Raw genomic sequence first — 144,179 nt, forward strand, 5'->3', positions numbered from 1 at the left:
CATGGTCAAATGTTTGACAAAGGCTGGCTTATAACTGATCTGAAACAAATATAACTAACCAACGATGGAAGAATAGTTAAGTAAACTACGTCTCCATTAATGCAATCATAAAAAACTATGTTTACAAAGAGTTCATAATGGCATGTTAAAATGCTTTTTAACAGTACCTACAAATGGGGTAGAAAATGTATTGTACAATAATTGTACACAATTATACAATTTAAATATCTTAAATCTACTAATAAAGAAAACGAGCCATGGGGAGAAAACATCCAACAAAATGCTCCAAAAACTTCCATGGTTTTTCTTCTATTTTTAGATATTTTCTAAATTGTATCCAATTTACATTACATACATTACCTCTATAAAGGAGAAAAATATTACTTTATACCAGAGAGAAGAAGCAGGGACAGAGAACAAGCCTGGGTTGGAATGGGGGAGGGGGTTGCATAAAACTAAAGTATGCATAAGTCTTACTCAAGGGCCCAAGTTTGTTGATAAAGACGATGACATTCAATATTCCCTGCCAAGTATTATTCTCAAGTGGAATTACTACTTGTCCTTTGAGCTCACTCTGAACTTTGTACTGAGAACTAGTAGGGATGTGACAAATAAAAAGGAGGTGGTTTCCCATTGCTTCAACTCTATTCCGCATAATCCAGGCCTTCTAATGTCTGTCGCTTGTGCAAACTGGAATTTGGAAGTGGTTCCATGACATTTCTTTATGGCTCATTGCTTAGAGTAGCTAGAAAATGCAGGAATATAGAAGCAAGTAATAACAAAGGCATTTCCATGTGCAATTCTTGACATTTCATAAGCCCTTTTTTATACCAAGCCTCAGAAATGATCTTCTGAGACAGACTTTACTGTTTGTATTTTGCAGTTAATGTAATAGGCTCATAGACAGGAAGAAATTTGCCTTAAGTGATAAAGGGGCAGGAGTATAACTTAGTTCTCCTAACACCCACTTAAATGAATATCCTATTTGCAAACTATTATGTCCCTATTGAAGTCAGATTTTCCCCCCTTACAGATAATTAAAATAAACTTTATTTCTGAGTAGGTGGCTTTCTTGGAGGTTTACCAAATATCCCCTCCAAAGAAGGCAAATGCTGTTGCTCTTACTGACTCAAGTGTCCCCAGACCACAGGTTACCACCACCTGGAGCCTGATCTTGAGCCAGTAGACAGAGAGGAGCCAAACAATTCAGATGGGATCATCCTCAGGCCCTAGGAAACAGCAGTACTACTCTGCTTACGAAGGAGCACTTTGTCAGGGGCTAAAGAAACAGTCAGTGGCTAGAGAACAGCTTGCCCTTGCATCTAGGGGTAAACAAAAAAGTAAAGTACCATTTAGGGTTCTTTGTCAGCCACAGAATCCAAATAGGCCTGACTAAATCAAACCAAAATTAATGGGAATCCTTTGAGCCTTCTACAGAAGGAAAAAGTAACCATGCTTCCAGAAGAAAAAGAACCATGGAGGTGCTGAGTTCTCCATCAGGGCCTCACGGGCAGTCCCTTTTGGGTACTGCTGATATGATGTGACTATGTCCCCACCAAAGTCTCATCTTGAATTGTAACTCCCATAATTACCAAGTATTGTGGGAGGGGCCTGGTGGGAGGTATTTTAATCATGGAGGCAGTTTCCCCCATACTGTTCGAATGGTAGTGAATAAGTCTTACAAGATCTGATGGTTTTATAAGTGGTTTCCCTTTTTGCTTGGCTATGATTTTTCTCTCTTGCCTGCTGCCATGTAAGATATGCCTTTTGCCTTCCCTCATGATTGTGAGGCCACCTCAGCCATGTGAACAGTGAGTCCATTAAACCTCTTTCCTTTATAATTACCCAGTCTTGGATATGTCTTTATCAGCAGCGTGAAAACAGACTAATAAACTGCCATCTGAATAGCTCAGCTGCCACCATGCCCACTCTTGAGTCATTCCACTCAGGATTAAAATTCCACAGGAGAAAAGTAAAAGGACTATCTTAGATCATGTGTTGACCCCTTTGGCCAGAAGAAAAGGGATATCCTGATCAATAGTCCCACCATGATCTCAGGCAATAGATAGGAGTCATTCTCCAAAGGAAGGTGAATACATGTTAGAGTGTTGCCCTGGACAGTTCCAGTTTATAACTGTTTTAGGAGTAACTATAAATAGCATCACTTTTCACCTGCACAAAACTGTTTTGTCCAAGTTTGGATCATAAATTGCATGATCAATTTACACAAAGGAAATTTGGGGCATTGTTACCAAGGTAGCAATGCTGAGCAGAGACAAATAGCTACCATTACAATGAGGCTATTAGGAGGGGTCAAAACAGAGTATTTTGCTCCCAGTCTCTCAGAACCAAAAGATGAGAACCAGAGTCAAAAGTCCCTATTGGTCTTTAGGTTTTGACTCCAGCATGAAAATAACATTCCTATACTCAAGTGTTGAATTATTACGACTTCGACCCAATAATTCTGGTCCCTTGTCTTTGTATGTCCTTGCAGCTAAACCACTAAATGTTAAGGTGTTCTCCTTCACTGCTGCTTTTTTAGCTTAATTGGCCCTCCTGCTTTTCAAAATAGAATGCTAACACCCATTCACCCAGTTGGAGGGTCAGGGTGATACCAGATCCAATATTCCCCAAAGTCTGCGTAGGCTGGTTGCTGTATCCCTGACTACTGATTAATAATAAAGGAGTCAAATAGCACCTTTTGGTTCTGATTTCCTCTGAGAGGCTGTTCTACAAGCATGGGGTCAACTTAAAGGAAGCGGGGTTTTGTTTAATATTTTCTCCTTTCATTAGTGCACTTAAATTACTTTCTTGTAAACTCTGCTTGTTACCTAAATGTACTAGCACTTTTGTTACCTAATTAAGTTTCTTATCAGAATTCCAACCAAAAATAACAAGAAATGTAATAATGATAAGATATCGTGCTCCCTCAAAACAGATTTCCTTTTGTGCTTTATCTCTTGGTACTGTTCTGGCTTGTTTAATTAAAGTATCAGAAATTATTAGACTCAAATTATTTCTTGATCTAGTGCTCAAATTCTCCTGAAAAACTGCTTCTTCTGCCTCAATATTTAAACCTTTATCAGTATGAGGCAGATGAGTTTCCACATGTTTGCAACTGGATTCATGTAATTCAATATAATTTTGGAGGACGATCCTAATTTAGCCGCTAAGTAATTAAGCAAACAAATCAGATTTGGCTACACTGAGCTACCGTGAACGTTTAAATACTCATGTCTCCTCTCCTGTGCTCTTGGATCATCAAAATGAAAAACGTTCATGTGCAAAAAACAAACCCTATGAAATTCTAGCACGGAGATGTGAAATTCAAAGCAACCTTCTTATTTTTTCATCAGAGGGATAGGGCTCAAAATATCACGAAGTTCAAACCACTAACATAAGTTGTGTTCAAGGAGCGTAGTCATGTCTGTTACAGACTTTACCATAACTGATGAGAACGTACGCTTGCATCACAGCATTGAGAAGGAGAAAACTGTAAGACATATTGGCGATTTCTGTTCCTCATACTCTGTGAAAAAAATTCAGGTTGGAATCTGCTTGCTTCTGGTGGAGCTGTGTGAGAGGTTCACGTTCTTTGAGGTCGTCTGCAACATGATCCCCTTTTGCACTATCAAGCTTGGCTATCACAATTGCCAGGCAGCCATCTTAAACTTGTGTTTTATTGGAACTTCAGTACTTACCCCTGTGTTTGTTGGATGGCTCACTGATGTCTATTTAGGAAGAAACAAACTGGTGTATATTTGCTTGTTTCTACATTTTCTAGGTGAGTGTCCTCTGCTGACTGGAATGTTTTGTGACTTAATTGAGTAGATTTTTGTTAGAATTTTTAGTTTATATTATTTTCACTCTGCTCTTAGCACAAAATGTGATAAATGAAGTAAGAATGTAGTTTCAATGTATTTCATTCTCTGTACTATTTGAAGAATGCTAGTAAGTCTGTGTGTGTGTGTGTGTGTTAGAGAATGCTTTGATGCCTATATCATTGCACTTATATTTTACAATAATTACTCCTTTACATATATATCCAACTCCTTAGAATGCCCTCCTTTCCCAAAACCTTTTTACCTCAAGTCCAAATTCATGACAAATTCCCTCAGAAATATGAAATTTATTTGCTTCACAACCAAGATGAAATGTGCTAAAAAAAGGTTTTTGAAGTTCATGTAAAATAATTGAGAAATGTTTTTATCCAAAGGTGGTCTTTTAATTAGTCATATACTAATTAAGATTGCATATGATGGTACGATTTCTATATTATTAATTATGATTATATGCTTTAAAAATGAGTAAATTAGACACCATAGTGTGCATCTTTACATATATATTAATATGTATCTGCAAAGGTTTGGGACCGATTGCGAGAAATGCTGGGAAAATATCAAGTTAGTTTAATAAGGAATAGAGAGCAATTTGAAGAACAGACTAGAATTTTAGACTGAAAAGTTCAAGTTATTCTTCTTAAACAACAAGAAGTCTCTGAAAGTATCATGAAAACAACATTTGAGAAATGCTATTCTGCAATACAGGATGGTCAACCACAGTAAGAGATTAAATAGATAGAGATCAGAAAATCTCAGGATGATGGTTTAAGCAATAAAGTGCCAATTCAGGAGAGAACAAGTGAAAAGCTATAAAAACTTGGCAACTAAATAAAGGTACAAATGTGTTGGGGGTCAAAAATTAGCTCCAAGTTTCTGATCTGAGCAACTTGGGAATATAGCATGCTGTTCACCAATAACGAGAGGTGCAGCCGAAATGAGTGTTGGTAGGAAGACGGATGAGAAAGAGATGGATAGATATCAGGTACTCAACATATCACACAATCTCAGGCAGGTGGTAAATTACCATTCAGAGAATCCACTGGAATGTAAGTCAAACCTGGAAAGTCCGCAGCTGAAGTTCTGTGGAATAAAAACTAAGGCACTGCATGACAAATAATCACTCAACATTCAACAAATATTTCTTATTGACTACTCTGTACCAGACATTATTGCAGGTCTGGAAATGCAATAGAGAAGAAAGTCATCTGTTCCTGCTAAAGTTGACTTTTTGGTGCAGGGAGAGAGAAAATAAATGAGGAAATAGATGTGATGTCATGTGGCAATGAGTTAGGATGAAAAATAAAGCTGGGTATGGAGACAGGATGGAATGGGTAGTGATGAGGCTGCTACTTGGTACCAAGAAAAAGTTTTCTGATAAGAAGACATTTAAGCAAATCCAAGACTAATTTACTCTGCTTACCTTGGTAACAGGCCACACCAGTAGCATTTGCTGACTTCTTGTTTAACATGGTAATTTCTATCAGTCTAGATTCTGAGGTCAGTCATCAGACAGGATGGAAATCCCAACTTTGGAATTTGGCAAACAAAAGACTTAAGTCAACTCTACATCCATTCATTTTTTTACTAAAAGTTATTTCCTTGTTGCCCTCTGCTTACAGCCGCCATCAAATTCCAACCAGTCACTAAATATTAGAGGTTATATAAAAATAGTCTCTCCTGTCTGAATTGCTACAACCCTGGCTGAAAAAAATGCAGCTTCCTTCTTTTTGACCATTCCAATGGCCTACTTACTCGGCTGCCAGTTGTCAATCAGTCTCCAGTTCATACTCCATACTACCAACAACACTGACTTCCTGAACAAATAAATCTATATATTGGCTCTATTATCTAAAAAATCAAATCCAAATTTATTAATGTAGCATACAAGAATCTTAACAAGTTCACCTCTCTAGATTTCTCATTCAACATGCAACCCCAACCTTGCTAATTTCTCCTGGCCTCCTTCCCTAGTTTTCTAATCTTATACATGCTCTTCTCTCTTCCTGAAATTGTCACCTTCCCTTATCTTTCCATCCCTTATCCATGATTGGAAAACTCCTGCTATTGTTTCAAGAATCAGACAGTGTTTGTTGCTAGCTTCTCTGTGTTCAACCACACCCATATAATACTTATACGATTGCATCCATCACTTTATAACATAATAGTCCACCTGCATGGCTGACTTCTCTGATGGACTCAGCAGTTCCTGGAGAGAAGAGCCAGTGGACCCCAACCACCTAGCAGGGGGTATGACACATCATGGTGCTTCCACAGAGCTACTAAATGTGGGCATACTGATGATGAGATACACAATTGCACACATCACAGAGGAGACTTTTCTTCATATATGTCATAGATTTTTCTTTTAGTTGCATCATTGTACAACAGATAGAGATAAAGTTTTGATTTAATACAATCAGCCTATTATGACATTTTCTCAAAAGACGGAAGGAAAGTGCCTTTCTAAATTACACAAATATACCATTCAAACTAAAAGGGCCTTGTTCCTAAGTAAATAGTTGCTGCATGAAATAGTTGCCCTGTCCGTCCTCTTTGGACATCCCTTTGTCTAGCCAGGCCTCTCGTCACACCTACAGAAGAGAAGACTGAGGGGTAGAAAGCGAGAAGTTAGCTTCATATCTGGCTAACCTTAAAAGGGAACATTTCAAACTCAGTAATTTAAAGGGCTCACCTCATGGTAAATGAATCTGTTGCCAAATAGCTCTTCAGTGCATATATTCTTTACATTGTGAAAGCCTCTGTAGGGGAGATGGAAGCATTAGACCAAATTTTTATCTATAAGGAATTTATAATCTAATTGAGAAAACTAACCACACGAAATAACTCTATAAAAATTTATACCAAATAACGTTAATGCCAAATTGATAAAATGAAGAGCAAAACGAACACGGAGGAGTCATTTTTCACTAATCGAATCATCAAAAAAATTAACGATGCTAACTACCATGAATGAAGGTCTTCGCATACAATGATGGTAGGAGACTAACTTGTTGCATTGTTAAAGAACATTTGCCAGTGGTATTAAGAAGCAATAAAAACAGGAATGCCTTTGACTGAGAACTTAGGCTAATAAAGATGTGCACAAAATTTATATGTCAGGGTATTTTATGGTATTCATTTAAAATAACTGAAAAGGTCTTTTAAAATACATTATGATTAGAATATCACATCATTACTAGAAATCATGTTGGAAAAGTATAAAGGTATTTAAAAATTGTTCATATTATTTGGTTACATTAAAAAATCAACAGTGTAACCTCAATTTGTTTAAGTAAAATATATTTATAAAATATATTTATATATATTTAAGTAAAATATTTTTAAGTAAAATATAAATATTTATAAAATATTTATAATGAAATCATGAGATTATGTGCCTTTCGTATTATTCTGAGTGCTTTCCTCTATTTTTCAAGTTTTCTGAAATAAGAACGTATTACTTTTGTAATCTGATGAGGGGGAAATGCTATTTCCAAAAAAAAAAAGTATTTGACTACTTGATGGTAGGACCTCTACTTGATGGTAGGAGGTCCAAGAAGAGGGAGATTACAACTGGGTTACTTTATAACATTGGGCAAGTCACTTAACCTCACTGAACCTGTTTCTTTAAAAAAATAAATAAATAACAAAATCTATCCACTCACATCACAAAGTTTTTCCAAGATGAAACATATAGTTCATGAGCATGCTTTGCAAAATATAAAGAGCTTAGCAAAAGCATGGAATTGTATTGTAATTTTTATTAGACAAGGAAAGACACCAAATGTGGTCCCCACAAGGTGGAAGAGAGAAGGATACTCAACCTTCTTTTGTCACTTTATGTCCCCTCTTCTTCCAGCTCACACTCCTCTGTCCCCAGCCTTCTCACCCCGTGTGTGGCAAAGAAGGCTCCATCCAGCTGTGTGAGAAATAAGATAAATAAGAAAGACATTACACGGAGAAAGAGAAGTAGGAAAGAAAAAAAAAAAGACTGTATTCTCTAACGATCATAATGTTCTTCTTAAAAGCTTTTATGTAATAGGCTTCCGAGATGTCTGAGATCATGGTGTTTCTGTCACTCGATTGATTAAGAACAAATAACCTTTATTAACAGTGGTTTTCTCTGGGGATGGGAATACTAACAGCTTCATTTGGTATCCAATGCTTTTCTGAGTTATCTTAATTTTGGCAAAATAAATATGATTTGCTTATACATTCTGGGAGAAAACACAGTTCAAGCTTGAGGAAGAAAAAAACCTAAAACTCTGGATTAGTTAAGACACATATTGAAGGAATTTTTACAATTAGAAAACATCAGGCTATCCCTGAAACTGCAATGACTACCATAAATGTTTGGATAAGACAATCACAAAATGATGCCACTGTCAGAGGAAAAACCCTGTTTATTATGTGATTTGGTGATCCAATTGTTCCATGTTACATTTATTCTTTTTTTCCTCCACTTACAGGCACTGCTTTGTTATCTGTGGTGGCTTTTCCCTTGGAAGATTTCTATCTGGGCACTTACCATGCAGTTAACAACATACCAAAACCAGAGCAGCACAGGCTGTTTTACGTAGCACTGTTGGCCATTTGCCTTGGCATTGGAGGCGTAAGAGCCATCGTCTGTCCACTGGGTGCTTTTGGCCTTCAGGAGTATGGATCACAAAAAACAATGTCTTTTTTTAACTGGTAAGTAGCACTGGCTAGGAGAGAAAAGAGGCTTATGGCCGTCCTCGCTGTTTACTTTCTGATTCCATTTGGGTAGTAGTTGTTCAGTCTTTGTGATGAATTGGGCTAAGTGACGATGGAATGAATCTGTGATGATAATTCAGTCAGTAATCACAGGAGCTTCTAAGTCTCATGCAGACCAGTACAGCTTATCAGCACCTTCCCAACACACGCGGATACATTCATCCTCCAGGTAAAAAGATTTGAAGTGCCTTGTCCTGCAGAATAGAAGGTGGCTTTGGAACCAAAGAGAACTGGGTGGAAGTCTGGACTCTGCTTAACACAAGCTGACTGACCTTGACCTAGTCATGTATTCTCTACTTCAGTTTATTCATTTCTGAAGGGGGATAATACCTCTTCTCCAGTTTTATTAGAGGTAACGCCATGTGCATTGCTGGCAAAGAACTTGGCACACAGTAAGTGATCAAAAAAAGGTAGCTGTTAGTATGTCTGTATTGTAGTAGACTAATTTGGGAGAAATTATAAATTTCTAGGCCAATGCAGAGAGAAGATGCAAAGATGAAAGAAGTATTTAACAATTTGTTAAAACACCACCCAGCATCTCTCTTTCTCACCCAGTTTGCTCCCAACACCTAAAAGAGTTTATATTCCATGAAAATCAAACAGCCTTCCTGTGAATCTTTGCCTCTCCCAATGAGTTCCTATGGAGTTCGTCTGTTTTTGTGTTTTTTAAGGAAACAATTTATATTACCAGATACAAATTCAAGAAAAAAAATAATATGTGGATCTTAAGGGAGGGTAGTTAAGCATTTAGTAAAAAACTTCTTTGTTATTGTTGTTATCTATCAGTGGATGTCAAACAGATGTGAGCTACATTGTCCATTTTTAGAGTAAATAGTGTCTATATGTATATGTATAGGTATATGTAGCTCTCCGAGGCAGTTCCTCTTTTCTCTTTCTTTTTCTTTCTCTTGCTCCCCTTTTTTCTTTCTCCAATTATATTAATATTACAAAGCACTCAGCCCTATTTTGGATTAAGTCCTAATGTCAGAGAACAATGCAGTCTTACCAAAGGTAGAAGGGACTCTTTACTTCCTTGCAGCAAATTCTGCCTCCTTGACCTGCCCAAAGGAGAAAAAAAAATCCTTCTTTTTTATTCTATTCGGAGGTTTTAATCCTTAATTAGCAACATCATTTTGATTAAATAAGACTCTGGAGGATTAAGACTGGAGAGCAATCAGTTGTTCTGAAAGATAGCTCTGGAGAATTTATTGTACTGTGGTCTTAGTCATTCAGAGTTGTGTTTAATCAAAGTGACATTTCTCAGTGTTGATTACAAAGGAGACATTATATGAATGAAATATTTCCTTTGGGAAACAGAGGGGACTCCCACTGGGTCTGTGCTTTAGGGCTTCAGGAAGGGGGATGGGGAATGGGGAGAAAATGAATTTCTGCAGCTGTAAGGAACCAGGCCAAATTTAGGATGAGCACATTTAGATTTTTAAAAATTATTTTCTGATTTCACTAAATAGCTCAGTATTTTAAAAATGTAAAGTTAAAGCATCTAGAAATGTGTATAAAGAATCGGGGTGTTATTCTTTAATGTGATACAAGAACTGGATGATAAGCTCCTTGAAGCCTGAATCTGGTTGTTTTACCTTTTTTATTTTTCCAGTTTAACTACTAAACTACAGGCCAACTTTTATGAATGTTCACTTACCTTACTGTAGTTTATAGCAACGAATGCTGATTACATTCCTGTACACAGTGCAGGGGTTCGTGACAAGATATACAGAGACTCCACTGGGCAACCAGACAGCTGGCAGAATCCTGGCTTTATCACTTAGGAGTTTTGTGGTCTCTGGCAAGGTCCTTAATTCCTCAGAGCCCCAGGTTCCTCATCCACCAAGTGGGAATATCGTGGAGAGCTATTGTATCACTTATACATAAAGTATCCTAGCATATTATAGGTATTCAAATTATGATAGCTATTGTTATGATTATTGCTAAATCATGGATAAGCCATCAGCTGAAACCATTGTCTAAATGCTGGGAAAGAGGGGACCCATTTAGGAGGAGGTCATCTTGGAAAGGAGCAGTTTATTAATGCATAATCTAAGTCTTCCAGTCAATGCCTCTAGAAATTACAAGCCTGGTAAATATAATGAATTTCAGCCGTGCCTTTAGAAAACAACATACCCCTTGAATCTGTAAACACTTGAAGGCTGCATTCAGTTCTATTTGCAGCACAGATGTCAGATGTTCATAGTTACAGGACCTTTAATGAGATGTGTCATTGCTTCTGTACCACCTAAAGCTTCCCAGTGAGCATGTTAAGTAGCATAGACTGGAAGTCTCAAGCACTGAAAACACCACTTCCGAGTAAAGCTGCCAAATGTAGGTGAGAAAACCACTCCTAGCCAACATTACCATCTGGTACTGGATCTTCCTCAACTAATGCACCTCACTACAAAAATAAAGCTAAACTCCCTGAAATCAAGAGACATAATAACCTGCCAACATCCTTGTGCCATTATCCAGATCAGAACCTGGCTTTCTACATATTCCAAAAGCTGAGATGGCCAATTAAGAATCTCCATACTGGAGATCACCTAGGTAAATACACCTGTGCAGATTCTTTTCTGGAAGCAAAAAGAAGGAGAATAATGAAGTCTGTTCCTGGCCACAATTTTAAATTCTACCACAATTAACCTCAAATCTTGCTTCTGCATTTCTCTACTTTCTTCACCTAATAATTTGCATCCTATCTGCATATCACAGTCTGTTGCTAAGGGGTTACTAGGGTGAATTATATACATGATTAAAAGCCCAAGTAGAATATTGGTAAAGTTCTTGAAAAAAGTCTAGAGACTGACTTATTTCACCCCAGAAATGTTGACTATCTGGTACTCAAATTGACTCTACGTGGTATCTGTCTCAAACTGAAATATTCTGATTTTAACACTTCCTCAAATTAAATCTATTTTATCTTAGAGAAGCACTAGAGGTAAAAATATATTATCCCACAGCATTTTTCCAGAATCTATTTTAATATTCACAAGAACACTGAGAACAATGATTGTTAATCCTAGGTGCACATTAAAGCCACCTGAGGATTCTTTTTTAAAAAGTACAAATGCCTGGGTCCTGCCACCGAATATTCTGACTACATTGGTTAGAGGTAGGATTTTTTTTAAGGGACCAGGATTTTTTTTTTAAGCTGCCCAAGTAGAGTTGAGAACCACTGTTCTAACGCAATGTTGCTGATTTTAATTATCACTTGAGAGCCTTGTTGAAAATGTTTCCCAGGTCCCACCTCGAACCTCCTGGATCAGAATTTCCTGGGAGGACAGGCGGGAAATGCGTATTTTAAACAAGTACTGTCTTAGTCTATTCAGGCTGCAATAACAAATCAGCATAGATTGGCTGGCTCATAAACAATAGAAATTTATTTTTCACAGCTCTGGAGGCCAGAACTCTGAGATCAGGGTTCTGGTGGGTGTTCTCTTCCTGGCTGGAAGACTGCTGGCTTCTTACTGTGTCTTCACATAGTGGAAGCGGCAAAGGAGCTCTAGCAGGTCTCCTTTACAAGGGAACTAATCCCATTCAGAAGGGCTCCGCCTCTATGATCAAAAGCCCCACCTCCCAAATACACCGCTCCCTAATACCACTGTTACAGGAGGTATATAACACCTAATACCAAGTTAAGATTTCAACATATGAAATTTGAGGGGACACAAATATTCCTACCATATCAAGTACTTCAGGTGATTCAGAAGATCAATCAAAGTTTGAAAACAATTCCAGAGCCATAAGGAAAGTCTAGTGATGCCTTTGAAAAGAAATGAAACTAACCATTGATTGAAGCCACTACTGTGTTTCAGACTGCGTTGGAACTTTTTGACAATTTTATAGCAATTAACATCACATTTAGAAATCTACCTGATTGAGAAATTCAACATAATTCTGAAGAGAGGAAAAAATATAAATTTACATATATTCTTCAATCGTAAAATCATAATTTATAAGGTACATTCAGCGAACAAACTCAAAGCAGTTCATGAAATAATCTTATTAATACTCCAAATGTCCTTTGAGTTGCATGCTGAGGAGTAGTAGCTTGTAAATAGCTTTGAAAAAAATCACCAGACTTTCCCAAATTCTATTTGCACTGGCTCTAGCCAAGTTTAACAAATGCTACCCTCTCACCCTAATAACAACAAGCACTTCCTTCTTTTCCTTTGTGATCTGAGCTCACTGCAACCTCCATCTCCCGGGTTCAAGCAATTCTCCTGCCTCAGCTTTCCAAGTAGCTGGGACTACAGGCGCATACCACCACGCCCGGCTAGTTTTTTGTATTTTAGTAGAGATGGGGTTTCACCATGTTGCCCAGGCTGTTCTCGAATCCCTGAGCTCAGGCAATCTGCCTGCCTTGGCCTCCAAAGTGCCGGGATTACAGGCGTGAGCCATTGTGCCCGGCGCATGTTCTCTTTTAAGCTTGAAATATACATGAGTCAGGACAACTGTTAAAATTAGGGTGTTGGCCAGGCACACACCTGAATCCCGAGGCCTAGGAAGGAGGATCACTCAAGGCCAGGGGTTCGAGACAAGCCTGAGTAACCCCATCTCTACCAAAAAAAATTTTTTTTTAATTAGCCAGGCATGGTGGGGTGAGCCTGTAGTTGCATGTGCTTGAGAGACTGAGACTCAGACAGTGAGGAGCTTGAGCTCAGGAGGCTGAGATCACATGAGCTATGAACACCCTGCACCAGTCCAGCCTGGGTGACAGAGTGAGACCCTATCTCAAAAAAATAAAAATAAAAAGATAGGGGGTGGGTAGGAGTTGTTGGCAAAAGAATGAGGGAATGGGAAAGGAGGGAAAGGGAATGAAACAGGTTAAAGAGTAAGAGAGGTAGGGAGAGCTTGGGAGAGAGAGTAAAGCAGTCCCCCAAATTTTTAAATTAAAAACTCAACTTCTTCAATCCTAATGTCTAGTTACCAAAATCAATATTTTATTGTCTTTAATAGCTCTGCTGGAAAAAAAATATGTATTCACAGATAAAAAGGAACTCTAAAGTTTCTGTTTTCCTCTTCTTTCTCCAAATATTTGACTACCAAAATATTCTGTGAAGTACCTCAGTGGCCAATGGTTATGCTAAAAGAAGCAATGATTGACAACAGCCATCCACCATGAAATCGGTGCCCAAGTATTTTATTTCACTGACTCCTCTAAACTGTTCAGTTTTATCCCATTGAAGAGTCACAAATCCCCTGGAAAATTATCTGAATATTGATCAATGTAGAATAAAATACTTTCTCTGGAATATTTAAATGGTCCACTAATGCTATGAAGACCTGAAAATTACAGAAAATTTGCCTCCCTTCTTTGATACTGCCTCAGGTTAGGAAAGACCATTTTGAATAATTTCTCTTCAAATCACCAAAAGTAAACACGAAGCACATCAGAACTGGCCAGTCTAAGAAATGACACAATATTTGAGTAATTTAAATTTATTACTAAATTAATTAAGTGAATGTTTAAAATAATCTCATAAGGATTGCTGAGTTTTGCAGCAACAATTTTTCTCATTTGTATTCAATACCATACAATCATGAAGACAAAAAGATTACCACTTATATATACTCTCAATTATTTGCAGTTCCCAGTCTGTATTTAAAAGCAGACTAAAGAAACATATTTTTACTGCTGCTTTCAATTTTCCTTAATCACTGGTATTTGTTTTGCTTTAGTGCTTTGCTCTCTGACTTTTTGTGTGAGAGGTGCTTTATAAATTCAATTTGCTAGTGAGCTATGAGATGAAAGGAGTCTTAATGGTAAGTTTGAAGACTGTGGGTTTTTATTTCTTTTTTTTTTTTGTAGATGATACATATACAATTTCACCCTTAATTATCTGTAGCTTGTCCTGTCCATGGATCAACAAAGATATATACAAAACATGCCTGGACTAGGTAATTCTTTCAGAAAATTACACAATCAAATATGTTGGGTGACATCTGTTAAAATACATTTAGTACTTCACGTAAAATCTCTTCCTAGACATAGATATTCAGCACTATAATTTTTTGGTTTCTAACTACTTTTCACAAGATTTAAGTCTTGGAATAATTGTAATTTTCCTTGACCCTCTTTAGAGCAATGCAGTTTACATCACCATGTGGTACACTGAAGAGTCACACAGTGTTCTCTTAGATTTTCTCAACAATGCTTAACATTTTAAAAAGAGTTTCCTAAAGACTGAAAGCATTGTAACAGTGCTTTTGGCTCCAGATTCTCTGTGTTGCTACAGCCACAAGTCAAGTGTACGGCTTGCAGCAGCATGAAAGGATAACCTGTGGCTGAGCCTAGGGACTCCATTCAGTTCTCCTAGAAAATTATAACTTTTTGTACCTCACCTATCTTGTGATAAATACATTTCCGTTAGTGGATCACAGTAAATCAGTTTGCTCAATGTGGTCATGTTTGATGTTCTATTACTTTTCTAGGCCAATTATTGAGAGGTTTTAGTTTTTTTTGTATATATTGTGTTTGCTTGATTAATTGATTTTTATGAGATGCTGTATTATTAATCTGTTATTTAATCTCCATTTATTTTCAATCTAGTACTGTGCTAGGTCTCATGGAGATAAAGAAATGAAGAATAAAATCTTACCATCAGGGAGCTTCACAATCTATACATGAAAAGCAAAACTGACAAAAATGAAATAATTGAATAATGAGTATTTGCTTTAGAAGTTCAGAAAAGAAGCTGGGTGTAGTGGCTCATGTTTCTAGTCCCAGCACTTTGGGAGGCCAAGGCAAGTGGACTGCTTGAGCTCAGGAGTTCAAGACCAGCCTGGGCAAAATGGCAAAACCCCATCTCTACAAAAAATACAAAAACATTAGCTAGGCATGGTGGTGTGCACCTGTGGTCCCAGATACTTGGCAGGCTGACGCAACAGGATGACTTGAGCCCAAGAGATCAAGGCTGCAGTGAGTCAAGGTCATGCTACTGCACTCCATCTTGGTCAACAGAATGAGATAATGTCTCAAAAAAATTTTACAGAAGAGAAGAAGCAGAATATTCAAGAAAGTATTTAATGAAAGAAAAGAGACTGAATATAGGACTTTGAAAGTGAGACAGGGCAAGCCCAGAAATAGGACAAGTTAAGGAGACAAACATGAGTAGGTCTGTTTCTCAGACAGTGAGGAGACTAGCTCAACTTGACACATCTTTCCAAACACATATCACATATCTATCCACTTCTATCTCTTTCCTTTGCTACCACCATGGCCCAGTTTGCTCTTAGCTCTCATCCAGACTTATAATAGCTGTGATTTTCTCCCTACCTTGCGCCATCTGCAATTCATGGAACTGACACAATAATCTTTCCACTGAAAACAAGATCATATGAGCCCCCTGCTCAATTCCCTTCAGATGGCTTCCCAATGCACTGAAAATAAAATCCAAACTTCTTGCCATGAACTTCAAGGCCCTAAATGACCTGGACCACACTTCCTGCTTTATCTTTTCTTCTAATATTTTATTCCTTAATCACTGTATTAGTCCATTTTCATGCTGCTGATAAAGACATACCCAACACTGGGAAATTTACAAAAGAAAGAGGTTTAATTTGACTTGCAGTTCCATGTGGCTGGAGAAGCCTCATAATAATGGTGGAAGGCAAGGAGGAGCAAGTCATGTCTTACATAGATGGCAGCAAGCAAAGAGAGAGCTTGTGCAGAGAAACAACCATTTTTAAAACCATCAGATCTTGGCCGGGCGCGGTGGCTCAAGCCTGTAATCCCAGCACTTTGGGAGGCCGAGACGGGTGGATCACGAGGTCAGGAGATCGAGACCATCCTGGCTAACACGGTGAAACCCCGTCTCTACTAAAAATACAAAAAACTAGCTGGGCGAGGTGGCGGGCGCCTGTAGTCCCAGCTGCTCGGGAGGCTGAGGCAGGAGAATGGCGTGAACCCAGGAGGCGGAGCTTGCAGTGAGCTGAGATCCGGCCACTGCACTCCAGTCCGGGCGACAGAGCGAGACACCGCCTCAAAAAAAAAAAAAAAAAAAAAAGCCATCAGATCTTGTAAGACCTATTCACTATCATGAGAATGGCGTGAGAAAGACCTGCCCCCATGATTCTATCATCTCCCACCTGGTCCCTCCCACAACATGTGGCAAATATGGGAGCTACAAGATGAAATTTGGGTGGGGACACAAAGCCAAACCATACCATTCTGCCCCTGGCCCCTCACAAATCTCATATCTTCATATTTCAAAACCAATCATGCCTTTCCAACAGTCCCCCAAAGTATCAACTCATTTCAGCATTAACTCAAAGGTCCACAGTCCAAAGTCTCATCTAAGACAAAGCAAGTCTCTTCCACCTATGAGCCTGTAAAATCAAAAGTAAGTTAGTTACTTCCTAGATACAATGGGGGTACAGGTATTGGGTAGATACAGCCATTCCAAATGGGAGAAATTAGCCAAAACAAAGGGGCTACAGGCCCAATGGAAGTCCAAAATCCAGCAAGGCAGTCAAATCTCAAACCTCCAAAATGATCTCCTTTGACTCCATGTCTCATATTTAGGTCATGCTAATGCAAGAGGTGGGTTCCCATGGTCTTCAGCAGCTCTGCCCCTGTGGCTTTGCAGGGTGCAGCTCCCCTCCTAGCTGCCTTCATGGGCTGGCATTGAGTGTCTGTGACTTTTCCAGGCACACGGTGCAAGCTGTCAGTGGATCTATCATTCTGGGATCTGGAGGACAGTGGTTCTCTTCTCACAGCTCCACTAGGCATTGCCCCAGTAGGAACTCTGTGTGGGGGCTCTGACCCCACATTTCTGTTCCACACTGCCCCAGCAGAGGTTGTCCACAAGGGCCCTGCCCCTGCAGCAAAATTCTGCATCCAAGTGTTTCCATATATCTTCTGAAATCTAGGTGGAGGTTCCCCAACCCCAGTTCTTGACCTCTGTGCTTCCACATGCTCAACACCACGTGGAAGCTGCCAAGACTTGGGGTTTCCACCCTCTGAAACAGCAGTCCAAGCTGCATCTTGGCCCCTTTTAGTTATGGCTGGAGCAGCTGGGACACAGGGCACCAAGTCCCTAAACTACACACAGCACAGGGACCCTGGACCTGGCCCACAAAACCATTTTTGCCTCTTAGGACTCTGGGCCTGTGATGGGAGAGGCTGCCAGGAAGACTTCCGACATGCCCTGGAGACATTTTCCCCATTGTCTTGGGGATTAACATTTGGTTTCTTGTTACTTATGCAAATTTCTGCAGCAGGCTTGAATTTCTCCTTGGAAAATGGGATTTTCTTTTCTATTGCATTGTCAAGCTGCAAATTTTCCAAACTTTTATGCTCTGCTTCCCTTATAAAACTGAATGCCTTTAACAGCACCCAAGTCACCGCTTGAAAGCTTTGCTGCTTACAAGTTTTTTCTGCCAGATGCCCTAAATCTTCTCTCTCAGGTTCAAAGTTCCACAAATCTCTAGGGCAGGGGCAAAATGCTGCCAGTCCCTGTTAAAACATAACAAGAGTCACCTTTGCTCCAGTTCCAAAGTTTCTCATCTCCATCTGAGACCACCTCAACCTGGATTTCAGTGTCCATGTCATTGTCAGCATTTTGGTCAAAGCCATTCAACAAGTCTCCAGGGCATTCCAGACTTTCCCACATTTTCCTGTCTTCTGAGCCCTCCAAACTGTTCCAACCTCTGCCTGTTACCCAGTTCCAAAGTCACTTCCACATTTGCAGGTATCTTTTCAGCAGTGCCCTACTCTACTGGTACCGATTTACTGTATTAGTCTGCTTTCACACTACTGATAAAGAAGACATACCTGAGACTGAGCAACTTACAAAAGAAAGAGGTTTAACTGGACTTACAGTTACACATGGCTGGAGAGGCCTCACAATCATGGGGGAAGGCAAGGAGGAGCAAATCACATCTTACATAGATGACAGCAGGCAAAGAGGGAGCTGTGCAGAGAAATTCCCATTTTTTAAAACCATCATATCTTGTTAGGCCAATTTGCTATCATGAGAGCATCACAGGAAAGACCCGCCCCCATGATTCAATCATCTCCAGTTGGGTCCCTCCCACAACATGTGGGAATTATGGGAGCTACAAGCTGAGATTTGGATGGGGACACAGAGCCAAACCATACCATTCACTATGCTCCAACTTCACTGCTTTTTTTGTTCCTGAAATCAGGATTGGAGAAAAACGAACATTTGATATGACGACATTTGCTTAGCACCATGTAGTTATAATCCATGTTCTTCATTTAATGTTCTTCATTAAAATTCTTACCAAAAAACCTTGTTTAGAGGGTGTGATTCCAATTTTTTAAATTCCAGAAAGTAGAAGATCACAGACCATGTGATTTTCAGATTTTGTGACGCTAACTCATGTCTTTGGACTACCATTCTGAAGAGGAAGGACAACATTTATAGTTAATGATTGATATATAAAATGTGATGAGAGGAATGAGAGGAATGAAAGGTAATTTCAATTGTTAAAGGCTAGATTAACAAGAAAATTAAAGTGTCATGAGATTGATAACTGCAAAGATGCAGAAAGAAGTATTAACAGGATATTTAGCCCGATTAGCCCTATACCAGGATGATGACTTCTGCTCATGGCTCTACAAGCAACACAGCTGTGTGAATGTGATGAGTCATTTCAGTTTTCCAAGTTCAGATTTCTTCTCTGAAAGAGCGGGAGACAAGTTTCTGACCTCAGTTAGGCAATGGTTTCTTAGAAACAATTCTAAAAGGACGATCCATGGAAAAAAATTAGAATAGGACTTCATCACAATTAAGAATTTCTGCTTTTCAAAAGACACTTTTTATAGAATGAAAAGACAAGCCACAGACTGGGAAAAATACTTACAAATCACATAATTGAGAAAGGACTTACAGCCAGAATACATAAGGACAGAAACTTCACCAAAGAAGATGTGCAGATGATCAATAAGCTCATGAAAAGATGCTCAATATCATTAGTCATTAGGGAAATGCAAAATAAAACCACCATCATATATCAGTACACATGTACTATACCAAGTTTTGGCAGGGATATGAAGAGATGAGAACTCTCATACACATGTGGTGATAATGTAAAATGTTACAACTACTTAAAAAATATTTGAAATTTTCTTAAAATATTAAATATACATCTATCATATATCACCCAGCCATTACACTCCTAGGTTTTACCCAAGAGAAATTAATGTCTATGTCTGTTCAAAGGCTTGTACATGAATGTTCTTAACAGCATTATTTGCAATAGCAATAAGCTGAAAAATGTCTATTAACAGATAAATGCATAAACAAACACTGGTACATTTACATAATGGAATTGTACTTGGCAATAAAGAGGAATGGATACAGATAAATACACTAACATGGATGAATCTCAAAATAATTATGCTAAGTGAAAGAAGCCAGATTTGAAAATACAGATAATTTAATATTTTAAAAAAATCTATGAATTGCAAACTAATTTATAGTGGCAGAAAAAAGATCGGTGGTTGCCTAGAGACGAGGAAGGGGAAATGAGAAGGGGCAGGGTTCGGAAGGATGACAAGGGGACATGACGGAGCTTTAGAGGCAATGGATATGTTTGTTATCTTGAATGTGATAATTATTTTGCGTGTGCATATATATTCAAACCTTATAAAATTACACACTTCAAATATATGCAGTTTATTGCATCTCAATTATATCTCAATAAAGCTCTTTTAAAAAAAAGCAGGAGAAAAGAAGCCAACAGTAACCAAGACACTATGGTATTGGCATAAGGATAGATTAGTGGAACAGAACTGAGAGTCAGAAAATACACCTACATTTGTACGGTCAATTGATTTTCAACAAAAGTGTCAAAAAATCATTGAGGAAAGATCATGTTCTCAATAAATTATACTGTAATAACTGAATATCCATATATGAAATAATTACCCCATGACACCCTACTGAAAAATTAATTCAAATTAGATTAACTTTATATGAGATCAAAACCCATAAGAGTGATTTTTTTGAAAAAACACAGGGGAAAATACTTGTGACTAAGGCTTAGAAAGTATTCTTTACATAGGATACAAAAAGTATGAACCAATAAAGATAAAAAATGATAGAATGAAATTTACTAAACTTTTAAACTTTTGCTTATCAAAAGACATCATTGAGAAAAGGAAAAGGAAAACCCCATATTATAAGAAAACATTTGTAGAACATGTATCTGACAGATGACCTGCATCCAAAATATATGAAGATCTTTGACAAATCAATGATAGGAAGAGAAACTATCCAATTAAAAAAAATAGAGGATCTCCAATATTAGCCAATATGAGAAGAGCCCTATTTCTCCCAGGTACTTCCTCTTACATCAAAAAAACCCAAACCTAACACAACAAATGGACATAGGGAGATTCCAAAAGGTAGAAAGAAGACAGTCTCTTCCTAGGGGCCTTGGAACTTGAGGAAAGACTACAATGAGATTCCTGGGTTTTCTTTTTGTTATCGGTGGGGCTATAGAGAAACCTAGAACCTGGAACCAGGTACAGATGGGTGAGAGCCAAGGTGTGGCAAGGAATGGGGAGCTCCAAATGACAACATCTGTCCTTCTCTAGCCAAACACTATTAAAAACACTGCCTCCTCTGCATACTGCTGGTCCAATAGTTTCAGCAGACATGAGCAAGAATCTAATATTTTACATAAACACTCGGAGATTCAGACAGGAACACTCTGATTCCCAAGATGGGTGGTGTTGCTGAGGCCAAGTGAGGAGCTTGTCTTTCATCTCCTGCCCAGCAGAAACTGGAAGTGCTCTAATTTACCCTCCTGGGCAGTGTCAGCTGGGTACAGCAGAGAGCTGAGCCTCCACTCCCAACCAGAAAGTATGCAGCAAGGCTAGTCTCCAATTAATTGGCAGTAATATTCCATGTCTTCAATTATTCTTTCCTCCCCCTCCCCCCAGCTTACTTTGTCATAGTCTCCTGTGTGATGGAGGAAATAATCTTAGTTAAAATTCAACTCTCCACATATTCCATTATTGTACTCACACAGCAACAAGCCTGGAGAAAAATGCAAAATTATACTATGTCCACATTAAGTTCATGACCACCAAACTGGTTCCTTATCACTGCCTAGCAAGTATATGATGTCCAGTCAATTTCTCTCCTTCTCCTTTAAAGTACTATTTCTAAACATTTTCTTTCTTCTCAAACCTTCAATATTCCCTTTCCATAGCCAGTTTTACCTGTTGTCTTTACTTCTTTTACGTAGAAGAAATAGAGGGAAATAAGGGAAGGAAGGACGGAGGAAGGCGGGAAGGGAGGGAGGGAGGAAGGCAGGGAGGGACGGAGGGAGGAAAGAAAGAAGGAGGAAGGAAGAAAGGAAGGAAGGAAAGGAAGGAAGGGAGGGAGGGAAGGAGGGAGGGAAAGAATGAAGGAAACGAAAAAGGAAATGAGAGGGGAGCGGAGGCCAGGCGAGGTGGGGCGGGGCGGGGCGAGGTGGGGCGGGGCGGGGCGAGGCGGGGTGGGGCGGGGCGGGGCGGGGCGGGGCGGGCCGGGGCGGGGCGAGGAATCAGTTAGAAGATGTGCAGCCTGGGCAACACGGTGAGACCTCATCTCTACTAAAAATAAATTAGCAGGTATGGTAGTGCGTGCTTGTGGTCCCAGGTACTAGACAGAAGTTGAGGCAGTAGGATTGCTTTAGCCTGGGAGGTCAAAGCTGCAGTGAGCCATGATTGCATCACTGCATTCCAGCCTGGGTGACAGAGTAAGACCCTGTGGGAAAAAAAAGAAGAGAGGGGGAGAGAGAGAGAGGGCGGGGAGACAGAGAGAGAGGGAGGAAGGGGGGAGGGGGGAGGGGGGAGGGGGGATAGGGGGGAGGGGGGAGGGGGGAGAGGGGTGGAGAGAGATGGGGGGACGAGGGGAGGGAGAGAGAGAGAGAGAGAGAAAGAGAAAGAGATATCGTGGGAAGGGAAAACACAAAGAAGATGTGGTGGACATGCCCCAGGATGACCCCCCAGTGGACCACACTCTTGTTTGGACCCATCCCCCTGAGTGTGGGCAGAACGTGTAACCTGATTCTAAACAGTAGAATATCGGAAAGATTTTGGAATATCACTCCCCTAATTATGTTATGTGGCAAAGGTGAAAGGATTTTGCAGAGATAATTGAGGTTTCTCATCAGCTGATTTCAGTTGATCAGAACCCAGATTATACTGGGTGGGTCTCATCTAATCACATAAACCCTTTAAATTTTAATGATAGTGTAAGTGTACTAAGATTTATCTGATGGTGCTTGCACAACTGAAACACTTAAAAAAACTAATATGTATATAAGTTATATATGTAAATGAGTAAATTTTATTGTATTTAATTTTACCTCAATCTTTAAAGTAAAAGTTAAGACCCCTTCTTTGCAATGGGATTCTAATGGCAAGATTTAGACCCAGTGAAAGGTTGAGAGGTAGAGATGATTTTCCCAAAACTTGCAAACCGGACTACTAGGGTAGGTACCTCTCTGTGATACTAATCATTGGGAAGAAAAATGGAAAGTTTTATTCAAATGTCACTCATTTCTTCAGTTACATGCCTATTCTAAGTATAACCCAGATATTCCTGAGTATTCTGTTTTCCTATACTTTGAAAACTGGAATATACAGGAAGAATTAACTTTTGAATCTTTCCAGTTTCATTAGGGGTATTTGAATGATTAAGTGTTGCCTATAGCTTCTTTAGTACCACAATGCTACAGAGACTGTATGGCCTGCAAAGCCTAAAATATTTACTGTCTATCCAGCCCTTTATAGAAAAACTTTGCCAACCTCTGATTTAGACGAAAGAGAGCACCTTCTTTCTATGCCGATTCTAAACAAGGATAAAACAAAGATAATGAAACTGGTTAAGTCAGGGCTGATGTTTACACACTTGTTAAGAAATCTGATAAACAATATTTGCAAAATTGGGTTCAGTTAACATGTCATTGTTTCGTAGTTTACATTTGAATAGAAGCATTAAAATTAGCAATAGTTGTCTAAAGCGATTCAATGGTATTTTTATTTTTGTCTGTCTGTATACCCCAGGTTTTACTGGCTCATGAACCTAAATGCAACCATTGTGTTTCTGGGAATATCTTACATCCAGCACTCACAGGCCTGGGCCCTTGCTTTACTTATTCCTTTTATGTCTACACTTATGGCTCTGATAACTCTTCATATGATATACTACAACCTCATTTATCAGTCAGAAAAACGTAAGTAAATTATACTTTACATTAATTTCTGGGTTTATATTGTTTTCTTGAAAGATCTTCTTTCTCTTTGATTCTTTATAACATCTCTTTCAACTCAGAATTTGAAAATTGTGTCTGTCATTACCCTTGATAAAGCAATGGTCTCCAAAAATATTTTTAAGTAAATGTTAAGACTGCTTCTTTGCAATGGGATTCTAATGGCAAGATTTAGATCCAATGAAAAGTTGAGAGGTAGAGATTCCTCTTCTCCCCATCTTCCTTTCTTTCCATGGTTGAAGCAGTTTTAATAATGGAGTATCTTAAGCATAAACAAAAGTAGATAAAGAACCTCACTTGGGTAGCTCTGAGCTTCAGCAATTATCAATTGCTGAAGCAATTATCAATTATCATCTTCACTCATTTTTTCTTCTTCTTACCTGGGTAATTTTCAAGCAAAAACTAAATATTATAGCATTCTTATTTGTGTATTTTGTTTTATTTATTTATATGTAATATATTATGTAAGTGTATACATGAAAGTTAAATTCCGTTTGAAAAACATAACCACAATGTCATTATCCATCTCTGTCTCTGTCACGCACACCCACATATGTGTTTGTGGAGGAACAAGATTTCTTAACACCATCGAATATCTGCTCACTGTTAAAATCTCCCTGATTGTTTCCTTTTTGAAATTTGTTTTTTTTTTATTTTATAGTTTGTTCAAATCAAATGCAAAAAAGGTTTAAACATTCCAAATGCCAGATATGCCCCATAAACTATACATTATATATATATATTCCCCATGCATCTGTACCTCTATTTATTATTATTATTATTAATTATTATTATTATTTTTTGAGATGGAGTCATGCTCTGTCACCCATGGAGTGCAGTGGCGCGATCTCGGCTCACTGCAGCTCTGCCTCCCAGGTTCACACCATTCTCTTGCCTCAGCCTCCTGAGTAGCTGGACCACAGGTGCCACCACCACACCCAGCTAATTTCTTGTATTTTTAGTAGAGACGGGGTTTCACTGTGTTAGCCACGATGGTCTCAATCTCCTGACCTCCTGATCCCCTGACCTGTGATCCACCCACCTCGGCCTCCAAAGTGCTGGGATTACAGGCATGAGCCACCATGCCTGGCCCCTAATTTATCAGTTTTAAAAAGAAATCGTAACATTTCTTAGAGCATTTCCCATAGTCTGGATTTTGTGAATTACATCTGCACAGAGCTTTCCCTCTGTATTTCCTGTAAATTTTTTTTTATTATTATACTTTAAATTCTAGGGTACATGTGCACAATGTGCAGGTTTGTTATATATGTATACATGTGCCATGTTGGTGTGCTGCACCCATTAACTCATCAGTTACATTAGGTATATCTCCTAATGCTATCCCTCCCCGCTCCCCCTACCCACAACAGGCCCCGGTGTGTCATGTTCCCCTTCCTGTGTCCAAATGTTCTCACTGATCAATGCCCATCTATGAGTGAGAACATGCGGTGTTTGGTTTTTTGTCCTTGCGATAGATTGCTGAGAATGATGGTTTCCAGCTGCATCCGTGTCCCTACAAAGGACATGAACTCATCCTTTTTTATGGCTGCATAGTATTCCATGGTGTATATGTGCCACATTTTCTTAATCCAGTCTATCATTGATGGACATTTGGGTTGGTCCCAAGTCTTTATTATTGGGAATAGTGCCGCAATAAACATACATGTGCATGTGTCTTTATAGCAGCATGATTTATAATCCTTTGGGTATATACCCAGTAATGGGATGGCTGGGTCAAATGGTATTTCTAGTTCTACATCCTGGAGGAATCACAACACTGTCTTCCACAATGCTTGAACTAGTTTACAGTCCCACCAACAGTGTAAAAGTGTTCCTATTTCTCCACATCCTCTCCAGCACCTGTTGTTTCCTGACTTTTTAATGATTGCCATTCTAACTGGTGTGAGATGGTATCTCATTGTGGTTTTGATTTGCGTTTCTCTGATGGCCAGTGATGATGAGCATTTTTTCATGTGTCTGTTAGCTGCACAAATGTCTTCTTTTGAGAAGTGTCTGCTCATATCCTTCACTCACTTTTTGAGGGGGTGTTTTTTCTTGTAAATTTGTTTGAGTTCTTTGTAGATTCTGGATATTAGCCCTTTGTCAGATAAGCAGATTGCAAAAATTTTCTCCCATTCTGTAGGTTGCCTGTTCACTCAGATGGTAGTTTCTTTCGCTGTGCAGAAGCTCTTTAGTTTAATTAGATCCCATTTGTCAATTTTGGCTTTTGTTGCCGTTGCTTTTGGTGTTTTAGTCATGAAGTCCTTGCCCATGCCTATGTCCTGAATGGTATTGCCTAGGTTTTCTTCTAGGGTTGTTTATGGTTTTAGGTCTAACATTTATGTCTTTAATCCATCTTGAATTAATTTTTGTATAAGGTGTAAGTAAGGAATCAAGTTTCAGGTTTCTGCATATGGCTAGCCAGTTTTCCCAGCACCATTTATTAAATAAGGAATCTTTTCCCCATTTCTTGTTTTTGTCACGTTTGTCAAATATCAGATGGTTGTAGACATGTGTTATTATTTCTGAGGGTTCTGTTCTGTTCCATTGGTCTATATCTCTGTTTTGGTACGAGTACCATGCTGTTTTGGTTACTATAGCCTTGCAGTATAGTTTGAACTCAGGTAGCATGATGCCTCCAGCTCTGTTCTTTTAGCTTAGGATTGTCTTGGCAATGCAGGCTCTTTTTTGGTTCCATATTAACTTTAAAGTGTTTTTTTCCAGTTCTGTGAAGAAAGTCATTGGTAGCTTGATGGGGGTGGCATTGAATCTATAAATTACCTTGGGCAGTATGGCCATTTTCACGATATTGATTCTCTCTATCCATGAGCATGGAATGTTTTTCCATTTGTTTGTGTCCTCTTTTATTTCATTGAGCAGTGGTTTGTAGTTCTCCTTGAAGAGGTCCTTCATATCCCTTGTATGTTGGATTCCTAGGTATTTTATTCTCTTTGAAGCAATTGTGAATGGGAATTCACTTTGGCTGTTAGTCTGTTATTGGTGTATAAGAATGCTTGTGATTTTTGCACATTGATTTTGTATTCTGAGACTTTGCTGAAGTTACTTATCAGCTTAAGGAGATTTTGGGCTGAGACGATGGGGTTTTCTAAATATACAATCATGTCAACTGCAAACAGGGACAATTTGACTTCCTCTTTTCCTAATTGAATACCAGTTATTTATTTCTCCTGCCTGATTGCCCTGGCCAGAGCTTCCAACACTATGTTGAATAGGAGTGTTGAGAGAGGGCATCCTTGTCTTGTGCCAGTTTTCAAAGGGAATGCTTCCAGTTTTTGCCCATTCAGTATGATATTGGTGTTGGTTTGTCATAAATAGCTCTTATTATTTTGAGATACGTTCCATCAATACCGAATTTATTGAGAGTTTTTAGCACGAAGGGCTGTTGAATTTTGTCAAAGGCCTTTTCTGCATCTATTGAGATAATCCTGTGGTTTTTGTCTTTGGCTCTGTTTACATGGTGGATTATGTTTATTGATTTGTGTATGTTGAACCAGCCTTGCATCCCAGGGCTGAAGCCCACTTGATCATGGCGGATAAGCTTTTTGATGTGCTGCCGGATTCAGTTTGCCAGTATTTTATTGAGGATTTTTGCATTAATGTTCGTCAGGGATACTGGTCTAAAATTCTCTTTTTTGTTGTTGTTGTGTCTCTGCCAGACTTTGGTTTCAGGATGATGCTGGCCTCATAAAATGAGTTAGGGAGCATTCCCTCTTTTTCTATTGATTGGAATAATTTCAGAAGAAGTAGTACCAGCTCCTCCTTGTACCTCTGGTAGAATTTGCCTGTGAATCCATCTGGTCCTGGACTTTTTTTGGTTGGTAGGCTATTAATTATTGCCTCAATTTCACAGCCTGCTATTAGTCTATTCAGGGATTCAACTTCTTCCTGGTTTAGTCTTGGGAGAGTTTATGTGTCCAGGAATTTATCCATTTCTTCTAGGTTTTCTAGTTTATTTGCGTAGAGGTGTTTATAGTATTCTCTGATGGTAGTTTGTATTTCTGTGTGATCGGTGGTGATATCCCCTTTATCATTTTTTATTGCGTCTATTTGATTCTTCTCTCTTTTTTTCTTTATTAGTCTTGCTAGCGGTCTATCAATTTTGTTGATCTTTTCAAAAAACCAGCTCCTGGACTCATTGATTTTTTGAAGGGTTTTTTGTGTCTCTGTCTCCTTCAGTTCTGCTCTGATCTTCGTTATTTCTTGCCTTCGGCTAGCTTTTGAATGTGTTTGCTCTTGCTTCTCTAGTTCTTTTAATTGTGATGTTAGCATGTCAATTTTAGATCTTTCCTGCTTTCTCTTGTGTGCATTTAGTGTTATAAATTTGCCTCTACACACTGCTTTAAATCTGTCCCAGAGATTCTGGTATGTTGTGTATTTGTTCTTATTGGTTTCAAACCCCAATGAAAGACAAAACAAACACATGGAAAAACTTGTGCATAAAAAATAACACAAGAAGCAAGTTAAAAATATGTATGATAAATAGGAAATAATATTTGCAACTTTTATCATAGATAAAATGTTAATACTCCCAAAATATAAAAATGCTCTAAAATTGACAAGAAAGGAACAACCAAACAACCTACTCTTAACAAATTGAACAAACTATACATCAAGTTTCAATACCTAAGTATTGGTTTCAAAGAACATCTTTATTTCTACCTTCATTTCATTATGTACCCAGTTGTCATTCAGGAGCAGGTTGTGCATTTTCCATGTAGTTGAGTGGTTTTTAGTGAGTTTCTTAATCCTGAGTTCTAGTTTGATTGCACTGTGGTCTGAGAGACAGTTTGTTATAATTTCTGTTCTTTTACATTTGCTGAGGACCGCTTTACTTCCAACTATGTGGTCAATTTTGGAATAAGTGCGATGTGGTGCTGAGAAGAATGCATATTCTGTTGATTTGGGGTGGAGAGTTCTGTAGATGTCACTGTCAACAGATCAATGGAGACAGAAAGTTAACAAGGATATCCAGGAATTGAACTCAGTTCTGCACCAAGCAGTCCTGTAAATTTTCTAATATACCTAGATACTTGCAGATTCATATTTTATTTTGGCCAAATTTCTTCATAGGTGGCATTATGTACTTTAATTAAGAGGCATAATGCTAACTTTTGCAGAGTTAGCATTCATCGATTATTTTTGCCCAAATCCAATATTTTATTGAGGATTGCAAGGTGATTATATTCTATATTTCTTCCTGTTTTACTAACTGAAATAATTTCATAAAGACAAATATCTCCTCATCAACTAGTTACATTGAGGTATAGTTTATTACACAGTGCAATCAAACTAGAACTCAGGATTAAGAAACTCACTAAAATCCGCTCAACTACATGGAAAATGCACAACCTGCTCCTGAATGACAACTGGGTACATAATGAAATGAAGGCAGAAATAAAGATGTTCTTTGAAACCAATACTTAGGTATTGAAACATTGATGTATAGTTTGTTCAATTTGTTAAGAGTAGGTTGTTTGGTTGTTCCTTTCTTGTCAATTTTAGAGCATTTTTATATTTTGGGAGTATTAACATTTTATCTATGATAAAAGTTGCAAATATTATTTCCTATTTATCATACATATTTTTAACTTGCTTCTTGTGTTATTTTTTATGCACAAGTTTTTCCATGTGTTTGTTTTGTCTTTCATTGGGGTTTATGTTTGTAATAAAATTCATCAATATTCTCCCTTACTGCTTCTAAATTTTGAGTCGTGGTAAAAAGTTTTACTCACTTTCAGGTTATAAAACAATTAATCCACATTTTATTTTAGTATTCATTTTATTGCCTCTTTACCTCTCTGACCCCTTCATAAATTATGTCAGAATATATTTTAAGAATAAACCCAACTGTATCTTTTTTCCATATTATTACCAACTTATCCTAACCTTACTTATTAAAAAGCTTATGTTTTTCAAACTGATTTTAGATGCCATCTTCATTGCATACTTTCACTTGCACTTTTGGAGTTTCTATTCTGTTCCATTGTTAAGTCTCTCTAATCATCTTGTTTAACTCAGACCTTAATTCATAACATATTTTTCTTTTCCTTTTATTTCTCTATACAGCTACTACCAATAGTAATGGAATGAGTTACATTTTTTAAAATGAGGCACATTCACGAATGTTATTTTATTTTTATCATATACCTACAAGGTAGGTAGGAAGGGCACCTTTTGCAGACTAGCCTCTGGATACTTTGCCCCTGCTCCTGTAGCACTCTGAACACACCTTTATCATTTTATTTACCACACATGTTGAAATTATCTATTTATAAAAACAATTAGAAATTCCTGTTTTATAAATACTTGAATATGGTAAGTGTTAAATCAGTGTTTGTTATTGTTAAACTGAGCACAGAAACTGAGACATAATATAATTAAATGACTTGCTTAAGATGTCACAGAAAAGAGCTGCAGTGAAACCAGAACCCAAGTCTTCTTTTTCTTAGACTGGAGTTCATTCTATTACACCACATACTGAGGCAGTGAAGCATTGAAAATATTATACACTGTCCTGTTTCTAAGAGCTCTGTGGTCTGTGGACCACACTTAGCAGTACATGTCCTTCTGATAGACCCCATTCTTCGGGTCAATATGCAAAAAGTCCCAAATAGCAAAAAAAAGAAGAAAATCTAAAGTATATGATTTTTCCTAAAAACCACTTTGGCACTTTCTCAGGTGTCTAATTATCAAATAATTTGGGGTTTTGTGAATACACACACACATATGCACACATATGTATATATACATTCATATATATATACTATTTTGGGATTCAAATTTTCTAAATAACTATTCAGCATCCATTCATTTGCTTCTTAATCTACTATTTGAATATATATTCATCTGAATAAAGTAATACAATTCTCCTTCAACTAATACAGATCTACATAATCAACTCCGTTTACTACCAGCCTATTGCAGTCCATATATTACATATTTTAACATGTGATAAGGTAACCTGTCTTTGGATGTTAACAAGGTAAAACTTATTAGCTACAGGAACAATTAGCATAGAAAATGTTCTCCAGTAGCTGACTTTACACAAGCCTCTATAAAATGAATATTTGAGGGTTGTGCTTTGTTTTCCTTGTTTTGTTTACTATTTCCAAGATCACCCAACTATGAGGAAGTAGAACTCTGTCTTTCCTCTAGTGAAGTATATAATCCTTATTTTGGCTTCTTTCTCTCTGATGACTAAATTGGAAATTCCTCAAAGCTGTAATTCAAAGCCATAGGTGACTTTGAAGAAATGATTTTTTATATGCTACCTTTTATTTTAAGGTAACTTTTCAAATGTGGACCATGCATTCCATTATGTTTAGCTGTCAAGCACGGCTTTCATTTGAATTTCTTCCCACTGCTATAATTTTGAGAACTGGCAGGTGACCAAAGAAAAAAATATGTGCATCTACCATCTAGAGTGCAACGTAGGCTTTTTTTAATTATAACTAAGTAGCATAGATATTCACGATTAGATCAAGGTCAGAAGAGCAGAACATTAAAGCCAAGGACTTAAAGGTCCAAAGAATAGGAAAATTGCTTCCTAAAAGTTTTTTTTTTTTAAATAATAATAACTACAATCTTTAAGTTTTGCAATAAAACACTTAAAATAGTTCATCTGTTTTATTTTAAAATGTGCATGCCCGGTGTGTTTGCCCTGCACATTTAAACCAGAACTTGAAGTCTCAGTTGAATTTTTCATTTCAGTATTTTCGTCAACTTCCCATTTCTGCTCCTGGTACAGAAAATCAATTTGAGAACTACAATGATAATGGAGTTTTCTAAAGGCTGAACCTACATGACATCCAAAATTATTTGCATAGAAGGCATGAGTTTTCTATTAAGTCTAATGGATTAATCAAAGGAAGTGGTATGATGTTTACATGTAAATGTTTTCAACAGGGTATCCATCCTAACATTTAGTGGTAACTACAGTTTCATGGGACAAGGGCCACTCCCTTTGGGTAGACAGATTATTGTATAGTTCCTTTTCTTAGACTCTCTTGCTGACTTACTGGGTCTCTCTCAGTCTAGTTGATCTAAGTCGATCACTTAGATCGGTTTATTACTTCACTCCTTTCCTTCCCTCTTACAACTCATCTAGCACATTGTCTACCTCTTCTCAGTCTCCTTAACCAACCTTTCTCCTGTGATAATTTCCTACCTGATGTGCAGCCCTAAGATTCATTTCAGGGACCCTGAATCTTCTCTTCCTGCCTCTTTCCTCAACTAATCTCTAGACTCATGACTTTTAATGCCATCTAATATACCAAACACTCAATGTCATATTGACTTCTCTCCTGACCTTGAAAAGCATATGTTCTACTTCTTATTTGACATATTGACTTGGTTATCTAATAATTCCTCAAACTTAATTTGACCAAAACACAACTCCTGATTCAGCTAACTACAGACTGGCTTCTTTTTTTCTCCCTCTCAATAAAGTCACCAACATCCAGTTGTTTAAGGGGGAAAAAAGCAGACATCTTCAAATTTTCTCACTTCTTCACCCCTTTCCCACATCAAAAAATTTTACTGATTGTTCAAAAACCATCCCATTCTCTTCATTTCTCTTCATGGCTACTACTGTACTAGTCTGGGTCACCACTATCTCTTGCCTGTTCCCCAGGTCCCTAAAATTCATTATCTGTGCATCTACCAGGGTTCCAGAGTAACTATTTTAAAATATACATCATAAGATCTCTCTAGTCTGCTTAAAACTTCTTAATGGTTTTCTATAATATTGTAGATAAACGTCAAGTTCCTTACTTTGACCTATATAATCTGACCCCCCTGACAACCTCCGAGACCTCATCTCCCCACAATCCTCTAACTGAGCTACTGCCTTATTGGCCTTTATGATTTCTGAACCCCTCCTGGCTAATTTCTACTTCATGATAAGTCTGGCATATGTTTCCTAGGTCTCTTTGCCTATTTCCAGTCATTTAACCCTCAGTTCATATGTCAACTCTCTAGGAGGTCTCCTCTACCCCACAATAGGTCTCTATCATATCAGCCCACTGTGTTTTCATCATAGAACTTGCCTAATATTTTCCTGCTTTTACGGTCTTCCCCACCACAAAGAAGAATCAGGAGTTTGTAGGTACTATTCACTGCTATATTTTTGGGGCCTAAAACAGTTTCCTGACTCCTGGTAGATTCTCAGTAAATATGTGAAATAAATCAATGATCGTGATGACATTTCTTTGGCATCAATTATATGCCCTTGCTGTGTTAGCTAGAGTTTTAGACCTCATTCATATGTTATCATTTCTTGCTTCTTGGCCATTTTGTTTTTGTTGCTTCATATCACTATATCTGATACAATTTTATTTGTTTAAACAAGTTCATTTTTCAAAGTACATATTCAACTGAGGCCAGTGCTACACAAAGCCTGGTTCATGGAGCAGTGCTGGTGTCTGAACTGTTTGTTGCCAGTATACAACAAAATAAATACAGACAGTAAGAGAAAACGTACAGAGATATTTATGGACAGTGACATCTTATGTCTGTTGAATCTAATAATAAAAATATCAGGGCTTATATTTTGTATGTCTTTATTTTGTGTTTAGATATTTCATTTTTATTGGATTTCACAAATGAATTGACCATTATAGTTGAGAAATTTTTTTTAAAACTCACTTTTAACACAGGTTGAGAAGCACTGACCTGAACTATCACTACCTCTCATTAGAAATAAAATGATGGCAATATTTAATTGTTTAATAAGATTGCAAGTATCAATTTGTCATGTATTAGAAGCAGATCCAAGTTTATCTTGCAACAAATAGTGATTGTTTATACAAAAAAGGGTGAGTTTAAAATATATTATATTTAATACAAATTCCTGAATTTTAAAAATTGGGGGGAAACTGGGGAAAATATCTTTGGAAATAATCTTTCATCCTACAAATACTTATCATTTAATAATAAAACCTATCTGAAAGCATAAAGTAATTTGGATCAGTGTTCATAATAACCCTACTATCTACACAGCACCGTTTTGCAAGAGTTTAGCAGAGAACAGGTTGATGAGTAACAGAGACAAGATTGTAAGGAAATGTCAGGAAGTGAAGCCCCCAGCCCAGGCCTGTTCAAATTCAGTCTCCAGACTGTTCATCAACACATTCTCAGTTCTCATTTTACTTAAACCTTAAGTAAAGTCATTGAAATAGCTAGGAAAGTCTCATAATAGAACAGTTCATTCTTTAATAATAAAGAGCGGTCCCTATTACTTCTTTCCTAAGAGACACAAATGTTGGCATCTCACAGGGCTTCTATTTTCTTGGCCTTACCAGTACGTGGGCCTTCATCTGCTTCAGGCAACAGTGACTAAGAAGAGGCAAAAGTGACTATAGATATAAGCCTATCTCCTGTTAGCAAGTATCCCAACATACTCCCAGATGACCTAAACACACTTCACAAAGGCCACCAAGGAGTCACAGCTATAATCATTCTTGGTCACTACCAATTTGAGCTGGATTTGATTCAGTGACTTAGAGGTGAAAGGCTCCATATTCAATTACCAGGCCCCCAGCTACCTCAATTAATCAAAGGCTGACATAATGGGTCTATTACAACTCTTGAAGAAAAGACCAGATCAAATCAATATAACCACTTTATAGCTATAAAAATATATTAATACCTATTATTTATTTAAATATAAAAACCAAGACTCTATGGCATATAAATGAATTTCATTAGAATGCATTTTATCTAGAATTTTATTACAGGAAACCTGAACATAATAAAAATGACTTTCAAACTATACTTTGAGTTTCTATAGCAGCCTTCTTTTGAGAAACACAAACATTTTTCACATGTATTATGCCATTTACCTGGCAACAGAAGTTTGGTGTCTACATAATTTCTGGGGGGATTTATCTGGTCAAAGGGAGTGCTATGAACAATTGTAACCATCATGATGGCACAGCTGAACTGCTACTTAAACGGGGGTCTCTTATCTGTCTGTCATTGTATCAGGAAATCCTCATGGAGTCAAAGAAAAGGTAGGAACTGAAAGATCATAAAAGAAGCAACAGCCGGGCGCCGTGGCTCACGCCTGTAATCCCAGCACTTTGGGAGGCCTAGGTGGGTGGATCACGAGGTCAGGAGATGGAGACCATCCTGGCTAACATGGTGAAACCCCGTCTCTACCATAAATACAAAAAATTAGCCGGGTGAGGTGGCCGGCGCCTGTAGTCCCAGCTACTCCGGAGGTTGAGGCAGGAGAATGGCGTGAACCCGGGAGGCGGAGCTTGCAGTGAGCCGAGATAGCGCCACTGCACTCCAGCCCGGGCGACAGAGCGAGACTCCACCTCAAAGAAAAATAAAAGAAGCAAAAAGGAGGTTGCAAATCACTAGCAGTTAAGTGCTGCCATCTGAAGCAATAAAGCGCTTCTGATCATAGAGCAACAGCCATGTAAACCTAGAAGAAACTACTGGAAAAGTCAAAAGCTAACTAATCTAATCTGAACTCTTAATGACACTATGAACATGCATAAAATCATTTAGAGAGTTCAAAGTTTAACCTTATTTCTGAAATCCAAGGCTAAAGTTAAAGCAGAGATTACATTTCCCTTCATCTCCATGTCACAATAAGAAGCCACCCTCTACCTGCTAAGTAAAATGAGGATTATTTATATAATAATTTATATGAAAAGATAGTACTAGTTCTTTGTGTTAAGGATGTTAAAGAAAGTTCAGTTTATTGTATTCATTAATGCATTAAAGCTAGAGACTTCTGAGAGATTCTGAAGTCCTTAACTTTGGCATATCATTTTGTCACCTTTCTTTCCCTTTTAATATGTTTTCATGATCTTACCTTTTTCACTTTTTACATCAACTGCTAGGTGCCACCCTGGACTGGTCATCAGGATGCCAGAATCACTGTCAGAAGCGTGGTCCTTTGAATCCAACCCCTTGGGTGCTAAAAACTTTCTCACTTCACTGCCCTGCATCCTTGAATCGTTATCTTTCTCATCAGCATCTTGAAAAACTGGAGACCAATTCCTATACTAATACATAATATCTCCAATTACTTGCAGGTTGTTCTCTCCTGACAAGTGTTGGGGTGTTGGTTAGTGCACTGAAAACATGCCACCTGCAATACTGCCCTCTTGGCAGAGACGCGACAAGCCAGTTAGACCATGCCAAAGAAAAAAATGGTGGCTGCTACAGTGAGCTCCACGTAGAAGACACAACATTTTTCCTCACCCTTCTCCCTCTCTTCATTTTTCAGCTCCTATACAGAATGTGCATTATGCAGGTAAGGACAGGCGATGAGTACTGCCCCAACAACAGGAAAGTGATTCCATGTCAACAGTACAAGTCAAGGTGAATTTTCTCCCCAACGAGCGCTTTCCATATACGTTGGCAAGCAGTTATCCCACAGAAGCTTCTCATCATTACAGGCTCTGATTTCCAGAGCTGAGCGGGGTCAGGCAGAGGCATACCTGAGGAGACCCGGGACGTGTTTCTTTTGTGGAGCTATAAATGTCTGTCAGTAGGTGCAGACAGTACTTCAGAGCACATAGATGTAAGGCATAAGAGCAGTGCACGAACATATCAGATCTGTAAGCAATTACCAAACTTCCCTTTAGCCAAAGGTTTTGCCTTCCTCCCTCATTAAACCTTTAGAAAGTGGTACTAACAAGTAGCTAAATTGACTGATTTGAGTACCACCTCCACTGTACTCTTAAATATAAGTACTAATGAGCAAGTGATTCTCTCCCCACCCACTCTATTAGTTCCTTGGGGAATTTGTTCCTGTGCTGTGAGAAAATCAAGGGAAAACACTAAGCCCAAAGTATCTTTTATAGATATATGTGATTTAAAAATTTTTTAATGTGGTTATAGTTAAAGACTAATTTATTTACTGCGAAAAATAAATGATTACAAACGTCTTTGGACAAATCTGGGACTTTGTTCATTGCTAACCCCCAACTTGGAATTTAGAAGGCTCATGAATGAGTTACATTTAGAAATCACAGAATAATAGAGCTGCAACAAAAGTTAGACATTAACTTCATCAACTACTTTATTTGTTAAAGAGTAATCTTAGGCTCAGAAAAATTAAGTGACTTTCTTTTGGTAGAGGTGAGGCACCGCAGGTCACAGTTAACAGTAGTGCAAGGGAAAGTGCAATCTGTCCTCTGTCTCTCAGTACAGTGCCTGCCCCTCTAAGCCAGAGGTTAGCAATCCACTATCTGCAGGCCAAATCCAGTCCACTACTTAATTTTGTACATCCTGTAAGCTAAGATGATTTTTATATTTTTGTATATTTGAAAAAAAATTTAAAAAGAATAGTATTTTCTGGCACATGAAAATTGTATAAAATTTAGCCCGGCGTGGTGGCTCACGCCTATAATCTCAGCACTTTGGGAGGCCGAGGCAGGCAGATTACCTGAGGTCAGGAATTTGAAACCAGGCTTACCAAAATGGAGAAAACCTGTCTCTACTAAAATACAAAATTAGCGAGCTTGGTGCGCATGCCTGTAATCCCAGCTGCTTGGGTGGCTGAGGCAGGAGAATCGGTTGAACCCGGGAGGCGGAGGTTGTGATGAGCAGAGATCATGCCATTGTACTCCAGCCTGGGCAACAAGAGTGAAACTCCATCTCAAAAAAAAAAAAAAAAAAAGAAAGAAAGAAAAAGAAAATTGTATAAAATTTAAATTTTAGTGTCCATAAATGAAGTTTTATCAGAACATAGCCATGCTCTTTGTTTTGTAATATCTATGTCTTCTTATGCACAAAAATAGCAGAGTTGAGTAACTGCCACGGAACCCATATGTGGACATATTTACTATCTGGCCCTTTACAGAAAGTTTCTTGACCTGTAGACTAAATAATGCATGAAAGCTAGTCTGATTTAGGAGATTCAGACTCGCTCTCGACTCTACAATAGCAGTAGGCACAAAAACAGAATACAGCAGAAATATTACCCATATATGTAAACATTAATATAATAAAACCTCTTAGAATGGAGGAACTGATAAACAGTACAAAATTACTACATGGTCCATAGCTAACCTGAAAACCTTATGTGCAAGTAGCACAGAATACCAGTTCCTTACCTTCATAATGCAATGACACCTGATATTTCTTTCCACCAAGTTCGAGCCTTCTTTGCACACTGTCATATATTTTTTAATTTAACATAAATTACAATAAATTTTGATAAACTAATTTTTAAGCATATCACCAACTCTAGATGCCCAATTTATTGCAAAGCATAGAAATTAATACTTATTGATCACCTATTATGTGTCATAGCTTCTAAAAGATAGTTTCATAGTATGTAATTTAATCCCCATAGCAAGGCTACATGGCTATCACTTTCCTAAATCTGAGGTTCAGAAACTAACTTGCAACCTGTTCCCAGTCACCTTGCTAGTGTGTGGCACAGCAACATCCCAACTCAGGATTAGTGTCAAGGGCCATGCTTTATTACCCTCAATATCATTCTTGCACTCGGTTAAAAATCCCTGATACTATATAGAGTCCAAAATTATATGCAGTAATGTTATGCTAGAAACTTCGAAGAAAATGCTTAGATCATACTTCGGGTGAGGAATTTCCAATAGGATAGGCTGGGATTAGATTTTTGCCCCCAAATGAAATAATCACCAATACAAACGCAATCAAAGTACCAAGAATAAAACATCATAGAATTTCATACATATTTTAAATTTAGTGGCCATTATTGACCTTCAGTTGCAAGACATACATCTAAAATATGTTGATATTACGGCTGATGAGGTTGCCATTTGACATTACTGGCCACTCAAAGGTGAGAATGAATCTCTATTGACAGCAATTATTTCTGAATACTCACAGGCTTGGATGAAATAAAAGTATTTAAAATTTTACAGGGGGATGATTTCAGAACTTGAGGCAGAGGCAGAAATGATTTCAAGCTTTCAAGACACTGGAGCCCTTTCTAAGATTAGGCAATATATTAATATTGCTTCACTAAAGATTAATAGTACATTTGCCACATTATTAAGTTAACAGATTTCCATGTCTGTGATTCATGCCGATAATAACTTTATTCCTATTAACAATAATTCTCATTTGAAATCAGTAACAGAAACTTCGAAGTTGTGCTGGGAGCCTTTCAGTCTTAGAGTTGTTCTGCTGCCAGCACTTTTTGTTAAAACACATCATTCATTTTCCTCTGATGGGGGATCCATGCTTAATAATTTTATTGAAGTAGGGCAGAATGAACTAATGTTCCTTTAACTCTTGCCATCTGTACCCAGCCAAAACAATCCTTGTTTACTATGCTAAGGGTCAAATTAAAGATCGGAAGATAAATGATCACCAGGACACATTTTCTATAGAAAGAATCTCAGTGAAAATGTGGTCTTGTCCTGTGTTTGGGCAGTTAACATGGCAATAGGCTCATTTTATAATTGGTGGACTTGGTAACAGCTGTACTGACACCATAACACTGATTCACCATATATACCCTCTTGAACTGTACGATTGAGTCTAGAGAAGGGGTTAGCAAAGGTTTCAAATGAGAAGTTATCATCTGGATATTTGAGCGAGACTGCTCTCCCAGGATGGTGGTGAAGCAGAGATCCTAATGCAGTTCTTGTACTATAAGAGTTTGGAGGATCCATTCCTCAAGAAGACTTGGTTGACTTTCCCTCCATGCCACTCAATAGCTTTGTGTACCACTGGGAATTAAAGAAATACTATACGCTACTAAAGATCATGATGGGCTGGGCGTGGTGGCTCACGCCTGTAATCCCAGCACTTCGAGAGGCCAAGGCAGGCAGATCACGAGGTCAGGAGATCGAGAACATCCTGGCTAACATAGTGAAACCCCATCTCTACTAAAAATACAAAAAAATTAGCCGGGCATGGTGGCAAGCGCCTGTAGTCCCAGCTATTCAGGAGGCTGAGGTAGGAGAATGGCGTGAACCCAGGAGGCGGAGCTTACAGTGAGCCAAGATCACGCCACTGCACTCCAGCCTGGGCGACAGAGCAAGACTCCATCTCAAACAAACACACAAAAAATCATGATGAAGCTGTAACAAAGCTCATGAACTAGAAAAGTGAAGAGACACCTCTTTCATGTGACATCATCCCTTGGTTCTGATATCACACTCGGTTGCTAAGAGGATTGGAATACACTAAGAGACTTCAAATTAGTGTTAGAGTTTTAGTTAGCGTTGGGGTTATTTTTAAAAGGAAGAAATTCTAACAGTATATTGAGGATTTGAGGTGGAGCACAGGGTTTTTTGTTTTTTTTTTTAAATCTGTACCTTTCACTTTATCATGCAAACATTTTTCATGTTGTTTCCTTTATGGAATTCTAGTATCATGTAATTAGTTTGAAGGGAGGGCAAAGACACAAGAAGGTTTTTTTTTTCCTCCCTATGTTACTTACTTCACACTGGAAACAAAGCCTCTCTAAATAGCCCCCTCAAGGACAGCCTACAGCAATTAACATGTGTCCACATTGGGCCCCTCTTCTTAAGAAAAAAGTTATTTCTATATTGCCACCAAACTAGATGCTTTTTAAAGAATCTATTCTAGTCTCATTTTTTTTCATCAGGGTAAAAACAGACGTCTTTAGTATTTTTTACTGGTTTTGTATTAGTGTTCATGAAGAAAAGTCATTTTGCTTATCTGCAGAATTTAAGTTACTAGGTTTTTATGTGTCATCTTAAGCACAAAATTGGGGCCATGATTACTTTTCATAGAAAAATTAAGAGAGACTAAATGACGATAGAGTCTTCCATGAGGAGTGAGTACTACTGGCAATAGACTAGACAGAGCTTCTGCCACCACAGATGAAGACCCTTTATCAGCTCGTAACTGGGACTTGAAATACTAGGGAATATTCAGCTCATCCATCTCAGAGTACGTGCAAGAGGGAAGGCCTCTGGTGGACGATGCTTTCTTCAATGTTAAACCACTGTCTTAATGCATGGCTGTTTCCCTCTCGAATGCAGATTCCTTCAGGATATTATCTGCAAACCATGAATTCCAACCTGAATTTGGATGGATTTCTTCTGCCGATTGCAGTAATGAATGCCATCAGCATCCTACCACTACTAATTCTGTCTCCTTTTCTGGAGTATTTCAGCACCTGCCTGTTTCCCTCTAAGAGAGTTGGATCATTTCTGTCAACATGCATCAGTAAGTACAACTTAACCATTTCATATGAATGGTTTGAAACTTTTTAAAACAACATTCTGCTAAGATCCGAACTAGCTCTATGCTCCTGAGTAGTGTCAGATTTTGACAAATTGGAAAAAAGGTGAATTTGTGACTGATAACATCCATTTTCTCAAATCTCTAGCCAGACATGTGTCCCATCTTCTTCCCATCCTTTTATGTTTATGTCTCCTCAGAAGACACACCTGATATAAAGAATGGTGAAATTTCCAGCACTACCAAATGACCAATCCTTCAAGTCAGGCAGTCCTTACCCCTTAAGTCTATGTCAAATATGTTCTTAAAAATAAACACAGTTAATGAATTTCAAAAGATCATTTTAATTTCTGAATCAGTAACAAAACTGATTAAGGATTAGTATTGTAAGTTACAGCTTTGATACAGTACTTTATCAAATAGTAAGTGGTATAGAAATAATGCTTTTTAATCATTTTTTAAAGTGAAACAATTTAGGATATCATTCTCAGAACATAATCAATAGGCCATAAAATAAAATTTATCTGATTGAAATGGCAGAGAAGCATGGAAGTCCATTCTGCTGATACTCTCCTCTGCCTGTCTTCCTTTGACACCATCAGGGAACAAGAGAACAGTGAAGGTGCAGTAAAACAAGTTTCAATCTAAGAATCAGAGAACTCTGCCACTGAACTGCTCCTGGTGACTTTGAAAAAGCCACCGAAACTTTCTTGTTTTAGTTTGCTTATTTTTCTCATTGAGGGACATACCCTAGATAAATTTTGGATTGTTTTGTTCTGTAAAACTTTTGAAATCACTCAGGATGACCTCAGTGCCCAGAACGTAGTCCAGACACATAGCAAAAGCTCTATAAATGTTAGCTATTATTATGAGTCATCATGTGCAGGGGACACATTTAATTGCTTGGTGAGCATAAACAGAAAGCAAAGGAAGTTTGAAATTCTTAAGTAATATCAGGCAATGGTAACTTAATGTCTTATCCTCTACTTGAGAAACAATTCTATTGAAATAGTCAAGGTCAGGCATATAGAAGATTCTCTTCTCTCAGTTAACCTGTTCTTGTTCTTAAGCTCTTCTTTTGTAATAATCTGTGGAGACTATGCAGTCTTCTAGTCATAGATAGTTCTTGTTGCTTCTCTGTTTACAGAAGTTACATTTCATTGTGTGTGTTTCCTGTTCTTTATCTACCAGATCAATCAACATCACATCATGGAGTGGGTTTATTTTTGGTTAGAACTAAAAGTGACAAAACTCACCTTAGTTTCTTTTATCATCTTCAATTATAGAGGAGGATTTTAGTACATAACCTTTTGTGATGTATTTCTTAAGCCAGTAACCCCATCTTTATCTATTGTAATAGGCTTTAGCAAACTATAAATCTTTAGGTTTTGACAATCCTTAAGTCTTAAGAAGTGCTTTTCTGTCTGCCAATGTAGAAATCCAAAAGTCAGCACCTATTTGGCGAATGTCCAGGATTAGCATCGGTACAATGAAGATAAAAAAGGAAAAGTAAGACATGGTTTGTATATACTTTCAACAAGTCCATGATTGAAACATAATGCATGCAGGACAAAATAAGAGTAAAATCATACTGTGAAGTGCCAAAAATCTCGGCAGTTTTGTACAGTATCATGAAACATCCCAATCTGAGCTTCCAAATCATGCTTAATTACTATTTTAAAATTTTGAATATCTTAGAAAAATATTCTATATAGCATGGCTAAAATAAATTCTTCCCGAGAATGAGAAATCTTAAATTCACTTTAAAGTTAAGCAACTTTCTTGTGGACAATTCTCTACTCCCGCATATTTGAAATCATATCTATTCCTAAAGAAGAGTATTTTTTTCTGGATTTAGAAAAGTTAGACAGAGTTATTTAGTATATTGTTTGATGTTGTTAATGAATTAAATATTCCTCTTCAAGACTGGTAACAAGACCTATTGCACAGGAAAAAGGAAAAACTAGACCCACTTCAAAAGAAACTAAGCTATGTTCCACTGGGTACAGAATACTGACTTCAGTTGTTTCTGAACCCCACTCCATTCATTCATTCATTTGCATACTTGTATGTTTATTTGCATAATGTTTTGCTATGGGAATATAAAAGTGCGATGATATACATCTTTTAAACTAGATATTTGCCTAAGTTTTCCATATTCTGGTTATGATTATGAAAGATTAACAAGTTTTATCAGGACATAAAAGTACCAATCTGGGGTACTTTTTTGATACTAATTTACATAATTGAATTAGTCTAATATTAAAGTTACCTTTTCACTTTGAACTCAAATGCCTGAAAATGTGGGTGAAGTATGAATTATGAATGAACATATATTTATAAGTTCCTAATTTGAATTCAGGTAGCTTCATATATATATATTACATTTAATCTCATGATACACCACCATTTAATAGATCAGAGTCATAAAGATAGTGTCATTTGAACAGGTTTTCAATTTTAAGGGCATAACTTTATTATTACTATTATTATTATTATTACTATTACTATTCTGCTTAGCACCTAAACGTAGCTGTTAGATTATAGAAGTTAATGTACTGATATTAGCTTGACATCCTTATTGATATTTCCAATTAGCACTATGAAGTAACCGAAAAACTCCTTTTGTCATCACAATGGGCAGTTACTCCTTATACTCTCATACTCCCTTCCACATCCAGGCATTCTCCTTCCAGGGACTGTCATGTTTAAGGAGGCAGATGGTAAAGTCAATGACAATGCCTAATGTTTGACATGCAAAATCACAGCCCAAACCAAGAGTGAGAGATGGGGAAATCTTACCCAGCTGGTCAAACTAGAAATTGATAAAGAAAAAATAAGCTTACTTTTTTATCTAGCTCATAAGCCATGCAATGACAAAGGTGTTTCTGATTCAAGGTACAACATTCCTGAGTTCATCACCTATGGAGGTCAAGAAGTATGTTGGGGTCTCCAACTATTAAAAAAAAAAAATCTCTAGGTCTTCCAAGACTGTGAAAGGTAGAGACTTCATAGGCTCACAGTGTTTTATTCATGGCTGCATTTTCTTCATATTACACTTGTGTGGATTTATCTATTTAAGTCAACCTTAATTCACTAAAAATCCAGAACTAATGATATTGTTGTAATTTATCCGGTCATAATTGGGTTTGCTTCATTTTATCTTTTTTTTAGTTCTAAAATGTTTACACTACGAGTATTTCTTTTCCTTAGCATTAATTAAAATCCTGCAATATGGAGCATTCAGTAGTTAGTGCTGACACACACAAGTATTAATCTGACTAAAATTAGCCTAATTAAGATTGTTATTACGGCTTACACAAAGCAGAAGTGTACCACACAGTAGGTAGCAATTATCTTGGCTTTTAAATAACATTTAAATTGAAATGTAGATGAACTATATTCACATAACTGCAATACCTTTCTCTTTAACATAAAAACATGAAAATTCAAGTTCCAGCTAAAAGTCTTTTATGATAGACACAGTCAGTGTAGGTCCCAGTAACTTCAACTAGTTCTAATAATTGGCAGTCGTATAAAGTTCTTTTTGTGGTTGAAACCAAAGTGGTTGCTAAGCTAAAAACTAAGTCAGGGATCCAGTTGTTTTCATTGCAAGTTCAATTATCTCAGGGAAAATTATTTTTTGATATAGCTTTCAAACTGATACATTTTCCCAAGAAACATCACGGTATGTACCCATTGTAAAATACTTGATAGGAGGAACTGTGTAAACACCAAAAGAAGTAACCCATGAATTGTAAACATCTAGCCTGAATAAGTCATTCATTCGGTTGCACATTTGTTTGATATAAGCACGTTAGTGTTCTCAATTCTTAAATGTAACATCAAGTTGGAATTAAATCAGAGGTGAAGTAGATCATCTAATATGTAATCTGAAGCAAATAATTGATGTCTTATAGCGATACTTTTGTGTATTTTATCGCTATGTAAATGATTACCTGTCCTACATTCAGAAATAAAACATAAACGGACGCTGGGTCTTCTGAAATGAATTCCAGTGGTCTACAGAGAAACAAAAGATAAGAGGGTCATATATATATATATATATATGAACATGTCACATTTTATGTATATATTTAGAAACATGCCACAAATAGGGGAAAACAATAAAAATAAAAAACATATGCCACCCTAAAAAGTGAGTGACAAATGTCTTCCCCAAAGGCAGCAGGTACATAAGACAATAAAATTATAGCTGACTTTATGAGAGTAGTTCATGAACACTGATTGATATATTAACACTGAGCAAATTTCCCATTCTGGGAATTTGCCAAAATCATGGACCCAAGGGGAATTTCTCAAGGACTCCATAGAATTTCATACTTAAGGTTGTGAGCTTACATATCAGAAACTCAAACATCACACTATCCATAGAAACCCATAGTTTTCTCAGTGAATAAATTTATACCTAAAGAATCTTATACCAATACCTAAAGAATCTTAACATGCCCACTTTTTTAGTATGAAGTTCAGCTTCATTATGAAATCACAAGTGCAACCCTAATGTTGGAATAAATTCTGAATGTCTTTTATTTCATTGTAGCCTAATTTGGAAAATGATTACATGGTTCAATAATAGCATAAATTATAAGAGCTTCAAGACTCTTGTGGACTTGTCTGCAACCACACAGGCAATATTGAAACACACATTGTGTATCTGAATATAATATCTCCTATGCAACCATTGTGCTTTATCTTGTAAGTACAGATCTGCTAGAGGTTTAAAATGTGTGCATTCTGATAAACTGCACTCTGCTTTGGGTGTGTTATTATCTCATACGAGTTACGAATTTAAAATGGAGTGGATTAAATTTAGGCTGGAATCAAACTTTGCTTTAAATTTTAAGAAAGTTAGTTTTTATTGGCACCAGAGTCCAGTAGCAAATAAAAAGCAAACACAGATCCTTAAATATCCTAAAATATGCTTTGTCCTAAAATACCTAGGTAACTGAGTGCTACAGTTTGAATGTTTTTGTTCCCTCCAAAATTCATGTTGAAATTTATCCCCAGTACAACAGTAGTGGGAGGTGTTGGTTTTGGGAGATGAGTGAGTCATCAGTGCTCCACTCTCATAAATGGGATTAGGTGCTCTTATAAAAGGCTTGATAGAGTTCATTCCATTTGCTCTTCCACCTTCTGTGGAAGGTGCCATCTCGGAAGCAGAAAGCAGCACCCCCCCGACAGCCAAGCCTACCAGCACCTTGACTTTGAATTTTCCAGCTTTTAGAACTGTGAGAAAAGAAATTTCTGTCCTTTATAAATTAGTCTCAGACTTTTTTTGAATAACAGCACAAGCAAACTAAGACAATAAACTCAATATGTGTGCTTTGCTTGAAATTTTCAGGAGAACTGTCTTTCACTGGATTTTGCTAGATCAGGCCTGATAGTGTTATATGCTTGAGCAGTGCTTCTCGTAGTTTAATTTGTATAAGAATCATCTAGAGACCTAGTTTAAAATGCAGATTCTGAGTCAGTGGTTCTGGAGCAGAGCCTGAGATTCTGCATGTCTAACAAACTCCCAGGTGATATCTACACTACTGGTCAAGGAGGACACTTCCAGTATCAAAGACAAAGAAAGTGACCAAAAGACTACTCTCTCAAGTTTCATGCATGTGTATAGGCAGCAGTGGCCCAGATAAAATGCCACAATTTCTCACTAGGCCAGAATGAAAGTTCAGTAACAGGCAATAAAAGCTGATGACTAAACCAGGGGTTAGCCAATCACTACAGCTCATGGGCCAAATCTGGCTCACCATCTGTTTTTGTATGACCTGCATGGTAAGAATGGTTTACACAGATGAACATTTGCAACTGATTTGATAATAGAAAACACCTTGGAACCCCAGTTAAGTGAAATTGCGTCACCCTTCCAAAAGAAATACTTTTAAATTTTATCAATTTTAAAAATCATAGAAATTTGTTTTCTCTCATTACATAAGTACCAACTTATCCTCAATTTTGTTGTTTTTCTCAAAAGTCTGAAATATTTATTACTGGCCTTTTACAGAGAAAAAAATAGTGACCCTTGTCTACACTTTTGCTGACAATGCCACAAACTTTCCTTCATAAAATATAAGCATTTTTACATAGCACAAGTAACAATCAAAAAAAAAAGTGCGTGGTAGTTTTAAAATCTAAATTACCTCAAATTAGTTAGGATAAGGGGTGTCTTAGAAGATACCCATGGAATTCAAATTCTAAAAGAAAACCAAAGAAAGCAACTTGAATTACTGCTGAGAAGTCTAGTGCTTTCCTTCCTTCCTTCCTTCCTTCCTTCCTTCCTTTCTTTCTTTCTTTCTTTCTCTCTCTCTCTTTCTTTCTTTCTTCTTTCTCTTTCTTTTTCTTTCTTTCTCTCTCTCTTTCTCGCTTTCTTCCTCTTTCTCTCTCTCTTTTTTTCTTTCTTAGACAGAGTCTAGCTCTGTAGCTCAGGCTAAAGTGCAGTAGCGTGATCTTGGCTCACTGCAACCTCCACCTCCTTGGTTCAAGCAATTCTTGTGCTTCAGCCTCCCGAGTAGCTGGGATTACAGCTATGTGCCACCACATCCAGCTAATTTTGGTATTTTTAGTAGAGACTGGGTTTTGTCATGTTGCCCAGGCTGGTCTTGAACTGGCCTCAAATGATCCTCCCACCTTGGCCTCCCAAAGTGCTGGGATTACAGCTACAAGCTGCTACACCTGGCCAGAAGTCCATTGCTTTTCTGATGCTCATTCTTGTGTTACAATTGCTTTTCCTAAATGGAAAGCTCTTCTCTCTTTCCATGCTGTTCTAAAATTTCATGTTACTGTACCTTGATAAAGGTCTTTTCAACCATTGTACTTTGATCCAAGTGGGCTCTTTCAATTAGAAAAATTTTATTAAACAAAAAAAAAGTTTTCTTTCTTCCATTTTCTTTTTATTTCCTTTTGAACTCCTATTGATCAGATGTTGGATCTTCCTAAAATAACTCAGTAAGTCTCAATATTTTCTTTTCAAATGTCTATAAATGTGTTTGCTTGATTTTTATTGTTATTGCCTTTTTTGCTTTGTTGTTTCTCTATTTTTTTTTTTTGTAAATTTCTTTGACTTCATCCTGCAAATTTTCTGTGAGTTTTGTATTTCAGCAGTCATATTTGGTTTCTAAGATTTCTTATTATTCTTTTTTCATAGCTACTTCTTATTGATTGCATTAACTACAGATTACTGCCACTTCCTGTTTGCGTGTCTCCTTGTTTTTCACATGGGAAGCTTTTCTCGAATGTCTGGTGATCTTTGGATATCTATTCTTATAGACTGTAAAATAATAGTATTACTGAGGATGATATGACTTTGTACATAAGTGAGACTTATGGGGTTTCTCTGTAGAATCATTTGGCAAGGAACCAGTCATATCATTATGAAGATCTCCCCCCAGCTATTATATGCAGCAATCTTTTAATGGAGTTATTCAGCTTTTTGAGAGAAGATTTCTTCAGCCTCCTACTTTGAGGCATACTTCCTAGTGCTGAAACTAAGGTGTGGCTGTGTGCAGATACGAATGGAGGATGTCTCATCATTCAAAATCCTAGTTTTTACTCGTTTTCCATTTTCAGCCTCAGCCTTCTCTGAATCCAAAGTCACACCTATTTAAGTTCTGCAAAGTCATGTCTCTTACCGGAGGAGGAGATGGAACATGTACTTACCTTGTTTCATGGGGATAGAAATGGAGACTTGACAATTTCACTGTTCAGTGCGCAGACTTTCAACCAGTCCTTGCAGTTTTCCTTCTGAGTCTTACCCCACCTTCTGAAATACCTGGTGCCTTCAAGTCATGAGCTTCTAAATGATTCCTCAGGGGATTAGGGGGATTAGGGCCATGCTTTTTCAGTCTCTCACTCAGCTGTCAGTTTAGACTGTAGCTTCCTCATTTATTTTTCTAAATCAGTTATCACTTCTCTTTCCAATTTCTAAATTTTTTTTCAATTTTTGTCCACCAATGTTTTCTCTTCCTCCGACTTTTTACCTTTTCCAAATTTCTTTGCCATCATTTAATTAGAATCATGAGAAAGAAAAATAAAATTGTGTGGTCAATCAGCCATCTTAACTGGAAGTCCCTAAACTGCTCTAGATATTGAAATGTAGATAAAAATCTTCTTTTTGTAGAATAGGATCTTAAAAGTATTCTAAATTTGCATAATTCTTTACAACTTTCTTTTCCAGCTTGCAAAGAATTTTCACCATTATGCATTATCTAATACCAAATTTTGTAAGATACTTGAGAATTTTTAAGGTAATATGACTGGTCCACAGTTACATAACTAATAAGAATCATATTTGCCGGGCGCGGTGGCTCAAGCCTGTAATCCCAGCACTTTGGGAGGCCGAGACGGGCGGATCACGAGGTCAGGATATCGAGACCATCCTGGCTAACACGGTGAAACCCTGTCTCTACTAAAAATACAAAAAAAAAAAAAAAAAACTAGCCGGGCGAGGTGGCGGGCGCCTGTAGTCCCAGCTACTCGGGAGGCTGAGGCAGGAGAATGGCATAAACCTGGGAGGCGGAGCTTGCAGTGAGCTGAGATCCGGCCACTGCACTCCAGCCCCGGCGACAGAGCAAGACTCCGTCTCAAAAAAAAAAAAAAGAATCATATTCATCCCACTGGTTTTTTTTTTTTTTTTTGAGACAGTCTCACTCTGTAGCCCAGGCTGGAGTGCAGTGGCACGATCTAGGCTCACTACAAGCGCCACCTACTGGGTTCAGGCCATTCTCCTGCCTCAGCCTCTCAAGTAGCTGGGACTACAGGTGCCCACCACCGTGTCAGGCTAATTTTTTTTTTTTTTTTTTTGTACTTTTAGTAGAGACAGGGTTTCACCGTGTTAGACAGGATGATCTCAATCTCCTGACCTCGTGATCCGCCCACCTCAGCCTCCCAAACTGCTGGGATTACAGGCATGAGCCACTGAGCCCGGCCTTGTCTTTTTTAAGAATTAAAAAATAAAAAATACTCAAGTGTCTTATTCTCTTGGTGTAAATATTTAAAAATTCATCTAAATTTTGTAAACAAATTGAATAATTTAACATCATTTTAATTGTCAAAAGCAAAGCCTATGCGACAAGCATTAAATTGTGCTTCTATTGTCTGGGCTGGTTCGGCTCTTGCATTATTAGGACAAAAAAAAAAAAAAAAAGAAGAGCTCAGTAAAATAAGCTGCAAACCTCAGCAACCAGCTCTATTGTAGACTCTGTCTTTAGTTTAAACTCATCAACAGTGGTTGTTGAAACTTACCCCTCTATCCTCTCAATTTCATTCCCATCTACTCACTCTCACCAAGTGACTAGCCTCTCTAAATTGCAAGAATAAGATTATATGGTAAATATGTCCTCAAATTCACTTTTCTATTTGTCAATATTCTCTGCATTCTAAACATTCTATACATTACTTTTCCTTTAGAGGATAACTTTATTCTTTCCTTGCTGGGATTAAACTTGGGCCCCTAATCCTTTTCTCTCTCTCACCTACTTCAGGATGTTTCTATATTTTTTTTTCTCATATATCTTTAATTTTTCCCATCTCCATTGACTCCATCTATACAAACATGACTAAGCCTTTCACATCTTACAAAAGAGCTTCCTGTGATCCTGCTAACTTCTTAAGCAATTTGTGTAGCTTTCTCCTTTTCTGCACACCAAACTTCTTAGAAGATTAGATGACACGACTTGCACATACTCACCACCTACTCATTGTTCAAGTCCTTGCTTTCTGATTTAATCATGGGAGTCCTGTTGAGTGTAAAAAGGTAACTGATAATCCATTCTTCAATAGAGTTGACTTGTCACATGTTTTATTATCCTCTCTTAAAATATTAAATGTGCTCATTTGTGTGTGTGTGTATGTGTATGTGTGTGTGTGTGTGTGTGTGTGTGTGTGTGTCTTACTGTGAACCTGGGCCCTTTTCTTGGTAGTAAAGACTAATAAACAAAACAAACTTAGATCCAATTCTTGTGAGTCTTCCAATTAAGTAATTGAAACACATGGTACAAATGAACACACTAAAAATATTTCATTTCAAATTGTAGTAAGTATAGTGAAAAAAATGGATGTTATGGTATCTAATTTAGATTATAAAGTGCATATCTAAAAGACAAAGAGGCATTAGACAGGTAAAAAGCAGGGGACAGTTTCAGACAGAGTGAAGAGCAAATCAAAGTCCCTAAAGTGGAAAATAAAGAGTTTAAGATAATCAAGAAAGACAAAGATTACTGTGGCTGAAACCTGGTTACAGTAGAAAGCAGCAGGCAATTAGACTGGAGTAACAAGCACAGGCAAGATCACACAGGCCATGTTAAAAATTATGGATTTCTTCTTAACTGTGTGGACACCCATAGAAGGAATTAAGCTGAAGAGTGATATTCAATTTACATTTACATAAGTTCAACCTGGCTGCCCGGTGCTTAATAGGTTAGAGGTGGACAAGAGTGGAAACAGGAAGACCAGTTAATATGCTACTGCACATCATCTGAGTTAAAAATGAGAATGGCTTGGGTTGGAATGATGGCAGTGGCTATGGATAGAAGCAAACTGATTTATAATACACAGTTGACCCTTGAACAACACAGGGGTTGGAAGCATCAAACCCCACAGAGTAAAAAAATTACATGTAACTTTTGACTCCCGACGAACTTAACTACTAATATCCTACTGTTGATGGAAAGCCATATTAATAACTTAAACAATATATATTTTTGTTATATGTATTACATAGTGTATTCTTTATAACAAAGTCAGCTACAGAGAAGAAAATGTTATTAAGAAAATCATATGGAAGAGAAAAGATATTTACTCTGTATTAAGTGGAAGTGGATCATCACAGAGGTCTTTAACCTCACTGTCTTCACACTGAGTAGGCTGAGGAGGAGCAGGAGGAGAGGTTGGTCTTGCTGTCTCAGAGGTGGCAGAAGTAGAAGAAAACCTGCATATAAGTGTACCTGAGCAGTTCAAACCCATGTTGTTCAAGGGTCAAGTGTATTTTGGAAACAAAATCTACAGAACTTAATGATGTATTCGGAGGTAGGGGGAAGAGAGGGGACCACAGATGAGAAAGAGATCAGAAGAGTAAAGGAGACGAATTAGAAAGATCAAAAGTTCTCCTTTGTATATCCTCCTCCTTGAAACCTTTTCTTACACATGACCTATCTTTCTGACCTTGCTTTCAGCTGTTTTACTTCATTGTCTTGCTCCAAATGCAAACATGTTTGAAGGCACTGCTTAGATATTCTCTACTGTCCCTCCCCAGTCCTCTTTCAGTTTCACCTGGCCCTAAACTCCGACTCTAATCAGATGACTCATTAGTTTTTCTCTCTTGATTCACCCAATTTTCTGGGCTATGACACATTTTCAATTGTTTTCTGATCGTTTCTCTTTAGATGACCCCTTTGTACCTCCAACTCAACTCAAAATTAAATTCATGTTTTTCCCATATCTACTACGGTTCTTACTTATATTACCACTACCATCTTTCCAGTCACCTGGATTCATATTCATCACTAACTTCTGCTTCCTCCTTGCTCTTTGCTTCAGTTGCTATGGTTTTATCAGTGCACTCTATTGCATTTTATGTTTCTACCTTCCTTATATTTTCCTGAAGTGAAAGCCCTGATTGTAACTTACGCCCCCATTATACTTTACCAGATTATTTTTATCACTTCTATCTTTCTACCTCCAATATCTTTCCTATTCTACGAACCAGCACATGACCTGTAGAGTAATCATCCTAAATAACAATTGTAATCATTTCACTTGTGTCTAAAATCTTCAATGATTCTATTATCTTCATTCTCTTATCTTCAGAGTAATTTTCAAATTTCTTAAAAGTGTATTAAATCCTTCTTATGGTCTGACCCCAATCTATTGTCTACCTTGATTCCCAAATAACTTGAACATGTCGTCATCCTGAAAATCTGTCTGATGCTCTCGCAACACTGTCCCCTTGCTCATGCCACGTGTGCTGCCTTCACCTTTCATACTGAAACCCTTCTTTCTTAAAAGCATAAAATGATGTCTCTCACTTCTCCAACTAGCAATAAGTTCTTCTCCTGATGCTCCCCAATAGAATATGAGTCTGCAATGGAACGGACTTTTTTCATCTTTTATCCCCCACGGTGCTGAGCATACTATCTTGCATATAACAGGAACAGAGCAAATATTAAATTGAGTTGACATATTAGCACTCTTTCTGATGAGTTTGTAATGTGTGCAATAATCTTGATAAATGTGATTATATAATGAATTTGGCCTTAATGTCAGGTAATATGTGAAATGTATATTTTTTATGTGAGCTGTTTACAGAACCAAAATCTCTACTTTACTATGAATAAGCCTTTATAGGCCTTAATTTAAAATAGTAATAAATTAAAAATTCCTCAAATTTTTGAATTGAAGTTTATTGAGGTTTCCTCCTTTTTTATATCTTTGATTTCTTGGGGACCCTGGAAAGAACAGTCTTTATGAATATATTTAAATTCTGAGATATAATCAAAAAAATTACCTACCAGTTTCTCTATCAACCAAAACAAACACTAAGCTATTTAAACATTAGATTGATTTTTCCGAATTGAAAGCTTTGCCTTATCTAAAATTTTATGCAAGTTAGCAAAATGTGACTATCTGTAAATTTCAAATAAATTCCATCAAGTTAAAGTTTGCCTCCACTCTAACGACAGGATTAAGTCCAGTAATATGAATGCTAAATGGAGAAATTGAATGGTTAGAGTAGATATAGACTCTGTAACAAATTCCCTACTCAATTTCAACAAAAAACTTCTAGATAATTCCTTAAAAGGAAGAGAAGAGTTTGACTACTATAATTGTTTGCATTTACACTCTTCACTTAGCTAATTTACCTCTTTAAGAATTTTTTTCCAAACAAAAGTTTCTAGTCCATAATTCTCTAATAGCTGTTTTACCTCCTCTGTGAAAATCAGAGAAATGACAGACAACTGAGGATCAATAATACCTTAAGTTTATGTCAAAAACATGTTTAAAATAATAATTAAAACTATATATAAAGATAATTCTATATTTGAACTTCCTCCAAATCATTTTTGACTCATATCTTTTTTATGAAAGTTATCTAGGATGATATCTCTTATCTGGGAATAAAAGTTTTGAAACATTGCTTTATCTTCAATAATAATTGCTCCTAATTCAAGGGATCTGTATCTGCAGATTCAACCAACCTTGAATAAAAAATAGATGGTTGCGTCTGTATTGAACATGTATAGACTTTTTTCTTGTCATTATTCCCTAAACAATATAGTGTAACAACTATTTACATACTATTTGCATTGTATTAGGGATTATAAGTAACCTAGAAATGGTTTAAGGAATAGGGGAAGAGGAGCGTAGGTTATGTGCAAATAAATACAAAGCTGTTTTATATAATGGACTTCAGCAGCAGGAATTTTGGTGTCTTTGGGGTCTTGGAACCAATCCCCAGCAGGTATCAGCTGTCTTATTTAAATGTCACAAGCACCCTACAAAGTAAGCGTCATTAATCCCACCTTAGAGTTGAGAAAGTGATAATGAGGTTACATTACTGACCTGAGGTCCTATAAGCGGGAAGTCAGAGAATAGGAAGTCAATTCAGTCCTTTCTGAGGCCACAGCCTAAGCACTGGATGGTCGGACAGCACAGTTCACTGGAGTCTGGATATCCCGAGGGCAAACAAATGCTGAGGAAACATCTAATGTCAATGGGTAAGAAATGTTATAGCCTATTACATGAATCTCTAGCTCTTCCTTTAACTTTTTTTTTCTTTTGCATTATTTTCCTTCAGTTGCTGGAAATCTTTTTGCTGCATTGTCTGTGATGATAGCTGGCTTCTTTGAAATACACAGAAAACATTTCCCTCCAGTGGAGCAGCCCCTTTCAGGAAAAGTTCTCCCTGTTTCCTCCATGCCCTGTTTCTACCTGATTCTTCAGTATGTTTTACTTGGAGTGGCGGAAACACTGGTAAACCCAGCTCGTGAGTAAACACTTTTTTAACTAATGTTAGAATGCACTGAACCTTTACACAGAACACATCACCTCAAACAGAACAATTAAAGTGGTAGGTCATCTATTCACCCCCTAGAGAGTTCCCACAACACTTCAAGCAAATTTATCTATCACTTTCATTTTCACAAACATTTCATTTCTCCTCATTCCTCTACCATGCACAGAACAATTATCAATTCTGCCTGGATGCAGATGGAACAAAAGATTTTTAACCTGGTTAAAGGCAATAACCATTTTGTCAGACACACCACAGGAGGAAAACCTCTGCTAAAACCCAGAAGACAACTCCAGAACACTAAGATGAAAACTCTCTTCTCTTCTCCCTTCCCTCTTCTCACCTCCCCCATTCTCACTCATAGATAAACTCACAGGGCCAGGCCCGGTGGCTCATGCCTGTAATCCCAGCACTTTGGGAGGCCGAGGCCGGTGGATCACGAAGTCAAGAGATCGAGACCATCCTGGCCAACATGGTGAAACCCCATCTCTACAGAGAATACAAAAAATTAGCCGGGCGTGGTGGCAGGCACCTGTAGTCCCAGCTACTCGGGAGGCTGAGGCAGGAGAATCACTTGAACCCGGGAGGCGGAGGTTGCAATGAGCCAAGATTGCGCCACTGCACTCTAGCCTGGTGACAGAGTGAGACTCCGTCTCAAAAAAAAAAAAAAAAAAACTCACATATATACCCCTCCAAAAATGACACTTAATGTTCTTTGAGAGTATATAAACATGCAAATGAAATGAAAATTTAAGCCAATTTTCCAGATAACTTGATGTCTTTGAATTAAATTACACTAGATTAAATGAGATCACTAATGTTTCATAAGACAGGTTCAAAATAAGTTTATTAAATATCAAGGGTTTCTGAATTATCTAGATTGCTTACATTAATTAAACTAGCCACTTTACAATTTATCACAGTATTTCAGTGACTTCTTGCAAAACAGTAATGTGTGTGTACATATATTTATCAGTGTAATTGATTACATCTGTTTCTATCCTCCTTAAATTTTCGTGTAGTAGGAGTCCTGATTGTAACTCAAGCCCCCATTATACTTTATGGATAATATTTTTATAACTTCTGACTATCTTCTGACCTCCAATATCTCTCCCATTCTATCAACCGGCACATGGATTTTAGTGTAATCATCCTAAATAACAATTCTAACCATTTCATCTGTGTCTATAATCTTCAATGATTCTATTATCTTCAAAGTTGTTTCCAAACTCCTTAAAGATAAATATTTAATAAATATGTATTTATACACATACATACTTATGATACCAAGGCAATTCATTAAACAATGAAAATAAAATTAAGTTGGAGTATATTCATATATATGTGTGTCTCAGACTTCTTTTTATAATTTTATATCATTTCATTCCATATATTTTACATACATAAATTACTTTATGTGATTTTATACTGGGGACCTCACTGTTCAACATTGCAAGGAAGACAAAAGAAGTGTAAAGCAATGCTACTGCACAAAAATTTGTGATGTTCTCTGATGTTATTCCCAAAATGTGTTGGAAGTAGTCAGCCACAATTTTCTTGGCTGGATTAGAGTAAATAATGAGTAAAGGTAATTAGTGACTATGTGGAGGAAATTGTTAGCCAGCTTAGCAATAGTGGTTCAACCTACAGAAGCCAGAGAGGTACAGAAAAACCAATGACTGTGAAAAAGGCAGATCATGTACTATACATCACTTACTCCACTACTCCTTGATTTACTCTTCAGGAAATCAGGTCTAACTGAGGTCTAAGTCACTTGACTCATCTGCTGTTGGGGTCATGGGCCAGGGACTGAAAGAATTTGATCTGCTATCTAGCTTTTCCATTACTGCCTACATAAACTTGGGAACTCATTTAACCTCCAATCCTCATTTTTCTGATATTTAAAATAGAAATAATTTTATTCTTCTTTATATCACAGCATTGATAGGTTAAGAATCAATGGGAATGAGAGACTACTCCTTGAAAATCAGATGACATAAAATATGGAAGGGTATTTCGAACTATAAAATCAAGTATTACCCTTCTGGGAGACAGTACAGCATAGAGATTAGGCTCTATGGTCTTAAAGTCAGACAGACCTGAATTCAAACCCAGTTCTGTCACTGACTAACTCTCTTTGGGAAAATCATTCCTCATTTCTGGGCTTTTCTCATCATCTATAAAACAGGGAGTGGTTCAAAGGACTAAGTGGAAGATTTTATGTAAAGCAAAAACCATACTGCCCCGTGTATAGACAGCATTCAATAATTAGCAGTTATAATGTGTTGTTATCATTACTAAAAGTAATGGCAAAAACCACAATTACTTTTTCACGAACCTAATATTATTATCATGTTTCACATGAATTAATAGTATCAGACTTAGAAGTACAGGTGTCCTGTTCCCAGCTCTTTCTGCCATAAACCACCTGGCAGCATAAGCAGAACTGTCTCTCACTTGAGTCATCCTAGATCCGTCTCTTTCCTCTCACCTCTCCTCTCCAATCCAACAGCAAGTCCTCGTTTTTACTCTGAAATAGAACTTAAATCTGGCCACATCTCACTATCCCCTCTGTTCTCCTCCTGGCCTACAACACCATCATCTCCAGCCCCAATTTGACCAGAGCCTCTGAACTTTTCTCCCTGCTTCCTCTCCTGCCCCGTGAGTCCATTCTCTTCAAAACAGCTGTGGTGTTCTCAAAACATAGGTTCTATCGTTTCCCTGCTTGAAATTCCACGGTAGGGTTTTAGAGATAAATTATTCACAATGGTGAATAATGTTCCACACTATTTGGTCTCCGCGGGTTGTTCCATCTACATTTGGTTACATTCTGTCCCTTGACCACATCCCAGAAATGTGTGTGTTTCTAAGTTGCCAGATTTCTGTCTACCCCAAGGCCTTTCTACTTTCTTTTTCCTTTATTGACAATTCCCTTTCCTCTGTTTTCAAATGACTGGCTTCTTCTCATTATTGAGCTTTCTCAAAGGTTATCTCTTTGGAGGGGCTTCTTTGACCATTCCATCACTTTCCATTTAATTACCCTGGTTTTTTTAAATAGCTCTTTTCAGAATCTGAAATTACTTTATTTATATTTGTATTGCCTGCCTCGCACTGTAAGAATATACACTCCTGATGTCAATGTATGTTTCTCCTTCCCAAAAAGTACATGTACAAAATAGGTGATCAATAAATACATTTTGTTTGAAGAAACAAATCAATGAAGTCTATGGCTATTTCTATATGGTACAATAAAAATACATGATTCAAAATTCTGACAATGTCCTACATTGATGGCATTGAGCAAGGAAACACAGTGAATTACTCCATAAATGACAGTAGACATAGTCTACCCTACTAAGACATGTTATACATTGGAGATGAGCTAGAAAAAAAAAGCAGTAGAAAACATTTCAAATTATGTTTTAATTGTAGTAGTGCACATCTCATCTGTCTCATACCCTATGTTTGTATATTCAAAAAATACTGTGTGGGTGTCTACAATGTGCCTATACTGCTCTCAAAGCTTTAGACACATCAGTTAAAAAAAAAAATAAGACAAAAATGTCTGCCGTTGTAGAGCTTACAGCATTTCTGTGGTTGAGTAGTAGAGAGTAAGTTGGGAAGGCCGGGCGCGGTGACTCAAGCCTGTAATCCCAGCACTTTGGGAGGCCGAGATGGGCGGATCACGAGGTCAGGAGATCGAGACCATCCTGGCTAATACGGTGAAACCCCGTCTCTACTAAAAAATACAAAAAACTAGCCGGGCGACGAGGCGGGCGCCTGTAGTCCCAGCTACTCGGGAGGCTGAGGCAGGAGAATGGCGTGAACCCGGGAGGCGGAGCTTGCAGTGAGCTGAGAGCCGGCCACTGCACTCCAGCCTGGGTGGCAGAGCAAGACTCCGTCTCAAAAAAAAAAAAGAGAGAGTAAGTTGAGAAGAAGAGAAGGCTCTAATCAGAGAAGGGTGCACAAAATTGTTATTATGGAGTGGGTACAGTTATTGATCCAAGACATGGCTTTGCAGGCCAGTTTCTGTTACAATTACTCAACTATGTCATTGTGGTACGAAAGCAGCCTTAGACAACATATAATAAATGAGTGTGGCTGTGTCCCAATAAAACTTTATTAAAATAGGTGACAAGCTGAATATTACCTGACCATAGTTGGCCAACCACTGGCTGAGGTACAAGGCATAGGTCATGACCTTCGGTGTGAGTGGAGTGGAAGTTAAGGTAGATTGGAGATCAAGGACATTGGAGGTCAAGGAACTGGACAACCAAGATTGAAAGGATGGAAGGTAGGAAGGATGATCTATATGTATAGTAAAATTGCCAAGCATTAAGGCAGGAGTAGTACCAGAGAGTATGACAATGAGAGAGGAACTGACAACTTTGAGAAAAAGAGGAAAATGTCCTATAGATTGGCAGATGACAGCATGAAAGAGAAGTAGATGATATAATCTGATAATATAAGGTTGAAAGCTGAAGTTTTTTTAGAGTTAAGGGAGATATAACGGTCTAAAAATGGCAACAGGATAAAGTTCTATTTTCTGGGACTGTGGTACTTCTTCTCCACATGTTCAAAATAACTTTTCACCAAACAAAATAAACACATTTCAACTGCTTAACAACTACTAGAGTAAAAGAAATTTCCAGCAATAAGTCCCCAGTACCAAGTGCCTTAGGAAGGTGGTTATGGCCCTATATTTTGAAGATTCCGCATATGCTGTGATGTGGCATCTTTGCAAGCACTAACCAGCTACTACCTAGAGGCACATTTTTAGCACTCATTGGCAAGAAGACCAGCTTTCACATACACATTGAATATTTTTTATTGTGTTTTCATAGTAAAATGAGAACTTTAGAATACTGACAGACTTGTTGATATTATCTACATTGTAATGGGCTAAAAGGAATATCTCGGAGCCTAAAAAAAAAAAATCAAATTGATGATCACTAAAGTTTCAAATGATCAGAACATGCAAGTAGATGCCTAAAAATGAAGATTCGAGGACTTGAAAAGCTAAGTCCTATAAAAGGGAACTGGAGGTTTTTAAAAACGACTAAAATGACACCAAAGAGAGATTAACCAGCAGGCAGAGAGCTGGCAAAGTGTGTTCATGAATTATATACCATACCAGAAGTTCTAGCAAGAGAAAAGCATAGGATTAATAATTAACTAGCAAGGTAATAATGGGCTTGTATGTTCTGCTTTTTCTTAGTGAAAGAAATAGGCCTATTTACTCTTTCTGCTCATTGCTTGTCTCCTTGTACTTATGGAAAGGAAAGTTTACAAGCCTATTCAGGCTTCCTCTCATACTCCTATTTGGACCTTTCTGAAAATACTCCAAGGCTCCTGCTGGTGATTGGTACTACACAAAGAGCTGTGTTACCTTGCCACCAATATTTGAAGCCCTTCTCCACAGTATTTTACTTATCGCCATTATTATCTTCATCTCCAATCAGCATCTGTGGGAAAAGTGCGCATTTAGCACTGCCCTTTGTATTAAATAATGTGCTGTTTTTGCTGCAGAGTTTAAAGTCCAGGAAAGATTAAACTGATGCCTTTTCCCACCTATCAGTTCCAGCACTCACCACTTTCCTGAATCACAAAGTGGGACTCCTTTAAATGTTGATGGGATAAATAAATCAAAACATGTGGAGGACACACCGAAAGTAAAACAGAAATTTTACATTAACGAAGGAAGGAGCATTAATACATTTACATCATGTGTTAGTAAGATCATGGAAAAGTTCTGGTAAATGCAGAGTTTTGCTGTGGCAAAGTATTAAAAACAAAAAACGCAGGGGTAAGTATTCCAGAGAGGAGCGGGAGGAGATAAGAAGATCTCTTACTTCTCATAGAGAAGGAAACGAAAGGTTTAGTGTTTACAGTACAGTTATGCAACACGTAACAACATTTTGATCAATGATGGATCAGGTGTATGACAGCAGTTTCATAAGATTATACTATCATATTTTACTGTACTATTTCTGTGTTTAGATATGTTAAGATTCACAAATACTTACCACCTCTAATTGCCAACAGTATTCAGTACACTCACATGCTGTACAGATTCATTGCCTAGGAGTGATAGGCTGCCCATATAGCACAGGTGTGTAGTAGGCTAGACCACATAGGTTTGTGTAAGTACACTCGACGATGTTTGCATGACAACAAGATCACCTAATGACACGTTTCTCTGGACATATCACCATTATTAAGCCACGCATGACTGCACATCTGTTTTCTATCATCACTTTTCTTTATTGATGATTTCATTGCGGAAAGATTTGCAAAGCACAAAAGAGTAAGAGGAATATTAGAAATCCAGTAATTCAACCACTCAAAGCTAAGACTGTTAATATTATTCGGTGTATTTCCTTACAGATGTATTGGCACACATTATGTTAGAGATTAGTGTGATAAAGTCTCCTGTATGCATCTTCTAGAATCAGTAATTTCAACTCACAGTCAAAACTTGTTTCATCTCTACTCTCATCCACACCTGTTTTCCTTCTTGTTGTATAATTTTGAAGCAATCCCAAATATCATATTACAATAAACATCAAATATTTTAAGACATATCCCTAAGATTGTCATGCATTTTAACATATTATGTTTATAGGGTGTGTACAAAACCTCATATACTTATTTTCATCTATTCTGATTTCAAAAGAAAGCTATTTTTTCAATTGAAAATTAAAAAAAAATTTTGTTGTTTTTTTAACGTCTTGTTACCACCATTACTGGCACCCAAAAAATGACTTGGGAAGGAAAGATAACCACTTTGGAGACCCAATGCTCAAGCTATTGTCTCTCTCTCTGAGCACCTCTCCTGAAGTGACATAATGCATATTAAGGGCTTTGTAGAGTAGGAGCTACTCAGTTTGATAAGATTAATACTGTCAAAAATGCCTAACCCTTATTCAGGACCTACAAGTCAGCATTGGACTAAGCACTTTACATGTAGTATTGCAGGTCAGTGTCCCAGCACCTCTGCAAGTGAATAATGATATTATTCCCATTTCATAGAGGAGGACATTGAGGCTTGGAAAGTTTAAGTCACTTACCTAAAATCACAGAGATAGTAGATGGCTGACATGGTATTTTAATACTATCTTGTCCAACTCCAAAGCCCATGCTCTTAACCTTGATGCAAATTTTATACAAGTTTTCTATAAGAAACCTAACGAATTACACAGAATCACAGAATTGATAGATTGTCATATTATCTAACAGAGGCCACACCTCAGTCCAAAATCTATCAGAAATATTCAGTTTGGAGTGAAATTAGGGTGAATACATTAGGACACTCAACTACTAAGTAATCAAATTCTCCTTGCAGCTGGGTCAAGGTATATTTTGTCATATTTTATTCCTTGAAGACATCTGTAAATTGTATCACAGTGTATCCTACTATAATAACCTTAACAAAGTCCGACCCAAATTTTTACTGTATCAGTACATTTTCTTTGATATACGATCAACATCAATTTGAACAGTCTCTGTGAAAGAGTTTTCAGGAGAAAGTTCTAAATTCTGACCTCTCTTTTTCTCTCAGTCTCCATAATATCATACAGATTTGTTCCAAGCACCGTCAGAGGAACCTCCATGAATTTTCTGACACTGTTCAATGGATTTGGCTGTTTCACAGAGGCACTGCTGGTGGAGTTGGTATATCTCATCTCAGAAGGTAAAAATAGCTTCGTGGCATGCTTGTATACATTGAGTTGATGACTAGGGAACGGGGAGACCAAACCTTAAGAGAGGGGCTTTGCCAGTACAGTCTTTTTTTAATTGATCCACTTTTGCAATTAAGATAGAATTAAGATAGGACATACACTCTTGCTGTATTCATTAATTTCTGGGAATTGTTTTTCTTTTGATAGGAGGAGGTAATTACAGAATGTCATGCTGTCCTTAGTGTATTTTAAAACAAACTGGTCATTATATTCTTATTAGATCTTTCAATGAGGCCATATGCAATAATGCCTCACAGTTGGCACAGACAGTCCTCAGAAAAAGTAAGACCTGTGTAAATATAGGGGATAGGGTACCTGAATGATCTTTTTTTTCTCATGATTTGCCACAATTCTTGTCTATGCAATCAAAGAGAAATTGTGAATTGAATAATAAATGATATTTTAAAATTTTCCCAGTAGAGATTTTGGTCAGGAGAAACAACTAATCTGAAAAATTCAAACATTATTTGAAACATTAAAGTATCTACTAAAGCAAATATTTGATTAAAGCAAATTTTAAAGAACTACTCTTTGGTTGCATGTGTTGAAAAAAACAACAGCCAGACAGGATGACAATAATGATCAGCCATCACAGTGAAATGACTTTGGCTGTATTTTAAATCAGGACTTTTGAAATTTTGTTCTAAAATGTTAATATAGTTTTAATTTAATTTTAATGTATGTTTGCTTATTTTATGGAAATTATCACAAATGTATTCTCTACTTTCAAAAATACTTATAGTTGTGCACTGAAAATGATGTAAAGAAAGTGTTAGTTTCTATTCTCTTATAACAAACAAATTTAATTTACCTGCTTTCAAACCATGGAAAAAATCAACTTCTATGAATGAGACACTCCTTTTAACACTAAATCTCCATTCAAAAAATATTTATCAAGGACCCACTCTGTTCCAGGCACCATATTGGACACTGGTGATACCATGGCAAGCAAAATAAACACTTGCAAGCTCTCAGGAAATTTCCAGGGGTACAAGTAAGCAATGAAATTAAAAGTGAGAAAGTCAATGATACATATAATAGCAGAGTTCTTGGGGAGAAACCTACTAATCCTTGATTGATGACTGACGAGGTCACCCTCTGCCCTTTCCTCAGTTATCTGAGAAAATTAAGATGAACTGTGTGTTGAGTATTTACTACGTACTAGGTCGTGAGCTACATGGAATTGTGTAAGATATGGTCCAGTTCTCAAAGAACTCAAATTCAAACTGCGATAGCTAACTGTGTGAACGGCGGCAAGTTGTTGACTTCTCTAGTGCTCAGATTCTTTGTACATAAGCTAGAGACAAAGCACTGGCATTAAGATTTTGTAAGATAATCTTGCAAACTCTTAACATATATTCACACCTGAAACATTTTCAGTGTTGAATGTGTTTCCTTTCTTTACGTTACTCAGCGAAGATATTTCCAAAAATTTGCTAAAACAAAATTTCTAGAATCAAATCACATTTGACATATACATAAAGAACTGCAAAGTCAAATATTACTACTAGTTTATCTTTTATATAAATTTAAATGTTTCATATGCATGCTTAAGCAACTTACCCAGAGTTAGACCAAACATCCTTGGCTAAGTTCTCTCCAAGGCTACCCTCACTTTTTTTTTTTTGAGATAGAGTCTCACTCTTGTCACCCAGGCTGGAGTGCAGTGGCATGATCTCGGCTCACTGCAACCTCCACCTACCAGGTTCAAGCAATTCTCCTGCCTCAGCTTCCTGGGCAGCTGGGACTACAGGCGCCTGCCACCACACCCAGCTAATTTTTGTGTTTTTAGTAGAGATGGAGTTTCACCATATTGGCCAGGATGGTCTCGATCTCTTGACCTCGTGATCTGCCCGCCTCGGCCTCCCAAAGTGCTGGAATTACAGGTGTGAGCCACCGCACTTGGTCACTACCCGCACTTTAGGTACTAGCCACAAGTTTGGAGATTCCTAGGGCTGTCATCACCTCTGACAAGCTGTCTATAAATGTGGGGATACCCACAGACTCCCTCAAGTATGATAATTTGCTAGAATGATTCACAGAAGTTAGAAAAGTACAATACTTATAATTACAGTTTATTATGGCCAGAGAATACAAATCAGAATGAGCTAAAGAGAGAGGCACATGGAACAAGGTCTGGGAGAGTTCCAAATGTGGAGCTTCCTTCATCCTCAGGTATGCACTACCCGCATCAATATAAGAATAATGCCAAACTAGCCGGGCGAGGTGGCGGGCACCTGTAGTCCCAGCTACTCGGCAGGCTGAGGCAGGAGAATGGCGTGAACCCGGGAGGCGGAGCTTGCAGTGAGCTGAGATCGGGCCACTGCACTCCAGCCTGGGCGACAGAGCGAGACTCCGTCTCAAAAAAAAAAAAAGAATAATGCCAACTAGGTGAGCTCACCTGAGCTTCAGTGCCCAGCGTTTCTATTGAGCCTTTATCACATAGGCACCATTGATTAAATCACTGTGAGCTCAATCTCCATCCTCCTTCTGCTCCCCAGAAGTTGGGCTGGTATATGTGGCTCAAAGCTCGAAGTCTGATCACGTGGTTGGTCTTCTTGGCTGCCCACTCTCCATTCCGGGTCATCTGATTAGCATAAATTATCTATGGGCCCTCTCCATTCTGAGTTGCCTCATTAGCATAAACTATCAGGTGGGGCTGAGGGTCCCACCATAAGTAACAGACATTCCAACCACTCAAGAAGTTGAAAGGATTTAGATTACCTCCCAGAAATCAATCCAGGCAAATGTTTTAATCACACAACTATTCTTACAAAAGCATTTCACTGAAAATCTAAATTTTTACTGGCAATCTATATAGTATAGTAGGAGCTTTTACATGCATTATCGCATTTATTATAACAACCTTATATTATTATTCTCGTTTTTTAAATGTAATGATTCAGGCAGAAAAAAAATGAAGTCAAGTTCTCTAGTCATCACAACCCGTAGCTGACAGAGATCTAATTCTCTTGGCATTCTGAAACCAGTTCCAACATTGATTTCAATACATCAAGCAACTTGTAGGAATCCCCAGATGTAAAGGTTTTTAAAGAATTTTGTTACTTTTGCAATATAACCTCCGTGGATGGAGGTCTGTATAATATTGATAATATTCTAGATACAGTACAAAGGTGCAGAAACAAAAGTTTATATAATTTTGGCACAATTTGGTGCCCATGAAAGGAAATTTACCAGGGACACATGGTGAGGACATCTTAGCAAGATGGGTTGTGGGGTGGGGCACTTTCTAAACTGTGCTCAAGAGAACACCATTTAAATTACCACTAATCAATTTAAGCTACATCTTCTTTTAAGTGTATTCTTTCTAGCTAATAATAATAGTGTGTTATATCAAATTATAATCCCAATAAATTACAATCATAGAGTTGAATGTTGCCTTAGATCTCAACTAGTCTAACATTGTACCAAACACAGAAGATGTAGTAGCATAATCTAGTGCTGAGAAAAATTCTCTGCTTTGAGATATAACCTGAGTGTGCCCATCTAGTGATCACTAGGTCCCACAGAGTAAGTCTGATTCTCCATTCACATAGCGGCTCTTCAAACATTCGATAAATACTTGGAGAAATAATATCGTATAGTGGTTAAGAGAATAGGTTCTGGAGTCATACCACCTGAATTTGAATCCAGGTAGTCTAGCTATGTGTTCTCAGTTTCTATTTCAGTAATGACAATACATAATTCATTATGTTGTTCTGAAGATTAAGCAATTAATATGCATAGTGTTCAATAAAGATGGCAATCATGACCCCTTCTATTTTATAGACAAACCACCCCTGTCTTTTCATATTGCATGATTCCTTGATTTTTCACTATCAAGGCCCCTCCATCCATTAAACAAACAACAGCTTATCAGTATCTTTCTTAAAATATGGCTTCCAAAACTGAAGATAATATGGGTACAACCAGGGTACAAAATGGGTACAATCAAGATAAGTATGTTACTTTTATCAACCTGGACTCTCTCTCTCTCTGAATGTCAACAGAGATTTTGTTGACTTTTTCATAGTTGCATCCTGCTTATGGTCAATTAAAACTTGAAACTTTTTTTAATTTTCAGGAGTTGCTTTCAGCTCAGTTCTACTCATCACAGTTCTTTTTTCTAATTAGATGCAGCACTTTATTTTTATCTTTAATAAATGTCAACCCATCATCCTAAGTAATAGACATTTTTGAAAATTGATTCTGTGTCATCCAGGGAATTACTAATCTTTACTTGCTTTGTGTCATCTGCAAATTTGGTAAGCAAGTTCCTAGACTTCTTCCAGGTAATTGATAACATTTTTGAATTGGACAGGACCAAAAAAGAGTCTTACAGAAAATTCCTAGACCCCATTGCAAGTTAATGACAATCCATTAATCCTCTCCTTTTGGATATAATCAGTTCCCAATTCACCTAATTACTATCATTCAGCCCACATACTTCTCCATCATTCACTAAATGACATCACAGGAGACTTTTCATAGGTTTTTCTGGAAATAGGATAAGTCTCTTTGTGACAATCCCTTTAGCCATCAGGATAGTATTCCTCAATGAAAGAAATGAGGTTCATTTAGATGATGTGGTTATAGTAATCCTATACTGGTGTAACAAATAAAGGCCCTAAAAGAGAGTGGCCATAAGCATGGCTTTGGGTAGGTCAGTATCATACCCTCTAAAACTGGATTTTCTTAATTAAAAAAGGAAATTTTACTTTGCTTTTCTCAGAGAGGATGAGAGAATAAAATTAAATAAGACACTTGAAACTTTTCTCTGCCAGAGATTATTTTTAAATATAAAATTGTCATACATTATAATGGTTCATTTGGCCAAAAACAAGATCAGTCCACTCAAACAAACAGACGAATTTTTTTGACAGAAGTGACCATAATGAATAAACACTATAACTAGATATTTAGGCACCCTACATCCTTCAGCATTTCATTTAGTATATAGGATATTTTCAACCTTTAAGGATTCATGTCAGCTGAGCATGTGTGCGTGTGAGTGTGTGAGAGTGTTAGGATACGACTGGAAACGAAGATCAGCTATCACAGTCTTCCAGTCTCCAAGCTGCATTAGTCATTTTTAGCACCATGATGGAGAATGGTGTGAATGCGGTAAATTCAAAAGATTTCTCAAAACTTGACTGTGCAGACAGATAACTGTTAGAGTGACATTTTCAGTACAAGTGAGAAAACTGATCCTTCTGGGATCTCTAACTCTGAGTGCTTTAAAGGAGAAGATACAAGACTAAACTCATCCTCCTACACTAATCATTTCAGGAATAGTTTGTCTAAAAGTAGCAATGCTAATATAAGGGAATGAAGAAGTCAGTCAAACTGCTTATTTCGACTCTATCCCATTAGCAACAAGATCAATTTCCTCACACTCCTGAATTCAAACTTACCTTTTCATAAAAATAACAAAACAGAATTCAGTAAAAAATGACATCTTAGTTATGGACATGCAGGTGATTGAAAGATCCAAAGCAAAATATTTAAGACAAAAAGGGATAATTGGGCAGAATCAAGAGGTCAAGTGGTATATCTTCTTGTCTCTACAAGTTCTTTCTCCTCAAAATTCAGGAGAGGGGCAAATAATGTAGCTGTTTAATTTCCATCAAGAGTATTTTAAATTAAAAATGAGATTACCTAAAAAGACTCATTTAAATATCTATGATTATTGAGGCCACTGGCAGTTATGTCAGCATGAATCACTGAGTCACTCTTGAAACAGGAATTTGCAGTTGCAGCAAACTTGAAAGAAGAAAATATTTATGCATCTGGAAAAGTATTCCAATTGCATTTCATGGGCTCATGCCTATTATCTAAGAGATACGCTTCTTCAAATTCAGATCTATGCCTCGGGTCCAACTTCATATGGGATTTGGGTTTATAGATTTTCAGATTCAGAGGGGAAAATAAGTGGCCCACTGCCATAATTCACCCTTAGTCAGGCCCATACTCTACTTGTCGACTGGTTTAGTGCCAGTGTTCCTGTGGCTAAGTCAGCAGGGCCCCAACAACTCCCACAGGCAAACCCTGCTCTTGGTCCTCAGTCAGAATTTGAAGCAAAGCCCCCCTCATACAATGGTTTTATGTATTTCAGATACAATTTATTCTATATCCTTAACTTTTTACTCCACAGAAACCCCTGATGCCGCACAGAGGTCTTTTGAGTTTATAACAGCATCAGGAAAGAGCCAGCTTTAGACTGTGGAAAGCAACGGTCATTGCTGTTGGCTCACGAGAGGTAGAAAAGGCAGACATCTGAGTCAGATGAACCTGAATTCAAATGCAACTCAGCTCTCAATGAGCTCCTAGATCTTGAGCTCATCACTTAACCATACTGAGTCTCAGTTTCTCCTTCTCTAGAATGGAGTCTGGTTCTCTTTCTAGTCTTCACTAGTAACCTACCTTTCAAGCTTTTTATGAGGACTAGAAGAAATAGATAAAAATCACTAGCTAAATGCAGATGCACAAAAAAGAATGATTTTGTTGTTATCTTAATTTGAGTGGGACCTCAACATCTTCCAAGTGGGCTAGATGTATTACAGATATGATGTTTTGGTATGGCACTTAATTCTCCAGAAAAGAATAGATTCCATATTTGCAGAGTTCAGTTGTCCTGTTCAACTTCAATTCCAGGTGGAGACTGGGAGGCAATGAAATTAGAAAGTGCTCTGAGATTCTTCTTGGCCTCATGTACCCATGTAATGAATGGAGCCTCCTACGCATGGCAAATTTATAAGTCTAGGTGGAGTTAGAGACACATGAACATGGACACTAGGAGCACCTGGAAATGGTATTGAAGCTGAAACTGGAAAGATGAGTGCAATTTAGCTTGGTAAGCACAGGAATGAAGGATTTCTGGTAGACAGCACATATATCAAGGCCCATAAATAAATAAATGATAGGTGCATAAGAGGAACCCAGAGAAGGCCAGTAAGCTGAAAATATTCAAAAAAGGAGGAAATGGCCTGAAGTCACATTGGAGAGTTAGGTAGGGGCAAAACCACATGGGACCTTTTAATACAGGGATTTTATGTTTACTTGAATGTTATAAGAATGATAACATTCAAAACAGCAATGACCTACTGGTGTTTTGGGAAGATTATTATGGATGCAGTATGATTTTGAGGAAAGAAAGAATAATTTGGGAAAAACAAGGAAGTACAATTGAAGTAATCCAGATAAGTCTGAAATAGTAATGAACTAGAGAGGAAGTAGGCAGATGGAGCGAAGTGAATGGATATAAGCTATATTATAGACGTAGAATCAAAGTCTTAGCAATGGCTTTGAGAAAGTCAGGAGACAGTAGGATGCAAGAGGGAGGAGGTAGTATCAGGAAAGCATCCCAGGTTCTGCCCATGAGCTACTGGGTGGGCAAAGATTCCATTTACTAAATGGAAAAAACTGGAAGAAGAATAGACTTTAAAAGTTGCCATCCATTTGCTTTTTAACACATTGTTTGACACACCTGTGAGACATCCAAATAGAAATATCTGGAGGCCAGAAAAAAAGGTCTTTGTTAGATATATAACTATGAAACTCTGTGGTACGAAAATAACGTTTGAAACCATGGTAGTGAATGAAATTACCTAGCATGAGTATTAAGAATGAGGAGAAAAAGAAGTCCCAACATTAGAGGTTGAATGGAAAGGAACTAGTTTGCCACAGAAAATACATAGCAGTCAGAAAGCTGGGAGGAGGGAATTATATATGTATATATACACACATATATGTGTGTATATGTATGTATATATGTATATGCATATATGTATATTCACTGAAGATAAGAAAGAAGATGATTTCAAGCAGAGAATGGTAAATTGTGTCAAATGCTACTATAAAATCAAGTTATGATGAAGAATGGAAGGTATTCATAAAATTTAGCAACACTATGATACCTTTAATAAGAGCCATTTCAGTGGTGAAATGAAAACTAGATTGAATTAGGGTGATGAATATCCAGTAAATGAAAAAAAAAAAAGCCTCATGTTTAAAGAACTCTTGAGGAACATGAAACTGAAGAAGATTTAAGAGAGAGAGTGATGGCTAGAAGGGGATGTGGGTGGAGTTGCCAGATTTAGTGAATAAAAATACAAGATACATAGTTAAATTTGAATTTCAGGTTAACAAATAACTTTTTGATCTTTAAGAATGTCCTATGCAATATTGAGGACATACCTCCTTATACTAAAAAATACATACACCTTCTTATACTAAAAAATAATTCCTCGTTCTGAAATGCAAATTTAAGTGGGAACCCTGTATTTAAAACCTTAGGTGTGGGTTCAAGATACTTTTTTGTTATTTTATTTATTTTGTGGGGGGTTTCAGAGATGGGATCTTGCCCTGTCATCAAGGCTGGAGTGCAGTAGCGAGATCATAGCTCACTGCAGCCTTAAATTCCTGGGCTCAAAGGATCTCCTGCCTCAGTCTCCAGAGTAGGACCATAGGCACACACCACAGCTAAAAATATTAGCGTGGCTAATATTTTTTTTCATTGTTTTAGAGATGTGGGTCTCACTAGGTTGCCCAAGCTGGTCTTGAACTCCTTGCCTTAAATGATCCTCCCACCTCAGTCTCCCCAGTAGATGGGAATATAGCAAAAGCCACCACACCTAATACTTTATTTCTGAGAGACATTTGAGTGTATTTTTCTGATAAGAATACCTGGTGTAAATGGAGAAGTTAAAAATGCAAGAGAAAGAAGAGAGAATTGATGGAGCTAAAGACTTAAGGAAAGGAATGGAGGACTCGGTCAGTGACAACCCAGAGAGGGTGACTTCTTATTGGAAGGTGGATACTTCTTTCCTGCACTGAAACAGAAGAGAGAAAGGAGAAGATAGGCTCAGGTGCACACAGATGCACAGTTCTGATATTGGGAAGATCCTGGAGCCTTCCTTTGGCACTCTCCATTTTTTAATGAGGTATGCAGTGAGCCAACTGTGAGAGCAAAGGGAATAGGATGAGAATGGGGAGTTGGAAGAGCAAGGATTACAAACTTATTATGAAGGTATGAAAAGATGATTTAGAAGACAAATGTTAAGATCGCTGGTGGTGGCCGGGCACAGTGGCTCACGCCTGTAATCCCAGCAGTTTGGGAGGCCGAGGTGGGCAGATCATCTGAGGTCGGGAGTTCGAGACCAGCCTGGGCAACATGGTGAAACCTGTCTCTACTAAAAATACAAAGATTAGCTGGGAGTGGTGGCATGCACCTGTAATCCTTGCTACTCAGGAGGATGAGAGAGAAGAATCGTTTGAACCCTGGAGGCAGAGGTTGCAGCAAGCCAAGATTGCACCACTGCACTCCAGCCTGGAGACCGGGCAACTAGAGCAAAACTCCATCTCAAAAAAAAAAAAAAAAAAACATCGCTGGTGGTGTTGAAGGCCCCAATCATGTTGGTGATCATGAAGAGTGATCCCAAACTACCTAAAGCATGAATTTGCCCAGTGATATTCAGAAGCTCAATGCAGGCATAAAGATGTCTCATAGATTTTTAAATAGCCTAAAGAGCACAAGACACAGGATGAAAGGCACAAACTCTACTCTTAAAGTAATTTGGGGTAAAGGTTTATTTTCCTCCAAATATGCAAAAGATAAGAAAGGCTTTCTTCTAAAATTATGAAATTAATATATCTACACTATTAGTAGAGTTGCAAATGAAGAACCGACTGTACAAATAAGCAGGTTCTGGGCAAAAATCAGTGTTGTTATATCCATGAAATTATTTAAATTCAATATTTTACTATTTTAAATAACCCCACTTATAGACTGATTTATTAATTCAGTCACAAATACATATTGGGTTCCTACTATGTGCAAGCACTGCTAGACGCTGAATTAATAATACCAAGTCTGATGTTTAATTAATAAGAAGAACCTTATAGAGATATTTGACACTCAAATTAATATCAGATATATTCATTTGACTAATGCTATTACAATTACAGTTCATAGCTAATGGCATTATCGGGCTATTATCACAAAGCATTACCTCTCTTCTAAAACTCATTTCCATGATAATTCATTGAAATCATCATGAGAACACACTATCTTGATGGGTTTTTGCCTCCCAATGCTCTTCAAGAGAATGAACTCACCCTTATAAGAAAGCTGGTTATGCCAAATATCACCCATGACTGTTCTCTCTGCAGTTCAGGTGAACAATGCCTAGCAATTTCCCTACAGTTTTGAAAGACACAGTGTTCCTTCCTGGAAACAGCAGCCTGACTTAATTTTTATCCACAATTCCCAACATCTGGAAATGCAAATTAAAGTCATGATGCAGGCATTATTATCTAGAGCAAAGTATTGAGCATGTTCAGATCTGAGGCCCAATCTCAGTTCATCCAGTCACTCAACAAATATTTATTCTGTCCCCTTTCCATGACTTTAGGCAAATGGTTCAGCTGCTCTGTGCCTTTGTTTCCTTGTTTATAAATTGAGGGTAATAAAAATTTGAGTCCTTATTAGATAAATATGAAAAACTGGTAGAAAAGTCAAAGTTAGAATACAGTGGTTAGGTATTATTTCCTTCAGGTATCATGAAAATTAATGTGTTTTAAAAATTAACTCAGGTAGGAGAGCTATGAATCTCAAATGAAGCATTTAAATCAGGTTACTGAAAGGAGGAAGGAAAGAAATTAACATTTATTAAGTGTCAGTTATATGCAGACCTTGCTATATGCATTTCACGAAGATATTATTTCATTAAATCTTCACAACATTTCTTTGGAGGTAGATATTTGTAGCCCTATCATATATAAGAGGAAAATGAGCTCAGAAAGTTGCGTAAGTTGTCCAAATCACATAGTAATGGTGGATTCCTGATTCCAAAGCTCTTTTTACTACACTAGTTTTATTTCCTGTGGTACAGAAGCACATCCACCCTGGAGACAGACTGCTACATCTTTTTAATTGCACTCTTTTTCGCTCTCAAGCAAAAAGCACATAGTGAAGTAGAAGGCGTGCCTCAAATAAAGCAGAATATAAAATCCATTTCAGTTTTGTCTCGACAATTTTGGACTTTTGCTAGAACACCAGCACTACAAAATAACTTTAAAAAATCTAATGAAGTCTGAGGGAAATAATTGCTCACTGTCTCTAACTATCTTTTGAAGAGATTCCAAAAGGCACATTTTAAGATTTTCATAGTTCCATTACATTCAAAATAAAACAGTAGTTTGTAAAGAGGGGAAATATTGCATCTTTCTCCAAAGAGAGATAACAGAAATCTGCCTTGAATCAAAAGCAATATGCTATAGCACTTAATGCCACATATACTTGAAGTATCCAGTAAAGCTCTGATTTTGGTGGTAGATGGAGTGACATATTGCTGAAGTGAGGAAAGGTGTTTATATATGTATACATATATACATATATATGCACATATATATATGTGTGTGTGTGTATATATGCACCTTTCCTTTCTTATGGTATATTTAGGTTATTTCTAATTTCTCATGCTATAAATATTACTAAGGTAAGCATCCTTTTCTATAATCATTAAGCACATAACTTATTCCCTCCTTAGACTAGAATCCTGGGAATGGGATTATTCCTTCAATGAGGATAAATATTTTAAATATTTTAAAGACTATTGAGAATTAAAGCAAAATTGACTTCTAAAAGACAGCAGTTATGTGCCATTGCGAAATGATAATACTTGCCTCAAGATATGAATTTCAGTCCTTAGCATAATATTTTGATCTTTGTCTATTTGATTGGAAAAAGTTATATTCCACTTTAAATACTTTAATTTGTATTTTTTAGAGTGTAAAATTGAAATATTTAATGTTTATAGAACATTTTTATCTTTTTTATGATGTGCTTAGTCTTGGCCTATTTTTCTTTGGGTCTTTTTTTGTCTGTTTACATAGGCTCATTATACTTTAAGAATATTGTGATTTATGTCATATTTATTGCTAGTATTTTCCCAGTTTTAACTCAACATTTTATTTCATAGATAAATTTATTTTATACAAGTTTTGCTGCTATATGTAATCAAATCTGTCCACCTTTTTCATTATGATTAATTTCATTGCATTTATGGTTGTAGAATTTTAATGGTTTCACATTTTGGATTAATTTTATTATTCATGTGGATTTCATTTTGGTTTCATTAAAGAAAATACTTATTTGCTTCAAATAACCAACATTCACAACAGTATTTAATATACATTGTGAAAAGTTGGTTAAACTTTAAATATTTCCCACGATACAGTAAGTGAAATGAAACTAATCAGTTTTACATATTTTAACATATTTTTAGGTGATCTTGGGACTGTTTCAGGGCTTTCTGGCCTGCTCCCTTCAGCTGCCTCTTTATTTTAGCTTAGTATCACTCTCCTTTTAATTATTATAATAATTTTATGATATATAGTTTATATCAGTTATTACTCATACTTATCTTTTTGGTTATTTTTTATTTATGAAAACCATATTCTCCATGGCTTATACTTCTAGATGAATTTCACATTTTTATTATTTTTTCTCCAATTTTTTTTTTTTTTGAGACAGTGTCTCGCTCTGTTGCCTAGGTTGGAGTGCTGCAACCTCTGCCTCCCAGGTTCAAGCAATTCTTGTGCCTCAGCCTCCTAACTAGCTGGGATTACAGGCATCTGCCACCATTCCAGGCTAATTTTTGTATTTTTTAATAGAGACGGGGTTTCACCATGCCAGCCAGGCTAGTCTCGAACTCCTGACCTCAAGTGATCAGCCCACTTCAGCTTCCCAAACTGCCGGGATTACAGGTGTGAGCCACTGCACTCAGCCCCCCAGTCCTATTTTTATTTTAATAAAATGAGTAAAACTTGTAAGTTAATTTTAGAAAAACTAAAGTTTTTGCAATAGGTAGTGGTCCATCCAAGTATATAACATACTTTTTAAATTTAATATTTCAAAGTTGAGTTCAGGAAGTTTTTTTCTTCATATATATCCTGAACATTTCTTGTTGAAATTATCATAGACATTTTATACATTTTTCCTTTTTGCTATTTGAACTGAATCATTTTCCCTTATTACAACTCACTGAGGTGATCACTGTTATACAGGGAGATTATTACTGTTTATTAATGTGTATGTCTTCATCTGCATCCAATTTCATAAACTTTCTTAGTAAATTTATAAGAGTATTTCAGTTGATCCTTTTACTTTTTCAGCAAAATTAATCTTCAAACACATATAATTTTTATCCTTATTTCCAATATTTACTCCTATGCTTTGCATCTTTCTCAGGACCCAGAACTTACAGGGCAATGGTAATACCAGAAGACAGTCACATTATATCTTGCTCATGATCTTAATGAGGACATCTTTTATTTTATTAAGTATATCTGCAGGATTATAAAGGTGATCTTAAAGAATATTCCTTATTATATAAAAACTTTATTCTTGTTTTCTAAGAGGTAAACAAATCAGTTTAAATTTTATCAAATGTCTAAGTAACTATTAAGATCACCTTATGCTATTTCTTAATCATAAGAAACTGGACCTATCATTAGGGTGCATTTAATTAATAAATTTTTCCATATTAAATCATCTTTATATATGTGCAATAAACAATACTTGTTGGCAATTATGATTCTTTCACTATGTTCTGGAAAGATCCAGAGAAAAGATCTATTTTTTCTGTGAAAATTAAAAAATGCTTAGTGTCTCTCTTTTGTTCTTAAATTGCATGTTATGTTTAACTGACAAATACTAATTGTATGTATCTATGGGGTAAAATGTAATGTTTCAATACCTGCATACATTGTGGAATGCTCAAATCAGTCTAATTAACATATCCATCACCTCACATAATTACCATTTCTTAGTGGTGAGATCATTTAAAATCCACTCTTTTAGCAATTTTGATATATACATTATTATTGACTATAGTCACCATGCTGTATAATAGATCACTAGAACTAATTCCTCCTGTCTAACTCAAACTTTGCACCTGTTGGCCAACATTTCCCCTTCCCCCATCCACTTCCCTTCCCCACCTCAGCCTTTGGTAACCACTATTCTACTCTCTGCTTCTGTGAGTTTGACTTTCCTACATTCCACATATAAGTGAGATGATATAGTATTTGTCTTTCTGTGTCTTGCTTATTTCACTTAGCATATTGTACTCTAGATTCATCCATATTGTCACAAATGACAGAATTTGTTCTTTTTTAAGGCTGAATATTCCATTGTGTATATATACCACTTTTTAAAATGTATTAATCCATTGATAGGCACTTTAGTTGTGTTCATATCTTAGCCATTGTGAACAGTACTGCAACAAACTGAGTACAAACATTTCTTCGATATATTGATTTCAACTCCTTTGGATATATATCCAGTAGTAGCATTGCTGGATCATGTAGTAATGCTATTTTTAGTTTATCAAGATTCCACCATACTGCTTTCCATAATAGCTGTACTAATTTGCATGCTCACCAATAGTGTACTAAAGTTTTGTTTTCTCCACATCCTCATCAACACTTATCTTTCATCTTCATCCTTTTTATAAAATTCTAACTGATGTGAGGTGATATCTCATGGTGGTTTTAATTTGCATTTCCCTGATGATCAGTGATATTGAACAGTTTTTTATATCCTTGTGGGCCATTTGTATTTCTTCTAGGAAATGTCTATTCAGGTCATTTGCCCAATTTTCAATTAGCTATTTGGGCTTTTTTCTTATTGAGTAGCTTGAATTCTTTACATGTTTTGGATATTAGGCCCTTACTTGATATATAATTTGCAAATATTTTTCCCAATCTGTGGGTTATCTCTTTCACTCTGTTATTTCCTTTGCTGTGCAGAAACATTTTAGTCTGACACATTCTCATTTGTCTATTTTTCCTTTTATTGTCGATGCTTCTGTTGTCAAATTCAAGAAATCATTACCTAGACCAATGTCATGAAGCTTTTCCCCGTTCTAGTAGTTTTACAGTTTCATGTCTTACACTGAGGCCCTTAATCTATTTTGAGTTTATTTTTCATATCTGCTATAAGTGTCCAATTTCATTCTTCTGCATGTAGATATACAGTTTTCCCAGCACCACTTATTGAAGAGACTGTACTTTCTCCTTTGTTTGGGTATTAGTCTGTTTTCATACTGCTATAAACAGCTGCCCAAGACTGGGTAATTTATAAAGGAAAGAGGTTTAATTGACTTACAGTTCAGCATGGCTTGGGAGGCATCAGGAAGCTTACACTCATGGTGGAAGGTGAAGGGGAAGAAAAGCACCTTCTTCAAAGGCGGTAGGAAAGAGAATACTGAGTGAAGGGGGAAGAGCCCCTTATAAAACCATCAGATCACCTGAGAATTCACTCACTCTCATGAGAACTGCATGGGGGAAACCACCCCCATGATTCAATTACCTCCACCTGCTCTCTCCCTTGACACATGGGGATTATGGGGATTACAATTCAAGATGAGATTTGGGTGGGGACATAAAGCCTAATCATATCAGTTTGTTCTTGACACCTTTGTCAAAAATCAGTTGTCTGTAAATGCACAGATTTATTTCTGGACTTGATTCTGGTCCATTGGTCTATGTGTCTCTTTTTATGCCATGCTGGTTTGATCCTATAGCTTTGTATTATATTTTGAAGTCAGGTAGTGTGATGCCTCCATCTTTGTTTTTTGCTCACAATTACTTTGTCTATTTGTGGTGTTTTGTGGTTCCATATAAATTTTAGGATGGTTTTTTCTATTTCTGTGAAAAGTGTCATTGGAATTTTGGTAGGGATCTTACTGTCTCTTTTTTAAAAAATCATTCTTTGTAACTTTTTCCTACTATCATTGGTCTTTAAGTATTTCCATTTCTTCTTGATTCAACTTTGGTAATTAATGTTTATCTAAATACCTCATTTCCATAAGAGTTTTTACTCTAAAATAGCATACTCATAACTAAACATTGTTATCTTCTCTGTATCTGTTGTTACATATTCTGATTGGATTTGTCAGTTTTATTTATTTTGTTATATTTTCTCCAATGAATCATCTCTTAGAACTATTAGATCTAAAAAAGTTTAATATATTGATTTTCTGTTCTCATCTCTATTTTCTTACTCCTACTTTCCTTAGATTTGTTTTATGCATTTCCTAACTTTTTTGTCTTGAATGTTTATTTCATTTATTTTAATTCTGACTTTAAAAATGAAAGCCTATATGCCTTTAAATGTGCCTCTGGGTAGAGTTTATATGTGTATCTCTAAATGTGTAAATGCAATTTCCTCATTCTCTTCATTTTCTAAATACTCTGATATTGGGGATTTCATTTCTTTGTTGACCAGTTAAGTTATTCAAGAGGCATATCTTCAATTTCTTGGAGGTCTGGTTTGTTACTAATGTTATTGAAACTTCTGTAAGAGGGTAAAATAATCTTTCTTCATACTAAACAATGTTGTGATCTTTATTAAACACTTGTCAATCACATTAATTCTTTACATCCCTTCTTTGCCAATTTGATCAAAAACTGACAAGAATGTGTTATAGTCATTGATAAGAATTACTTATATATCGTTATTTCCAAAAGACAACAGATTTTGTTATGATTTCATTACTTAAGGAAAATCCACTGGCACATCTTCAATTTGAATTGTGTTTTTTATCAATATAAAAAAATTCTCGATGTCCCTTTAAAATGGTTTTTCCTTTGAATTCAACTTTGCGGAGATTAGTATTTTACAGTATTTTTTGTCTTTGTCTTATGAGTTTCTCGTTCATTATATTATTATTATTATTATTAGCTTTGTCATTCTGTGTTCAGGGTGTTTCCAGTAAGCAACAAATATGTATAGTAGTCACGTTTCCTTACCCATATTGGCCCTTTTTATGTTTACTCATCCTCAAAAGAAGAGATTTGCTGAGAGGTAGTATTTACTAACTCAGAGTATATGTGAATATTTTTGCTAAAGTCTGCATTTAAAGTGCCCCACTAAACCCAAGGCTGCTAGGCTACAGTGAGAACTTTACACCATTTTTAGGTTTTCTAACACTCTGACTAGCTGGAGTGATTACAGACTGCAGTGTCAAGCATACATGGCTATCTGGCACTCCCCAGAACTCATACTCACCTATAATGTTTTATTTTTGGTCAGGCCAATACTTCTTGGATGCAATGCAACCTGACTGCGTCTTGTTCCCATTACTTCTTTTATTTATTATTTTTTAACTTTTTTTATTGATACATATTAGGTGTACTTGTTTTCAGGATACATGTGATCATTTGATAAATTGATATAGTCAAATCAAGGTAATTTGGATATCTTTTACCTTAAATATCTGTTTCCTTTACTTCTTGTCCTGTGATTCTATGGCAGTTGCACTCCCTGATGTAGTTTAGAAGTAGAGGTGCTTGGTTCTGAGTAGTGGTACGGAAGGATGAATGGGAGGGTTCCTTTCTCTTTTCTCCTCCTTCCAAAAGAAAAATAAACAGTAATTATGCATTAAAGCAAAAGCTATTACTATTTTCTCTAGAACTGACCTTGATTTCTGTGGTGAGGGCATGTTCTGATCATCTCCTATTCACCACATTGGTGACCTACGGGTGCCTCTTACTCTAAATAGTATGAGATTATGGAAAACATGCATCCTTTTTTTTTTGAGACAGAGTCTACACATGAGACTGACAGTAGTTTATTAGTCACATACACTCACAGTCTGGGAAAGGAAAATACCCGGATATGTGTAGGGTCACCTGGGGTTGCACTCAGGCATACAGTGAACAAGCAGGGTCTGTAGGGGGCAGGCTTTGTAATAACAAAGGGTTGTGGTGACAGGCTGGTTCCTGTAGGCTGGATGTGATTGGTTGGTTTGAATAATGTTGAGAGCTAGCAGGGAAGTGAAACCTCTTAGGTTGAGAGCTGGGTGGAGTGCAGCTGGTCTGACTAATAGGGAAACTAGCCAGGTGGGGAGCTCTTCCAGCTGGGTGAGGAGCCTATCTAATAAAAACAGGGAAACACGTAGTTAGACCTTTGGGGCCTGTGAGGCTCAAAGGCATCAAGGCAGCAAATGAAATTTTGAGCCTTACAATGTAGGGCATTAAGGAGAAGAGAAATAAACTGTATTTCTCTTTCATATTAGCAAATTTGTGTAGTTTATAGTGTTATAACATGTGTGCATCACCATATATGTTTTTCAATCCAGTTTCAAAAGCTTTAAGTTTAGTGTAAATTGCTCTAAGAATCTCACAGTAGGTTGAATGCCAGTCTCAAGACCGGAGTAGAAATGTCGTTAGGTATTTTAGAAAGAATTTGGGGTAAGTGATTTCAAAGACTGAAATCCAGACATTTTAAAACTGTTGAGACGATGTTAAAGAAAGGCATAAAAGTCGTAGTTGCATTAAACACCAAGAGGTGAACTACAGCTGTACATCTGATATAACAGCAGGAATATGAGGGTTCTGCTGAGTGATGTTTCACTTGACCTCTCTGTTCCTTTACTCCTTAATATATAAAATAAAGAATGAGTCTAGGTGATTCTACAATCCTTTGTCTCTAAAATGACTGTGATAATTTCAGATAAATATAAACATTTTACTTATTGTCTACAAGGCCTAATGCTCCAGAATAATTACCCTACTAATTTATGAATCACTTTTCTTAAGCAATATGGAATGCACATTTCCTGGTACACAAAAAGATTCTAAGAAATGACTTTCAAATGAACAAATACATCTAGCTAAGCAAGAGATATTTGGGGAAATTCTGAACAATGCTAAATATTTTGAGTCCTTTACTACTTCAGCCGTTGAACACTATTACTAACTAACTGGTTATATTATGAAAATAATAACTAGGGTGCACTGTGGGCATTATGAATGGCAGTGAATGAATGACTCATCAGACTCTATGTGGCACACTGTTTCTCATGCTCCTGTTCAGCTATCCTGAGATCTGGAGAAGTTTATTTAGTCTCATTCTAGACCTCAAGTCTTCACTATGTCTCCTATGCAAGGATGCTCCTGATTTCAATCAGCTACTGGAAATGTCAGATGAAAAATGGCACAAATGTGAATTACGACCATAAAAGTTTATAAGCTACTAAAATAAAGTTATAGTACCTACGAGCTGAGTCAACTGACAATGTTAAATGGAACATTTTACAACCAGTCCTGGGATAATGATAAAAAAAAAAAAAAAAGGCACACAGAACATGAAGAAATATCTGACAGAAGACAGACCAAGATGAAGCTCAGGCTACATGACGGTGTGTGAGCTACCGGTGAAGGGGGCAGGAGGAAGTGATAATCTGAGGTTTGTGGAGTGTCTCCTCTGTGTCTGGCCCTTGACAACCATTATCTCTTTAACTTCTCATTACAACTCAGTAAGGGAGATTCTGTTATCATCATTTCATAGAAGAGAAACTGAGGCTTAAGTGGTCCAGTTATTTGCCCAACCACTACACTGTTAAGGCAAGATTTAACTTTAAAAGTCTACCTGACTCCAAAGCCCATGATCTTTCTATATATTTTTATACCCAGTTCTGTCTCTTCACATACACAGATAATCTCCATATAAATAAAGCAAATTTTAGGTATCCTGAAGAATCTTTCTGTCTGACTTGATACAAGTGTTTGTCCCATGCTATCAATTCAGGCGATGCTTCTCTTTACCATGTAAATTAGCTACACAGAGAATGTTAAATCATATCTAAATATGGCAAGAATATGGGACTAGAATGAAGATGAGCGTTAGAAAGCCACGTGCTAAAAATGATATTTAAGAATGAATACAGGAGCATTCTAGAAAGTTCGAATACGTGATATGGGAATCTTTGGTTTGGGGTTTTCTTTTCTTTTTTTTTTTTTTTAAGATAATCCCACTTACAAAATGTTTTGTCCATATCCACAGATTTATACTATCTTTCTCTAACTTTTCTAGTACAAATGTCTTTCTCTCCTGTCACCCCAAACTCCCAAATACCATGTCACAGTACTTCTCATTTCTGTTTTCCACAGCTTCCCCAGTGACGAGAATGCTCTGGTGAGCCCATGGGGATCTAGTGGTATCTCCTCAAAGGCTGGCATTTGCCATAATGACACAATTTCTTTAAAATATTATGTTTTATGTAAACCCAGGAGGCGGAGCTTACAGTGAGCTGAGATCCGGCCACTGCACTCCAGTCCGGGCGACAGAGCAAGACTCCGCCTCAAAAAAAAAAAAAAAAAATTATGTTTTACCTTTAAAGATCTTAGAAAATTTATATTCTTCTTCCTCATCTGACTCTCTTATAATATAAAGATAGTCTTTTCAATTACTTATTATGGACCAGAATTCATGCTCCAAGAAGAATTAATGTCAGGTTCATTCTGAGGCTTCACATACTCTGTGCAAACTCCTCTTACACTAGCCAGAGAAACACGGTGATAAAAAGGTATAATCACATGACATGCAAAGTGCTGATGTGAAATGAAAAGGTCGGAAATACTATTGGGACATTAATTGAAGAGGGGAAAAAACAGCACCTGTTTGAATAGGCTTAGGAGGATGGTTTAGTTCTTCCTGAAAATACGTAGGATGTTATCACACCTTATCTTGACCTCCACCTCAACTCTCCCCATTCAAGTACAATCAAATGTGTAGTTCCTGTGTGCACCCACACACGGGCACACACACACATGCACACACACAAAAGCACACGTATACACATCAAAAAGGCTACACAATATCCAATAGGCAGACTTACAGAGAAACATTTAGCGAACTTCATTTACTCATCTAAACACCAGATAAAGGCATCATGTCACTGTAGCAATAAAACCATAAATTTTCATTATAATAGAACCCAAATGAAATGGTAAAGTGAAACTTCTGAAATAGGTATGGTAATGCTTATTTATACCTATCATAATACCTATTTTGCTATTATTTTGCCAAATAATCCCCATTTGTCAGGCACTGATCTAAATACTAAAAATATAAGGATAAATAAGACACACACAGCTCCTGCAAATTAATAGCATAATCAGGATTACCTTTACAACCCAGTTCTTTTGATAAAATAATACCTATTTTGTGAGTTGCACTTCACCATTTTATTTATTCGTCCTATAATTTATTTAGGCTAGCTTTCAAATATAGGTCCCAGAATATAACAGACACAGCTAATTTTCATTGTTGATCCATAGTAATAGTCACTGAGAAGGTAAAAGACAGAAGACAAACAGCTTTAAATGCGAAGTGGCACAATTAATCACAATGGTCATACTTATGCACTTGCTGACTGTGATCAGAATATTTAAGTTAAATCCCATTTAAAAGTATGCATTGTCAAGGGAGAGGCCAAGAACCACTTTCTACTGCAGGAAGCAACCCTACAACCCATGTGCCAAAGATGGTACTGAAGCCCAGTCCTACTGGATCACAGACTGATTGCTCTGGTCCCACACCCTCTTCACCTCCCGCTGTAGAAGTTGTTCCTATAAAAACGCAAGAAAACGATGAAACCTTGGCATTTGTGTGTTTAAAGATGATCATTTCCTGTTCTCATAATGCATAACATTAAAACAATTCAACTCATTCAGAGAGACAGTTAAATTCTCTCTGTTAAGTTAGATTTTTCCCTTTGAAGCATTCTGTAATGCTATGTAAATACATTTGGTAATAACAGATCTCCTTGCTGTTTTTAATGTATTGCCTAAAAATAAGTATCACATATATAATATGTATAATATAATGCATTTTATTTTATACATCAAACAATACCCCAAAATTTACTGAAGAAATAGAAAGTATGTGTGTGGATAGAGACAGAGGCAGAGACAGAGACAGAGATAGAGAGATAGAGTTATAGCACAGATCCAAAGCAAAGGTCAAAACTTAGAAGCAAATTAAAGTAATTACCTTGAATCTTGAATAGTTTCATATATACCCAGTATGACATCATAATGAAGTAGAGATCCTTTATTTGGTGGAATTAAATTGAAGAATTTACTTATTAGGTGAAAAGAAAATCTCCATGTTAACCAGAGATTGCAAGTAATTTGACCAATAAGGTCCGTGTTATTATCATAAAGTAGCCCTGGATTTATCAAAGCTGTGAAAATAATTTAACATCTATCACCTACATACATTATCTCACGATCCTTACAATTAGCAAATGAAACAGACTATCTGGTCATAGAAAATAGTTTTCATTCATTCACTATATATTTGCCAAATAATCCCTACATGCCAGGCACTGTTCTAAATACTAGAAATATAAGGAGAAATAAGATACACACATGGCTCCTGCAAGTTAATGGAATAGTCAGGATTACCTTTACGAACCAGTTCTTCTGACACCTATATTGTGTGATGCAAATTAAGAGTGTTTTGTGACCTTCAAAATATTTGGGGGGCTTTGCTTATTTTACTATTAATTACAGAATTAAATAAATTTTGACAATCAAGTTTCATATGAACGTTTTTGCTTTGTGGATATTACTGAAGCAAATAAAGCTCTATGAATTGTGGAATGATAAAATATTCACAGAAACTTACAACTCTGCAGTTGAATAACAATTACATTTGTTCCAAACAGGCAATTGGTTTCCAAACACATTAAACAAAGGCAATTTAGAAAGCTTCTTCTTCTTCCTGGCATCATTAACATTGTTGAACGTCCTGGGATTCTGGAGTGTTTCACAAAGGTAAGTAAGTGTGTGGTAAGATGAAAAATTTCTGAGTCCATGAAATATTGGTCTGGGAACCATCACTGAGCCAGCGGGAATTCTGTACACCATGACCGGACAAATTAGCATATTAGAGAAATTCAACAGATTATTCAGAGCAAGAAATTTCAATTTAGACTTCACTTTTTCCATCGATCCTCATAATAAAATAGTGCTTTACAAATTCTAAAGTATGTTCCAACACAAGATTTTTCTCTTCACTATGTAGCATCACTTTAGAATTAGAAATAAGCATATTGATAATAAGAACGAGTGCATCGTTACCATTAAAAGCAAATATCATTAAACAAATAGCTAGAAATCTAATGATGCTTGAGATTTGGATCCTATTCAGGCCTTTAAATCAGCAGTGACTATTTCAAGGCCAATAAAAAAAACTGTACAAAATCCCTTAGCTTGTTGCCTGAGACCACCTGAGAGTAGATTAATATGTACCATCTACCATCCACCCACCCATCCATTGCCAGCCTCTCTCTCTCTCTCTCTCTCTCTCTCTCTCTCTCTCTCTCTCTCCCCTTGACATATTCTTGGACAACTGTGTACTTTTGAGAAAATTCTCTAACCTCTCTGGGCCTCTGTTTTTACACCTGTAAAATAAAAAACCTCTTGTGGGTTTTAGGGGGACAAATATTGATAAAGGGCTAATCACAATGTCTGTCACGAAGCAGAAACTAAACAGATTTTCGTTTTCCTTACTTCCTTCCATCCATTTATCTCTTTAGTCATTTAGTCATATATTATCTCATCCATTGTCACTTCACCCTTGCCTAGGTCATTATTTTATTAACCTAACAATCTCTTTTTGAATATCAGTCATGTGATAGGTGGTGTCATAAACTAGAAAGATACAAAGTCAGTAAGTCAACAAAGGTTTATTTTCACCAGTGTTCTGCTCTCATCGGGCTTATGGTCTAGTATAAGAAAGAATCAAACCTCATGCAAGGCAGAATTGATGACAAAATTAAAAGCCTTAATGGCTCCCTGAATTTTTATATTTCTTACACTCCAAAGTGTATAAATTATCAAACTGATCCTTCACAGTGTATACTTTTCCTGAATGCTGCTCTCATTCTTAGATTGAAAATCAAATTGGAGAACCAGACAGCTTTGCAGAAAGGTCCAACAGGAATGTTCTCAGCATTGTAGCAAAACAGATTTCACAATGGAAATGGAAGCTGGAGGCATGGCCTCTTTCCCCTCCATCCACTGCCTCCAGACACATAAGTGGTGCCCACCCAGCAATTCTCAAAAACTTGCACCGTCTCTCAATTTTTACTTTGTATCCTGTAGTAAGGTTTGATCCTTGTTTTTCATGAAGTAATTTAGTCACCCCAGTTGAGTCCAGTTTCACAATTTATATGCTATACAAACTTCAGCAAGCTGTTTAACTTTGCTAAACCTCAGTTACTTCATTTGAAAAATGGAAATGATAAAAAGAGTAACTGTGTCATAAGGCTTTTGTGAGGATGAGTAAATGCTCCAAAGTGTTAGCAATTATAATCAGAATGGTCTCATACCTAGTCATATGCTGTCTTCTTCCTCCTTTTTATGCTTCTCCTAGACTTACGTTGAGGTGTGGCCAAGATGACCGCAGTCATGGATTGAGTTCAGGTAGAACTAGCACTGGACCCAGAATCCATTAGCCCAGGGATTGACTCATTAATATATCCACCCAATCAATATGCTAAGCATTGTTCCAGGCAATAGAGAAATAGAGTTGAACAGGCAAACTCGTAGTCTACATGGAGCTAACATCTAGGGCCCAAATTAAAATATTCAAGTGTGATTCTTTCTCTCTGATTGTGGAACTAGTGAGTTCCTGTAAAGAAGAGAGAGATAGTGGTGTGGAGTGCAGAGGAGGAGTTAAGAATAAAAACATACAACACACCAGAGATTGGAGGAACCAAAGATGAGAAGGGACTAAGTAAAAATGTAAAGTTCATTCAGAGATAAATTGATTCTTACCAAATCTTCTCCATCTCCTATCTACTTTCTCTTCTTCTGCATACTTTTTTAGGGAGGGAATAAAGATAGAGTGAGAGGAAGAAACAAAGCAAGAAGGAAATTAATTTTCTATGTGTTGAGCAGCCTGTGTGTGTTGGGTGGTATGCTATACACACACAAACAACTGCCCTTACTCCCCACCACCTTCTTGGGATATAGATCTTATCATTCTACATTATAAATCAAAAAACTAAAGTGCAAAGCTAGTTAAATAAATTGACCAAGTTCACACAACTAGGATTCAACCCCAAATTTGTCTCTGAAGCCCACGCTTCTATACTCCTATACTATGCTGCCTCCAAGTGCCATAGAAGAGCTGTCTTTTCGCTCTCTGACAATTCCTAACTTGGTTTGGGAGACAACTATTTCCTTCAGTTAAAGTAACTCTACCCACTACCACCTGTTGACCAGCACTCCACAGGAAAAGAATGAATGTCACATGTCAGAAGTAAGGAGAGTCTGGAAAATTTGCCTCCAGAGATTAAGCAGCTAGAACCAATGACATCAACGCCAAGGCACATGCTGCCTTGGGGACCTGTTGGCCATTGGGATTGGACAGTCCAAGTCAGAAGGGTTAAGCAAGACACAGTATGAAACCTGAGAGAGAAAGATGAGTGCCTGCAGTGAGGAGTTCATGATTCCGATTTTTTCTATACTGATTGTTTTTGTCAAACACTAATGAACAATAAGCATGAAAATAAATGGGGGGAAGTACCAATGTCCCAGGGACAGCATTATTGAAACATATTACGTATAAGTCAAATCATATCTAATCTCAGCACATATGTAAACACAATCCCATTTTTTATCAAACCCAAAGGTGTATCTGTTCAGAGCCAGGTAATAGTGGAAATCTATCAAGAACAAGGCAGTCTCAACTTATTCTTGTCCTCAAGATCTTGAGGACAGTGGATTAATTATGAAACAACCTCCTCACCAAAATACAGGTAGGATGAGGTCTGTTTTAGCACCCTAGACACCTCCACAGCCAAGTTCATATTAGTCTGATACGATCTTATTGTTAAATCCTAGAGCCAAACCAATCTTGTGAGGGTTACTGGGACATTATCTCAAATCCCCAGCTGCATAAAGCTAGGAATTATCCATAAATATAAAGCCAGACTTACCTGTCACATGTACCAAATCAAAGAAACTGAAAACAATCCCTCCACAATCAAATTTGAAATACTGCAATGATGACATGTCATACTCGAGGCTTTCCAGTTTAGGGGTGAAGGAAGTAGGTAGATGAAAGTAAATATGTCTACAGTGCTTTATATAAATATGTATCCTATCCCACATTGGGTGCTAAAATAAAAAGAAATTTCAGGTGTTTTGAGAGGGAGGGGGCAGACAGTGTTTGTTTTTACAACTAACACCACTGTCCTTCCAGTGTTGTGAAACATATAAGTTGATATTGCACTTGTTTCGTGAAATATTCCAGTAATCTTTTGTGTCTACGCTGTAGGAATTATTGAAAGTGACATAAATCAGAGACAAATGACCAGAGTTGTTCAGGCAGTATTCATTCTCTTATAGCCACAGTTATTTTTAGTAATGTATTGAAAAGGAAAAGAAGGTAAAATTAACTTTTGACACCTTCACAAATCAAAAATAGATGACTGACTCCATCTATATTTGAAACTTATGTGTATGTGATAAAATTAAACTTATAGCTGATATTCATTTGTTCATTTGACAAATATTCATTGAACATCTACTGTGTACCAATCACTGGGAATAAAGCAGTGAATAAAGCAATTTGAAGTTCCTACTTTCCTGGAACTCACCCAACAGTGTTTAAGAAAGTACTTTGTCTTTAGAGGCAGTATGCCATAGAGGACCAGGACTCAGAATAATCAAGTTCTGGTTCCAAATCCGAACTCTGCCAACTACTACTGCTATGAACCTCAAGTAAGTTATTTAACCTCTTGGAAACTTCAATTTCTCAATCTGCAAAATGGGATGATTCTATCCCACCCTTGCATGGGGCTGGTACTTAGAAGACACTGAAAAGGTCAGTTTTTCTGGAGGTCGGGGATGGAGAGTGCACATTCTAGAAATACATTCATGGATTCTTCTTTGACAATGGTGCTTTACACATAATCTCAGTACTGAATTTACAAACCCCCAGTAAACGTCTTACGCAGCCTGACCGCTATGAAATCTGTCAAGTCAATAGGCTTTCAGACTTCTCACCATCTCTCTGTCAGCACTGAAGACAGCACAGCAAGTTGTAAAAAAGCGCCACCTAAAGGTCCTTATGAGACACTTTACTAAGTCACAAAACTCCTTTTGTACTTTTAAAAAGACTATTTTGGTGAGCAGCGCTCTTAAATAATCGTCACTGTTGTGCCAGTATCTATGAGCCCATCATAAAAGGTAGACAAGCACAGGAGGGAAGCAAGTGATTTATCAATTCATCTACATCTGGTCCTAAGAAAAGCTTTCTTTCTTTCTTTTTTAGATATTGTAATCTAAATCATTTTAATGCCCAGAACATCCGTGGAAGTAATCTTGAAGAAACACTTCTCCTCCACGAGAAGTCTCTGAAATTTTATGGCAGTATACAGGAATTTTCTTCAAGTATTGATCTTTGGGAGACAGCCCTATGAAACTGTATTTGAGTCTACCTGTCTTATGAGAACAGTATTCATTGTTTTCTTCTTCAGTTGAGCATTTTATGTGTTTTAGTGTAAAAGCCATATATATGGAGGTGATTTTATAAATATCATCTGTATACTTTATTTACAAAAACTAATTATGACCTTTCTAGTAAACTGTCATGCTTTTGCATTAACATGCTAGAGCATTAAAATTAATAAAATAATTTCAAAGCCTAGGTGATTACTCTATGATAAAAAAATGACAGTTTTCTATACACCAATAATACCTTACCGCTTTCTACAATGGTTCAGCCATTGAAAGCATATGACCTTTTTTTGGAGTTTTAATGAGTCATTAGAAGCAAAATGACAGTATTTTAATATACTCTCTTTCAATATACTTATTGAGCCTTATTACATGCCAAGCATTGTGACCATATACTGTATATAGCTGAGTAAATAATAAACATATACATGATTTACTATATTTGCTCTTAATATTATGCTGTCAAGATATGACTTCATTAAGGAAATTTTCTCTGAATTTAAAAGCAGTATTACTAACATAGATGTCCTTAACAAAGAGAATGTCCACATACTAAAAAAGTTGAAAAATAGATGTAAGTTATGGAACAGTTGGAATTAAAGGAAAGAAGGAAACTCAGGAAGATAAAATGAGGGCTGAGAGGAGGGTAAGTGACCAAACCAAATAAATAGAGATGCTTAAAGGAATTATACGAATAACATCTTTCGGTCTCCACTGCCAATTCAGATGCATTCAGAAAATTATTTTCTAAGAGTTTCTTCTTTTACAAGCAAAAATATGTGGAAACTCATCTTTTAAGAAATCAAGTAAAATTAATGTCTGTTACTTAGTAGCAGTATTTGTCAAAATTTGGTTGAGGACAATTTGCTACAGGTGAATCTTTCTGGCCCCTACAGACTGCTTTAACCCAAATCTTTTTTCAGATTGGGGTCCAGGAATTGGTGGTTTTAATAAGCACACCCAAATCATTCTCATGTTCCCTAAAGTTTAAAAGCCATTGCTTTCCAGGACAATTCGTGCTGGATAGGACAGGTGAGTGTATCAGCCAACTGCAAATTATTCTGCAATTATGCACCTCGCTTGTGTATACATAAAATATTTTAGGTCTGTAGAATAAAAGACTTATTCAACTTGATTAGGTACGCTATGCATTTTTAATTGCAAAAGAGCTGTAAAGCACCAGGTGTTTCTGTTACTCAAACTATTTTTTGCTTGAGGACAAGTGAAAAGACTTGCTGGTACAGGCATAAATTCTTTCCCTGCAACTTTTTCAATCCTTTCTGTTTAGCAATTGTTTCCTAGCAAAACAGTGAGGCAGACCCCCGATATTCCTTAGAAGCTTTCCTTGCCGCAAAAGGTTAAATGCCAAGTTTGCAATTTGGGTTTAATGAACACCCAAAAGAGCCAGAAATCTTTAAACACTTCACCTCAGTACAAATGGGAAGCTCTAGACACTCTTACTGTTAGAAAAGGGGCCTGCTTTATTTTGTTCTCTCCCTCCCCACAAATTTGCCTTCATCTCCTTAATTTCTACATCATAATAGAAAAAGGTGCTCATTATGCTTTCACTTGTCCTTAGAGCTGAAAGATCTACAGAATTATAAAGTTGACCCAAAGCAAACACCAAAAGAGCTTAGAAGCCTCACATTGGCGTTGACACTCGTGATTAGCTAAATTGCAGTAACTACACAGGCTTCCATTCGGAACAGGATGCATTCACACAGCAGTTTCTTCTCTACTGCCTAGCAACATTATCATTGAGCACCTGGAATAGTTTAGGCATTAAGTGTAATTGGTTTTGCTTTACATAAATCTGTAGCTTTGTAAATAAGCGGAACATTTCAGCTTCTATATAACACCAATTAACTTAAAGGGATGCGTTGTTTGCAGAAGCCTGCTGGGTTTCGTACTGTATTTCTCCAGTAATATGCTCAGTGGCGGGCGAAGTTCTGTGTCCCTGCAGTGTTCCATTTACTCCAGCCACTTGGTGCCAAGGGTCTGTACCCAGCCACTCATTTGCTCCATTTTTCACTTGTGGCAAAAGGTTGGAAAAGTGAAGACTTCCCTAAGAAGCACCTTCTGTGCTCTATTTCTGTCCATGATCAAGGCCTGAAATGCAAGGTATTTGAAAATGTTTTCTGTGACCCGCAGAGCACAGGTCTGACCCCATCTGATTCTGTTCACAATGGAGAGTAACATCTCTTTTCTCTTCCTTTTTCTCTTGTAACACTTCAATCCATCATAGCCAAAAGTCACTACATTGACCCTGTATACAAAATTAAGAAAATCATACTCTTATTACATAAATTTATAAGTGAACATGGTTTTCATCAGAGTGATTTCATCATTTCTTTAATAGCACAAAATAACATGCAGAGATCTGCTCCTGAAAGTAGGTAAATGTTCCCAAGCTCCGTGGATATTTCTCCTTATTTCCTCTTTATTCAGTTTAATCCCTTATCTCTCATACATATCCCCTTCAGGTAATCTTGATTTATAGCATTCGTTCCACCCTAACCAACCTTTAATTCTCTTGGTTTCTGAAAGTGTTTTATCAACTATCAGAGTAACAGTATCACCAAATAACAGCTCATAATTCCAAAAACTTTTCTATTATAATATTGCACGATTTACAAATAGAAGGAGAGAAAATAATCCCTTCTGAAAACTGTCAGGATCCCTTGTTTTATGAAAACAAAGCTTCCACACCGGTATTCTGAGCCAGTCAGGTGATAGGCATCTACCATCTACCATTCTCTCACTACAAGAGAAGCCAGCGTACAATTATTGGTCCCAGGCTTGTAAGTAAAGCCCTCAAATAAAATCAGCAGCCAAGTGATGACAGCACACAGGTGCTGCTAGAATTCAGGTCTGCTTGTAGAGAGCAGGGAAATTAAAAGAACCACTAATAGTAACAACTCACATCTATGTCGCCTTTTACAGTTTACAAGTTGCTCTCGCACATATTATCACATTTGATTAGCACCACCACTCTGGGAGGTAGGCACACTTTAGCACGTCCATTTTGTAAATGAGAAATTGCAACTCTTGACACCTTAAGTGATTTATCAAGAGTCACAGAGATAGTAGGTGGCACAGACAGGACTTGAACCTTGGTCTGTCTGTCGCTAAAGTGCTAGCTCCTTGTACAACAATACTCATAATGTCACCAACAACGGATCATTCCCCAGCCACTTAGGTGAAACACTTTCTACATCATTCAAAAGGGAACAAGAATGGGAGGAAAGATTATGTCAAGGTTATAGACTCTGACAAAACGGGTAACAAAAAGCAAACATCTCTTTAGCATCTCTTCTCCCTCACTCAGCTCTCCCTGTGGAGCCATACAGTGTCCCGACATGGACCTCAGGACGTCAGAAACGGTCCCTGAAAAGACCTACCCAGACTGAACACCATGGCAGGGGAGGGGTTCTCAATGTCAAAACCATCCTTTATTTCTCTTTTCATCAAACTGACTTGGCTGTGCTACAGTCAATTGCAAACTGCCTTAGAAAAGGCAATTTGAGGGCCAGATGCGGTGGCTCATGCCTGTAATCCCAGCACTTTGGGAGGTTGAGGTGGGCGGATCATGAAGTCAGGAGTTCAAGACCAGCCTGGCCAATATGGTAAAACGCCGTCTCTACTAAAAATACAAAACTTAGCCGGGCGTGGTAGCGTACGCCTGTAGTCCCAACTACTCTGGAGGCTGAGGCAAGAGAATCACTTGAACCTGGGAGGCGGAGGTTGCAGTGAGCCAAGATCGCGTCACTGCACTCCAGCCTGGGAGACACAGCAAGCCTCTGTGTCAAAAAAAAAAAAAAGAAAGAAAGAAAAGAAAAGGCAATTTGAGAAAAACAAATGTACCCTGAAAAGTAGTCTTAATATTTATGAAGACTTTTGTAGTACTTGTTAAGTTCAAGATATTGTTCTAAGTGTTTTCAATGCATTTGCTTATTTAATCATCACAGTAATCCCATGAGTTAAATACAATGGTTAATTCTATTTTATAGACAAGAAATATGAAAGATATAGGAGCTAATAACTTTCCAAGGGTTATGCAGACAGTATGGGCAGAGTCAAGGTTTGGACCCAAGACATTTGTCTACAAAATCTGGGGGCCATTCCTCTCTATATAACTGCCTCTCAGTATAGCTGTTATCTATAGGAGGTTTTTCTGTTCTCCCAGGGGAACTGAATTCCAGGGAAGACAGTGCCTAAGCTTAATCAATCTCAGTATTTTTCTGTCTCAACACATAAGAATATGACCTCTTCCATTGGTAATTACCAGATTGAAACAACATTGATTCTCAACATTCCTATATTGTCCCCTTTCCTCCCCTTTCAAAAATAATTACTATCTCCTGCTTACATGTGAAAGCAGACAGATATTCTGAGAAGAAATATTTTACCAGCAACATTCAATAAGATGAGAGAAGACACGTGTTTGGGTGATCTGCGGTGGGAACTGTTATTGTAAGGCAAGGAAAAGAGTTTGTTAAATGGTGTGTACAGTGAGGAAGTTCAAGAAGGAACCCAAAGGCACGGCCCTTGGGGTAAAATGTCAGGTTCTGTAGCAGTGAGTGGGCACATCTGTTTAAGAATTGTTGTAGGCATGCTTTTCTAGTGTTCCTCAAATCACAATGTAAGCCCTATGTTCCTCATCTGAAACAGTCACAGTTAGATCAAGAGGTTAACTAGGTTCTCTGCTTCCATAACATTTATGCAGACGTTCCTGACATTTCCTGGCTTCCTCCAGACCTGTCCTCCAGCCTCGTTCTCCAGGGATATTCAAAGATAGTGATGATAAGACTTTCTCTTTCTCTCTCCCTCTCTCTCTCTCACACCCTCTCTTTCCCCCTCTCTCTGGCTGTGTGCTCCACTAATGTTGTCTATAGTAGAAAAGATGCTGTGTGACAGCCAGGACCATTTCCCCGGGTGATGGACTATCCCTAGTCCACTCAGAGGCTTTACTAACTATTAAATAATAATAGCACCCAAATCCTAATCATTCATTCATCACAGACAGGTTTGAATCCATTTCCTGGCTGAAAGTCAGTTTGTTTCTTAAGCTTGCTAAACCACAAGTGACCAAATCTCATATAAATACAGTAATGAGTCAATAGCCTAGGACAAGTGCCTATTACCATGGTAGCAGCAAATCAGGAGCACATTTAATGACATTTATGCAAAGAGAAAGGCAGTGGTTCTACCAGGGAAACAAAATGGAGAAGAATGAGATCAATGGGAGAAAGAGATTTGGCAAAAATCGGGGGGAAGACACCAGAATATTAAAGATATTACCAGGAAAACCTACATCTCCTCATCATGGTCAGTTTTTATATTCCCCAAGCAATCAATAGAAGCAAAATGAGGAGAGAGGAGAAGACATGCCGAATTTTAAAAGAAGTGAAAGAGCTCTCTGTCAGAAATGCCAGAGGGGAAATGAGAACTTCAAAAGTAAGAGCAGTGAGTAGCCATCTGGAAATACTGATTTCCCATTTTGGCATAAGGCATAGCACACAGTAGGTGTCTTGCTTCGTCTGAGTTGACTATGACTGGCTCCACCTTGAGCATGCCATATTGCTTTGACCATTTTCCCAAGCATCTCTTACACGAGCTAACCCTGCGTGACCAGTTTCCACTGTGTCTCCAGAAATACAGACTTTTGTTTCTAGTGCAGCTTGTGCAGTTCTGCCTTATTTCATTGCAGCCAACCGTGTCTGAAAGACAGGAACAAACAAGATGGACAAGCATGGCAGTGAATAAACCATTTTACTGCAATTAGAAGTTCACGGAGAATAAATTATCCTCCATTTCAAGCTGTCCAGCAGTAATTCTCATTAATAATAACACTTCAACAACAGTCTGCTTCCCACATCAACAGTGAGTGCTAGAAACTTTTTCATTGCTCTTGAAGCAGGAGTCACATCCCAGACGGCTAGCCCAGATTGCCATATGCAACACACAAGAGAACGTTTAAATTACAAAGAAGCCTGAATGTAGAAATGGCTGTGAAGTTCACTGGCTAGATAAGCAGGTGGAACAACTCAAAGGGACCCTCTTGTTCAAGCTTTCTCTTCTAATTCAAGCTAAATAGTAAATGGATTTTCACATTAGTGAGTAAGTCTACCTAATAGTACAGTTTCCTGAGGTCTGTCCTCTTGCCTCATCAGAGATGTCTCTTTCACTACCTTTCCAATACATGGCCACAAGGCTACAGAGAATGTAGGGTCCATGAAGGCAGAGATTTTTATGAAGATACACACACACACACACACACACACACACACGTGTATATACATATATCCATATATATACACAAATACAGATACACACACATGTATAAATATGAAGTCCCAGTCAGCAGTTGATGCTGGCTATCATCTAGAAGACTCGCCACATGGGAGTTGCATCCCAGGTGGTCTCTTCATGTTGTCTCCCTAGATGGGCTACTTGGAGCTTCTTCCAAGCTTGGTGGTTGGTATGCAAGGGCAAGCATCCCAATAAAGAAAGCAAGCCAGGCTGAAATCCCATTGCCTCTTATGTCCTAGCCTGAGGGGCTAAACAGTATCACTACCACTGCATTCTATTTGCTGAGGCAATCTGAACGCTCTATCTAGATTTAAAGGGAGAGAAAATAGGTCCTGTCTCTTCAGAGAAGCAGCAAGATTCTAGAAATTCATCTGGGACCAGAAACATTATTTAAGTTGAAAGATGAATAGATATCTGCTAGCCAAACTAAGGGCAGTGGCAAGACTCCGGGTCACCTTAGGAAGTAACAAAGCAAAATACCAAAGCGTGAAGTGGCACAGCTTCTTCTGGGAACTTCGAGTCATTTGCTGTCACTGGACCACAAGACTCAAGGGCAGAGTAATATGACAGAATTTGTTTCAAAAAGATCACCCAGCCAAAAATGCAAAGGATAAAGTGGGAGGGACTAGACAAGAGTTACAGAGCCCGATTAGGTGACTATTGCAATATCAGTAAGAGACAATGAGGTCCGGGTTAGGATGGTATTATTCTGGATGGAGAAGAGGGGAAGAGCATAAGAGATTTAAAGATAGAATAACACGAAGGCACCATTTATTGAATTTCCATTCTGCATGTGATTATCTCTTGCATAATTTTCACAATAAATTTATATCTTGGAATTATCGTATGCATTTTATGTATAAAGAAATTGAGGCATAGAGAAGTCAAGCTGCTTTCACATTTTCCTACAAGTAGAGCCACGGTTTGTAGACTCCAGTACTGAAGCCCACACATTTAATTACTAAGCTGTACTGATTGGATGTGATGGTGACAAAGGAAAAAGGAGTCCAGGATCACTACTAGGTCTCTAGATTAAACAACTTAAGTGACTGGTAATGTGACAGAGATAAAGAAATGCAGGAGGATGGGGAAGCAGAATGGATAAGAACATGTTTGTACATAATGAATTTGAGATGTCTGTAGGAAATTGAGTGGAGATTTCAGGTATCTTGTTGGTAATCTAAACAAAGCATAATGGATTTTGTTCATATGGAAATGGGTTGGAGTCATCAAGCATTTATACTCAAGAAGGATCTTAGAAAACATCTAGCCAGAGTTTTATTTTATAAATGTTGAATTCTTGGCCCAGAGAGGTAATGTGACTTACCCACAGGTAAACAGTTTTACCTACTTAGCTGGTAAAGCTTCCAGGACCACTGATTCTCAGTACAACTCGGTAAAGTATGTATTTCCCAAAGAATTATAAGGAAAAAAGAAAAGTTTTCATAATCCAATGCTGGATTTAACAAACTTAATTTAGTTTAATTTCCATAGGACTTCTCAGAAACTTTATTATATGCATTGGGAATTTGCTAAGAAAGGGGTTTGCTATTCACAGTCTTCCAAATTCATAGGGCGACATAATCCTTTACTCAGGGAGCATTTCTCAGCACTGGCCTTCTCTAGACACTTTGGAAAAGCTGGTAGGGTGGAAAGTGCATTGGCTTGGAAATCAGATAGGTTCAGATTTCAACTAAGTCTCTACCAGGTAACAGCTGGGAAGACTTTGGCATGTTATTTAATCTCCGAACTGTAGTCTCCCTATCTGCAAAAGACAAGTAAGAATGTAGCCATCACAGCACTTTGTACATTAACATACATAACACATGTGGCAAAGACCCTCAGACATAGAGACTGGCAATACAAATTAGTCACTTACTATTTTTTCCTTCTCCTAAATCAGAAAATATTTATTTGATATTTTCTATGCTTCCAACCCATTCATGGATATATGTTAATTTTTAACATATTTCTTACTACTATTTAAGAAAAACTAAAAGCATCTGTCTTTTCTATTTATTTTATTCCAAACAAAATTTTTATCCATCAATACCAATCACTTTGATACCAGACCCTAAGTGCATCCAATTGTGGGGCTAAAAGAGATGAAGCAGCAGAAATCTTATTTATCAGAACAAAATGTCCTGGTCAATTCATCACAACAAGTCTTCAGTCCATGGAATTTGGAATTGCTCCAAATACACAAATAACAGGTCTCTTCTTCATTGGCACTGATAATTAAATTTAAAATGGAGTTAGAGCATCATACAGTCACCACATACAGATGCAAAGAAGCAAATAAGTTTTCGATTACACATTGAATGCTTGCAGAAGAGTTGTTCTTTAAAAGAGTTCAAGTTTTGGTAGCATTCACTTTGTTCCTCTTTAGTGAACAGCAGATGTTGAATTCATCTATCTTCCCACTTAAGCCTCTTAATAATGAGTGAAATTAGGTCCACTTATCTGCCATGCTTGCCAATGGTTATGCCCCCATTCTTGTTTGGAAGGCAGGCAGCAAGTCAATCAACAGAACTGAGCCCACATGCTGTGAGTCTAACCTTGGTAAAGCACTACACAGGATATCAAAGAAACCAATCTCATCCTAAAGGCACTTAAAAATCTCCTTTGCCAGACTGAATATTCATTAATGAAATAAACAAAAAATAAGTTGTATGATCAAGTGTTAAAATGCATGCCATAACAAAAGAAAGAAAACTAGACATTAGGTGTCACCTAATAGAAGCACACACCACCATCTAAGAAGTAGATTAAGCCTCCCCCAGATCCAACTACCAATTTACAGGAAAGACAGGGGAGGTAGGAACATGTTAAATGACACTGCAGGGATACTTTAAGCAAAATCAAGACTAAGGGAGACTCACAAGATGAAAAACTCAATTTCTGTCACAAACACATTTTTTAAAAAAGAGAGAGAAGAGCCATCTTTAGAAAGTTAAAACTACCTCAACCAATTCCAATATTTACATTTATTTAGATCTTTAATAAATGAAATGTTTTTAAAGATGGGTAAATCTCAAGAGATCATATTTGATAATATTAAGGAATTACTGATAATTGTAGATGTGATAATGATGTGGTGGTTATGGCTTTTTTAAGGGAATCTTATCTTTTGTATATCCACATAGAAACACTGATGAAAGAAATACCATAATGTCTAGGATTTGCTTCAAAATAATTTAACCTAAGGGGAAGTGAGTGAGAGTTTAGATAAACTAAAATTGGCTGTGAATTGATAAATGAAATTAGGATTTGAATACATAGAAGTTCACTGTGAAATCCTCAGTCCTTTTTGCATATTTTAGATATTTTATAATAGAAACTTTTTTAATGTGCTATAAATGCGATCAGTATGTCAATGACATAGGCAATTCGTTGTTTAATAGACTTTTTTTGATAATCCAATTTTCTCATCAAATGTTTGGAATATCCACCGTCAAAACTAAGGGAGAAGGAAGAAGAAATAAAAAACACATTGAATGTATGCTTGCCCCAGATTTCAAAACTAGAGTTAAATAATCTTCCCCAAATCTAACATAAAGGAACAACATCTAACTCTCACCCTTCCTATTGACTGTGCTGCCTTGAAGTGATGAATCCAAGTTAATAAAGATCAAAAATTGCATGCACCAGATGAATTTTGGTTTTTACCCTGAGGACATATAATAACTCTTTGGTGTCTGATGAAGGAAGGCATGTATCCAGAGGAAGTCCCATATTATTAAGTATATTTCTTGGATTTTATTCTTTATCCTGAAAAGAATTTTGCTCCTATGTATAGCTGAACTGGATATGGATGAGGTTTAAACAACCAGAAATAAGTATTCTTCTCACCCCCACATATGCCAATCATAAAAACAATTACTTCTGTGCAAATCTAGTTGAAGGTTAAAGACATGATGGCTTAGAAATATTACAGGGAATGGGCCAGGGGTGGTGGCTCATGCCTGTAATCCCAACACTTTAGAAGGCCAAAGTGGGAGGATTACTTGAGGTTGGGAGTTTAAGACCAGCCTAGCCAACATGGAGAAACCCTGTCTCTACTAAAAATACAAAAATCAGCCGGGTGTGGTGGCACATGCCTGTAATCTCAGCTACTTGGGAGGCTGAGGTATGAGAATCACTTGAACTCGGAAGGCGGAAACTGCAGTGAGCTGAGATAGACCCACTGTACTGCAGCCTGGGTGACAGAGCAAGACTCTGTCTCTGAAAAAAAAAAAAAAAAGGAAATATTACAGGTAAAATAAAAAGAAAGAAGGAAAAGGAAGGAAGGAAGGGAGTGACAGAAGAAGGGAGGGTGAAAGGGAAGAAAAATTGACCCTTCTCAGCAGAATATAGAACATTTTAATTTAGTAAGTTTGGTGCAGCTGTTCTCACAAACCCATGAAGAATAAAGCCAATTGTCCATTAAAGATTTACCAGCCATTTCTAATCTTCACTGTGCAAAATGTCCATTGGAGATTTCCCTGTACTAGTTGGTGATGAGTACTCTTCCTTTCAAAGTCATTTATGGTCACTGAGGAATCTGAATTGTAAGAAATGGGCTGTTGGTTATACAACCAAAAATTTACATATGATTACTGACTTTGTTAGATCTCAACTTGTCCCAAAGCACTCTAACAGGACATTTAATATGTGCAAAAAAATGTTTAAGAAACTCTCTGAAAAGTTAAATAAATGGCATCTTAAAACCAGATTACCTCCCTTAGTTTTTGATAGCATAAAGGATGTTTACTTGGGAAATGTACTTTTAACCCTCTTAACCCATTATCTCCAGGTTTGCAAAAATGCAGACAGTAAAAAAACAATATTTCCAGTCTTCTGAGACAGCTAAACTAGCAAAATCTAGAAAACTCCAGTTAACACTCAGAAATATCAAGCCTAGCTCAAATAGCTCGATTATTCATATTCACATTAATTATTTCCAAGATGTCGATCGAGTGTGGTGGCTCACACCTATAATCCCAGAACTTTGGGAGGCTAAAGCAGGAGAACTGCTTAGGGCCAGGAGTTTGAGACCAGCCTGGACAACACAATAAGATCCTATCTCTACAAAAAGAAAAAGAAAAACTTAGTCAGGCATAGTGGTGTGCCTATATTGCTAGCTACTCCAGAGGCTGAAGCAAGAGGGTTGCCTGAGCCCAAGAGGGTTGCCTGAGTTCAAGGCTGCAGTGAGCTATGATCACACCACTGCACTCCAGCCTGGGCAACAGGTGAGGTCATCTCAAAACCACAAACAAAAAAAATATTGACAACCTGATATGCCAAGCACAATACCTAGTAATAAAATGGTGATGAGGACAGAACAGAAAAGACTCCTCATGGAGCACACAGTCTAAAGAAAAGCCAAGGTGGTCTCATCTGACACCTAAAAGATGAGCATAATTTAACCAAATGAGGTGAGACACTTGGCAGCCTCCTTACATGACTACAGAAACTCCTCAGAGATCTAGAATTATTCTTGCAGGGTCCCTGTGGAGGAGCCTTATCCTCTTCTCTCCACCCCATCCAGGATGAGTTCAATGAGAGTAGAGAAGATAATAGAATCCTTATATTATTGGGAGAATGTAATAGAAGAGAAAACATATGCCCCATGGAACTCTAGGAAATAGCATTTGCATTCATTCATTCAGTCAGCCAATCAATCAATAAATATTCAGAGAGATCCTGTTGTGTGCCACGCGAACCTTTACAGGGTTGTTGTTGTTTTTTCTACATCACTAAAGCAAGGCAGCAATAGAACCAAATGGCTTCAAGAGATGTCTGGGGCAGAGGATCCAAGAGTTCCCTAAGTCTCCAGCACCTCTAAAAGCTGTGGGAGACACACTGATCCTTCCCCCTTCCCCACATTTTTGTGAAACAGAAGTTAGCTCTAAAAGAGAGAGGAAAGTGGGAGTGAGAGCAAGAGAGAGAGAGAGAACAAGTGACCCCAAATGGGCTTGTAGTCATGACGCAGGGGCAAAGCAGCAGGGAGCAGCGTGGAGGACCAAATGGAAGAATTGTGTATCTCAGGAGAGACCAGTGCAGGACAGGGAATGACCAAGGACTAGATACTAACTCTCCTCTTCACTTGCTTGAGACTGAAAACCTCACAGCTTAGATTAGCACCAGGAAAAAGGAGAAATTAATGACTTGATGGAGCTTAGATCAGAAACAGAGCAGACTCAGAATTCACTTGACTGGTATTATTTATAACCATGGAATAATAGTGTCTCTGAATGTGTATTTAGTAGAGTTACATAAAATAAAGCTACACAAGTATCTTTTTACACAACAAAGATACTTGAAAACACCGACTCACAAGCTGGTATGTGTGCGTGCGTGTGCGTGTGTGTGTGTATGTGTGTGTGTATTTTACAAGCATAACCAAATGTTCCTGAATATTGGAACCTTCAGAATAGTTACCTTGGGAGCCTCTATTTATGACGTTGTCATTTTGTGCTCTTTCTTAAGCCTTCCGCATCATTTTATAAACCATACAAGAAAAGTAATTCTAGTAGTTTATATCGAGTCTCCATTTTTGATTACCAATTGTGGAAAGAAGGAAGGAAGGAAGAAAGGGAGGGAGGGAAGGAGGGAAGGACTCAAATAATGGCTTTATTCAACTTGGCACTTGTAGGCTTCTGGCAGTTCCCAAAACTCAACTGACAAATGTTTATTAGCTCTGAATATATTAAAAGGATAAAAGCAATCCCAAAGGTATTTAAGCAATGGCTACTGTGTTGCAATACATGTACTGTTAAGATGACTATTCTGAATGAAAACACTCATTTGGATTTGTTAGTACAGTTGTGGGAAAATAAGGAACAACTCAAAAACAGCCACATCACTGTCATGTGTACTTAGGGCAGCAACAAACATCTCATCTCCAACCGAATGGTTATTTATTTCCCTTGAAGTCTCCTGCTCTCTGTCACTGTCTCCACTTTGCCTTCTATTTCTCCACACTTTGAAAGGAGCGTTTTCCAAGGGCCTGCAACATTGGGACTGCCATGTAAGAAGAGAAGACAGCTTAAGAGGGCCTGGGTCACGCAGCCCCTGCTGTCTCTCAAGCAGGTATCTTTGCATTTTTACAAGCATTACTCTTAATCTCATTTTTCATTCCCATCTTGCAACTTTATGCCTTCCTATTGATCTTAGTTCTGCTGCTTAGAGACACCAATGAGAAATGCTGAGAACATTCAATAAATAAAAAATATCCATCCCCCTGTACGTGATTCCTCTTTAAAAATTTGTGCAAGTAAAATAGTGTTATTTCTGCTCCCTGTTAGTTCTTCAGACTAAAAGTTGATGCCCTGAATGTGGAATGAACATTAGGGGATGGGTAAAAGGTGCTCTAAATTTCAAATCCCAATCCTGGTTCTGAGGCCTGTTGTTGCCTTTGAGAAGCTGCCTTCTATAATTATTGATTACCTCATACATACTATAATTGAAGTCACATCTAGAAAGATCTCAGTTTAGATTGCAGCATATGTGATTTTTCCAGAATGAGACATGCATTTATTTGCATCACTTCTATTTTTTAAAAGTTGTTTAAATGAAAAAACACTCTTCTACACCACTTATTTTGCAAGTTTGGACTTACCAGGGGATCTTGTAGATTGGTGCATATTTTATTTAAATGGCCTTTTGTTTAAAAAATCCACAAAAACAACTTCAAAGGAGTTTTTATCAAACAGGTGAACCAACTCAGAGATTAAAATTATACCCCTCATCTCCGTACTAGGAAAAATTCAGGTAAGTACCATGAAGTAGACTGAAAAGAATCCTGACGGAGCCATCAGGGGCTTTGGGTTCTGATACTGGTTTCCCGAGCTATGCAGATTTTATTTTACTCCTCCATGTCTTAATTCTATGAACTGTGAAAATAAAGGGGCTGATCTTCACTGGCACTAATATGTTCTAGGCTTCATGAATAAAGAGTCAAGATACACTTTCACAAGCATCTTGTTTCATTTCTTGACAACTTTAGCTGCCTCTTTTCCTCATTTCTGAGTTGCTTAAGAGTGTTGAAAATATCCTGTCCATGGGTAGCAGAATACTGAGGAGTAGATGCTGAGGGGTTACACTATGAAGCTGTGGCAATTGGGCTCTTTTAAGTGCTAAGGGATTTAAAAAATACAATCTAACCTGGCATAAAGAAAAATGGTATTTATTGGTTCATGCCATTGAAAAGTACCATTCAGGCTGAATTGTGCCCTACTCTCAAATTTATAGGTTGAAGCCCTAATCCTCCCTCATTCACAAATATGTGATTATATTTGGAGACAAGGTCTTTAAGGAGATAATTAAAGTTAAATGAGGTTATATGGAGAGGCTCCAATGCCATCTGACTGGGGTGCTTAAAGAAGAGGAAACTTGGACACACGGAGAGACATCAGACGCACGCAGGCGCAGAGAAACGACCATGGTAAGAGGTAGAAAGAGGGCAACCACCTGCAAACCAACTACAGAGGCCTCAGAGGAAACCAAGCCTGCCAGAACTTTAACCTTGGACTTTGAAGCCTCCAGAAGTGTGAAAAAGTAAATTTCTGTTGTTTAAGTCACCTATTCTATGGTATTTTTTATGGCAGCCCGAGCAAATCAATACAAGTCCCTTGTAGGGCTAGCTGTAAAATTTACAGAATCCAGTGAAAAACGAAAAGTAAGAGAAAAGTGTGACTCACGATACTGAAATATAAGGCTTTTTTTTCCTTCTGCGGTCTCGCTCTTACTTGTAATGGTGGTTTTGTTGTGCGAGTCTTCTGGAGTTTAGGGATGACTTGGTTTTGCTACGTAAGTGTTTCTAAGCAAAGAAAAACTAAAATTTTTAGTTATCAGCATGAATTTTACCACTTATCTGTATATTGTGCAAAATCAGTTTTAAATGTAAATACAAGGGCAAAGTCATGTGCAGAACACCAACATTGCAGAATTTATATTTCATAGCTCATACATGCATATGTACATATATATACCATTTTTACCAGAATAGTGGAAAAGCTTCAAAAACTAACTCAACTGTGATGTTATTTCACTTCTTGATACACATTCTGCCAACATCCTCTATTCTACATTCATCTGTGAGTGAAGAAAGACTTAAAAGTATAAGCAACTCTGAGTTTTTCTTTCTTTCTCTTTCCATCTGTGTCATTAATTCCACTGAAAAGGATTGAGTAATATAGAGAAGTGATATAAAAGACAGGTTCTAACAGAGCTCTTTGGCCATTTGTTTTTCTTAAAATGTCATGGCCTTCTTTCTGCATTTGAAGCAAGTGCTGATTCCAAGGGAAAGCATGGCTTTCCAGGTTGTCAGCACACCACTTACTCAGCCATCAGCATACCTCCTACTTACTTTGAGTCACTGAACCTCTGCACACTGGGGGCTATAGGGGGCTAGCTGGAGTTCTGTACTCATGGGTCACTATATGCAAATGGCATGGCAAGGAATGGTAGGCATGCTGATTTCATGTGCTCCTCTGTTCACACACATGCTCCATTATCTCACTGGATTTTATTTACACAATACAAGTTCAAAGACAAAATGTATTAAGATTTTCAACATAGCAACAGCAGAGCATTAAACAAAGCACAAGGCCCTTCTGATCATGGAGCCCTGTGCAAACTGCACAGGATACATGATGGTGAAGCCAGTCCCAGTCCCTTGAGTTATGGAAAACTCATAATAAAGCCAGCACTCAACGCCTCTTTTTCCATTATCTGCCTCTACTCTCCTCTATGTTGGCTTCATGTTCAGCCAAGCTCTTATTTCATGGTCACCAGATGGCTGCAGAAAACAAGCTAAAGAGAGCTTCTTTCTTACAAGTTCCAGCAACTGTCTCAGTACCTCTCATTGATCCCAGTGGGTCATGGGAATATTTCTGAGCCAATCACTGTGACCAGAGCAGTATAATTCTCTAATTACCCAGGGTTCTATCCTGCTGCCTGTCTCTGAAGCCGGAGATGGAGACAACTACAGAGGAATGAAGACTGTGAATAGAAAGGTGAATAGAGTAGTCTACCAGAGGAAAATTGGAGTACAGTTGCCAAAAATAGGGTAAATGGATGCCAGGAAGCAAATAAAATCAATATTGGAGACCATTACAGAGGTCCAGATCTGGGATGTCAGGGTAGGAAGCTTAGTGCAATTAAGCAATTGTACTTGATTTTGGAACTGGAAAAGTGATAGAAATTATGCTGATTATTTGTCCATTCCAAGCTAGGACCACCAGGTAAGGTTAGTAGCACAACATATGCTGTGGCTCTTTTCCAAGAAGTTGTGGTATGTGTACAAATTCTGCTCCAAGATACTCCATTTGGGTGCTCTTTTTAGCATTTTCCCTGTATTCTAGACATTATCACTCCAAATTTGCCATCAAGTTATCCTGAAACCCCTCAAAATCATTTCTATTTCCAACTTTTATACAAGAATTGCTTTCAAACACTGCAGTACCCAGCAAAGCAATGGTTTTAGCTCTGTTCTATTCAGACTTAACATGAGATGTGACGTCTGATGGAATGGTTTTTAGGGTACCAGCCTAGTGATGGAGATGGTTAGCAGAAGGAGGTTGAGGGTGGAATTAGAGCAGAGGAGAAAGAGTGAAAACAGGAGGCCACATTTACAGTTATGCACTGTGTTTGTTGGATTCCTCCCAGGACCTACTTTAATGGGAGCTCTGGTCCCACTCCAACATCCCACCCGAGGGTGCTTTACAAGTTCTCAAGGAAGAGCTTCCTCCACTCCATGTGGAGTACCTCATTGTTGTGTCACATTGTCACATCTCCTCCCCAACACATACACTCTCTAAAAAGCCACTCAAGAGATTCTTGTTAGCACAGCTGCAGCATGCACCCACAGTGAGACCACAACCACAAGGGTCCTGCTTCCCAATGCTCCAAAGACCACCCCAGGTATTACCATTGCCAGAGAACCTTGTCAGAGCCCCTAGATATCTTGACTGCAAACAATGTCACTCTGCTGGAGTCTTTTTGATGCTATATTCTGAAGCCCTCAATTTCCCAAAGCCATAATTTTGCTCCCTGCTGAAGGGTTTGCCCATTTTGTGCCCCACTCTGCCACACAAATACCAAAGCAGAGCAGCCAGGCACTCTCAGGTCTTGTGAGATATTAGTGGAAACAGGAAAATAGAAATAGTGGACACTACTATGTATGTACTCAAAGCTCTTTCAACTACCAAGGCTAGTAGTTAGAGCAAGCTTGGGTGCCTAGCACCCTCTTCTCTAAGAATTTCTTGCCTGGACAGAGAATGCACAGAGTTCATAGGTCTCTTGTACAAATAGTTTCCTGGTGAGTGACCTCACTGGCTTGGCTTTGCCAACAGGAGCAGATGTGACCAATGGCCTGAGGTGACAGCAGCGTAGGCTCAAACTTGGAGCACTAGCAGTAAGTTAATTCTGATGATATATTTGGCCAGGATAAGATCTGAGTTGGAAATCTTGTTCAGAATTGAGGAGTTCCAGGATTATAGATCACAGAGACGTTACTCTGTTTTTCACAGAAACTTCTGTCATAGGCCAGGTGTGGTGGCTCATTCCTGTAATCCCAACACTTTGGGAGGCCAAGGCAGGTAGATCACTTGAGTCCAGGTGTTTGAGACCAACCTGGCCAACATGGTGAAACCCCATCTCTACAAAAAATACAGAAATTAGCCTGGCATGGTGGCATGCATCTGTAGTCCCAGCTACTCAGGAGGCTGAGGTGGGAGGATCACTTGAGCCCAAGAGGGAGAGGTTGCAATCAGTCTAGATCACACCACTGCATTCCAGCCTGGGTGACAGAACAAGACTTTAAAAAAAAAAAGACACTTCTATTATAGAAAGTTGTTTTGGATTGAATTTAGTGTTCTTGAAACATCATGGAGCTGAGTTTATAGAAACGTAATTCTGAACAGGAAGTTAAAAGTCAACTGGTTCAATTCCTTCTTCTTGGCATATAAAGAAACTTTTTTATTTTTAGGTAGTGGAAAGGCTGGAACTAGAATCCATATAATTCTTTCTTTTCTCTCCTCATGGAAAAATCCCAAGAACAACAGGGTGAATATTACTAACACTCATAAATTTGGCATCTGCCACATTTAGTCCTGGATTATGGAAAATTCGCCCCTGTGTAGTCTAGATCACTCTTTATTCTGTACTCTCAGCAGAAAGATTAGAGAGAAACATCAAAATCCTGCAAACTTTAATTGGCTTCTATTCCCTAAGTCTGTACGACAAAGCTAAGGTCTAAACAGTGTACACCTTATTTTCCAAAGCAGGTCTCTTCTAGTTATTTTGTTGAATTTTTTCTAATCTGTGATCCATCTAAAAGGAATGTTTTTCATGATTTTCTTTCTTATACTCACTCTATTTATCCCACAAACTAGGATATAACTCTAGAAAGTTAATGAACTCACATCTCTTTAAATTGCACAGCCCTCTGTGATGCAGCCTCACCTTCAAATGTAGTTCTCCAGAGGTAAGGAAGGGCTTCCACAGAACAGAAAATAATAAAGGTTTAGGCCATTTTAATGATGAAGAGACTGTAGAAAAGTTAAGTGAGAGTCACAGGAAGACACTCTAGGGACACAACTGGGACCCATGTGATCTTGTCCCCAGGCTACTAGACAGAACCTATATATTATTCAAAGAATAATCCTGCTGGCTCTTGATCTCTCTATATGATGAGATAAAGATCAGACTCTTCTTGAGAGATGTGTGTATATGTGTGTGTATGTGTATGTGTGTGTTTTGTTCACAGCATTTAGCTCAAATAAATATTTTGCTAATTGTTTATAACAAATGTAATGCTTCCTGAAAACTTACTAATGTTATTCAATTCTGCTTCCCTCTTTCTGACTAAATGAGGACCTGTGAGACTAGTCCCCTAGGTCACCACTATCAGTGATTTAGTTGTCAGCCTTGCTACTTAAGCTGTCTACCTGAGCTCAATTAGTGCTAATTATTATAAGGACTTCATTACCCACGTGAGGAAATGTCTCCCCTGATAAAGTCTGTGCTACAGAAAAAGAATTTAAGTGTGTCTGCTTCTCAATCAAACATCCACATTTTCAGTGAGCCTGACATCTCATCTATGAATGGAGTAAGTGGTGAGACTCACATGGTAGGAGTGTACCCCTGTAGTACCAAGTCATGAAGACCCAAAGAGGGTCCTGGTAGGAGTATCTCCTACATTCACCAAGATAAGTTGCCATTGGCATCTGGCATAGCACTGACAGGAAGCCTATGCCATTGCTCATCAAATAATGATCTCTCTTGTCCCCAGTTCTGCCACTCCTCACCACTAAGTGCTCAGCTTCACCAGAGCTGCCCCCAGTCTTCAGATGAACTTCTGCTGATGTTACCTCTAAGGTAGGGCTTCTCAACCTCAACAATACCGACATTTTAGACTGGATAATTCATTGTTGGGGGTGGTTGTCCTGTGCATTTTAAGATTTTTTGTAGTATCTCTGACTTCTACTCACTGGATGCCACTAGCACTATCTAGTTGTGATAACAAACATATCTCAAGACATGGCCAAATGATTCCAGAGGAGGGGGGGTCAAGACTACCCTTGTTTGAGTACCAGCTCATCTGGAGTCATAGACAGTGGGGTCAGAAAGAAGCCACAAAGAAGCTGGTTCCTACAGAACAATTTTTAACCTTTTGGTGTCCCAGTATTCTTACAGAATTTGGTGGGGAAAATATTTTTACCCAAGATCCATAAATGCACTTAAATATCTAGTATCAGTAAATTTTTATTTCAGAAACCCTCTGAAGCCCAAGAATTAATGATCTGGGGCATTAATTCCTTTATATCAATGCTGATATTTTTCATACAGGCTTCCCCAAGGAGCAAAGCAAAATCAAAATCCAAAACAAAGTCTGAAAATGCAGAGGTTCAAATACAGAGAGGTTTACAAGATGGAGATATTTTTAAATAACTGAAGTCTAATCGCAAAATGGCTTGACAAAATTTAAGGCCTCACGAACTCTACATTCTTCCTTCTTTTCAGAGTGACCTCATCCCTTTGCCTCATTTTCCATTTTTACCTGCATCCTCGTCCTTCCCAGACAAGCAACGATTGAAAGAGTGGTAATGGCTCACCTTTATCTAGCACTTTCTTTTTTTTTTTTTTAATGTAGATTTTTGATTTCCTAGACATGCCTTCTAAGTAAACCTTAAAATAATCTGCTAAAATGGTGCTCTTGATAATAAGTCTAAGTGAAAGAAAACCTAATGTTCACGTTAGGATATGAACTCAATGTTTCTTAAAACTATCTTTTTTTTTTTGTTATACTTTTAGTTCTAGGGTACATGTGCACAACATGCAGGTTTCTAACATATGTATACATGTGCCATGTTGGTGTGCTGCACCTATTAACTCGTCATTTACATTAGGTATATCTCCTAATGCTATCCCTCCCTGCCCACCCCACCCCACAATAGGACCTGGTGTGTGATGATCCCCTTCCTGTGTCCAAGTGATCTCATTATTCAATTCCCACCTATGAGTGAGAACATGCAGTATTTGGTTTTCTGTTCTTGCGATAGTTTGCTGAGAATGATGGTTTCCAGCTGCATCCATGTCCCTACAAAGGACACAAACTCATCCTTTTCTATGGCTGCACAGTATTCCACGGTGTATATGTGTCACATTTTCTTAATCCAGTCTGTCACTGATGGACATTTGGGTTGATTCCAAGTCTTTGCTATTGTGAAGAGTGCCGCAATAAATTTATGTGTGCATGTGTCTTTATAGCAGCATGACTTACAATCCTTTGGGTATATCCCCAGTAATGGGATGGATGGGTCAAGTGGTATTTCTAGTTCTAGATCCTTGAGGAATTGCCACATTGTCTTCCACAATGGTTGAACTAGTTTACAATCCCATCAACAGTGTAAAAGTGTTCCTATTTCTCCACATCCTCTCCAGCACCTGTTGTTTCCTGATTTTTTAATGATTGCCATTCTAACTGGTGTGAGATGGTATCTCATTGTGGTTTTGATTTACATTTCTCTGATAGGCAGTGATGATGGACATTTTTTCATGTGTCTGTTGGCTGTATGGATGTCTTCTTTTGAGAAATGTCTGTTCATATCGTTTGCCCACTTTTTGATGGGGTTGTTTCCTTCTTGTAAATTTGATTGAATTCTTTATAGGTTCTGGATATTAGCCCTTTGTCAGATGAGTAGACTGCAAAAATTTTCTCCCATTCTGTAGGTTGCCTGTTCACTCTGATGGTAGTTTCTTTTGCTGTGCAGAAGCTCTTTAGTTTAATTAGATCCCATTTGTCAATTTTGGCTTTTGTTGCCATTGCTTTTGGTGTTTTAGACATGAAGTCCTTGCCCATGCCTATGTCCTGAATGGTAGTACCTAGGTTTTCTTCTAGGGTTTTTATGGTATTAGGTCTAACATTCAAGTCTCTAATGCATCTTGAATTAATTTTCATGTAAGGAGTAAGGAAAGGATCCAGGATCAGCTTTCTACTTATGGCTAGCCAATTTTCCCAGCACCATTTATTAAATAGGGAATCCTTTCCCCATTTCTTGTTTTTGTCAGGTTTGTCAAAGATCACATGGCTGCAGATGTGTGGTATTATTTCTGAGGACTCTGTTCTGTTCCATTGCTGTATATCTCTGTTTTGGTACTAGTACCATGCTGTTTTGGTTACTCTAGCCTTGTAGTATAGTTTGAAGTCAGGTAGCGTGATGCTCCAGCATTGCTCTTTTGGCTTAGGATTGTCTTGGCAATGCAGAGTCGTTTTTGGTTCCATATGAACTTTAAAGCAGTTTTTTCCAATTCTGTGAAGAAAGTCATTGGTAGCTTAATGGAGATGGCATTGAATCTATAAATAACCTTGGGCAGTATGGCCATTTTCACGATATTGATTCTTCCTATCCATGAGCGTGGTATGTTCTTCCATTTGTTTATGTCCTCTTTTACTTCACTGAGGAGTGGTTTGTACTTCTCCTTGAAGAGGTCCTTTACATCCCTTGTAAGTTGGATTACTAGGTATTTTATTCTCTTTGAAGCTATCGTGAATGGGAGTTCATTCATGATTTGGCTCTCTGTTTGTCTGTTACTGGTGTATAAGAATGCTTGTGATTTTTGCACATTGATTTTGTATCTTGAGACTTTGCTGAAGTTGATTATCAGCTTAAGGAGATTTTGGGCTGAAATGATGGGGTTTTCTAAATATACAATCATGTCATCTACAAACAGGGACAATTTGACTTCTTCTTTTCCTAACTGAATACCCTTGATTTCTTTCTCTTGCCTGATTGCCCTAGCCAGAACTTCCAACACTATGTTGAACAGGAGTGGTGAGAGAGGGCATCCCTGTCTTGTGCCAGTTTTCAAAGGGAATGCTTTCAGTTTTTGCCCATTCCATATGATATTGACTGTGGGTTTGTCATAAATAGTTCTTATTATTTTGAGATACGTTCCATCAAAACCGAATTTATTTAGTGTTTTTAGCATGTAGGGCTGTTGAATTTTGTCAAAGGCCTTTTCTGCATCTATTGAGATAATCGTGGTTTTTGTCTTTGGTTCTGTTTATATGCTGGATTACGTTTATTGATTTGCATATGTTGAACCAGCCTTGCATCCCAGGGATGAAGCCCACTTGATCATGGTGGATAAGCTTTTTGATGTACTGCTGGATTTGTGTAAAATACATTGCAGTATTTTATTGAGGATTTTTGCATCGATGTTCGTCAGGGATACTGGTCTAAAATTTTCTTTTTTTGTTGTATCTCTGTCAGGTTTTGGTATCAGGATGATGTTGGCCTCATAAAATGAGTTAGGGAGGATTTGCTCTTTTTCTATTGATTGGAATAGTTTCAGAAGGAATGGTACCAGCTCCTTCTTGTACCTCTGGTAGAATTTGCCTGTGAATCCATCTGGTCCTGGACTTTTTTTGGCTGGTAGGCTATTAATTATTGCCTCAATTTCAGAGCCTGCTATTGGTCTATTCAGGGATTCAACTTCTTCCTGGTTTAGTCTTGGGAGAGTGTAAGTGTCCAGGAAATCATCCATTTCTTCTAGGTTTTCCAGTTTATTTGCATAGAGGTGTTTATAGTATTCTCTGATGGTAGTTTGTATTTCTGTGGGGTCGGTGGTGATATCCCCTTTATCATTTTTTATTGCATCTATTTGATTCTTCTCTCTTTTCTTCTTTATTAGTTTTGCTAGCGGTCTATCAATTTTGTTGAACTTTTGAAAAAACCAGCTCCTGGATTCATTGATTTTTTGGAGGGTTTTTTGTGTCTCTATCTCCTTCAGTTCTGCTCTGATCTTAATTATTTCTTGCCTTCTGCTAGCTTTTGAATGTGATTGCTCTTGCTTCTCTAATTCTTTTAATTGTGATGTTAGGATGTCAATTTTAGATCTTTCCAGCTTTCTCTTGTGGGCATTTAGTGCTATAGATTTCCCTCTACACACTGCTTTAAATGTGTCCCAGAGATTCTGGTATGTTGTATCTTTGTTCTCATTGGTTTCAGAGAAGATCTTTATTTCTGCTTTCATTTCATTATGTATCTAGTCATCATTCAGGAGCAGGTTGTTCAGTTTCCATGTAGTTGAGCGGTTTTGATTGAGTTTCTTAGTCCTGAGTTCTAGTTTGATTGCACTGTGGTCTGAGAGACAGTTTGTTATAATTTCTGTTCTTTTACATTTGCTGAGGAGTGCTTTACTTCCAACTATGTGGTCAATTTTGGAATAAGTGCAATGTGGTGCTGAGAAAAATGTATATTCTGTTGATTTGGGGTGGAGAGTTCTGTAGATGTCTATTAGGTCTGCTTGGTGCAGAGCTGAGTTCAATTCCTGCATATCCTTGTTAACTTTCTGTCTCGTTGATCTGTCTAATGTTGACAGTGGGGTGTTAAAGTCTCCCATTATTATTGTATGGGAGTCTAAGTCCCTTTGTAAGTCTCTAAGGACTTGCTTTATGAATCTGGGTGCTCCCGTATTGGGTGCATATATATTTAAGATAGTTAGCTCTTCCTGATGAATTGATCCATTTACCATTATGTAATGGCCTTCTTTGTCTCTTTTGATCTTTGATATTTTAAAGTCTGTTTTATCAGAGACTAGGATTGCAACCCCTGCTTCTTTTTGTTTTCCATTTGCTTGGTAGATCTTCCTCCATCCCTTTATTTTGAGCCTATGTGTGTCTCTGCATGCGAGATGGGTCTCCTGAATACAGCAAACTGATGGGTCTTGACTCTTTATCCAATTTGCCAGTCTGTGTCTTTTAATTGGACCATTTAGTCCATTTACATTTAAGGTTAATATTGTTATGTGTGAACTTGATCCTGTCATTATGATATTAGCTGGTTATTTTGCTTGCTTGTTGATGCAGTTTCTTCCTAGCATTGATGGACTTTACATTTTGACATGTTTTTGCAGTGGCTGGTACCTGTTGTTCCTTTCCATGTTTAGTGCTTCCTTCAGGATCTCTTGTAGGGAAGGCCTGGTGGTGACAAAATCTCTCAGCATTTGCTTGTCTGTAAAGGATTTTATTTCTCCTTCACTTATGAACCTTAGTTTGGCTGGATATGAAATTCTAGGTTGAAAATTCTTTTCTTTAAGAATGTTGAATATTGGCCCCCTCTCTCTTCTGGCTTGTAGAGTTTCTGCCAAGAGATCTGCTGTTAGTCTGATGGGCTTCTCTTTGGGTGTAACCCGACCTTTCTCTCTGGCTGCCCTTAACATTTTTTCCTTCATTTCAACTTTGGTGAATCTGACAATTATGTGTCTTGGAGTTGCTCTTCTCGAGGAATATCTTTGTGCCATTCTCTGTATTTCCTGAATTTGAATGTTGGCCTGCCTTACTAGGTTGGGGAAGTTCTCCTGGATGATATCCTGTACAGTGTTTTCCAACTTGGTTCCATTTTCCCCGTCACTTTCAGGTACACCAATCACATGTAGATTTGGTCTTTTCACATAATCCCATATTTCTTGGAGGCTTTGTTCATTTCTTTTTACTCTTTTTTCTCTACACTTCTCTTCTCACTTCATTTCATTCATTTGATCTTCAATCACTGATACTCTTTCTTCCAGTTGATCAAGTCAGTTACTGAAGCTTGTGCATTTGTCACATAGTTCTTGTGTTATGGTTTTCATCTCTATCAGTTCCTTTAAGGTCTTCTCTGCATTGATTATTCTAGTTATCCATTCATCCATTCTTTTCCAAGGTTTTTAGTTTCTTTGCGCTGGTTACGTAGTTCCTCCTGTAGCTCTGAGAAGTTTGATGGACTGAAGCCTTCTTCTCTCAACTTGTCAAAGTCATTCTCCATCCAGCTTTATTCCATTGCTGGCGATGAGCTGCATTCCTTTGAAGGGGGAGATGCACTCTAATTTTTTGAATTTCCAGCTTTTCTGCACTGCTTTTTCCCCATCTTTGTGGTTTTATCTGCCTTTAGTCTTTGATGATGGCGACGTACTGATGGGGTTTTGGTGTGGGTGTCCTTTCTGTTTGTTAGTTTTCCTTCTAACAGTCAGGACCCTCAGCTGTAGGTCTGTTGGAGTTTGCTTGAGGTCCACTCCAGACACTATTTGCCTGGGTATCAGCAGCGGAGGCTGCAGAAGATAGAACATTGCTGAACAGCAAGTGTTGCTATCTGATTCTGGCTCTGGAAGCTTCGTCTCAGGGGTGTACCCTGCCATGTGAGGTGTGAGGTGTCAGTCTGCACCCAGTGGGGGATGTCTCCCAGTTAGGCTACACAGGGGTGAGGGACCCACTTAAGCAGGCAATCTGTCCGTTCTCAGATCTCAACCTCTGTGCTGAGAGATCCACTGTTCTCTTCAAAGCTGTCAGACACGGGCATTTACCTCTGCCGAGGTTTCTGCTGCTTTTTGTTTAGCTATGCCCTGTCCCCAGAGGAGGAGTCTCCAGAGGCATGCAGGCCGGCCTCTTTGAGCTGTGGTGGGCTCCAACCAATTTGAGGCTTTGTTTACCTACTTAAGCCTCAGCAATAGCAGGTGCCCCTCCGCCAGCCTCGCTGCTGCCTTGCAGTTAGATCTCAGACTGCTGTGCTAGCAATGAGGGAGGATCCATGGGTGTGGGATCCTCTGGGCCAGGTGTGGGATATAATCTCCTGGTGTGCTGTTTGCTAAGACCCTTGGTAAAGTGCAGTATTAGGGTGAGAGTTACCTGATTTTCCAGGTGTTGTGTGTCTCAATTTCCTTTGGCTAGGAAAAGGAATTCCCTTCCCCCTTGTGCTTCGCAGGTGAGGCGATGCCTCGCCCTGCTTCAGCTCTTGCTGGTCCGGCTGCACCTGCGGACCAGTGCCAACTGTCTGACACGCCCCAGTGAGATGAACCCGGTACCTCAGTTGCAAATGCAGAAATCACTCGTCTTCTGTGTCACTCACGCTGGGAGCTGAAGGCTGGAGCTGTTCCTATTCAGCTACCTTGGGCGTGCCCCATCTAGCACTTTCTAAGCAGACACTGTTCTGAGCACTTTTACTTATAGTCATTCATTTCATTTTCACAACTCTATGAGACAAATACCATTTTCATTCCCATTTTACAGATGAGGGGAACAAAACCACTTGGCGATTAAATCATTTTGCCAGAGTCACACAGCAAATAAATGGCAGAGCCAAAAGTCAAACTTAGGCTGGTCCTAGAGTCCAGGCTCTTGGCCCCTCTAACCTCCAAACTATGTGTGGCCCACAGTCCTAAATGCACACTGGGTAGTGGTTATCTGGTGGTTAAAGGAAATTTTCATATATTTCCCAGGATATGTGAATACAGCAATCAATACTACAGACACTTAGCCAATTTTGTTTCCTCACTGCCTCTCTCTACCCCCTGTCTCATCACCTCTCTTCCCTTGGAAGGAACATAAAGCTTTGTCCCTGACTAGTCTCCTCTGGTTAATTCAAATGACTCAGACGTCATTCACCAACGTTTCTCAGAGTTTGGTCCAAGAACCATCTGAGTACGAGCCACGAGTAGTGATTATTAAAAGTACAGATTCTTGAATCCTACCTTAGATCCGCTGAATCAAAATCTCTAGGAATGAGGACCAAGACTCTGTACTGTAAACAAGCTCTGTGAATGAATTTCCTACACACAAAAAAATGAGCTCAACTGAGACTTCTGTGGTGGGTAATTCAACTGATTAGGGCTAATTATGTTGAAGTTCAATTCTCAGACAGAAGAGCCAACTTTGCTTGGCAGTTTTACTCTGGCCCTTTCCTTATTTATTTATTTATTTAGCCATCTTCCAAATTATAAGCAGCTAGAACACATGAGGACATGGAGAGACAGTTTGGATAGACGAAGTCAAGCTAGTACCCAAACTGAAAAACTAATTTAACTGCATCATTTTTATTGCAATGGGAAATATTCTTTTCCCATTGGCAGTTACTGAATGAGTAAAAGGGCCTCACTATAATCAGGACATAGGATAAGTGTCCAAAAAAGGAAAACCTCAATGAGACTTTATCCCAGTTCTTGGTAAACTCATGTCTGTGTCTAAGGTACAAAGATCTTAAAGCCAGCAGAGCTTGCACTTTCCTGCATGCAGAATCTTGCATGGTTACATTGTGAGTATACTGTTTTCCCCACAGGAACTGAGTGCTGGACTGCTCCTTAGTTACAAACAAGTTTTATTGTTTTCCCCAAATGAAAATAAAATAGTCTAGTGGTAGAATGGAATCAGAGAAACAAAACATCATTGAAAGCTCTCAATAGGCTAGCTAACCCCAATTTACAAGAGTTATGCCTTGGTCATGGACCCCAACTGGATGATCTCTTTATCCGCCCAACTCCTGATCTACCAAATCTCTCAGCAGTTTAGACTCAACTGAGCCAAAGCTAAAGATTTAGAATCTTACTCTCAGTCATTCAAATCAGATCGTATCTCTAAGTTAACTTTCATTTAAGTTGCCAATGGCAGAAGTACTATCTGATTTTTTTTGGCGGGGAGGTTGATTGGGGGGTGCGGAGGTTGTTGCTGTTAAATTGCTAATCTATATAGAGATATTGGTGCTACTGTAGAGAATACATAGCCAAAAAACAAAGTTAGCTTCCTCCTCCTTTGAGATATATTAATTAGGAGCTTGGCAGTCAGTGCTCAGAAGGGAGCATGAGTTCTCTCCCCATAGATGAGCCCCAGTACTGTCTTCCCAGCAGGAACTGAGTGCCGGGAATGCTCCTTAGTTACAAGCAAGTTTTATTGTTTTCCCCAAACGAAAATAAAATAGTCTAGTGGTAGAATGGAATTAGAGAAACAAAACTTCATTTGAGAGTCTGATGGAGTCTTTTAGGAGAAGAAAATCCTCTGTTTTCCATATTCTCTGAATGTTTCAGACCCTAGGTGAAGATGAAATGACCCAAATTCTACTGCACTTTTTCCTCTCACTTTGTCTTCTACACTACCAAGAGATTGCTGGTGCAAAGTCACTTTGTCTCAACTTTGCACGGAGTTCTGTACTTCAGCTAGTCACCAATAAAGAAATTCACTTCATTCACACTCTCCTTCCTTTTCTCTAAATCCTAAGAATTAGCTAAGTATCTGTAGTACTTTTCTTTTAAGAAGGTTCCACTTTCCAAGGCTTTGGGATTTTTTTCCTCTTTAGGTGAGGCATTCTCTAGCTATGTATAATTCTCCCTTTGGGACTATTGCAAAGAGGGAGCTAATGTAGTTAAATAATTTTTATTAACTCTGAAGAGATAATAAAATATATTGTAAATAACACTAAATCCTTCTATTTCCATTTTAACTAGACGAAAGATCTTTTGAAGTTATAAAATCCTTATTTAACTTTTAATTGCCTCCCAAATTCTTAAGAAATTTGACAGTTATTCTGTAACCACTGTGTCCTAGGCTATTTCATATAAAAAACATAATTTAAGTTTTCCAAGAAATCTGAGGAAAGCACTACATCACCCCATTTTACAGACAAGGGCCCAAGATTCAGAGACACAAAGCATACTTGTCACATATCATGAAACAAGTAATAGAAATGAGATTCAAATCCTGGTCTTAACTTTTTTTTTTTTTTTTTTTTTTTTTTGAGACGGAGTCTCGCTCTGCCGCCCAGGCTGGAGTGCTGTGGCCGGATCTCAGCTCACTGCAACCTCCGCCTCCCGGGTTCACGCCATTCTCCTGCCTCAGCCTCCCGAGTAGCTGGGACTACAGGCGCCCGCCACCTCGCCCGGCTAATTTTTTTGTATTTTTTAGTAGAGACGGGGTTTCACCGTGTTAGCCAGGATGGTCTCGATCTCCTGACCTCGTGATCCGCCCGTCTCGGCCTCCCAAAGTGCTGGGATTACAGGCTTGAGCCACCGCGCCCGGCCGTCTTAACTCTTAAGTCCAGTGTTTAGTCAACTGCCCCACTGCTATTACTGACCAGTTACAATTGCTGAGAATAAAAGAGTGATCAAAATTCAGATCTTTCACCATGCTAAAGAATACCATATACATTTTATCCTTCATTCCCAGGAAGTAGTTTCTCATGTATGTTGCAAAGTTGTCATGCTCACTCTCCCATGTTCTCACCATTTCCAACTCATACTTGTTTCACCTCTGATGATTACAGTAGAAGTATCCTCAGATCCCCTCCCCTTTTAGAGCTTTTTAGGGAAAAACAAAAAAAGCAATTGGAGAAGATTACAGAAGTAAATATGCAATGACATAGAATGACATAAGCCAAATAATTCCTCTCGCTGAACTCAGTCTCTTAAATTACCCATTTCTAATCAGCCCTGCTATTGCCAGGGACAAACAATCCTGCCAAACACACCCAGAACTCTTGCAGGATGTTTCTGAAGGTTCCCTAGAAAATGTATTGTTTTTATAACTGCCAGTTAAGTGATGCCTTAGCTGCATTTGAGGAAGAGTGGGGACATCCAGTGGCCATGTGGGTTGATAACAACTGAATTCTCCGTACAAAGATATGTTGTGATTTTGATAGAGACTCCTATATTGCAAAAGACCTTAAAAGATTTCTGGTTTTAATAATTTTTAAAATTATTATACATGGGACTCTTTGGTTACCAGGTACCTTCACCTAGAGTTCAGCTGGCAGGTGTAGCTCCCCAAATAATCTAATTTGTGGACACCTGGGTCACAGTCTACTGCTCAAAATTATCTACCACATCAAACCAAGTACCAGATAATGTCAATTTCTTCCCCCACCTTCCCCCCCAAAAAATCTGATCATAACAGGCTGCTTACATGGTTCATTTACATGGATGACCTTCTGGCCTCAGGCACAAAGAATACATTAGTATTGAAAGGAGTCTTATTTTTGTCAATATAAAGAGAAATGAAAAAGTTTCAAAGGGTCAAGAGGTCACATTGACTGGCTAGCACAATTTGGGAACTGAAATCAGGGAGGAAAGAACACACATGTCTTTTAGTCTCCCTAGAACAATGCTATTGAAAGCTATTTGGTGGTCCTCTGATATGAAATGAAACACTTAGTCAATATAAAACAGTATATAAATGCTATTCCCCTGGAATGTAATTTGATTGTTATGCTTGTGATTTTCCCCCATTACACAGGAAATTTTAAAACTATTCTAAAGCAAATATTCAGATTCTTATGTGAATAGGTCGGGTAAAGGACAAGCAGAACAGGTTAAGAACAAGGGAATATAGGCCAGGTGTGGTGGCTCACGCCTGTAATCCCAGCACTTTGGGAGGCCAAGGCGGGCGGATCATGAGGTCTGAAGATCGAGACCATCCTGGCTAACACGGTGAAACCCCGTCTCTACCAAAAACAAAAAAAATTAGCCGGGCGTGTGGCGGGCGCCTGTAGTCCCAGCTGCTCGGGAGGCTGAGGCAGGAGAATGGTGTGAACCCGGGGGGGTGGAGCTTACAGTGAGCGGAGATCGTACCACTGCACTCCAGCCTGGGCGACAGAGCGAGACTCTGTCTCAAAAAAAAAAAAAAAAAGAAAGAAAGAACAAATAGAACAAGGGAATATAAATTGATCTATCTGCTCTCCAACTGGCTTAACTCAGGGGCAGCCTCCTCAAACCAGTTGTGAATAGAGGTATCTAGCTTTAAGGCTTTCTCAGGTTTGGTCCTTCCCCTTGCTCTCTGCAACACCTCACTGCAGAACCTAATGGGCTTGCCCTGGATGCCATTTACTAACTTTCCTTATCTTTCCCATTAATTATCAAAATTTAGCATCATATACAATCACAGTATTGTAGCAACACCTTGCTTGCAGTGAGGTGTTCCTAATCAAAAAGGAAATTAGTGAATCTTTTGAAATTAAAGGGTAAAGAACAGATGCTGATTCCACAGAGTTATTGCTCCAGAGGAATTTCTCCCCAATAGAAGACAATGCCTTATCACCTGAAAATAACTGCAGTGTTGGAATTTCAGGTATAATGGCAGGTGTTCAAGCAGTCTGTCTCAGAGTTTTGCAAATCCCACCATGTAGACTCTCAGCTATAAATAAAGCCAATCCCAATTCTTATCGCATTAAAAGTAATCAGTAGAAATCTGCATCCTGGCATTCCTTACATCCCTAGATTTTTTCTTGAAAACAGTATTCTGAGATTCAGACACAGTACCTAACCCTATTGCCAACTCACCTTGAACACAAAGTCCATGGCGACAGTCTACCACTTGATAATTCTTCTAGAATATATTTGCTTTAAGTTCTGCCGTCTCTATTGCAACATATCTCTGTGGTAACACAATGTTACATTTTAATATTGCTTTGGAAAGACTAAGGATCCAGAAACCAGTGTTCCAGCTCTGACTCTCCCACTCATTGACCATCTGACCCCATGTTATTAGTCAATGCACATTTTGTGCTTGGCTTTCTCATCTGGAAAGTGAGTAAATTGGAAGATCTATAAGAGTGTACCATTATAAAACATTTTCTCATCACATTCCCTTCTTTGTAACTGATCTATATCTGAACAGCATTAAGACCGTACAAAAAGTTATCTGACGCCTTGAGGTCTTTGCAAGAGTCTCTTTCTAAAAGAAAGAACTGCAGAAGTTTCCCTATCAAAAAGATCCTCTGTAATTAGGAAATCATACGTCAACATTTAGGCTAAATATATTTAGCACAGAAATGCCTCATGGTACATCCTCCTCTAAACTTCCAAAGTACTATATTCAGCCTCCTATTTTATGTGAGACGTGGAAAAAAAGGTCAAAATGAGAACCCAGGAATCTTGCATCCTCATTTTCTACTGTAAACACTATGAAAGAAAAAAAAAAAGAGCAGTGATATTGCTCATGTCATGGTTCTCCACAGTTTGCCATAGCATGCATTTGAAGATTGTTCCTATTTCTCTCCTGCCAATACAGGAACGGGAGGCAAATCAGCAATAAGGGCTATCACAAGAATTTGCTTTCTCTGTCGTAAGCAGAGCCATTCCATTTCTTGCCTGAAGTTTAACTTGATTATGCATTCATTAAAGACGAGTGATGGTGATGATTAAACAAAAACATCTTTAAAATGCAGAGTTCATTTCAGCCCATTTGGTTTTGTTACACACAAATTGGATTTGCATTGCATCCTGCACAGCAGGTACTCCACTTGAAATCAAAGACAGATGCTTTTATGGGATTAAAAGGAAAACCTAGAGGAGGGGGAGTGTGTTAGAGATTGAGATATTTTGCATTTCGGTAATAATGGCTCCAAAATGAAATAGTGATCATATTGCTGCATTACCCATATAAGTGTTTGGGCTATAATTAAAAGGAAACAAGAATCCCCATCATAACTGGAATCATTGTCACAGAAGAACATTTAATTTGCAGGGGGAAAAATGATTTTTCCCATAAATGTCTAATAATACCTTAGCATATTTGAAATTTAATCGTAAGTGGCTTAGAATTAAACCATTTGAATTATTACTGAAACATTTCAAGTGGTGACATTAAATGCTTTGTTTGAAATTAGCCATTAATTCAAAAGTCTTCTCCAGAGCTGCTGTGAGAGTTTAACTCCTTATCTGTAAACAGTAGTCCCTGGTTCTCACACTATCATTAATCTTCATGCCTCTAGAATATTCACATTGCTGACTATTTACTCTGGCACCTTTGGTTAAATTATTCTGAATGCTACAATTTTAGAATTGATATCATCTGCTGTTTTAAAAGTATAATACAATTGTCAGCTTCTTGGATATATGTTGGGAATGCTGACCAGTTTTCTTAGAAAAAAGTCAGAACTGATCAATCCCCAGTGTAATTCACCTTTCCATTGCCTCCAAGAAGCTTTGTGTGGTAAATCTGGTTACTCTCTTGCAGAGTGCCTGACTCTCTAAAAGGGTTTTATTAGCATTTTTCATCTTTTTGATGATTGTATCTCGTAGATTGATTGTACTGATGGCCCCAATTATTGACCTCCCTATATCCAGGCTCTTTGCACTGTGAATTTGTCAATCCTCTCATGAAGTGGTATCATATATTTCCCCACCTCTTGGGTAGATTTGTGACTTACTATGGTCAACAGAGCTTGGTGAAAAGGATGGGGTGCTAGTTCTAAACCTAGGCTCTAAAGGCCTTGTACATTCAGTTCTTTCTCTTGAACTCCTGCTTCTATAAACAAGCCCAGGCTAGCTTGATGAAAACTGAGAGCTATGTGGCCAGTCACCCCAGAACTCCTGCCAATATCCAACCTAGCCCCCAGAAGCAGAGCTGGCCAGCCAAGGTGCAGCTGACCACAACCAAGACCAGAAGAACTGCCTGGCTGAGTCCAACACACACACAAAAATCATTAATTTGAGTAGCGCTTTACCATAAAGCAATGGGTAATGATACTTACATAGGTCAGATTATTTTAAGTAGTATTCGATTTGGACTTTAATGATGAATATCATTTTCAATGCTGAGCACAATGCCTATAACATGTGTTCAATAAATATTTATTGATGTATAGGTGGGTAGAGATTCATTTATCTATTTCAGGCTGTTAATATGTTCTAATAAACTCTCACGGCATGTAACTGTGCCTTCCATGCTTTAGAAGAATGCTCTTTTTTCCTCACTGAGAATATCACATGAAAGGTGACCCAGGAACATAGATAAAGAACTTGTTGGGAAGAAAAGTCAGCCTCATCTTCCAACACTTTAACTAGCCTGAAAAATTTACACAAAATCATACCTAGATGAAGCTTATCATTTCAAAATTCATGTGGAAGATAATCCCACAATCAAGGCTGGGTATCACCTTCCAGTGATGTGCAAATCTCTGAAAAGTATTCTTCCCAAAATGTTGAACCTACTGAAAGATAGAAGCGGATAAAATTTTAGAGATCATCTTGACCAAACTCTCACTTCACACAGAAATCTCCACAGAAAATTCCCCCGGAAAGTAATAATTGTAAGTGGTAACTAACATATAATGTGCACCTACTAATTTCTAGGTCCTATTGTAAGTATCATCTATGTACTGATTATTCACAAAAATCTTACGCAGTAAGTACCATTTTAAGTTGGGGAAAATGGGCTCAGAAAGTTTCAGCAACATGTCCAAAGTTACACAGCTAGTACATGGCAGAGATGGAATTCAAACTCTTAAGAGTCTACTATCTTAAGTTTGATAGGGTTTCTCACTGTCAACAACTAGAGCCATTTATTGAAGAAATTAGCTATCTTTTGGTGAGGTAAGTTCTCCCCTTCCTTATAAATACTTCAGCAGAGGCAAAACCTCTGAGAACCCATGTAATATAATGGCTCAAGCTCAAATCTCCCACACTGTCTTTTCCACCCATTGGATTTATTTCCAGCCTTTAGAGCAGCAAAGGAAAATTCTGTTTTCTCTTACACATGACAGACCTTCAAAGAGGTGACCTTTCCCTCTCATTCATTCTTTATCCAACATAGTTTTCATGTTCTTCGCTAACTTGATTAGCCTCCTAATGAAATTTCTATAGCCTTCCACTACCTAGTTCACCATTTTAGTTCAGGAGACTAGCCATCTTTGCAGCCTAAAATAGTGTCTGGTTTTTATATGTGGTTGGTGGGTGGTTGATAGGTGGTTGATAGATTAGATGATTTTAAGTAGGAAAAAGATCAAGTCTGAAAGCTTATATCAAACACTGAATTACTAACATCAGAAGTATTTTAAGCTATCCTGTATACATGGAGTTATATATTTTTGTTCTTTACCAGAGTGTAAGGCTCCAGTTAAAGCTCAAAAGAACACATGAGATGGGTACATTATCAGATTCAAAACAATTTTATTGTTAGCCTATCATAAACATACAAAACTCAGAAAATGGTACAAATCAATTTATTTCTTCAGGAGTACCTGCTGCGAAGGATGCAATGCAAAATCTATTTAGCCTCTCAGTTCATCCAGAATCTGAAAGGTAACCTACATGACTTCTCACCGAGGGCCCATTCCCAATGTTCCACATCCATTTGGGTGGTACATCTATGTTCTAAAGTCATGATGTCCATGTTCTGAGTATGGATATGGCACCAATAGTAAAGGTTTCTTCCAGATTCTTCAAATTGAAGCATCTAAAGGACCAATAAATCTTTGTTTTGCTAATATGGATCAATTCTCACTGAAGAAATTAAAGTATTGTTATGCCAACAAAGTATCTGCTTTATTTGTTGTTTCCTATTTTTTTATTTTTTAACAAAGTCTTTGTCTATAAGCTACTGGCACTTTACAATAACCACAGTTTACATTCATGTATTTCATTCATTTGTATTTCATTTCAGATTTTGAATTTCATTTTTATATTTTACATACACAATTGTAGACTACTGGTGAGCTCTCAAACTGACCCAATATGTTTTTAAGTTTGTAATCTAAAAAGTTGGCATTTAAACAATAAAATGCATTCAACCTTAAGTGCAGAGTTTGATGAGTTTTGAAAAATGAATACGTCATGAAACCACCACCTAAATCAAAATAAAGAACATGTCCAAGATATTCCCTTGGATGCCTTTTCAGTGTAACCCAGCTGCTCTCTTTCTGCATCCAGGCAACCACTGATCTTATTTCTCTTCCAATGGATTACTTTTGCTTGTTCTAGAATCTCACTTAAATGGAATTGTACAGTAAATACTGTTTTGTGTTTGGTTTCTTTTTCTCGGCATTATGTTTCAGATTCCTCAGGGTTGTAACACTGATGAGTGATAATATCCCATTGTATGTCCATAACACAATTTATTCATTCATCTGTTGACAGACATTTGAGCTTTACCCAATTTGGGGCTTTTTTTTTTTTTTTTAAGCTGCTATGAACATTTGTGTACAAGTCTTTTAGTGGACATATGTTTTCATTTCTTTTGGATATATGCCTAGGTATAGAATTTGGGGGTATATGATAAGTGTTTATTTAACTTTATAGGAAACTGCCAAACTGTTTTCCAAAGTGATTGTGCTATTTTCCATTCCCAACAGCAAAATAGGTATTATCAGTCTTTTTTTTTTTTTTCTTTTTTGAGACGGAGTCTCGCTCTGTGGCCGAGGCTGGAGTGCAGTGGCCGGATCTCAGCTCACTGCAAGCTCCGCCTGCCGGGTTCACGCTATTCTCCCGTCTCAGCCTCCCGAGTAGCTGGGACTACAGGCACCCGCCACCTCGCCCGGCTAGTTTTTTGTATTTTTAGTAGAGACAGGGTTTCACCGTGTTAGCCAGGATGGTCTCGACCTCCTGACCTCGTGATCCGCCCGTCTCGGCCTTATCAGTCTTTTTAAATTTTGACTGTTCCAGTAGGTATGTAGTATTTCCTTCCAGTTTCCATTTGAATTTCCCTAATGACTAATGATGTTGAACATCTTTTCATGGCCATCATGGTCTTCTTTTCTTTAAATATGTATTCAAATATTTTGTTTATTTTGGATCCTTGTTTGTCCTCTTACTAAGTTTTAAGAGTTATTATTCTAGATTCAAATTCTTTATTAGCTATTGCAAATATTCTTTTCCTCAGAGTTTGGTATTTGCCTTTTTATTTACTCAATGGTGTCTTTTGAAGAGTAAATGCTGACAGTTTTGATGCTGTCCAGTTCATTAACTATTTTCTTGTATAGTTAGTGTTTCCTGTGTCCTAAGAAATCTTGTGTATGCAACTGTTAAAAATATTTTTGTTATCTCATCTTCTATGTGTTTTACAGTTCTATGACTTGTCTTTAGGGCTATGATTCATCTCCAGTTTACTTTAGTGGATGCTGTAAAGTAGAGATTTAGATTAATTTTTTCCATACAAATAACCAGGTTTTCAGCACCATTTATTTAAAAAATTATTCTTTCCCCACTGAATTATCGAAGTACCTTTGTCAAAAATCACCTGACAGTACATATCTGGACTCTATTCTATTCCATCTATCTATATGTCTATAATTATGCCACTATCACATGGTATTGATTACTAAGGTAAGTCTTGAAATCTGGAGGTATAAGTTCTGCATCTTCCTTGATCTTCTTCAAATTTTTTCTGCCTCTTCCAGATCTTTTGTGTCTCCTTATAAATTTTAGAATCAGTGTATCATTTTCTATAAAAATCACACTCACATTAAGGTTTTTATTGGCATTAGTTTGACTCTATACATCAATTTATGAAGAATTACTCAACTATATTAAATCCTCCAATCTATGAGTATGATATATCTTTTCACATATTCACATCTTCCTTAATTTTTCTTTCAATGTTTCTGTGTTTTCAGTGTATAAGTCTTGAACATATGTTAGCAATTTATGCCTAACTATTTGAGTAATTATTAACTACATTTTTCAAATGAAAGAAGATCATCAGAGATTATGTAATTCTCCCAATGTCACAGAGCCAACAAGTGCCTTAGCCAGGATTTAAATACAGAAGTAACGGAATCCAAATAACATGTTCTTAAGTAGTAGGCCAGCAATTCTCAGAGCAAAGACAGGCAGAGGGATTGAACCAACTAGGAAGCTTTTCCAAATCTCACATGCTTATTGCCCCGTCAGAATGTCTGATATCTCACTGGAGGGAGGATGAGCAGGACCAGATAGTTTGAGAAATTTCCAAGGTGTTTCTGTTATAGCCTTACTGATTGTGAACTGGGTAGAGAATTTTTTTGCAGTCAGAAACCTACAGCATGGTTAGTTTCAGCTGGTCACCCTCTGAAGCCCTTGCCAACAGCTTTCTAAAAAGATCAAGCCAGGAGAGTAAGAGCCTGGCAGGATAATAAGAGCCAGACAGGTCTTAAACAGCAGCAGCAACTTCATACACAAGAAAAATGGGTATCTGTTCTACATTCAGGTCTCACCTAAGCTTCCATTTGATGAATATGCTTATAGTCTAGTTGTCAGAGATGAGACTGACACAAATTAATTTTGAACACAAATAATGTCTTAAAGTCCAACATTTAAGATATTTTCTTCTTCACTCATTCTACTTCAACCCATTTTGCTCTATCTTCTGTCTCTCCTTCCTTAAATAAGCTAAATCAAATAATGAAGTTTGAAGCAAACTTCATTAAGAAGCAAACAATAAAATAAAACATGGGATATCATATTGCAGATTAGATGTGCCTGGTGCTATGTTTGTAGAAAAGGGGATCATGGTTACAGGCAACATGGCAACAAGGAGGTGTGCTCAGCAGCCGCCCTGCCTGATGAGGCCTGTCACGACGTATTCGTTATGGGATACATCAAGGGATCTTTTTTTTTTTTTTTTGAGACGGAGTCTGGCTCTGTCGTCCAGGCTGGAGTGCGGTGGCCGGATCTCAGCTCACTGCAAGCTCCGCCTCCCGGGTTTACGCCATTCTCCTGCCTCCGCCTCCCAAGTAGCTGGGACTACAGGCGCCCACCTCGTCGCCCGGCTAGTTTTTTTTTGTATTCTTTAGTGGAGACGGGGTTTCACCGTATTAGCCAGGATGGTCTCGATCTCCTGACCTTGTGATCCGCCCGTCTCGGCCTCCCAAAGTGCTGGGATTACAGGCTTGAGCCACCACGCCCGGCCACATCAAGGGATCTAATAGCAGCATGGATGTGAGAAAGAAATGGGCTCAGTAGTGACATCTGTGTATGTGTGTTAGAGAGGGCAGGAGTGGGTCTGGGCATGGTGGCTCACGTCTGTAATACCAGCACTTTGGAAGGCTGAGGTGGGTGGATCACCTGAGGCCAGGAGTTCGAGACCAGCCTGGCCCATCTGGTGAAACCCCATCTCTACTAAAAATACAAAAAATTAGCCAGGTGTGGTGGCATGTGCCTGTAGTCCCAGCTACTCAGGAGGCTGAGGCAGGAGAATCGCTTGAACTCGGGAGGTGGAGGTTGCAGGGAGCCAAGATCGCACCACTGCACTCCAGCCTGGGCAACAGAGTGAGACTCCATCTCAAAAAAAAAAAAAAAAAAAAAAAAGAGCAGGAGTGGCTAGCAGTTCACAAATAAGCTATTTAACTGGAAAGCAAATTTTCAATGGATATTTATGATAACATTAATAATTGCTAAAACATATTTACACAGTCTATTAAGTATGTCTACTGTCCTCAGAGCTAAATAAGGAGAATAAGATGGTGCTTACTGCTCTCAGGGAGTTTTCATTTCATCAGGGAGAAAATGCACACATGTAAAAAACAACCCAAGGCATCCTGTAGCAAATATCGTCGACTACGCAGGGAAAATTTCTGTTCCTCCAGTCCACCCTGCACAATACCTTGACATCCTGCCTTTTAGAGAAGAAAGAAGCAGGCCTCTTACATGAAATAGTAGTGGACTTGGATTCATAGGAGCTGAGTCAATTTACTTGCAATATAGCCTCAGACAAGTTATTTGATGCATCTAGATGTATCCTTTTATCTGTAAAATGAAATGGGTACCTGAGTAGTTTTTCATGAGTATTAATAGAGATAATGAAGAATGTTAGGTAGACTGTCAACATATTGTTATTGGTGGTGGTGGAGGTAGTAATAATAACAGTGTTATTACCATCTATGTCATCTAGGCCACTGCCTATAAGCCTCATCTTATTTCAATTATTTCCATCTTCATGTATATTTAGCAATGTCCATGATACTCCTTTATCTATAAAAATCATCTAGTTCCTTAGCCCCCATTCAATGACATTCCAAATATCATCAGAATACCTTACCCAAGATTCAGATGCCTGAGTGGTGATTGTTGGGACCATATACTGACCATGGAGCAAACTTGCCTTGTTGCCAGTCAGACTTAGAACCCTGTACTTTAGTTACAACTACATGGAATCTATGCTATTCCCAAGTCACAAGACTTCCCGTCCCCTTTAGTCGGCCCATCAATATAGAGCCTTCTCTCTTGGCCTCTGACTCTCATCACTGATGTAATTTACCCCAGAATAACTGGCATACTGCTAGGAATAGCACTCTTGATTTCTCCATTGTGGAAAGAATATGCTACTTTATGACTAATAGGGCAACTTCCCTTTAAATGTTGCACTATAGTGTAGAATATATGAATGTTAGTGTCATATAATATTGTCTAGTGTAGAATATAAGAATATTATTGCAATAATTACTAACATCTAAATAGCACATTCAATTGGAGAGCACTTGCACATTCACCCTCCTAGCAACCTTTTAAGAGAGAGATTATTTTATCCCCAAGTTTAGGAAAATGTGACTAGAAAAGGTTAAGTAAATTTTCCAGTATCATCCTAGTATATCCAAGCTAAGACATAAAACCAGGGCTTCTGACTCCAGTACCTATTATCTTAATATGCCCAAACTTCAGTTTGGTAAATGAGTTATTTGCAACTTGATCAGAACATTTACTCATTTATTCATAAATTCAAATATTCATTCAACAGACAGACAGTGAGTACCTATGTGCTAAAAATACATTTCTCCTCAAAGATGTTCACAGTTTAGTAAGAATACAATATATAAACAAAGGAGCAATGTCTTGTTCATCTTTGAATTACCAACTCCTGATACAGCATCTGGCACACAGCATATTTGAATGAATGAATGAATGGACGGATGGATATGTTAAAAATTAAATTGCTTTTTAAGTCAAATCCTAATACAATGAGAAATTTCTTTGAAAAGTACAAAGTGCCATATATATTTTAAACATTATAACTGTACTCAATTATAGGTGAAATTTTCATTTCAGTTAGAATGCCAGAGTGAGTTTTCAGATAATCTTAGTAATGTCCTTTTTTTCTTTATTTAGCATTATTTCCTTCATATTGAACATATCATAAGTAGGAAGACTGTCTTAAGTCCCTACTTCAAGAGTTTTTTAATCTCCTGACCTGATTGCAATCACTTCAGCAAATTCACCCACACCCTGATTCTGTCATTGCCAAAAATCCCCATATGGAAGGGGAGGAGCCCTCTCAGAGGACTTGGCACAAATCCTTATAATAGCACTTATCACATTTTATTGTAATTATCTGTTGACATGTCTTTTTCCTCCTAGCACCAATGCCACTTGATAATTTACCTACAAAAAGTTTTCAAGATCTCAAAACATAACTCACGATATTTTTAAAGTAAGATTTTCTCCCTAAAAAATTAACCCCAAATAAAGGTTCTGTATATTTAACAAAATATTTAACAATACTCCCACTGTTTGGTCCAGCTTCCCAAATGCACATCTTTCACTAAAGTCTTAAATCAACATTTAAAATCCTAAGATGAAGATTCAATTTTGGAAAACACACACAAGATAATTTGAGAGGACACTTTTGAACTAGAAGGCCCTTTGCTTCTAGTTGATGGTGATAATGCCCAGGCTAATACATTTCATTTAAAAAGGTCAGTCTACTCATTCATTACCAAATTGTAAGCTAAAAAGTGTTGTGTTGCTAAGAATCCCATGAAACACTTTCAAACAGAAGTCATGGACCTTGAGCTGATCTTTTACATAAGATAAATTTAAAGTAGCTTATTTTGATGTAAGAAAATCACTGTTTGTATATCAAATGGTCATTGCTTCAAATTCATTTTCTTGTGTGTTAAATTTGCTTATCTTTATATATGGATATTTCTGTATATCTGCTCAGAGATTTCAAATTTTGTTAGGATCTGATCACTACGATTTTTTCAGAGAAAGAGAAGTAGAAGTATTTTGAAAGTTCAGTATCTGAAATGGTTGGAATAGTTCCTGGCGTGATCTGTTACTGAGACCCTTGGAAGGCGGAGATTTTTCTGCTTTAAATAAATATGCCACAAAGTGTTTAGAGTCTGTGCTATGTACCAGCACCATGAGATATTTGGGTTTGGTTCAGGCTATGAGATGTACGAGAACAGAAACAATATTTAATTCTTCAAATTTAGCTAAATAAGAATAGCTAGTTAATTTTAAGTAAAATTTAGAACAAAATATTATATAAATAGGATACTATGTGACATTTATTGATTAATTATGTATTACTTATGTACTGCTCTTTTTTATAATTTCAGCTTTTATTTTAGATTCAAGGGGGTACATGTGCAGGTTTGTTACATGAGTATATTGCGTGATGCTGAGGTTTGGGGTACGACTGATCCCATCACTCACGTAATGAATATGTGTACTGCTACTTCTTTGTATGAATTCTAAAGTCCATCCTTTCCACTCATTACTCCCCCAGAATTTCTTTCAAAAAATAAATCCAGGCTATCATGTTCAGAATGTTAATTTTTTTTTTTTTTTTTTTTTTTTGAGACGGAGTCTTGCTCTGCCACCCAGGCTGGAGTGCAGTGGCCGGCTCTCAGCTCACTGCAAGCTCCGCCTCCCGGGTTCACGCCATTCTCCTGTCTCAGCCTCCCGAGTAGCTGGGACTACAGGCGCCCGCCTCGTCGCCCGGCTAGTTTTTTGTATTTTTTAGTAGAGACGGGGTTTCACCATATTAGCCAGGATGGTCTCGATCTCCTGACCTCGTGATCCGCCCGTCTAAATACAGTCATAAAAAGAAAAGACTCACAAACAGGTTAAAGAAAATATTTAGGAGAGGAATGTTCTGTCTAAAGAATTCCAACCACATTGACAATAGTTCTTTGACAGCGGTTACTCCTGATAGCCTACTGTCTAAGGCAGAGTTGCTGGAAAATGACTGACACATTTCATCAAAGCCTGCACTCAGCTGCCTTAGCCAACTGTCGCTGGTAAATGACTTAATCTTTGCTAAACTTTCATGCAGGAAAGCGGAGTAGCTGAAAATGCACCCACATATAGACCTGAAACTCTAATGAGATCATTTTACATTCTGATTGATACAAAATCTACATTGTGTTTTGACTTGCCTGCCACCATTGATATGGTGTATTTCCAGTTTGAAAGGTTCAAAAGTGATAGTTGTTTTACAATGCATCCCAACTGTAACTGAGAATGAAGAAATGTGGAAATGAATGAGTTAATTGCAAGTTATTTGGTACAAGGTAAATTTTTAATCACATTTCATATGGATTATTTTTTTTCTTAGGGAAAGTAATTGGTTAGGAAGACAGAGGGATATAAATATTTTATGTAATCTCCTAAAAATAAAGAGAGTCGTGTGGATTCTTTCATGAATGTGTGTTTATATGCCTTAGGTTGAGGGAATTTATTGATGAACATTAAAATGTAAGATACAACATCTGCCTAAGTCAAATTGTGGATAAGCCACCACCACCCTAAGACACCTGTAACTTTCTGACCAGGATTTTAGATTGGCTTTTATTTTATGGTAAACTCATACTTTCCAAAAGTGTTAGTATGGCTGTGACTTTTTCTGCTTAATGCTGATCTTTTCTACAAACCTATATAGCCTTTGTGAGCAGGGGTAAGAATCAAAATGAATTCTGGGAGCCTCCACTGTACTGCTAAGTCAGGTAAATCCTATTATAACATTTACATATGAGGTGGGCAGAGAGGTCCAGCATCTGCATTCGTGTGCATTCCTCCATTTCCACCACTGCTTGAAAAAGATAAATTGCTATTACCAGGAGAATTAAGAGGAAAAATGTCTGCCTTATGCCATCCAAAGCTCTTTTACCAGGGAAAATTGGCCTAAGCTTGTTAGTTACCCGACATGCTAAGGCTATGTGATCAAAAGCAACGACCCCCAAATTGCATTCTGCCACTCACTGTTTTTCCTCTATTTTCCCTTCTATCTCTTAAGAAGACATCGGTCCATCTGTTTCTGATTATTTACAATTAACTCGGCACATTAGGTCTCTCTCTCTCTCTCTTTCATAATCTTAAAAACTGATTTTCTTTTAACTGGGAAATTTTATCTTGCCAGCAATCAGAGCTCAAATACAGACATCTACAACTTTCAGTCGAAAGTCTTAATACATAAAATTTGAATTGCTTCTAAATTTGGCAAAATGCCTTGCTTTCTCCAAATTCATAAGACAGATGAGGCACAAAAGTGAGATAAATGATGGCGTCCTGCTATTTCAAATGCCATATTGATGTAGTCATTATTTGTGCCAATAAGGCTCACTGTCATCTAATTTTAACCTGTTTCTGTGTTAATTATGCTCATTTTTTCTTTCCTCTCTTTTGATATTTTACGCTCTTCATTTCATGTCGTCTAAGTTTGTGAACAACTGAATCTTTCCAACAATTTACTGAAGTCCTATTATGCGCAAAACACTACTTTTTCTCTCAAGTAGGGTTTAGGGAGTATAAAAATATAAACCAGATATGCCTGATACATAATATGGGCTCCAGAAAATGTGTGAAGGAAGCAAAGGAGAAAGAAAAAGACGGAGGAGAAAGAGAGGGAGGAAAAATAAAAACGTCTAATAATTCACTTTATGCAAGAAGATGTGTACGCTGTCTCACCATTCTGCTGTAATTTCTTCACTGCAGATGTTAATATCTGATATTTTCTTGTTTACTTGTGTGTTTATTGTCTTTCTCTTTAGGAAAATAGTAAGGACCATAAAAGAATAAATTTGTTGGTCTTGCTTACAATTGTGAAAAAGTGTTTTTGTCTGGAAGCTAGGTAATGCCAAAAAAAAGAAAAAAGTTTCAGTAAAGAATGAATGAATTGATGAATTAATTCCCTGAGCTTAGAAGGGCAAGAACACTTTCTACTCTCCACATTCACCCCAATGCACAACCTTCCTTCTAAAATCATTACTCCACAACAGTGAGGGTGCCTACTATGGGTATATCTTGCTCATCCAGTGATCAACTGTTATGTGTAAAAAAAAAAAAAAAATAGAAGCTGAATTTGTCCCTGTTGAATGAAGAATTTTCTAATGAAATCCAGAATGGAAGTTGATTGCTTTTGGTTGGACTCCCCCTAGTAGGTTACATATATGATCCTTGTATCACCTTTTTAGCGCAAGCCCACTTCTCCACATACTCCTCCAACTTCATTTTTATTTAGGGTTTTCTCTTATTAGATTCCTCTTCATTTAGCCTGCAAAAGTTCTCCTATGTCTTCTTGACTTGGGAATTCTTTCTCTACTTTCCTGGAGTCTTATCTGTCTTATTTCCCACTTTGTTGTATGCCCTTTTTTCCCACACACATTTGATTTACAGCAAACAGTAATCTATTTTCCCCTGGGAAAAGTTTGGTTGCCTCAGAGAACACACTGCTAAAATAATGGAAAGTTCATAGTTGATTATTTGTATTTAATTATAGTTCAGATACTCATGAAAAATTCTTTGCTCCTCTTTGCAATTAGGTGTAGTGATTAGGAAACCTTCTATATCACTCTCCAGTTATCTTTTAAAAGTCCTCCTCTATTTGATGATAGTGTAATTGGCTCTTAATTTTATATTGCATAGGTAGATTAAAAAGAGGCAGCTTACCCTTGAGACATCTAAATGAGTAGGTTAAAATAGTAATTTTTATGTTATGTATATCTTACCACCATAAAAAATTAGTTTAAGGAGGGGAAAAAAGCAGATAAAGGACTGAAGACTACCTGTCAACACGAATGGGTCTGGGGTCTCCTAATGACTTGTAAACAAACAGCTCTACACCAAACTGAGCTAATGCCTTGAGCAATGTTCCTGACTCTGCAAATTCATTAATTGCAGCTTCCTTTGTGGTCTTACAGTGAAGAATAACTATTATTATTATTATTATTATTTATTTATTTATTTTCACTTAAATAAGATCCAATACCTCCCTGAAAACTGTCATTTGGTAAAAATATTGCTGGAGGGCAGGGCCCTACTAAGAAATGTAAGACATGTGCAATTCACACATCCTTGTGAAATGCAAGTGCCTGTGAACCCTGACAGGCTATAATTACTGGCAGGCAGAGTTGGCTGTCAGTAACTAGCATGATTTTAGTGGGGTAAAATGCTTCACGCTTAAGATTTCTTCCTGAGTGGCCTCTTGCACTCCCTCAGATCCCTGAGATTACCTTGTTAGACATTTATATGTCTAGGTCAATGATTCTCAAGAGGGTGGGAGGAGGAAGAGATGCAGGCAAGGAAGGAGAAGGGGAATATGAGAATCTCCATGTAATTTGGAAAACATACTTAATACATTCATTGTTTCATTATACAAATTAACAGAACTGAATATTCCAGTATTCTTCTTCATAGCTTAGGAAATAAAGTGGAAAAGCACTGAAAGATCCCCAAGTTTTGCAATGTTTAATAATAATAGCTTAGGTGAAAATTTGCCTTCTCCATGGTCCTTACAGAAAATGAAAGTGCCTGAGCACGAATTAGTTTCTCCACTTACTTTCTCCAACAGGATTCTTCTAGTATATCTTTATAATTTTGAAAGTTGACATAGCAAAATCAGATTTGTTCACATGTGGAACCCTCCTCCAGTCTTTCTGGGGTTCAAATGGGTCTTGCAATGCATTCCAGAGCATTGGGGAACAGTTGTGCAGGTCATACCCTGCGCCCTACCAGAAAGTGCCATTCCAGCAGGCTACAGGATGTAGTGGCCCAGAATCCTTCTTCTTTTTACTGCCTTTCACCTCCTTTTCCGTCTCTCCCTCCTTATCCAGATAAGATTCCATGATGATTATAATAACTCTCCGATATACGACCTCACTTTTCTTGCCCGCTCTTTCCACCTTGTGCTCAACTGGTTGCGCTAATTATTAAGTTGTTGTGCTAATTATTAAGTTGTTGTCTTTCAGTTCCAAACCCCACTCTTCTTTGCCCTGCTTCGTGATACAAGAGCTCGATTCTGCAGACATTTCTTCAGAATAAGCTCTGCCCATACAGAATGCTAGAGGGAAACTGCAAGGCTAGAAGTGAAAGAAGAGACATTTCTAGTGCTGTGATTGGCATGTAGGCATCTAGTCACCCTCTGCAGGCACTGCCTCTGTGCACCTTAGAATTCTCTTTCATCCCTGTTTAGTAGTTAACCATCTCTCACCTAGGTATTGTTTATATTAGATTTCCTTTGTTCTAGTTGGTGGTATGGTTTCTGTTTTCTCACTGGATCTTAACAAGTACTCCTGGATAAATCCCTGTGCTGGTTAAACCAACTCTTGTCTATTCTGCACCTACAATCACAACGCTAGACAAGGTTGGAAAAAAATATTCATTTCTTCTGACTGTCTCACTTTAAATCCATAATCAGGAACATCAAGCAACTCTTCTACATACACTGAATTCATTCACTCCTCTTCTTCTAGACCCCAACTTCACAACTTCTCATCTCTTCTCAAACCTTTAGTTCCTCTCTCCTGACCCTCTCTCAGCTGAGAACCCTGCTTCCTATGTGATTGATAAAGTAGAAGCCATCAGAAAAGAATGTCCACATATTTCCACTGCTGTGTCTATCAACTTACTTGCATCTATACTCATTTTCCCTATCTTCCTTCATGACAGTGGATGAAGCGTGTTCCTATTTAAGATCAAGATCAATGCTCGAACACTAGATTCTATTGCTTAGGGTCATTCCAATGATTATCACTCCTTCTTACACATTGTGATATTTTTCTTTCTCTATTGGATTATCCCTATGAATACATAACCTGTTTTAATATATCTCATATTAAAAGAACCTTTCATGTTCCCGTAGTTTCCTTCAAGTTACTACTCCACTTCACTACTTCCCTTTATCTTTAAACCTCTCCAAAATTTGGTCATGTTTGGTCTTTACTTTCTCTAGTCCCATTCTCTCTTCAACTCCATCCAACGTAACACTCTGTCAAGGTCACCAGTTAGGCTCCACATTGCCATTTGATTGTCAGTTTCAACTTCATCGAAATACTAATATTTGACCTAGTCTGCGACTTTCTCCTTCGTGAAATACCTTCTTCTCTTGTATTTAGGGAAACTTTACCTCTTAATTCTCCCCCTACCTCCCTGGCCACCCTGTCAATAGTTTTGACTGGTTTCTCCCAATCTCCTTGGCTTCTAAACACTGGAGTGCACTAACGCTCAGTTCTTAGAGCTCTTTGCTTTTTTCGCTTCACTCACTTTCTAGATGGTATTACAGATGCATGGCTTTAAATACCATCTACACACTGATGGCCCCAGAAATTTATATCTTCAATAACATTCCTGAACTCCAAACTTATATATCCCCACATGACCTGCTTACTTGGATGTCTAATTAGTTCAAAATCTAGTTCTTTATTTTCTGCATCTCAATCCTGCCCTTCCTCTAATTTTCCCTCTCTCAGTACATGTCGCTACTCAGGTACACAAGCCGAAAATCTTAGTCACCTTCTTCTCTCATACCTATATCCAATCAATTAGCAAATTCTACTAGCTTTCAAAATATATCTAAAATCCAACTCCTTCTCAACACCTTTACCACTGCTCCTCTACAAAGACATGATCATTGCATACCTTGATGATTGCAGTAGCCTCTTAACTAGGATCCCGGCTTTTAGACGGTCTCCCATAACAGAGGCTGCTGACTAGCATTCTTACTTTTTTCATAATAATACAACTGAAGCTTTGCACAAGGTTGCTTACACACACTACAGCTCCCAGATTCCCTTTCAGTTAGATGTGGCTTTGTTCTCACCACTAAAATATGAGCAGAACATAAGTGTGCCTACTTCTAGACCCACCTCCTTCATAATCTCCTCTTTACACAATGGACATACCTGAGACATAGTTTTAATCTTGCAAATGAAGACAATATCCTATGAGGTCGTAAGAAAATAACATAGAAAGAATCTGAGTCCCTGATTCTTTATACGGAAGACAGCTACCTATCAACCTGAAATTCAGAGGATTATGTGAGCTAGGAAAAATCTTCCACCTTGTTTTAAGCATTGTATTTTATAGTCTCTTTATTTAGCTGCTATCTTTAACCTAATACAGAAAGAACCACCATATATGGAGCGCTACCATTATAATACCTAAAATGTGTCATTATTCATCAGAAGGGCAATTGGAGATGAGAAACCCACAAATACTTGGTATATCCTGGCAAAACATTGTGTAAACTATTGCCTCAAACAATTGGGAAGGGAGACCACATGCCTCCTGAAGTAGCAGGTCTAAGAAATGTCTAGAAAGAACAGATCCTTATTGCTTGCAAGTTATAACAAAGAAGTGATGAGCTCAGTTGAGAATTAGCCTGTTGGCAGGCAGAAATGGAAAAGAATAGAAAGGATCAGGGTCTGAAGGCTGAAAAAGCTTTCTGATCACAGAACCCAAACTTTAAGGTTCTTATCTTGCCTTCTTATCCAAGTCTATTGTTTCAGAGAGCTGCTAAGGTAGCATACGGGTTGGCGGCATGGGTAGCAAGGCACAGTTACATAAAACAAATGAAAACATTATGGCTAAAGGAAAAAAAACCTTGGATTTGGCTATAGCCAAACGTGACTGAGAATGAATACAGCAGAAACATATTATGTTTTTGAGATAACTGAGAAATGTATTTCCAAAGGAACCAAAGCCTAGTCTGCAAAACACCTGTGACTGAGGTTTAAAACAAATCTGGTATCACCAAATTTGCACAAGCAAGAAGTGGGCTCCAAAAGTAGGCACAGTCCCTAAAGAGGACACTTTGGATATTTTCCAGGAGGATAATAGACAGGAAATTCCTTTGAGAAAGCAGAACCGGGGTTAAATCAAGGAAATTCAACTGCCAGATTAGGGCATTTAAGCAATTCCTACACAGCAAGACCCATCACTACATAAACCATTGACTGCTGTTTGTTCATTTGTTTGTTTCCAATTGATAGTTTTTAATACGGTTATCCTGTCCCTAGTCCATGATTGTATATAGGGTGTGTTTGTTGCATTGTCAGTTTGCAAACAACTCGTCTTTTAGTTTTTGTGTCCTAGGAATACATCCAGATTTGGTGGAGAAAATTGTTCATCACCCAGAGATTCTGGGTTCTGATCTAAATTCAAAAATTGGTGGGGCTTAGGGTTGTCTTTTTTGAAGAGCGATTGTGTGTATTTTTACATTAAAAGAAAGGTCCATAGATACTTCCTGGCCAAAGGATCAGGCTGTAGTAAAAAATAATTAGTTGTCCAATATAATCTGTTCTCCCCTTCTGCCATAGTAATACAATTGGAGCCTGATACATGACTACCATCTTTACTGCATTCCCCAGTCTCCCTGCCCCACTCATGTAACAAGGTTCATGACAATGGAGTATGAACCACTACTGAGACATATCTTTTAAGAGACTGGGATTGCTCCTTTATATGCCTTTCCTTCTTCTCATCAGTCTGGTGCAACACAAGAATATGGCTTTGGCAATGCAGATGATGACAATACAGTAAACTTGATAGAGAAACAAGATGGAAAAACCTGAGCCCCTAAATAATCGAATGGAGCAGAACTGTCCACTAGCCTAGAACTTAGATGATTCTATGGGAGAGAAATCAACCTTTATCTTATATATAGGGGTACCTTTGTTATAGTAGTTTAGTCTGCTAGATCTGACATAACAACATACCACACAGTGGGTGGCTTAAACAGCAGAAATTTATTTTCTCACAGTTACGGAGGTCAGAAGTCCAAGATCAGGGTGCTGTCAGGTTTGGTTTCTGGTAAGCCTCTCTTTCTGGCTTGCAGACAGCTACACCCTTGCTTTGTCCTCACACGGCCTTTTCTCTGTACCCATGTGTAATCGCTCTACATGTTCATCTTGCCTGCTGCCCAGAAAAGCCGATGAACTGAGAACAGCCAGTTTTTGCAACAGAGAAAGAGTTTAATATACACAGAACTACCTAAGCAGAAGGACTGGAGTTCTCACTCAAATCAGCCTCCCTGAAAATTCAGACACTAGGGTTTTTTAAGGATAGTTTGGCAGGCAGGGGCTAGAGAGTGGGGAGTGCTGATTGGCTGGATCAGGGATAAAATCACAGGGAGTCAGAGCTTGTTCTCTTGCACTGAGTCTGTTCCTGAATGGAAGCAACAAGGCTAGATGAGCCAGTTTACCAGTCTGGTTGGTGCCAGCTGGTCCATCAGAATTCTGGGTCTGAAAAATACTTTGAACACCAATCTCAGATTTTACAATAGTGATGTTATTATCTACTGAAACATTTGGGAAAACTGGGAATCTTGTGGCCTCTGGCTGCATGACTCCTGAGCCATAATTTCTGATCTATGGCTAATTCATTAGTTTTTTAAAAAGTGGTCTGATCCTCAAGTAAGGAGGGGGTTTGTTTCTGGGCTATCATCATCTTTGTTTCACAGTTAAACTATGTTGGCTGGGCACAGTGGCTCATGCCTGTAGTTCCAGTACTTTGGGAGACCAAGGCAGGCAGATCACTTGAGGTCAGGAGTTTGAGACCAGCCTAGCCAAAATGGTGAAACCCTGTCTCTATTAAAAATACAAAAATTAGCCGGGCGTGGTGGTGGGCGCCTGTAATCCCAGCTACTCAGGAGGCTGAGGCATGGGAACTGCTTGAACCCAGGAGATGGAGGTTGCAGTGAGCCAAGACTGCACCAGTGCACTCCAGCCTGGGTGACAGAGCAAGATTCCAACCGCCCCCTCTCCCCGCAAAAAAAAAGATTCCTCCCATAGTTAGCTTGGTCTACGCCCAGGAATGAACAACACAGCTCGAAGGTGAGAAGAAAGATGGGGTTGAGTCCGATTTCTTTCACTACCATGATTTTCCTACGCCAGATTTTTCTCACTGTAATAATCTTTGCAAAGGCGGTTTCACATGTAGAGAGAAAGAAAGAGCGGGAAGGGAGATCGAGATCTGGTGTCTCGTTCTCTTCTTATAAGAACATCAATCATATCAGATTAAGGCCGCAACCTAATGACATCATTTAACCGTAATTACCTTCTTAAAGACCCTGTCTCCAAATATAGTGATGTTACGGGGTAAGACTTTAGCATATAAATTTTGGGGAGATAAAACTCAGTGCACAACAACCCTAAAACTATAGTCTGTTTTCCACTTCCAGTTTTCAGACTGTTCTTTTTACAATGTTAGATTAACTCATTCTTTGGCTGGGAACTCTCCAGTGACTTCTCCTTTTGTTTATTTATTTATTTTTGAGACAGAATCTCACTCTGTCGCCCAGGCTGGAGTTCAGTGGCACCATCTCGGCTTACTGCAACCTCCGCCTCCCAGGTTCAAGCAATTCTGCTTCAGCCTCCTGAGTAGCTGGGATTACAGACACCCGCCACCACGCCTGGCTAATTTTTCATATTTTTAGTAGAGACAGGGTTTCACCATGTTAGCCAGATGGTCTCGATATCCTGACCTCATGATTCACCCACCTCAGCCTCCCAAAGTGCTGGGATTATAGGCATGAGCTACCATGTCGGGGCTAACTTCTCCTTTTACTCCATAAAAGCCAAAACCTTACAATGCCCTCCCCTGATCTGATCCCCCCCATCCCGATTACCCTCTCTGTCAGTATTTGCTACCATCATGCCCTTGCTCCTTCCACTTCAGCTACATGGGACTCCTTGGTATCCTATGCATGTACACTTACCCCTATACATTTTGCTGTTCTGTACACTGAATCTCATTTCACTCCCGTATCCACATTGCTCATTCCTTTGTTTCTTTAAAGTCTTCTGTCAAATGCTATTTTATCAGAGAAACTTTCCATGACCACACTGCAGAATATAGCAACTCCCCATTCCAAACTCTCTCTCTACCTCTTACCTGTTTTATTTACGTTTATTCACATACTCACTCTTCCCAATAAAATATAGGCTTTATGAGGGCAGGGCATTTGTGTTGCTCACTGTTGTATACTAATATCTAAAATAGACCTTTTACATGCTAGGTATGAAATTGAGACATGTAAAATGTGGCTTGAATGAATATGTGAGTGGAAGTCATGTAGAAGATGGATTGAAAGATGCAAAAAGTGTCAACAGGTATCATCTGGGGGAGGGGTTCTCTAAAATGACCCCCAAGTTTATGGCTTAGATTGGGTTGGTGAAATGGTAAGCCAAGACAGAGAACACAGGAAGTGGAACAGGACTCAAGACATTCAGTTCAGTATTAAATATTACGGATTTGAGATGCCAGTAGGAGTTGAATTGTATTTGGACCTACGCAATGAATCTCATCTGGAGAAATATGTAACTTCTATCTACATATGACTGTTATTTGAAGTCCTGAAAATGGATGATCTCCCCATGAGTGAGAAAAAGTGTCACAAGATGATCAATAATATGCCTTCAGAAACTCCAGCTGTTTACTGATAATGGTGCCAAGTTATTGGTATTCCTTGTGTCTGAGAATATCTTCATGGGACTATTATATTTATTTTATATCCAACTCTAATGCTGAAACTTAGATAGTTCCCTTCAGTGAACAGCATCCCAGTAAGCTGATACTAGGCTGTCAACTTTTATGCTGACTACAAAGAAAAACAAAAGTTGTATTAGAAGAAATAACAGAGTTTCACACAGGTATTTCTTTGTAGGTCAAGAGCCCATTTCCCAGAGGTGAACCTTTTATTTTCCAAGGGGCTGGCAAGATTGCTTTCATGCGGCATGGGGCACT

At 37.9% G+C, this 144,179-nt stretch overlaps 1 protein-coding gene and 1 long non-coding RNA gene across 2 annotated transcripts; one reads left to right on the forward strand and one right to left on the reverse strand.

The window, feature by feature from the left end:
• Positions 1–3,423: 3,423 nt before the first annotated feature.
• On the forward strand, positions 3,424–91,278 carry SLC15A5 (solute carrier family 15 member 5). Its single transcript, XM_033222754.1, has 9 exons — positions 3,424–3,784; positions 8,312–8,534; positions 23,638–23,807; positions 35,915–36,135; positions 40,838–41,024; positions 54,853–55,041; positions 62,630–62,761; positions 85,337–85,445; positions 89,959–91,278. Exons 1-9 carry the CDS (start codon positions 3,424–3,426, stop codon positions 90,104–90,106), a joined length of 1,740 nt encoding a protein of 579 aa, XP_033078645.1. The 3' UTR covers positions 90,107–91,278.
• Positions 5,269–12,830, reverse strand: LOC117090445. The gene is made up of 5 exons (XR_004440011.1): positions 9,604–12,830; positions 8,390–8,791; positions 7,667–7,761; positions 6,535–6,601; positions 5,269–5,369 (listed from the first exon to the last, which is right to left on the reverse strand). It is a non-coding gene; the product is annotated as an uncharacterized LOC117090445 (long non-coding RNA).
• Positions 91,279–144,179: the final 52,901 nt, after the last annotated feature.

Source organism: Trachypithecus francoisi, unplaced genomic scaffold, assembly GCF_009764315.1.
Source record: "Trachypithecus francoisi isolate TF-2019V2 unplaced genomic scaffold, Tfra_2.0 Lachesis_group11, whole genome shotgun sequence".
NCBI classification, from domain to species: Eukaryota; Metazoa; Chordata; class Mammalia; order Primates; family Cercopithecidae; genus Trachypithecus; species Trachypithecus francoisi.

What these genes read in the sequence shown, in the direction of transcription:
- SLC15A5 (XM_033222754.1), top strand. Translation starts at nt 3,424, where the DNA reads ATGTCTGTTACAGACTTTACCATAACTGATGAGAACGTACGCTTGCAT. An exon ending in CATTTATCAGTCAGAAAAAC is followed by an intron (nt 23,808 to 35,914) that starts GTAAGTAAATTA and finishes AATTACTTGCAG; the next exon opens with GTTGTTCTCTCCTGACAAGT. An exon ending in ACAGAATGTGCATTATGCAG is followed by an intron (nt 36,136 to 40,837) that starts GTAAGGACAGGC and finishes TCTCGAATGCAG; the next exon opens with ATTCCTTCAGGATATTATCT.